General features: G+C 44.8%; 16 protein-coding genes across 18 annotated transcripts; all 16 read right to left on the bottom strand.

Annotated features, from left to right (window-relative positions):
• Positions 1–12,096: 12,096 nt before the first annotated feature.
• Positions 12,097–117,743, bottom strand: LOC306766455 (collagen alpha-3(VI) chain-like). 3 transcript variants are annotated; one of them, XM_079254225.1, is made up of 45 exons: positions 117,533–117,743; positions 111,662–111,770; positions 109,301–109,933; positions 107,256–107,849; positions 105,694–106,296; positions 104,622–105,230; positions 103,905–104,489; positions 36,646–37,254; positions 33,763–34,383; positions 33,035–33,628; positions 31,457–32,068; positions 31,003–31,337; positions 30,597–30,675; positions 30,352–30,497; positions 30,183–30,275; positions 30,043–30,096; positions 29,838–29,909; positions 29,660–29,686; positions 28,690–28,734; positions 28,502–28,555; positions 27,151–27,213; positions 26,841–26,906; positions 26,679–26,732; positions 26,569–26,604; positions 26,410–26,472; positions 26,080–26,142; positions 25,933–25,995; positions 25,553–25,615; positions 25,154–25,204; positions 24,699–24,734; positions 24,553–24,615; positions 24,270–24,332; positions 23,220–23,252; positions 22,446–22,482; positions 22,309–22,320; positions 21,701–22,194; positions 21,496–21,598; positions 20,408–21,109; positions 19,651–19,753; positions 19,517–19,572; positions 19,179–19,439; positions 17,175–17,249; positions 15,571–15,627; positions 14,643–14,828; positions 12,097–12,922 (listed from the first exon to the last, which is right to left on the bottom strand). In XM_079254225.1, the coding sequence occupies exons 2-45, from the start codon at positions 111,744–111,746 to the stop codon at positions 12,882–12,884; spliced, it is 9,294 nt and encodes a 3,097-aa protein (XP_079110351.1). In that variant the 5' UTR covers positions 111,747–111,770; positions 117,533–117,743; the 3' UTR covers positions 12,097–12,881. The 3 variants fall into 3 exon arrangements, with proteins under 3 accessions (XP_079110351.1, XP_079110352.1, XP_079110353.1); XM_079254226.1 differs by lacking the exon at positions 109,301–109,933; XM_079254227.1 differs by lacking the exons at positions 107,256–107,849; positions 109,301–109,933.
• On the bottom strand, positions 38,942–41,221 carry LOC306766495 (collagen alpha-3(VI) chain-like; the record flags this gene model as incomplete). The annotated part of the gene is made up of 4 exons (XM_079254275.1): positions 38,942–38,949; positions 39,033–39,605; positions 39,833–40,420; positions 40,699–41,221. The coding sequence occupies 4 exons, from the start codon at positions 41,219–41,221 to the stop codon at positions 38,942–38,944; spliced, it is 1,692 nt and encodes a 563-aa protein (XP_079110401.1).
• LOC306766494 (collagen alpha-3(VI) chain-like) lies at positions 41,394–42,914 on the bottom strand (the record flags this gene model as incomplete). Its single annotated transcript, XM_079254274.1, has 3 exons — positions 41,394–41,419; positions 41,526–42,113; positions 42,392–42,914. The coding sequence occupies 3 exons, from the start codon at positions 42,912–42,914 to the stop codon at positions 41,394–41,396; spliced, it is 1,137 nt and encodes a 378-aa protein (XP_079110400.1).
• Positions 46,473–47,993, bottom strand: LOC306766493 (collagen alpha-3(VI) chain-like; the record flags this gene model as incomplete). Its single annotated transcript, XM_079254273.1, has 3 exons — positions 46,473–46,498; positions 46,605–47,192; positions 47,471–47,993. 3 exons carry the CDS (start codon positions 47,991–47,993, stop codon positions 46,473–46,475), a joined length of 1,137 nt encoding a protein of 378 aa, XP_079110399.1.
• On the bottom strand, positions 48,166–54,162 carry LOC306766492 (collagen alpha-3(VI) chain-like; the record flags this gene model as incomplete). Its single annotated transcript, XM_079254272.1, has 9 exons — positions 48,166–48,191; positions 48,298–48,885; positions 49,164–49,763; positions 49,991–50,578; positions 50,857–51,456; positions 51,684–52,271; positions 52,550–53,149; positions 53,377–53,964; positions 54,144–54,162. The coding sequence occupies 9 exons, from the start codon at positions 54,160–54,162 to the stop codon at positions 48,166–48,168; spliced, it is 4,197 nt and encodes a 1,398-aa protein (XP_079110398.1).
• Positions 54,208–56,458, bottom strand: LOC306766491 (collagen alpha-3(VI) chain-like; the record flags this gene model as incomplete). Its single annotated transcript, XM_079254271.1, has 3 exons — positions 54,208–54,842; positions 55,070–55,657; positions 55,936–56,458. 3 exons carry the CDS (start codon positions 56,456–56,458, stop codon positions 54,208–54,210), a joined length of 1,746 nt encoding a protein of 581 aa, XP_079110397.1.
• On the bottom strand, positions 56,631–58,151 carry LOC306766490 (collagen alpha-3(VI) chain-like; the record flags this gene model as incomplete). Its single annotated transcript, XM_079254270.1, has 3 exons — positions 56,631–56,656; positions 56,763–57,350; positions 57,629–58,151. The coding sequence occupies 3 exons, from the start codon at positions 58,149–58,151 to the stop codon at positions 56,631–56,633; spliced, it is 1,137 nt and encodes a 378-aa protein (XP_079110396.1).
• On the bottom strand, positions 58,324–61,537 carry LOC306766489 (collagen alpha-3(VI) chain-like; the record flags this gene model as incomplete). The annotated part of the gene is made up of 5 exons (XM_079254269.1): positions 58,324–58,349; positions 58,456–59,043; positions 59,322–59,921; positions 60,149–60,736; positions 61,015–61,537. The coding sequence occupies 5 exons, from the start codon at positions 61,535–61,537 to the stop codon at positions 58,324–58,326; spliced, it is 2,325 nt and encodes a 774-aa protein (XP_079110395.1).
• Positions 61,609–63,230, bottom strand: LOC306766488 (collagen alpha-3(VI) chain-like; the record flags this gene model as incomplete). The annotated part of the gene is made up of 3 exons (XM_079254268.1): positions 61,609–61,614; positions 61,876–62,429; positions 62,708–63,230. The coding sequence occupies 3 exons, from the start codon at positions 63,228–63,230 to the stop codon at positions 61,609–61,611; spliced, it is 1,083 nt and encodes a 360-aa protein (XP_079110394.1).
• LOC306766487 (collagen alpha-3(VI) chain-like) lies at positions 63,403–64,923 on the bottom strand (the record flags this gene model as incomplete). The annotated part of the gene is made up of 3 exons (XM_079254267.1): positions 63,403–63,428; positions 63,535–64,122; positions 64,401–64,923. 3 exons carry the CDS (start codon positions 64,921–64,923, stop codon positions 63,403–63,405), a joined length of 1,137 nt encoding a protein of 378 aa, XP_079110393.1.
• Positions 65,096–66,616, bottom strand: LOC306766486 (collagen alpha-3(VI) chain-like; the record flags this gene model as incomplete). The annotated part of the gene is made up of 3 exons (XM_079254266.1): positions 65,096–65,121; positions 65,228–65,815; positions 66,094–66,616. 3 exons carry the CDS (start codon positions 66,614–66,616, stop codon positions 65,096–65,098), a joined length of 1,137 nt encoding a protein of 378 aa, XP_079110392.1.
• On the bottom strand, positions 66,789–73,388 carry LOC306766484 (collagen alpha-3(VI) chain-like; the record flags this gene model as incomplete). The annotated part of the gene is made up of 9 exons (XM_079254264.1): positions 66,789–66,814; positions 66,921–67,508; positions 67,787–68,386; positions 68,614–69,201; positions 69,480–70,079; positions 70,307–70,894; positions 71,173–71,772; positions 72,000–72,587; positions 72,866–73,388. 9 exons carry the CDS (start codon positions 73,386–73,388, stop codon positions 66,789–66,791), a joined length of 4,701 nt encoding a protein of 1,566 aa, XP_079110390.1.
• On the bottom strand, positions 76,947–80,160 carry LOC306766483 (collagen alpha-3(VI) chain-like; the record flags this gene model as incomplete). The annotated part of the gene is made up of 5 exons (XM_079254263.1): positions 76,947–76,972; positions 77,079–77,666; positions 77,945–78,544; positions 78,772–79,359; positions 79,638–80,160. The coding sequence occupies 5 exons, from the start codon at positions 80,158–80,160 to the stop codon at positions 76,947–76,949; spliced, it is 2,325 nt and encodes a 774-aa protein (XP_079110389.1).
• LOC306766482 (collagen alpha-3(VI) chain-like) lies at positions 82,026–86,929 on the bottom strand (the record flags this gene model as incomplete). The annotated part of the gene is made up of 7 exons (XM_079254262.1): positions 82,026–82,051; positions 82,158–82,745; positions 83,024–83,623; positions 83,851–84,435; positions 84,714–85,313; positions 85,541–86,128; positions 86,407–86,929. 7 exons carry the CDS (start codon positions 86,927–86,929, stop codon positions 82,026–82,028), a joined length of 3,510 nt encoding a protein of 1,169 aa, XP_079110388.1.
• On the bottom strand, positions 87,102–88,622 carry LOC306766481 (collagen alpha-3(VI) chain-like; the record flags this gene model as incomplete). Its single annotated transcript, XM_079254261.1, has 3 exons — positions 87,102–87,127; positions 87,234–87,821; positions 88,100–88,622. 3 exons carry the CDS (start codon positions 88,620–88,622, stop codon positions 87,102–87,104), a joined length of 1,137 nt encoding a protein of 378 aa, XP_079110387.1.
• On the bottom strand, positions 92,181–95,391 carry LOC306766480 (collagen alpha-3(VI) chain-like; the record flags this gene model as incomplete). The annotated part of the gene is made up of 5 exons (XM_079254260.1): positions 92,181–92,206; positions 92,313–92,897; positions 93,176–93,775; positions 94,003–94,590; positions 94,869–95,391. 5 exons carry the CDS (start codon positions 95,389–95,391, stop codon positions 92,181–92,183), a joined length of 2,322 nt encoding a protein of 773 aa, XP_079110386.1.
• Positions 117,744–130,027: the final 12,284 nt, after the last annotated feature.

The following is a 130,027-nucleotide window of genomic DNA, read 5'->3' as shown; positions in this document are numbered from 1 at the left end:
GGTGCAGCGGAGTGACAGACAGATCCATTGAGGAGCTGTTTCTGGTCAGTACCAAGTCAAGAGCATGGCCGGCTTTGTGTGTTGGAGGAGTCAGGACCAGCCTGAGATTGAAGGAGTTGATGAGGTTCAAAAAGTGATTGGCCTGAGTTTTGCCAGTGTGAATATTTAAGTCCCCCATGACAATTAGGGTATGTCAGAGAGTAGCATGTCCATCTCAGTGATAAAGTCATTCATGTTGCCTCCTGGAGGGCAACATATGACCAGAATGTATGTATTGGTAGGTGCAGAGACCTTTATTGCATGATATTCGAGTGCCGAGTGGGAAGCCAAAGGACGGAGAAAGGTAAAGTTCCATTCTTTAGGAAGCAGGATGCCCGTTCCACCTCCTCGTCCGGTAGAGCGAGGTGTATGAGTAAATTCTGCGTTAATGGAGAGGGCAGCTGGAGTAGCTGTGTTTTCTGGACGGATTCAGGTCTCAGTCAGGGCTAGGACCTGAACATCTGAGACTGACATCAGTGAACTGATGAATTCTGTTTTAACTGCTGACTGACAGTTCCAAAGACCGAAGGTGACAGAGCATGCAGACAGTGTGGGAGACAGTGGTCATAAGAGATTTAGAGGATTGCGTTGTCTGTGGGACACACGCCTTGGTCTGTACCCATGTCGGACAGGGATGGGTAGGCGACACATGGTAATGTGTGCTTAGCTGCGGCTGCTCGTGCCTTTGCTCGGTGGACTCGCACAGGTAGGCTCGTAGGTCTTTACCCTTTGGTGGTCTTAACCCGATGTGGGCTGACACAGTGGCTGACGCAACAGCGCACCTGGGCTGCTTAAGTACCTGGGACTGACACAGCTGAGTCTACTCTGCTTGATTGCACAGCCGGCTGAAACCGTCTCTTTCTGCTTGCCCCCTGCAGTTGAACAGGGAGTGTGACCAACGTCACGGACTCAGCTGTTGATCTCAGAGAAAACGTGGTAACGACAGAGCCCGGCACCAAACAAAGACCTGAAACCAAGACAGAAACTCTAGCAGTAACTGTCCTAGCTGACTGAACCACTACGCTTAAAATCAGTGCTTGTTCTGCCAAACCTCTGTTGGATTGCAGTTCCCTCTTCACCACTAGGGGTCCCAAAACAGAGCAATTCCCCATAGACTCCCATGTTAAAAAGACCAACTTCACAGCAGAAATAAACCTGTTTACAGCAAAAATAAACATGTTTACAGCAGAAATAAACATGTTTACAGCCTGGTACAAAAATACATTTTAAGTTTAATAGGTCAGGTTTACCTTCATGACAACAGTAGGGGAAGTGAATATATTTTTTTATAACCTATCAGTTTAGAAATAATTTCCTCTTGAAATTTGGCACCTTTAGGTGATTGACAGGTACCCGATTTCCCACTTCAAGGAGGAACGTAGAATGTAGAACAATCGCATTCCATTGTTTATTAATTATTTTAAATTTAACCAGAAACAGGGGCTGTCAAATAGAATTCACATTGTTATTCTTTGGTCTTCTCATTATTTTTATTATTATCATGTTTTCCCGTTTTCATATGTCTTGTCTGTTTGATATCAACCATTTTTCTGTAATATGTTTCTGGGAAAAATTCTTAGTCAAAGTTAGATTGCATTATATTTTGTTAGATATCTGAGATCCAGTGAGTTTAAAAAAGGATTATTGAAAATTTAGGTGAAAATGAGCTGCTTGGCAGAGGTCTGTGAGTGCTTTAAAAACTACTACTACTATAACTACTACTACTACTACTACTACTACTACTACTAATAATAATAATAATAATAATAATAATAATAATAATAATAATTATTATTATTATTATTATTATTATTATTATTATTATGATTATAATATTATAATTTTATAATAATATTATTATTTGTAGTATAATATAATATAATATAATATAATATAATATAATATAATATAATATAATATAATAATAATTATTGATATTATTCTGCTTTGACTATGTCGACATATTCAGTTAAAAATTTCATATAAAGTGTCAAATGTTTTGTTACTTAACAGCTAAGCTTTTATAGTTTGGCAAACTGCTTAGTTTGAAACATTTTTGTCTTGTGATCAGTGATGAATTCAACAAGATTCCTTAAAAATCTGATGTTTTATTCGGCATCAGACTAAAAGACAAATTAACACATTGCCATTGAGAGCAAAAGAAATCTAAGACTTACTGAGTTGACTTGTTCTCCCAATGGGCTCTCAGGCCTTGCATGCCAGACAGATCACAACATCACCAGTGTGTTTTCAGACATGGCTGGAAGATAGCTGACCAGGGATGTGAGGAGCACCACAGATCAATCATTTATAGTCGAAGAAGAAACAAAAAGTGGAAAGAAAAGATTTCTCATGGTTTTTGCTGTGACCTAGGGGCAACAGCAAATGTAATAGAATTTGGTGTATTTGGAGTTCCGCTGCTCAATGTGAAAGTCATTAAGGCCCCTGACTTTTATGGATCTTGTGGAAAGACTCGGAGCCAGCAGTGTGAGTCATAGATAGATCCATGTGTGCTGCTCCAGCAGTAAAAAATCTCTCCCACTTGCTCTGTTGGCAGCAAAAGCCACCAGGACAAGCTCAACGCTCCCACGCTTCTAGTTTAATGCTGCCAAGTTCATTAAGTGGAAAGTAGTTTAACAAACCACAAACATCATCCTTCATCAGGAGGATCACTTCATTCTCAAGGCCTTATTGGGGGATTCTCAGCTTGGTTTTCCTTTAACATCAAAACAAATTAATATTCCATTGGTTAAAAATGTAATCTCTGTCTTTTTCCATGGTTTTCTCTGTATAGTGCCAGCATGTTTACACTGGCACCTCTATGACCCTTTATGAATCATCAGCAAGGCACAGTTCCACCTCTACACACTGGGCTCGACCCTCCATGTGACCATGTAGGGAAGGATGTCTCATCTGGGACTGAGGTTAGTGGTCATCTTCCCTCCAAGTGTTCTTCTAGAAGACATCTTTCCAGATCCTGACCTGACACTCTGTGCGTTTACATGGGAGTTTTAATTCCCGTTTAATTTGAATAAAAGTTAAATCCGCTTTAAACTGATTAAAACCAACCATGTAAACACTTAATTCCTAATGCTAATTTCTATTCAGAATTAAACTTAAGTGTAAGTGTCTGGTTTATTAGCATTTTAATTTCAAACTATTTAATTCCTCTGTCACGTAAACCTTCATTCCGCTCTAAGTTAATTCCGGTCGTTCTGAGCATGCTCGTTACCTCGTCCTGTCCCGATGACGCGCCTTGTTTTACCTCCCGTGTTCGGTGGTCTGTCTTTCTTCTCCTTCTCAGTTGCTGCAAAAAGTGAAGTAGTATGCTGGTGTTGAGCTGCTACTTCACATTTATAATAAAAATAGTGGTGAAACTGGTTCTTATTATGTAGTTTTTAGAAGTTACGACTGAAAAGACGAGAAGCAGAAAGAGAACTTTGTTTATTTCTGGTATACGTCATACGTCACTCTGTCCAATCAGAACCCTTCCCAACCCGTCGCTCTACAGAGGAATTAAGTCAGGACGTGTTTCATTTGGAATTATTATTTTCATGTAAACTCGTAGGAGAATACGTTAATTCCAAATCATTAATTCTGAATTAAAAAACTTAATTAAAATTAAATTACATGATTACATGAATTAAAAAACATCATGTAATCGTTGCCACTGAGGAGTTAAAAACAGTTCTTTCTCAGCTGAGACAAACTGAACTAAAGGGGATGACACTTCTAAGGGTCCACACACACTCTAAGCTTTGTGTGTCAAAAGACATAACTAATACATATTTATAATAATGCATAAAACAAAGCCACAAAGTCATGTAGTATTTAAGTTTTAATTATTTCAGGAACCTCCTCATGAAAAGGGTTTGCTCCATGTTCATGGTTCTGGTTCGTTCTTCCTCCCAGGAACATGCGTGTTCGCCAGCTCACCTGCATTTCAGGGGATAAGATGATGAAAACACACAAATCTAGACACCAGGAAGGTCTTGAGAGGGAGGCCAGGAGTAGGAGCAGTGGAGCAGGGGTCCAGAATAACACACATTTCTGCTCTAAGACCGATGAGAGTAAAGTTAGAGCGAGCTGAAATGATTCCTTGTTCATTCATTCTTTTTTTCAGTGTTTTCCAACATTTTTCCAACCAGGTACATTTTTCCATTAAAAGGTCAGGAGCCACACCATGAGCTGACAATGTTATAAAATAAAACTCTGTAGCCTGTATTAGCAATATCAACTCGTTCTTGTCAAAATGTCTCAAATTAAACACAAAGAAATCTTTTAATCTTCATATTTCTACTCAGACGGTGTGAAATCTGGGTCTGTTTGGACGAACAGAGTTGTTCTTTATACCTCATAGTGAAACTGGATTATTTCCCACAGAGATCCTGACAATCTCTCACGGCACACCAGTGCTTGAAGGTTTTTGTCACAAAACCTGAAGCAAATTTTACATTTTCAAAAGCTGGAAAGCAAGTCTGAAAACTTCCAGTGTAGTAATAAATCCAGTTTGTGCCTTCCCACCTTGAGCTAACTTCCTGTGGCCGTGTTCACATTCCTGGAGTCACTGACTCATTTTAAAGATCAAACCCAGCAACCAGAAGCACGACGAGGACGAATTTGACTAAACGTCTGTGTGAATTCTCAACCGAGTCATAACAATCCCAACTGTTAGCATAAAAAGTGCCTTCAGTTCATTTAAAAGACATTTCATCTCTCATCTGTAGCGTCTGAGGAAGTTAAGTTGTTGTTGGGACGTTGACTCAAACGGGATGTGATTCTTTGTCATTCTGCTTTGTTCTTTTCTTGTCCTTTCTGTTTTATTTTCTAGTCTTTTCCACTTTGTGTACGATGTTTTTACTTTCTGCTTCCTGTTCAGTAGTACACCTGGTTTGTTCAGTTGTATCACCTGCTCCCTCCCCATCTCTCTCTGTGTGTGTGTGTGTGTGTGTGTATCCTGTTGACTGTCAGTGCATCAGTTGTCTCTTTGTTTCACACACTATTCCCACCCCAGTCTGCCTCCTCCCTCCTGCCTCCTCCCTCCTGCTTCCTCCCTCCTACCTCCTGCCTCCTCCCTCCTCCCTCCTCCCTCCTACCTCCTCCCTCCTGCCTCCTGCCTCCTGCCTCCTGCCTCCTCCCTCCTACCTCCTCCCTCCTGCCTCCTGCCTCCTCCCTCCTCCCTCCTACCTCCTCCCTCCTGCCTCCTGCCTCCTGCCTCCTACCTCCTGCCTCCTCCCTCCTACCTCCTACCTCCTACCTCCTCCCTCCTCCCTCCTCCGTCCTGCCTCCTTCCTCCTCCCTCCTCCCTCCTCCGTCCTGCCTCCTCTCTCCTCCCTCCTCTCTCCTGCTTCCTCCCTCCTGCCTCCTCCCTCCTGCCTCCTCCCTCCTCTCTCCTCCCTCCTCTCTCCTGCTTCCTCCCTCCTGCCTCCTCCCTCCTGCCTCCTCCCTCCTGCCTCCTCCCTCCTGCCTCCTGCTTCCTCCCTCCTCCCTCCTCCCTCCTGCTTCCTCCCTCCTCCCTCCTACCTCATGCCTCCTTCCTCCTCCCTCCCTCCTCCTCCCTCCTGCTTCCTCCCTCCTCCCTCCTCCGTCCTGCCTCCTCCCTCCTGCCTCCTCCCTCCTGCCTCCTCCCTCCTGCTTCCTTCCTCCTCCCTCCTGCCTCCTCCCTCCTGCCTCCTCCCTCCTGCTTCCTCCCTCCTGCCTCCTCCCTCCTGCTTCCTCCCTCCTGCCTCCTCCCTCCTGCTTCCTCCCTCCTCCCTCCTCCCTCCTGCCTCCTCCCTCCTGCCTCCTCCCTCCTCCCTCCTGCTTCCTCCCTCCTGCCTCCTCCCTCCTGCTTCCTCCCTCCTCCCTCCTGCCTCCTCCCTCCTGCCTCCTCCCTCCTCCCTCCTCCCTCCTGCCACCTCCCTCCTGCCTCCTCCCTCCTCCCTCCTCCCTCCTCCCTCCTCCCTCCTCCCTCCTGCCTCCTCCCTCCTGCCTCCTCCCTCCTCCCTCCTGCCTCCTCCCTCCTTCCTCCTCCCTCCTCCCTCGTCCCTCCTGCTTCCTCCCTCCTCCGTCCTGCCTCCTCCCTCCTGCCTCCTCCCTCCTGCTTCCTCCCTCCTCCCTCCTCCCTCCTGCCTCCTCCCTCCTGCTTCCTCCCTCCTGCCTCCTCCATCCTGCTTCCTCCCTCCTCCCTCCTGCCTCCTCCCTCCTACTTCCCACCTCCTCCCTCCTGCCTCCTCCCTCCTCCCTCCTGCCTCCTCCCTCCTTCCTCCTCCCTCCTCCCTCCTCCCTCCTGCTTCCTCCCTCCTCCCTCCTGCCTCCTGCCTCCTCCCTCCTGCCTCCTCCCTCCTGCCTCCTGCCTCCTCCCTCCTTCCTCCTCCCTCCTCCCTCCTCCGTCCTGCCTCCTCTCTCCTCCCTCCTCTCTCCTGCTTCCTCCCTCCTGCCTCCTCCCTCCTGCCTCCTCCCTCCTCCCTCCTCCCTCCTCTCTCCTCCCTCCTCTCTCCTGCTTCCTCCCTCCTGCCTCCTCCCTCCTGCCTCCTCCCTCCTGCCTCCTCCCTCCTGCCTCCTGCTTCCTCCCTCCTCCCTCCTCCCTCCTGCTTCCTCCCTCCTCCCTCCTCCCTCCTCCCTCCTCCCTCCTCCCTCGTCCCTCCTCTCTCCTCCCTCCTCCCTCCTCCCTCCTACCTCATGCCTCCTTCCTCCTCCCTCCCTCCTCCTCCCTCCTGCTTCCTCCCTCCTCCCTCCTCCCTCCTCCCGCCTCCCTCCTCCCTCCTCCCTCCTGCCTCCTCCCTCCTCCCTCCTCCCTCCTCTCTCCTCCCTCCTCCCTCCTGCCTCCTCCCTCCTCCCTCCTCTCTCCTCCCTCCTCCCTCCTCCGTCCTGCCTCCTCCCTCCTCCGTCCTGCCTCCTCCCTCCTCCCTCCTCCTCCCTGCCTCCTCCCTCCTGCCTCCCCCCTCCTCCCTCCTGCCTCCTCCCTCCTCCCTCCTCCCTCCTCCCTCCTGCCTCCTCTCTCCTGCCTCCTCCCTCCTCTCTCCTCCCTCCTCCCTCCTGCCTCCTCCCTCCTCTCTCCTGCCTCCTCCCTCCTGCCTCCTTCCTCCTGCTCCCCCCTCCTCCCTCCTCCCTCCTCCGTCCTGCCTCCTCCCTCCTCCCTCCTCCCTCCTGCCTCCTACCTCCTGCCTCCTCCCTCCTCCCTCCTCCCTCCTGCCTCCTACCTCCTGCCTCCTCCCTCCTGCCTCCTCCCTCCTGCCTCCTGCCTCCTCCCTCCTGCCTCCTCCCTCCTCCCTCCTGCCTCCTCCCTCCTCCCTCCTCCCTCCTCTCTCCTCCCTCCTCTCTCCTGCCTCCTCCCTCCTGCCTCCTTCCTCCTGCTCCCCCCCTCCTCCCTCCTCCCTCCTGCCTCCTCCCTCCTGCCTCCTCCATCCTGCCTCCTCCCTCCTCCCTCCTGCCTCCTCCCTCCTGCCTCCTACCTCCTGCCTCCTCCCTCCTGCCTCCTCCCTCCTGCCTCCTGCCTCCTCCCTCCTGCCTCCTCCATCCTGCCTCCTCCCTCCTCCCTCCTGTCTCCTGCCTCCTCCCTCCTGCCTCCTTCCTCCTGCTCCCCCCCTCCTCCCTCCTGCCTCCTGCCTCCTACCTCCTGCCTCCTCCCTCCTGCCTCCTCCATCCTGCCTCCTCCCTCCTCCCTCCTCTCTCCTGCCTCCTCCCTCCTCCCTCCTCCCTCCTGCCTCCTACCTCCTGCCTCCTCCCTCCTGCCTCCTCCATCCTGCCTCCTCCCTCCTCCCTCCTCTCTCCTGCCTCCTCCCTCCTGCCTCCTTCCTCCTGCTCCCCCCCTCCTCCCTCCTCTCTCCTCCCTCCTCTCTCCTGCCTCCTCCCTCCTGCCTCCTCCCTCCTGCCTCCTGCCTCCTCCCTCCTGCCTCCTCCATCCTGCCTCCTCCCTCCTCCCTCCTCTCTCCTCCCTCCTCTCTCCTGCCTCCTCCCTCCTGCCTCCTTCCTCCTGCTCCCCCCCTCCTCCCTCCTCCCTCCTACCTCCTACCTCCTGCCTCCTCCCTCCTGCCTCCTCCCTCCTGCCTCCTGCCTCCTCCCTCCTCCCTCCCCCCTCCTCCCTCCTCCCTCCTCACTCCTCCCTCCTGCCTCCTCCCTCCTCCCTCCTCCCTCCTGCCTCCTCCCTCCTCCCTCCTCCCTCCTCCCTCCTGCCTCCTCCCTCCTGCCTCCTGCCTCCTCCCTCCTGCCTCCTCCCTCCTGCCTCCTGCCTCCTCCCTCCCTCCTCCTCCCTCCTGCCTCCTCCCTCCTCCCTCCTCCCTCCTCTCTCCTCCCTCCTCCCTCCTGCCTCCTTCCTCCTGCTCCCCCCCTCCTCCCTCCTCCCTCCTGCCTCCTACCTCCTGCCTCCTCCCTCCTCCCTCCTGCCTCCTCCGTCCTCCCTCCTGCCTCCTCCCTCCTCCCTCCTCCCTCCTCCCTCCTGCCTCCTGCCTCCTCCCTCCTGCCTCCTCCCTCCTCCCTCCTGCCTCCTGCCTCCTCCCTCCTCCCTCCTGCCTCCTGCCTCCTCCCTCCTGCCTCCTGCCTCCTGCCTCCTGCCTCCTCCCTCCTCCCTCCTGCCTCCTCCCTCCTCCCTCCTCCCTCCTGCCTCCTGCCTCCTCCCTCCTCCCTCCTCCCTCCTCCCTCCTCCCTCCTGCCTCCTGCCTCCTCCCTCCTCCCTCCTGCCTCCTCCCTCCTCCCTCCTGCCTCCTTCCTCCTGCTCCCCCCCTCCTCCCTCCTCCCTCCTGCCTCCTACCTCCTGCCTCCTCCCTCCTGCCTCCTCCCTCCTCCCTCCCCCCTCCTCCCTCCTGCCTCCTCCCTCCTCCCTCCTGCCTCCTCCCTCCTGCCTCCTTCCTCCTGCTCCCCCCCTCCTCCCTCCTCCCTCCTGCCTCCTACCTCCTGCCTCCTCCCTCCTGCCTCCTCCCTCCTCCCTCCTCCCTCCCCCCTCCTCCCTCCTGCCTCCTGCCTCCTCCCTCCTCCCTCCTCCCTCCTGCCTCCTCCCTCCTCCCTCCTCCCTCCTCCCTCCTCTCTCCTCCCTCCTCTCTCCTGCCTCCTCCCTCCTGCCTCCTTCCTCCTGCTCCCCCCCTCCTCCCTCCTGCCTCCTACCTCCTGCCTCCTCCCTCCTGCCTCCTCCCTCCTCCCTCCTGCCTCCTCCCTCCTCCCTCCCCCCTCCTCCCTCCTGCCTCCTCCCTCCTCCCTCCTGCCTCCTCCCTCCTGCCTCCTTCCTTCTGCTCCCCCCCTCCTCCCTCCTCCCTCCTGCCTCCTCCCTCCTGCCTCCTGCCTCCTCCCTCCTGCCTCCTCCCTCCTGCCTCCTCCCTCCTCCCTCCTGCCTCCTCCCTCCTCCCTCCTCCCTCCTCTCTCCTCCCTCCTCCCTCCTCCCTCCTGCCTCCTCCCTCCTCCCTCCTCCCTCCTCCCTCCCCCCTCCTGCCTCCTCCCTCCTCCCTCCTGCCTCCTCCCTCCTGCCTCCTCCCTCCTCCCTCCTGCCTCCTCCCTCCTCCCTCCTGCCTCCTCCCTCCTGCCTCCTCCCTCCTCCCTCCTCTCTCCTCCCTCCTGCCTCCTCCCTCCTCCCTCCTCCCTCCCCCCTCCTCCCTCCTGCCTCCTCCCTCCTCCCTCCTGCCTCCTCCCTCCTGCCTCCTTCCTTCTGCTCCCCCCCTCCTCCCTCCTCCCTCCTGCCTCCTCCCTCCTGCCTCCTGCCTCCTCCCTCCTCCCTCCTCCCTCCTCCCTCCTCCCTCCTGCCTCCTCCCTCCTCCCTCCTCCCTCCCCCCTCCTGCCTCCTCCCTCCTCCCTCCTGCCTCCTCCCTCCTCCCTCCTCCCTCCTCTCTCCTCCCTCCTCCCTCCTCCCTCCTGCCTCCTCCCTCCTCCCTCCTCCCTCCTCCCTCCTCCCTCCTGCCTCCTCCCTCCTCCCTCCTCCCTCCCCCCTCCTGCCTCCTCCCTCCTCCCTCCTGCCTCCTCCCTCCTCCCTCCTCCCTCCCCCCTCCTCCCTCCTGCCTCCTCCCTCCTCCCTCCTGCCTCCTCCCTCCTGCCTCCTTCCTTCTGCTCCCCCCCTCCTCCCTCCTCCCTCCTGCCTCCTCCCTCCTGCCTCCTCCCTCCTGCCTCCTCCCTCCTCCCTCCTCCCTCCTCTCTCCTCCCTCCTCCCTCCTCCCTCCTGCCTCCTCCCTCCTCCCTCCTCCCTCCTCCCTCCTCCCTCCTGCCTCCTCCCTCCTCCCTCCTCCCTCCCCCCTCCTGCCTCCTCCCTCCTCCCTCCTGCCTCCTCCCTCCTCCCTCCTGCCTCCTCCCTCCTCTCTCCTCCCTCCTGCCTCCTCCCTCCTCCCTCCTCCCTCCTCCCTCCTCCCTCCTGCCTCCTCCCTCCTGCCTCCTCCCTCCTCCCTCCTGCCTCCTCCCTCCTCCCTCCTCCCTCCTCCCTCCTCTCTCCTCCCTCCTGCCTCCTCCCTCCTCCCTCCTCCCTCCTCCCTCCCCCCTCCTGCCTCCTCCCTCCTGCCTCCTCCCTCCTCCCTCCCCCCTCCTCCCTCCTGCCTCCTGCCTCCTCCCTCCTGCCTCCTCCCTCCTGCCTCCTCCCTCCTCCCTCCTGCCTCCTCCCTCCTCCCTCCTGCCTCCTGCCTCCTCCCTCCTCCCTCCTCCCTCCTCCCTCCTGCCTCCTCCCTCCTCCCTCCTCCCTCCTCCCTCCTGCCTCCTCCCTCCTGCCTCCTACCTCCTGCCTCCTCCCTCCTGCCTCCTCCCTCCTCCCTCCTCCCTCCTCCCTCCCCCCTCCTGCCTCCTCCCTCCAGCTTCCTGCCTCCTCCCTCCTGCCTCCTTCCTCCTGCTCCCCCCCTCCTCCCTCCTCCCTCCTGCCTCCTGCCTCCTCCCTCCTGCTTCCTCCCTCCTCCCTCCTGCCAGGTCAACCTGTATTTGACACGTAGAGCCACTGAGGTCACATGTTTATCTCCGACGTTGCTGCCCATCCGGTGGGATTTTCTTAGTCTTTGTCAGTTTAGAGCTGCATGTGTGTCTGACCATCGTGTCAGATTTTTAACAATCATTGTCTGGATATTTTTACAACCAACAGAAGAGCTTAACTGACAAAACTTGTGGGATTTACCAACATCTGGTTTGTGAAAGTGTTTATCCATCAACGGTTGTCAAGGTTTCTGTAAAATATGCCAGATCGAATCATCCCCAGCTCGGATTAGCCTTTATGGGAACGTAACACCCCACACAGCGGCTAATCTTTGTGCTTTAGTAGTGAAAATCTACTGATCTAAACATCTTACCTGGAGGATCTGAAGCTCAGAGCTAATAATTCAAGGAAAAAAGAAGATATTTCATAATTGACTTCTATCTATTTTGAACCCTCCATCTTCCCCAAATGTAGCCAATTACAACTCCCAACTGAGGCCTAAATGAAGAAAGATCATTTCATTTCATTCTTAGTGGTTTTAGGCGATAGCATGTCTGTTCAGATGCTTCTCTTCTTGTTCCACTCTCTGCCAGAAGCAAGAGCTTTGTTCATGTTCCTGACAACATGGCTGCAGTAACAAGAAAAATGTTCAGTTATGATCAGTTCTCCATGAGAAGCTTCATCTATGACACGTGGGGGGGATGTTTGTGTTCTGATGTGCGATGAAAAGTTGACCGGGTTACTTTATATTTAACACTCGCATACCAGCGCAGGGCTTTGCACGCCGCAGCGTCCGTGTCTTCAGACGCCGTATGCGTTGTATACATATTTATTACTTTCTCACCACCTCAAGCAGCCGTTTGTTAAAAGTAACCATTCAACCTTGCAGCAGCAAAAATAAAGAAGCGACAAGTTTCTGCTTCATGCTTTTCCACATTAACCACATTCACCTCAAACATCCAACCAATCAGACACCAGTCTGCTCAGCTGATGTGAACAAGATGTCCTCCACCACGGTGGGAGAACTAAATGACTTTTTGTTCTTGTGGCGTCGACAAAAGGAAAAAAAATCTCACTTTTTGCAGCAGATTTAACTGGGAAGTTTACCTGTGAGCCATCTTACCACCAGGTTCCTGGAGGTCCCGAGTCTTTTAAGACTTCTAGTGATAAACATTTGACTCAAAACAAGAAAGAAAGAAAGGATTTGCTCATTAGAAAGTCTATTTTGATTTTATTTTCTCCAACATCAAATGAAATTAAAACTTCAGTAAATTTAAAGTGAGAAAAAAAAAGTACAAATCATCCTGAAAAGTACATTCTATGAGTTATTTGCTGGACACTAGTTTGATGCCATGGATCCAGAAGTGCACTTAACATTACATTAATGTGTGCATGTGACAAGTTGTCGTCTAAATACACACACTGTCATACAGGACTTGTGTAAACATTGCTGTGAAATGGTGAAATAGTGAAGTAATGATTCCACAGGGATCAAGTTTGTTCGTTTGACAACAGTTCAAGCCAATGCTGCCAATGTGAATGTGGAATGTAAGAAAATAAAAAAAAACACTACATGAAAGAAAATGACTGCCTTGAGTAATGTTGTCCTGAACTGATTTACGATCAATCTCCAGATATTCATATATGTTTCTTGTTTAGCTTAAAAAAAAACTGCCTTTTAAAAAATATGAAAACTTGTAGACATTCTGCCAGAGAAGTTGACTTTAGGAAATGCTGCATGCACGGAACAGCCCCACATGTAGACCCAAAACACGATGTAGCACCAAAAGGTTCAAACAATTCAAACAGCCAATAGCGTTGCTTTCCTCTTTGCTGTGAAAAGACCATCTCAAGATATTGTGGGATAAAGTTCCTGTTTGTGGAATCCAGTGCAACCACCATTGCTTTGCGAATGCATCCATACAGTATGGTCATTATGGACTGTTGGAAGAATCCTCCAAAGAGGTAAAAGCTGGCCACGTCCATCCCTTCTGTCCTATGTTCTGATTGTGGTGATGATTCCTGGGTTGACTGGTGCTGGTGATGAAAAGAGAAGAAAAACACAATTGTTGCTTGAGTTGTCTTTTTTTCATGAGTAAAGTGGTGTAAAGGAAACCAAACTACAGGAAGGTGCAACGGTTAGTCCTCCAGACTATCTTGGTGTAAACGTACCCCACATCAGACTTTTACAAAAAACTTTCATTTGTCCATAATAATGCTCTCAGTAAAGTACATCACACATTAGTGTAAAGTTCCTTCCAGAATAGACTAAAGAACTATCCATCCATCTACTGTCAAGACTCACTTATCTCAGTGCACAGTTGCAAGTAAGCTGAAGCACATCTTTTCAGCTTTTGGGTATGAAGCAGAGTCACCTGCCTGGACTCGTTGCAAGTCTATTGCAGGGCCAATGCAATCAGAGAATGGCTAATTGAAATCATCAGCTGGCCTAACACTCATGTTTTCAGACTCTGGATGGAAGCCAGGAACCTTCTTCCTGTCGAGCGATATTTCTAACCACCACATCACCGAGAAACACAATCACAGAGTCAGTTGTATAATGCATAATATTATTGTCAGACCAATCATGGCAGTGCTATTCCACATCTAGTCGCTTGTGGGGACTTATTGCACCAGTGGTGCAGGGACAGAGTGTGGTCACATGGAAAAAAATCTTCTTATACAAAGATAATGTCAACTCATTGTGTGTGTCTCCTCTATTCCTCTCCCCAGGAGGTTAATTATTCATCAAAATGAGTTTGATGAATAAACAAAGAAGTTTGTTAAGAGATTTGTAAGGAAATAGCAGTTGAAGATGGACTGCCAACCAATGCTACTGCTAGTGGATGTCGATAAGTAGTGTGGGGCAAGCTAACCTTAAAAAAGACAAAAAAGACAAAAAAAAACAAAACATGTGGACTCACTCTTAAACTGAATGTATTTAGCACATTATGGAAGTTGTTTATGTAATATGTTTCCACATGATTTGTGGTATGTTTATGGTTGGTATTGAACCAGAAATGCCATGTTGTAACTTAATGGATTTATGGACACATTAGAAACACAGAGAAAGACACCATTTAAAGGGAAACTGTTTACCTGGTTAACCTGATTTAGTTTAATATGTAAATTGTTATGAGTACAGGTAGTCTGTCTGAAGCATGTGAGGAATTGTCCTTATGAGAGGTTTAGACCAAACTGTAAAGGGGACGGAAGGGGATGACCATCTATCACGTTGTCTTATGATACCTGACTCATTGGAAAGAATAATTCTTCTTATATGAAATAAGGTCATGTGTGTCTCTATTCCGCCCCACAGCTCAACACGCTGCACCATCAAGACCAGTTGCCTTCTGATGGTAATGCCAGACAGGCAGCAGTTACTGTTATCTGTGAAAAATGACGAGTAGGTTTTTTAATTCTGTCTGAATTCTTACTGGTTGTGAACGTTAGTGGTTGTTGATGTTTTTATCATGTTTCCACTCAGCAGTACTGGGTTGGCTTCTGATGTATGGGCCATTAAGATATTGTCATTTATTTGAAGGAGCATGACATGTTTTGTTTGATCTTGTTTTACTTTTAGTGATGTGTTTTGGATCCAAAAAAGCTGGAGAGAAACAATAAATTAAAAGGTCATTTTCCCTTGTTCTCAACTTCATTTACTGTAGAGCAGAAACTGCACCATCACCCACAGAGTTAACTGGATTATGTTCCTTTAATATGCACTGGAGATTAATATTAATAACAAGAAATGTACCTGGTGTTCCACAAGCCTTCAGACACTCCTCTTGTGTGTCAAAACTATTCTGGTTTCCTCCACAGCCGCCATACCAGAAGCGTCTGCAGCTCTTGCTGGAGGCATCGTAGTGCCATTTGAGGACAAATTTGGCACAGGTACCTTCCTCTTTGGGAAGCTGGCAAATGTCCACATCCACTGATGACACTGAAACGACATTACAAAGAGGAAGAACATCTAAGAGGATGAAAACACCAGAAGCAACCAGAAGCAACATGAAGGATGTAACTTCCACCTTAAAGGTGAGCATTGAAGAGAGGCGCAGTCAGAATGGAGCATCATTACCATCATTACTATTACATGCAAAATAACGACTAACAACGACAACATGATTTGTGTTTTACTGTTTTGTGGAACCATGTTGGAGATATTGGTAGATGTGTCCAGGATGGAACTGAATTAAATCTGGCTTGTATGTTCTCATACCCATGAAATATCAGATGTTTTAGTCAGAGTATACTTTCTATTACTGTTAGCTTCTTATGCAACTTCGGCCCGGCTGAAAAAAAACACTAAACAATAAATTTACTCAAGAAGATAACTGCTGCAAAAGGGGGGATATTCATTTCCAGCTATACTTCTCAGAGGTTATGACATGGCCTGCCAGTAAGTTAACTGGGAGTTAACAGGTTGTTACGTTCACTTTAGGAGGAGAAAAGAATAATTGTAGTGTATAAAATTTTGTCACATCTCATGACTTAATGTCCAGGCATAATGAATACGGTTCCTTTTAAAAGCTAAACCAAACACAGTTCATGTTTCCCAACCTTAGTTGTTAGTACTTGCATATGGCTGTATGTGTGTGTGTGTGTGTGTACCCAGATTAATGTCAACAATGACCTAGAAAAGACGGAAAGAAAAGAAGTGGGAAATAATTAGCAGATCTTACCAGAAGCTGTAACATCCACCTGTTCTACCTGTGGCTCCTCTGGTTGTGTCTCTGGCACTGTGAAAAGATTGAATGGGATTTCATTATCATGTTCACAAACAAGGTTTTAGCAGTGTGATAACATTGTACTGTTGTCTTTTACTGACGCTTTATTTTATTTGACTTAAATCCTAATGCAAGCAAACGTATGCATTTTCTTTCAGTATGGAAAATTTGGTGAGAACAGAGACAACGTGGAAGAGTAACTGCCTTGTACCATAGTTAGCTAACATAATGGCTAGCAACAGATTCAGGGGGCATTTATACCAGGATGCTCTGGGGGGTGTCCTGGATCATGTCACCAGTCCATCTGTTTGTGGTGTTATAAGAGTAGAAGTGCATGGATTATTTTGATAGCTGTTAGAATCAAATACTCTCCAATTGCGGTTTTGTTTTTTAATTTTTTTTTTTTTTTTTTGGACAAGCAATGTGGCGCAAGACTAAAAATGATGCCTGGAGTCCCCACTCAGGCAAGGTAGCAAATGTCCAGCAGTCTGCTGCACATTTCCTGGCCAGATGCACTTCGTTACGCCTGAAGAAGTGTAGTGTTTTATCTGCCAGATGTTTTTGTGTTTGTGAAGGTGTTATGCACTCGTTTGAGAAAACTTCCATTTTGGGCAATTGTGGCCATTTTCTCATATGACTCTGAAGCCGTATTTAGTGTATGCTGCATGGTATTTTCTGATTTTAGTTGTACAAGACTTCTTAGGCTTTTGTTGCTGCAGATTCCTCCATGGCAGGGCTGTTGATCTGCTCTGGTCTATTTGTTGGCAACAACCTGTTCATTTTGCGCTAGCTAGCTACAGGCTAGCTCGAGGAGCAGAGGAGATAACCAGCAGTGGCTCCTAAACTGCTGATTTAGGAGTAACTCCTAGAAAAGTTGGCATTTCAGTCCTAAATTTGGGACTGATATGCCCACAAGAGTATTTTACACTACATTTTAGCACTTTTGTGTCTTAAAACAGAAAATGATTAGGAGCAGTCATGGGGACTCATAAACGCTAAGAGTAAATCAAATAGGAAATCTGCTGGTGTCAGTAGTTAATGTAACCAAATAAACATTTTGGGAAACTTTAATGACGCTTTCCAAACGGTATTGCCTCCATCAGGAGGGTACCATGATTGTGCTAGAGCTGGTCCGGGATGCACTGACATCACTGACAAAGAGAAATAACACACCTGAGCTAAAGGCTGTGACTTCATTCTGTTATTTGGCAACAGGTAAATGCAGATTTGTGGTGCAGATGACCTTGTCGCATCTCAGACATTGATAGGCAGAATTATTATATAGTAAACACCACATTCAGACCCACATCATCCCAGTTTATGTAGCCTAATGGGTGTTTGTTTGACAAAAATAAACAAAGTATTTTGATCGGTACTAATAGTAAGTTAGGTTGTGTGGTTGTGTGCGACATCATACTGTCCAAGAATCTCAGAAAAGACTGCCGGTTGAAAGACGACAGACTTTGCTTTGTTTGTGGCTGCTGGAGCATTTAGCAGATAAACTAAAAAATCAACATCTTCATTCATCAAATACAAACATCTTCGTATGAGGAACTCACCAGTTTCTGGTTTGTCCAGTGGTGCAGTGTTTACAGTGCGGGTGCCTTGGCTGGCTGGTTTATGCTCTGCTGCTTCTGGAAAGTTACAGGGAAAAAAATGTAACTTTTGATATTGTTGCATGTAAAATGTCAGCACAAACAATAAACCTGGCCTGACCAGAGGAAAAATAATCACAATGTAGATCAAAAAATGAAAGTAGGAGCTTCATGTTGGATTGCTATTAGTGGTTATGTTTTGTTTTGCAATGCGTTGTGTAAGGATTAAACAATAAGGATCCGTGCATTAGACGGTTATAATGCACAACACAGAGTCTAGAACTGCGGAAAGGAACAAGTTCCTCCAGGAAGTACATTATGACTATCTAATGCACGGATCAGAGTTGTTTAATCCACTTATACCATGGTCCCACTTAGTAAACACTTTATTAAAAAAAATGCTTACTTTTTTTTTTTTTTTTAAATATAAAACTAGCTAAATATGCTAAACTATAGGAACTATCATGTACTTCTTATGCTAAACAACCCCAGTCAAGCTACAGTGCATTTCTCTCTTTCACCTGTCAAAAGCAGCTGATCTGAACCAGTTGTTTAACCCGTTATTATGGTAACACCCTCTGTTGGAATGATATTCCAGTGATTCACCTTACCGAACAACGTGTGCGCATATACAAAAAAAATTCAGCCAGTTGATATCAGAATCATAATCAGAATTATTATCAGCTCTAATCAATTCAACTGAAAAATCTTGACATCCGAGTCAGAACAGTCTAATGAGTGATTAGCATCAATCAAATTAAATGACTAAGAGGTTGCTGTAATCAGTAAAGCTGAATTAACTGTCCAGTGCATTATTAAACCCCAGAAGGGTGCAGTCAAACCATCATCTGTAAGGATGACATGAGCAATCATAGCAAAACTCTCAGTAATAGTGGAAAAACTTTATGAGCTCAAGAAAGCCACAAATCCAGATTTATGTTGTCCCAGAGCGATTTGGGCTTCAGGGTGAGCAGCGTCGCAGATGAAAAACAGCAAGCCTGTGGGGGCAGCATTGACATCTGGAGCTGCTCTAGTTGATTATTCCTGCCATGACTGTGAAGTGCCCAAACAATTTGGTCAGCTGACTGAAATTCCTTAATGACCAGGATTTTCCATCTAAAGATGTTTTTCTGCCCTGACGCCACAGGCAAACTGTTCCCTAATGCAAAGGATTCATTATGATAAACTGGGGGTTCAGGGACGACCAAACATTATTTTCACACATGCATCTTCCCATTAACAGTCTCTGTGACATGTCCTCATCACAACGGTATGTTAGCCTCGGATTAAGGAGAAAGTGTCGACATCTCAACGGCATTTCATTGATCCAACCTACGATGTATTTATATTATGGCCAACAGCAGGACTTTTACTCTTCTGCTGCTGAAGGACCGGCTACTACATGCCTTTCCAGCATTCCTGTCTAATGGGCAAATGCAACCACGTTGCTCTCACTCTCGTATGTAAGTCATTTTAGATAAAATCATCTGCTAAGCAACTGTAGAACAGAACCAGTGAAAAAGCTGCTGAAGCCATAAGTAACCATCTATTGGGGGCATTCCCTCTGACCATATCTTTAAACAGACCCCTCAAAAATGTTTGGTCAATATGTGGCTATTTTACAACACTGTTCCCCTCAAAACAGGGATGAGTAGACTCCTCAAAATAAAAAAAAATAAAAAAAACTGCATGATTGCGGCCAAACACAAGCAAATGAGGATAATTTGCTCTGACTGTTGAATTAAATCCATGTGAGCTGTGGACTCTTGTCCAGGGAGACTTGAGACAAACCGCTGGCAGAGGAGATGAAGTACTGGGTTGTAGGTCAAAGAACATTTCTGAATGAAAACTTACTGAATGTACATTATGGTGGAAAACTGCTCAATTAAAACTCATAAACTACACTAAATAACTGAAGAAAAATAAATTAAGACTATATTTCTATGTTGGTATATTTTTTGGACTCACTGGTGGTGACGATTCCTTTTCGGGTGGAGGCAATGTGACCCTCTGCTGTGTAAGCTGTGACTACAGCATGGTATGTTTGCGAGCTTTCCAAGTTGTCCACAGTAAGCTCTGTGCCTGATATGTTGGTCTTCAGCACCAGGACATGATCTTGCAAGCGTGTTACCACAACCTCAAAGTAAACAAAGAGCTTTGGGTCTGGGCGACTCCATCGCAGCTTCAAGCTGCCGGAGGTGACATGAGAGACATGCAGCTCATCTGTGTCTACGGAATAGAACATAAAGGTGTCAAACGCAGCAGGAAAAGGAAAAGAAAGTAAAGTTAACGGTATTACGGCTTACCATCGTGCTTTCTTGGATGGCTTTCTTGGTAACCTACATGATGTTTCTGATGATCCCTGTAAATTTACCATCACATTGTTAAAGAACCCATGAATGTTTGTGAACGAAACAAAGTAGATTTCTGCTGAACTTACTCAGGTTCCTTTGATGATGTGAGCGAGTGTTTCAGTGGCTGGTCACTCTGGAACCATGTGCAGTTTTTGGATAGCTCAGGGGACATGTATTGAGCATTTTCAACTAAAGATCAAAGTACAGCAGACAACAGGGCATGAGATGTGGTTAGACTCCTGCAATAAATGGCAGTACTGAGCAGTAGTTACTGATCTGTAGGTGCGTTTCCATTACACCTAGAATTAGACAAAATCTAAATATCACAATAGAAGTCCGCTATTGGAAACCCTAACATATAAAAAAAAAGTCTCAAATATTACTAAAAAATGCTACACTCCCATCAGGTTGTTTTTCAGATGTTCTGTTACAGAAATATGTTGCACTTTTTCCACATTTACGTGTGCCCAGACGTGATGTGCGGGGTCGTGACCAGTTCATTTTCTTTTAAGATGGCACGGTGTGGAACAAACAACAGTGAATTTTGGAGTTTTAGAAAAGAGAATGAGGGAGAAAAGCTTAGAAAAGCCGTAGCAAATTCTCTGCAGCAAGTAGAAAACCTTAAATAATGCTATATGTCTACCTTACGTAGGCCACAATTAAAGTAAAGTCTTGTTTCTGTCACGAGATTTTACGAGACTTGAAGTTTATGCGCTAAACCTTGTTCAAGGGAAACACCTGCAAATCACAATTGTTGCTTGTCAAAACTTACAAATATTGCTTTTATTTTGCAAAAAAAATGTAATGGAAACGCAGCTACTGGCTTCGATAGGTCAAACTTACTGCTAATGTACTTTGGCAGCAGCTGGCCAAAGGTCTGAATGTGTTTGTCGTAGAAGTCAGAGATGCTGTCTAGTCGCTTGAAGAAAACGTCCGAGGGTTCGCTTGCCATGCGGGAAAGGACTCGCACATCCCTAGAGGTAATTGTTTGACCCACACCCATGATGACCAAGAAGTAGCCTTTACATCTTATTTCGGTGGCAATGCGCAGCAGCCGCTCCTCTTCCTGCTCCACATTTCCTGTCACAAACAGTATGAGCACCTTTCTGTCACGTGGGTAAGGTGCTTTCTCAAACACTTGCTCCACTGTTGATTCCATCGCTGCTGAGAGTGCGAGGCCGCCCTCCAACTGCTGCGTCTTCTCCAGCAAGAATGTAACGATATCCTGAGCCGACTGGTGCTGTGTCAATCCAATGTCTACATGAATGGGAGATCCAGTTTTGTTATGGAGAAACTCATACGGCGCTTGCTGGATGACGGCGACTCTGGCGTGGTGAATGGATGAGGTGGGATTTGAAGACATGTGAAGTTGCTCCACCATGTGAGCTATGTATCGTTTGATCTCGACAAAGAAGGATGGGTAAGTAGATTCAGAGCTGTCTATTACGAAAGCCATGTCAATGTCCACATCAGATGTGAAAGACCTCCTGTCTCGGCTGCTTAATGGGGGTATATAGTCACACATTTGGTCTGGAGAGCAGTTATCTGAAAAAGAGAAGCACATTATTCAACATTTTATTGCAACAACATTGGGCAAAAGTCTTGAGACACCATTTGTTTATTTATAGTTTACCTCCAAAGAATTTTTTAAAATGTTGCTAAACAATAGTTTTCCAGGTTTTTACTTGCCTTATAGTGCATACTAGGGTTAGGCTTAGGTGAATGATTGAATAACGAAAAAAAAAAAAACACTACTGAGATTCATAGTTTTTAATATTTGTGCTTTATATTTTCTCAACACATTTGACTTGTTCTGTTTCTATCTGTGTTGAGCTTAGGCACACGCACACACACACACACACACACACACACGCACACACACACACACACACACACACACACACACACACACACACACACAGAGTTCTTACCAAAGCAAACATGGCAGTTCATGACTTTTTCAAGGACTGAATTGTACTGGGTACTTCCCGGTGTTGGAAGAACAATCACCTGGGCCAGTGCTGTGTTGTTGACCTGATGTACAGGAAGAAAAAATAAATTGAAATATCCAATTTTATTGGTATTATCCACTGTGAACGTATTTATGTTTACAAACTGTGAAATATTTCCCTCTACCTGCACTGCTCTGCTGAGTGGTCTGTCTGCACGGTTGACCAGCAACAAAGTGGCGATTCCAGCATCGTGGAGGCGAATAGCTGCGTTTGTGATTGCTTGTGACTGACCAACTTGGTCGCCCACAAAAAAGATGGCGACCTTCCTCATAAGGAAACCACTGCGCACCCTCTTGAAGGTGTTCTGGGCCACAAAGCTCATGGCTGTGTCCAAGCTACGGGGCTTTCTTGTCTGTGGAATTTGCAGTCCTTCGATGTGCTCCACCAGAGCTCGTTTCTTCATTGCATCAGCAAATCTGACCTCAGTGATGACTTCGTTGTTGTACAGGGTCAGAGCAACACGAGCTCCTCTTGGACAATTGCTCTCCGTGATAGTTATGTCCTTGACTAGCCGTACAACAGTGTTACGCATGTTATTGAAGGCTGTACGATCAAGTCCCTGAGAGGCATCCAGGGCAAAGGCCAGCTCAGTGGGGTAGAGTGGGCATTCCTTCTTACCTAACAGTGTACACACAGACATGCCGTTTAGTGCATGGTTTCAGACATGGAACAAACATACGGTGTAGCTGTCCAATGTATCTTTTCCAATAAACACGACTTTTTTGTACTTACCAAAACAGCATGCTGATGAACAAAAGAAGGGAAATCACATAAAACATGGTGAGATATTTTTTCAATATCAAGACAAATGAAAATCATTACATTTAATGTAATAAAAAACTGTTGAAAATTCTGAAATGACTGCTTACGACAGTTGTCTCGGATCTTCTTGACGAGGTCGCATTGCTGAAAGAAAAATGAGGCTTGAACAATAATGACACAACAAAATATACAGCAAACCAAAAATCTGTTGAGTATGAAAGCAATAAAGAGACATTGTGTAACATTTGCAAACATTTGTTTACTGGCCAAAATCACATTATCATTGGTGGACTCTGCTAATAAGCAAAGAATTTGGGATTTATTTATGTATATGACAGGTAGCAGACTTGATAGCAGACATATATGTTTAATATCTACATACATTTTGGCAGGTGGGATCCAATGTGACAATTTCCCATCAAATGTTTCTTATTGTTTTATTTTTAATATTGTGAATTCAAATGAATTTTAGAGCAAACTTTTAGTTTTCTATAAGAATGGCATTCATACCTTCTAAAGGTCTATGTGTTTAAATAAACCCTACAAAAATGGATTATGGATTAAAAATATGATATGTCACATTGTTATTCACTAAATGATAGTTGTAGATGTCCTAATAGTTCATAATAAACATGAATATGTTCAGATGGCCATGTTCCCTTGTTTTGGCATCTTATAGCTTTACATGTTATATTAGGAAGATCTTTCAGATGAACTGATGAATAGCAAACAAAAATGTAGGACTTAGTTCAGGACTCTGAAGATGTAACAGTTCAATCTAAATGTCTGAGAGCAGAATTGGAAGTAGCTCTTGTGGTGTGACCTTATCTAGAGAAAACAAGATAGTTTGGTACGACAGAGGTAAATGAATAGATACGTACATTAACGCCAGGTCCTCTTGGTCCTTTCATACCCTGCAGGAGAAAAGAACAGTTGCGTTAACAGAGAAGAGAGGGTAATTTTCCATCCCCTATGGTGACTTGTGCTTGAGGTTTTATAGATTACCTCCCACCCTTGTTCTGTTCCTCGTTTCTCTCTTCAGTGTTCAGACTTCTGTCATTTTCCTGTTCATTTACTTCAACAGTTTTGTGCCTTTGTATGTCTAGATGTTGTTTCAGTTCGCATCTGAGTGTAAAACTATCAGGATTGTGTTGAAATATCTTGTTCGTGAGTGATGGTGGCAATTTGCAGTTACAGACTGACATGATAATAGTAGCTTTATAGTAGCTTTATCAGCAGTACCTATGATTGTGACCTTTGGTCATGACCTTCTGTCCCAGGTTTTCACATCATTAAAGTATTCATCAATTACTATTTATATTATCTTAAATGCTGAAATACCATTTAAATGCAACACTTAGTCAATGCAAAACAATCCAAACAAAATTTCCTTTTTGTGCCATTATGTAAAAATAACAATAAAGAGAAAGTGGAATGTTGAAAACCATCTGTTTTCCTCCAGTCTAGTCTTTGTTGAAGAGTAGTCTGGACTGGAGGAATGGTAAGGGGTCAGCTGAGGTTGTTGGGATACCTTCTAGTCACCTCAGCTGGGAGCAGACCCGAAGCACACCCAGGATGGATGGTTTCCAGTATTCCCCCAAAATAACTTTTTAACAAGCAAGTTTTTATTTATTTTTTTCTTTTATATTAAGTTTACATGAATGTTTTTTGTGTTTCATTTCTGTTTTAAGTGTTTGTTATTTGCAGTCGAAAGTGATCTAATCTGTTTACATGGTGAATCATACACGTTTGTCATTTGTGGTGCCACATCCATCAAATCAAAACAAATTTGAGTGCTTTATACATTCAAAAACAGCCCGCCCATCACATCATCCCCCCCACATACACACACTCACACATCCAGGTACATGTACACACCCACAGACTTTGTGTACATAACCTATAAACACTTTAGAGTTTGAGATGCTTACATATGGCCCAGGATATCCAACTTCTCCCTTCTGTCCAGCTTCACCCGAACCCCCTGAGGTACCCTGAAAGAAAGCATGCGCAAAAGGAAAGCATTTACTTTGCAAAGTAAACCAAAAGAGAAGAAAACAAGCTGCTAATTCCTGTTGAAGGCCGAATTTTACGCTGGGTCTTTCATGTTACCATTATGGCCTCCAGACAGGGTGAGACTGCAGTTTAGGTGTGGTGTAAGTCCATGGTTCACATTGGCTAAATGTAAAATCCAGAAATAATACTGAACCCTACCCTCTGTCCACGGTTTCCTCTGGGTCCAGGCCCACCCTGGGAACCAGGACTTCCTGCCGCTCCCTGAAACCAGGATTAAATGCGTCAGAAAGTGTAGCTTCCAACCTTGGTTACATTTCACTACAAATGTGTGTGTTCTCCATTACCTTGGTTCCAGGGAATCCTGGGAAACCTTGATCCCCCTGTAAGACATGTTCAGAGTAAGCCCAGATCTGACTGGTTTTATTTAAAGACAATAAGCATGTTAAAACTGGTAAATCTTAAAGAATTTCTACAGCTCACAACACTTTGTGAACCTGGTTTTTCTTTGAAAGACTTTTGTCTCTCTGTGAATGAGCTGAATGGCTTCTGTGTTTTATCTCGACTTTCATAAACTCATTTTCCCACGTATGCGCATGTGCAGCATTTCCAGTCGCGTGCCAGTGAATACGAGAGGCGGGGTGAAGTTCACTGCCTTCATTGTGAAATTAAATATTTTAAAGAAATTTATCACAAAATGGGCCAGAACCATCATATTTACTCAGTCTTACATCCGAGAATGTGTTGAAAAGGACTTAGTTTGCCTTTTTTAAGGCACATTTTCAGTTAAAGGGACACTTGCCTTTCTTCCTTTCGGGCCTTGAACACCAATCCCATCTCTGCCATCTTCACCCTGTGCAGGAAACATGACAAAAACAAAGTTTTTATTTCATTTAAACGATGAGGAGTAGCAGAGACTATGAGCAGGCCTCCTCTGCAACTGTAATGTTACTTATCTTGTCTTATAAAGTCTTGTGGTGCAATTTAAGATTGAATCTTTCTCAGACAGATGAGACATGATGACAGAGACGGAAGGAAAAGGCTGCTTTGACTTGACTGACCTTAGCAGACCCCAAGTTCTGTTTCCACCAGTTTAACAGAAACATGCAAGTTTAACTTTTTCTTTTTTTATTCTAAATTTTCTTTATTTTCCATACATTTTACACTCATTGTCAGAAGGACCATGTGGTTTTGTTCTTACAGGCTCTCCGCGGGGGCCAACTGGCCCAATGACACCCTTTACTCCTGGGTCCCCTGGTTCTCCCTACAGAGACAAAAAGAGAAAACATGAGTTGATACAGAGCCAAACAGTGTCTGAATGAAACGGAAACTCTGGGTTTTAGATTTTCTCTGAACTGCTTTTGGATCATTTCCTACAGATTCCATTAAACTCATCTGGTTTTCTGCAGGCGGGACCAAAATGTTCTTCTTTTTTGACAAACCTTTTTTCCTTTTTGCTCAAACAGAACCCAAATGTGTGTCCAGTAATATGAGTGAGCTTGTCTCAGGGTGGTGTCTTTAAAAATCAAACAAGACTGTCATGGAAGACGACGGCATGCTGCATTACGTCCCATTCAGTACCTTGCGACCAAGAGGTCCTCTTCTTCCTTTTTCACCAATGGGACCTGGGAGACCTCCAGGACCCTAGAAAAACAGCAAATGATGAGATTTTTGGTAAGTTTAGACCACTGTTTTTTAAAGAAACACTGGGCAGGTATGTTCACTCACCCTTGGTCCAGGACTTCCGTCCTCTCCTTTGGGTCCTTTTGTACCTACAGGTCCAGATTTACCCTGAAAAAACACAACAGGTGTCATTGATATGTAGCAAATATTTCTGTTTATTCTTTGGCATTAGCAGACTTCATTTGCAAGATGCTAATATAGACCGAGTGATTGAGATGGGGGTGGGGGCTTTAGGATGTTTATGGTATTTCCAAGTTCTCTGGGCAGAATCCAGTTGAAACCATTTTTATGGACAAAAGTAGAAACTTCAGACAAGAAAACTGCTGTTGAGTCCTATGAACTTCTTATAAATCTTGTAAAAATTGATGCACATACTCTGGATCCTGCAATACCCGGTTCTCCCTGCAAACCAGCGGCTCCCGGACTTCCAGCACTTCCCTGTTACAAGGCAGCAAAATGAAACAGTTACAGCTGGTGTGAGAAACATTCAAATGAGTCTGAAATAATTTGTGACTTTCTGAATTCTGGACTTACAGGTAGTCCAGGTGAGCCCCTCCTGCCAACGGCTCCCTGGTGAAGAAAAAGATAATAAATAAATGTTGGGCAACAACACAACGAAGTGTAAGTATGTGGAGGAGATTTACCTTTCTTCCGGCTTCACCAGGGCCTCCCTTCCTTCCATCCTCACCAGGCAGTCCCTGTCATTTAAAATAGCAAAAACATTAAACCCATTTTTACAAACATAAAACTATTACGCCAAACGTAAAAAGGAAAATGCGCGCAGGGATGGTTGGACATGACTTTACCGCTGGCCCCGCATCACCAGGGTCTCCTTTGGGTCCTTCAAGGTTGTTATCTCTTCCACTTGTTCCCTGTTGAACAAAGGTCATGTCTTTATTGTCTGTTAAAAAATAAAAACCTTTCTTTTTTAAAATAAATTATCCTATTTAAATATCATCTATGTTTATTGGACAATAATAATAATTTAATTTTAATTTACTGCATATATGGTCTGATTATCTATAGCAGCTGAATAATGACACAGTTTATACAAACAGGAAAATGGATTGTTAAGCACATAATTATGGTTGATAAATATGTTGTAATAATACTGACAGGGTCCCCTCTGAGTCCCGTTTGTCCTATGTCTCCCGATTGTCCTTTGGCACCTTTAGGACCCTAAAAATGAAAAGAATAACATTCATCAGCTGTAAATGCAAAGTCCTGCTTCTTGGTAATTACACAGTAGATACACATGTACAGATACAAGTCAGTAATAGCTTTGATAATGAACGTTGGTAAAGTGTCTGAATAGTAGATTTCGTGTTATATAATTGATGATGTCATAAACTAGAAAATCTCATGCAAAATATGTGCAGAACAAACATGCAGGATGGAATAAAGTAAAACACTTTGTGGACCAAACATCACTCCACATTCTATACTGCTCACTGATTTAGACACATCTGAGTCACTGTTCAGGTAAATTATCTCAGTTTAAAATTTTCTGTGTTGATCTCAAACAGCAGAGAATGTCGTTGTTAGATGGTATGTCCTGAATGTGTCTGATATGTAACAGCGAGCATCAGGATAGTTCTGTTTCAGACATGAGACATTTAAGTCAATGCAGCTGCATCAGAAAGCCTCCACGACCTACATGCTGTTTCAGGATGAACAGTCCCTCCTGTTGCTGTGGTAGTTTTGTTTTGTTTTTTTTTGCAGCTACAGAAACATTATTTGTTACTAATGTAGAAGCCTCATTTTGACCGACAGGGTCCCTGCTATCACATATTGATAAAATATAACAGCATAATAAAATCAACTACAGGTTTCACAAATGCTGCAACAGATGAAGCATCATGATGTTGAATAAACGAATGCTTAAAAGTGTCCCATCATTAAGTTTTATCATTCACACAGTTGCACACACCGTGACTGTAGGCCCTCCCCAGCTGTCACAGGGTCCACTCACTTCCAAGCCCAACTTAATCATCTCGTTACCAAGAAAATGATCCTCATTAGATTTAATAAGAAGATAACTCATCATCTCTAGTTAATGAATAAAAGTAGAGTAGTGGTTGAGCACATCTGCTCCCAACTTCCATAGAAACCAGTGAAGAAGCAGTACTAACGACTGCTTCTCCCAGTTCTTTCTCAGACATGTTAAATCGGTTGTTTGTTCCAGTTGTTCTTCAGCTCCTTTGTCTCTGTATATGTTGTTTCTGTATTTTCCTTTCCAAGAACCGCACACAGATCTGGAACCTTGAAACTGAGCACCTTTAATAAATCTTAAAAGAGAAGACATGTGGTTCGGTCCTTTCTTTGGAACACCCTGCAGCAGGTCAGATCCATACAGCATCCACTAGTTTCCACAAATGTGTTTGTTTTAGAAAAATAAAACATTCATTCATTTACAAATGGTGTTTGCTGTTTTTATTTATCTTATAGGTAAGAAAGAAAAACTCACTCTTCTGCCAGGGTTTCCTCTTTCACCTGGAGGCCCAGCAACTCCACTTTTACCCTGTAAACATGTTGAAGATACTAGTCAAACCAAGCAGACTCCACAAACTCTAAAGACTTGCCACAATGATCCACATGCCCATGAGCAACATTTACAAGGTGCTGGTCTGAGTTTAGAATTTTAAAAGCACTTACCTCCTCTCCATTGATACCATCAAGCCCAAGTTCTCCAGATTCACCCTACAATGAGTAAACATATTAAATCAAATCAAATCAAACTTTATTTCTTGAGCACTTTTCATGCCACGGGCAACACAAAGTGCTTTACAAGATAAAATCAAGTCATAAGGATTAAAACAAACAGTGGATAAAAAGGCATTTAAAAATAATAGACACAAGCTCTTTCCACACACTCGCACACACACACACACACACACAAGGGCATAGAGCAAAGAACCCCCCCCCCCACACCCACCCACATTCCCCGAAAAACCATCATTCCCTGAATACTGTCTCTTTAACTGAATTCTGGTTAATAAAAAAAACTAAAAACATTAATTAATTGATAAAAATTCTGACTTGGTGCTGATGTGAGGAAACGATACTTAGGGATCCATCCACACCAGGAACAAGTCCCCTGCATGCTCATAGGGGCCGTTGCCACAGCAACCGCACAACTCCCAGGCAGCAAAGGGGCCACCCCGCAGCCGTGAAGCTGCAGTGCTGGACCCCGCGCCACCCAAACAGCAGCGGTCGTCATGACAACAGCCCCCAGACCAAACAGGCAGGGCCCCCAGCGTGCTGGATCCCCATAAGGGATATGTTGGTTATTTGTCTTTTAATATCTTTAAAATCATGTTTGTATTTATATTTGATAAAATATTCATTAATTTGCTCTGTCCCTTCCAAAATAAGAAGAAACTAGAAAAGCACAGGGAGAGCGCAGACTTCCACCAAGCAGCTCATTTCCACCAAGATTGTAAAACATTGCTGTCCACAACTCCTTCCACATCACTCCTAAAGTATAAGTTAGACCGAAACCCGAAGAAGAAAATGACAGAAATCCGCTGAATAGTTAATGTGTAAAGTTACTAACAGACAAACAGACGTAAAACAGCAGGAGAAACATGACCTCCTTAGAGGGAGTGATGAAAAAACCCCTAACCTTTTCTCCTGAGTACCCACGCGAGCCCTGAAAAGAAGGCAAAATGTTTTAATATTTCATTGCTCTAAGAAAATAATAATAATAATAATAATAATAATAATAATAATAATAATTCTAATAATCATAAAATAAATGAATGAATGAATGAAACAATCTTATGATTGACAGGCTGTTTTACCTTGACCCCCCTCTGTCCTGGACATCCCTGGAAACCCTGAGTTCCATTCACACCAGGCGGACCTCTTTCTCCCTGCAATTACAGAACATTTTAAAAACATATAAACAAAAATACCAAAGAAAAGGAATCTGGAGGAAAAACATAATTAGCTCAGAAACAAACAATGAAAATGAAAATCTGCTGCAAACAGAAGTTTCAAACTTACAGGTCCACCCTCATCGCCAGGATGGCCTTGACTTCCTGGTAATCCTGGACTACCCTAAGGGATAAAACAGCTAAATATTAGCTTAAAAGCTAGGCTGAGTAAGAAATGGATTGTTTTTCATTCTGAAAGTCTTACTGTACCTTAGAGCCTGGCTGTCCAACTGCTCCTCTGTCTCCTCGGTTGCCTGTACATTTGCATGGCACTCCACAGCATTCTCTTTCTGCAATATTGTCCTGTGTTGGGAAAGTATGTGTAAAACATTATGTATTAATGAATAAAAACTTTTAGATGTGAATTATCAACACTTACAAGCTCTTCCATGAGCTCATAGTCCAAGTCCATGATGTTGAGTCTTAAGGGTCTGGTGTATCTGAAGCCACGGCCGAATTCTAACAATGAAGCTTCCTCAAACCTTTGCACTCTCTCCAGTCCAACCAGAATGAAGCTGTTCACTCCTGTTTATGCAAGAGGTTCAGAAATGACTCCTGACTTTTGAGGTTCCCATTGCCTTTACTTCTGACATTTTTCAGGGTAATTTTTTTTAGTCTTTTTACCTGACAGTTGAAGCTCATCAACGCGATTTTTCACTTCAGCAAAGGAGGCGTCGAGACCATCAGTTAGATGAATTATAACCTTTAGTTTGTAAGAAGAAAGTAAAGATCAGTCTGAGTGTCTTCACTGGTAAGCCTAAAGTAGGAATAACACAACTTATCTGACCAATATCATCTAAACCACTCACTGTGCTGACAATGAGAGTCATATTTAAACGGTGTTGTACATGTATACCGTGGTACACATGGATTACAAGCTATTGCATTAACTATACAGTCACCAGTCATCTGGGGATTAAACTGTTGAAACTGTAATGACATGAAGCGGCTTCGCTCTGCTTATGTGGTTTAAATTTGCACAAATAGGATCATATTGTGAAATTTCTAGTTAAAATTGTGTGTAACCCACCTTGACAGCGTTTTCTGGTCTGTTTCTGAACCTGTTGATGTAAGTGGAGATTGTCTGGCCATTAAGGACAAAAGGACCACGATTCCGCAGGGCTCTGATGGACTCAAACAGCTGATCAGGATTGTCAGTGAAGTCCAGCTGGACTGGCTCAAAGGCAGAATCCAAAGCCAGCATGCCCACTTCCACGGTGGGAGTCCGCCCACCTGAGCAACTGATGAGTGCCATTTTAGAAATCCTCTGCAGAATGGCACCCAGCTTGCTCTGAAGGTTAGTCTGAGCACTGAAGATGTTCTGGGCAGACACGTCAAAGCCGACTAACACCTCAACATTACAGACTGTAAAAAAAAAGCACAATTTAATTTTAGATTTCTTTTTCACAGCAATAGAAAGTTATAATATATGTGACTTATTTCAAATCCCAGTCAACAAAACAGCAAACTGCTATTTCTCTCACCTTTAGTTGTTTCTTGCTCTTCCTCACACAGCTTCCCCGCCATTTCGTCGTCTAATGTCTCCAGGATTTGTTCATTGAGCTCTGAAAGTTCCTGAAAGCTGCGAGCTCGAGCCAAGGTGGAAGGCTTGCTTGCCAAGTTCTCCAACTCCTCCTGAACGTTGCCCACTCCCACAGCAAAGATTCTCACGCCTTTCCTTTTCAGACCAAGGGCTGCTGTTTTACTGTCGTCAGCCGAACGTCCGCCAGTCACAACCATAAGGATCTGAGGAACGCGCTCATCCGCTCTACTGCCCTTTCCCTTAGTGAAGTGGACATCTTGAACATGGCGAATGGCTGCACCAGTGTTTGTTACACGTCCACCTTTGTACTCTACTGTGCCAATAGCACTCAAAATGTCATCCTTGTTCTTGTACGTGTTGAGGTAAAAGGCATCGCTGACATCCACACCATATTGGGCTAAGCCAATTCGTAGGTTTGCTCTCTCGTCGAAATACAGATCAATGATGTTTATGATGAAATCCTTCACCTCATTGAAGTTTTGTCGGCCTACATTAATGGAGCTATCCATGAGAAAAACTATGTCTGCTTTTTTAGTTGCAGGCAGGCCGATCGCTAGAAGAAGAGAAAGAGAGACACAGGTAAGTGTTCCAAAACAAACAAACAAACAAAGCTAATTATGTGTGTATGTATAAATGGGCTGCAGCAAATATTTATTCTAGTAATTATTGTATCTAGTAACAAATAATGACTATTTTCCTTATGAGGAAAAAAACTTTTCAAATGAGAATTTAAGGTATCAATTAAATGTTCATTCAGTCATTCGGTCAGACATTCAGTCAGTCATTCTCTATATTGGTTGCTCCATTTCAGGCTCATTGGAAGCCAGAGTCTATCCCAGCACTCAGCAGGTGAAAGGGAGGTACAGCCTGGTCAAGTCGCCAGTCTGTCATAAATCAATTAACCATAAATCCATAAATCAAAACCACCTTTACTGTTGGTCTTTGTGGAAAGCTGTTTTATATTTAAACAAGTGCAATGTCATGTAAATAATTTTCAGATAACTGATTAATCTTTGGGCCCTGCGATGGACTGGCGAGCTGTCCAGGGTGTACCCTGCCTGTCGCCCAAAGCTGGCTGGGATAGGCTCCAGCTTCCCCGTGACCCTGAATTGGAATAAGCGGTTCGGAAAATGAATGAATGAATGAATGAATGATTAATCTTTGCAGATGTCTGCACCTTTTTGCCATTTTTCACCCCAGTTTGCTTACTTCAATGACCAAAATTTCAGTTACATCCCACTCTTTACTTTTATTAATTTATCAAGAACAATGGTTTCTGATCAGTATGTGCATTTGCTTGAAAATAAATATAACATGCAGGGAAGAAACTGGCAACGTGTCCAGAGTGTATCCTAACTGTGGCCTGAGAGCAGCTACAGGTTGCAGCTACTTTGTGTAATCAGGTTATACAAGCTACTTGAGGATTTATTATTATTATTATTATTATTATTATTATTATTATTATTATTATTATTATTTAGCTGTAATATCTATCAAGAAGAATGACTGCATGACTTACTCGGGCTCTCATACTCTGGGAAGATATCTTGCCGGAATCCAGCAAGTCTGGTAATAAACTTCTCTCGTATTGTTGGCAGACCAGTGAATGTAGGAACATGAAGAACATCTGAGGTGGTGGTAATTTGGGATAGTTGCCTTGTGTCAGCACGACCAGTTCCAATACCGATGCAGTTGACCCTAGCACTCCTAAGCTGAGGGCCAAAGAGACTGACTCCTTGGCTGGAGGGTGCATTTGTGAGGACTACTAGATGCTGTGAAGCTTCAGCTTCACGAACACCAGATGATGGTTTTAACTCATTGTCTATGACATATTGAATGGCACTAGCCAGGTTTGATGACCTTCCACCCATGTGACGAAGTCTTCTGACAGCAGAAATAACAGCTGACTTGGTGTTGTGGGAGTTGAGTGAGAATTCAGTTTTAACATTGTCTGAATATTGGACAACCCCCACACGCACTTGGTCAGGCTGCACGTCAAGTTGTTGGATGATGGAGAGAATGAAGTCACGGATGTGAGCAATCCCAGCTACACCTGTACCATCTGAGCCATCAATAAGGAAAATAATGTCCTTTCTCCCAAGATCCACTTTGCCTGCAAAATAGGTACAAAAGCAAAGTATTACAGTAAGTTCTTCATCTGAAAAACTGTTCTTAGTTATCATCTCTACCATGTCCAATTCTAAGTAAGATGAAGGTTTGAATACCTTCAGATATGTAATGTCTTACCATACTCCACAGTTGGAGGGGCAATGCTGGTGATGTCGGCAGTGGATATTGTTGTGACTGAATTGATGAGTTGTTGCTCCACTGTTGGAAGTTGTTGGAAATTGTCAACATTATAGACGAGGTCTGGCTTTAGCGAAATCTGTCTCAGTTCTTCTGGATCCGCAGTCGATGAACCAATTGCAATTGGTGCAACAAAATTCCTTTTAAGTTGGTAAGCTGGTGTGGAGACATCATCTGTGGACTTGCCACCAGTAACGACAATGAGTAACTGAGGAACACCTTCTTCGACACGACTTCCTGCTGATCTCTGGTAGATGTTTCTGGAGACCCAATCTATAGCACGACCTGTGTTTAGACGATTTCCACCTCTACTTCTAAGCTTTGACACAGCCTCTGTGACCTCAGCCTTGGTGGAGAATTGATTGAGAAGAAATTCTGACTTCGGGTCATCACTGTATTGGACCACTGAAACTCTGACCTTATCCAATCCTACGTCCATCTTCTGCACAACTCTTTGGATCATTGCACGGATGGATGGGAACTCACTACGCATTGCTGTTGTGCCATCAATAAGAAATACGACGTCTCTCTTTCCTCCTCCTGTCGGTGTTGGTGTGATTACTGTTTTTTAAAAGAAAAGAGTACAAACAGGATAGAAAGGAATGATTACTACTTCTTAGTTTCAAGGAAGCCTCACTAGACCTCACTATTCAGTAAAAAGTTTGTGCTTGTTATGAATGACACATTACACACAGTTACCCCTTCACATGAAGATTTTTGTGCAGGCTGATTAAGACTACACAGGTAAATATCACATAAGTTTAAAATTGCATTGCCTATCTGTGTTTGTGAGCTTAACACATTAATTTGCAACCGGCTGAATGTATAGCACAGAGGGCAGTTAACTATCTTATAACACAAGCTGATATTGTTTTAGCAGCATGTTGAGGAGCTGAGCATTGTAAGAACACATAAATTCTTCCTAAAGTTTTATTTTCCAGTGTTTTAGTAATTGATGGCATGTAGCAGGTTCAGACTTCGTTAATTGGCAGCTTAGTGCAGTAGGAGGGAGAATCCAGAAGTAGGAGAAAAGAGAAGACTAGGTTTAATTTTGTGGAAAGCAGAGTAAAAAAAAAAAAAGGATTACTAGACACAATTGTGAATTATTATAGTTAGTCGTGTTCAGTTATGTAATGGGTGTCAAGCTTTTTTTTTTTTAACCACAACCACGGTGCTGCAGGTTTTAGATGTTTCCTGGTTCAGCATACCTGACTAAAATACAAGTCATTGTGCAGAACTTGGCCACAAGCTGTTGGATCCTGTAACAAGCACAAAACATCTGCCTCTTCTGCGTTCATCTGCCAGGTCAGGTTTTTTTTATGATGAGGACCAAATTGGAGCAGCATAACTCTGATTCCTCATTGGATGTATTCACACCACATAGTCCAATCACACCTGAAGGCAACCCTATGAATGGAGCATGCCAGGGAAGCTAATCCCCTTTTTCTCTTTTGACCTTTGTCTCTTTTGGTCCTTTGTCGAAGCTGAGACACAGTTGTAACCTGTGAAAAACTAAGTGGTGGAAGGTTGTGGACCAGGTAAGTTTGGGGTACACATTCGGTTCCCCCCACTGTGTATGTTTTGGCAAATTTTTTTTTTTAGATAAGTCAGTTAGGGTTTTGTTTGCAATATTTAGCTTTTTGTTATACTAATTTAAGTGATTTGACACCACCTTATGTTCCTTCCTCCCCCACAAGTTTTTTAAATCTTTGCAACATGCTGTCCTAAAATAAATCAGCCAGATAATTCTTCATCTGTCTCCAGTCAGTAGTTGTTGGGTTGCGCCCCTTGGTGGGTGTCATAACAAATCCATGTGATTTAAATTTGGTGTTCATGTGGTTTAGGAGGATTGCAGAAGTAATGCTGAATTTAATTAACTTTGTTCAAAGATAGGATGCTTAGGGGAACAAACTATGGCATGGGCTTTCTGTTGTCCTGTGTCTCAGCTGCTTAAAAAGATAAGGCCTTTTGTTGTACAGCATCCTGATTGCAAGCTGGCATCACCTATTTTATCTTCCAGAGGGTAACTGAATCTGAATGAGTGTGTCTGTATTGATTCATATGTTAAATAGAGTACCTTTTGTTATGATGTCATATTAAGACAGTATAATGCCTTTTTATCTTTTTGTGCATTTGTGTCTGATGACTGAAATGAATACATTTGTATATAAAGACATCTGATCCTGGACAGTGGTTTAGACTTAATTTTGGATTTTAAAAGAAAGTTATATGAGTTGTTTTTAATTCATTTCCACAAATTGTTTTCAATTGCAGCTTATGGGATATATATTTGTTTTACTACATTTTTATCCCTGAAAGTTGTCTGAACTCTTTTATACCTGATCTAGTTTGACAATTTTATTTGGGTTTTTTCTGGGCAGTAAAGGTATTCTACAAAAAATGCCAAACCTTTGTGTGATGAAATCTATTTAAGAACACATCACGGTGATTACCTGAGCAGGTAATTACTGTGCTGTGATATAACAACAAATACACTAAAATACATTGAGTAAACAGTTGTGTAAACAGCAGACCTCTAATTAATAATGGGACAGCTTGTCACAACATTAGTCATTAGTGAAATGAGAATGCTGTAATGTGTTAGTCAAGCTCAATGTTCAAATGTCACCCAAAAATCTGACAGCTGATGCTATTTCTAATTTGCAAGAAGTCTCAAAAAGTGAATTGCATCAAATATTATGTAAAGATAAATAAATATTTAAATTCAAAGAAAGCGCCAACACATGCTGTAGCAGTGTTAATTAGGTGTGGGATAACATATTAGAAAATAAACTCTTGTCAAAACTGAACTAGTCAAATTACCACTGTAAGTTGGAAACACTGGAATCAGTTTTGCGATGTCCTCATCTGACAGCTCTGTAAGTGTGTTGATTAGGGTCTCTTGAACAGTGTAAAGACCAGGGAGATCATCTACAGTGAAGGCAAAATTTGGCACGTATGACACCACACGCAGCTCCGAGGGGTTGACATCCCTGGTGCCAATGCTAAAGGGAAGTACTCTGGATTGTTTGAGGGAAGATGCTGCACTGCTGAAGTCATCGGTAGAAGATCCACTGGACACAACAATCACAAATTGTGGCACACCCTCTTGCTTTCTGCTCCCTCGAGCTGGTGTTAAAACATCCTGTGTGAGAAACCGCAAGGCTTGACCCAGATTGCGCTGTCTTCCTCCTCGCTGGCTCATTTCCCTGATGCCATTCAAAACACCTTCTTTTGTAGTGTGTGTATTTAGGTACATGTCCGCCTGAGCAAGGTCACCATACTGGACAACGCTAATGCGAATCTTGTTCTCGCCCACATTTAGTCTCTCCACCACCCTGCGGATAAACTCTTGAATGATGGCAAATTCCCGTCCAACAGCATCAGATCCATCAACAAGGAAAACAACATCTTTTCGGAATCCCTGCAATGCTGAAAAAGAGAGAGAAAATGATACATTATACTCTGCCTTAAAAATGATCAAAATAGTCAACAGTTGTAAAAGCAATTGCATGTCAATTGTATGTAATGTGTATGTAATGTCCAACATACACAAATAGGCTACTTCTTCCAAGTTTGTCATGATACTGAACCATCTCCAGCTGTTTGTTCTTTAATGATGGAATGAGGATAGACATCTTTTCATGACCGGTAAAAAACATGTTGGTGAAAACCATTATTACCACTAAGCAACTTGAAAACAGACCAAATTACGCATGTGACTGGTGCAAAACATGGATGAAACTGTCCATCTGTCTGTGTCCATCTCCTAATTATGCATAAATCGAGCATACTTGAGTCTTAAATACTCCATAGGGGTGAATGTGAGCTTGGATCATTGTTTGACTCTGTGTTGAACGAGTGACCTGTAAAGGATGTTCCCTACATTGCCTGGTAATTGCTGGGATAGGCTCAGACTTCCCTACAACACTGAACCAAACATTGTGGTGTACAAAAATGAATGATGAATGAATGGTTCTTTTAGATACCAATGAACACACAAAAGGATATGAAAATTCTGAACTAAATGTAAACATCTTCTCTTGGATACAAGTAGTTACATGTGTCAATTGTTGGCAAAAAAATGTCAACACAGAGATAAAGAAAGATGGAAACAGAGAAAAAAAGAATTTCTGGCAGAACTATTCACTAACCTTACAAAAATAAAAAAAAATTTAAAAAAACAATTTGGTTGGTAAAATCTAAACTTTGAATCAAATGAAAAGGCAGTAATGCCAATAAAATATGGTGGATTGGGAGAGTACATTTGTGAACAAGTAAATTTGACGGGGTCAAATGCATGGTTTTTAAATGGAATTGTTTTATTGCATGTGTTCTTAACTTTTGCTGTGCTGCTACTAACCCCCCCTGGAGGCCTGACAAGTTCAACCCTATTGTAAGTCAGAACACCTGTGAGTGTCTGGAGCAGACAAGTTAAAGTGGAGCAACAGGTGTGACATGTGAGAGAAAGAGTGCAGGACAAGGAAGAAAGGAGACAGTGCTCCTGAAAGATGGAAGAATGTGACAATGGTGACAATGGTGACAATGGTGACAATGATAACAATGATGACGATGATGACGAGGAAGGGACTGAGGGAGCAGTGACGTGAGGTCCCACCGTGGCTTGGAGGTGGTAAGGCAGGAGCGTGAAGTGCAGCAGGCAGTCTGGACCCTATGGCGCAGCTACTCAGTCCTGGGCCTCTGATTATTCCTGGCCCAGGACAAAGTGTGCGTATAAGAGCAAAGTTTAGGGTCCAGAGGGAGAGGCTGGCTGCAGGGCCAGGCAGGAGGGTTTCCCTGTTAGGACTCCCATTGTGGACTGCCAAATGTCTTCCTCTCTGCAGGTCCTGGGACGTGGTGATACAGAACAGAAGGCTGCGTGCGTGGATCTGTCGCAGAAGAGAGGGGGGCCACCTCAAGCCACACAGTGGAAAATTTAGAGGAATGGGGTTTTATTATTTTAACCTTTTAATATTTCTATTTGTTTTTTAACAAACTGGTTTTCACTATGAAGGTTTAGTGTGGTTGATTCTGCTCCCCCTGATTGTTAAAAGGAACAAGATGGCTGTGAAGACGTTTTTGCCTGTTTTTATTCTTTATATATTTTCATTTCTTGTGTTCAGAAGCCTGACAAAAAGGGATATTTGAAAGATGACTCTGAAAACTGTAAGTTGCAAAAAGTAAAGTGTAATCAAGCCTGGAAATCATACCGTGAATTGTATAACTTTCAAAGGATGCCTGAAGTTGCTGCTGGACACTGGGAAGGTCAGTGAATTCTGACACAGAAAGGGCATAACTGGGTTCGTGGGATATCTTTTGCAGTTCTCGACTGTCAGAGCCTCTGCTTCCAATTGCAAAGGTCAAAACGCCCATCTGTTTGAGAGCAGAGGATGGTGCATCAACACTGTCGAATGATCTTCCACCGCTTAGCAGTATCAGCATTTGTGGAATTCCCTCCAGGCGCCTGCTTCCAGCAGAGGCAGTGAAAATGTTATCCCTCAAGTACTGGAGAGCTGCTCCAGTGTTGAGGGGTCTTCCGCCTTTGTGCCTCAAGCCTCTGACAGTGTCAAGGATCTCGCCTTTTCTTGTGTATGTGTTGAGATAGAACTGGACGGCTGGATCTCTGCTGTACTGAACCACCGAGACACGGTCTTTGCTGTCGTCCACACTGAGTGTCTCAACTACTCTTTGGACAAAGTCTCGCATAGCTGCAAAGCCAGTTCTAGTACCGTCAGATCCATCCAGCAAGAACACAACGTCCCTTCCAGATGGCTGTCTTACCACTACGGAACATAAAATTTGAGAAATATTTAGGTTCCTGGAGTAAATGTTCTCATATGAAAGTCAGATCATCAAAGCTATACTTCAAGTTTGCAAGTTACTCGATGTCAGCAGACACAAGTACTTTTGGCAATGTGTCACTGGCTGATTTAGAGTTGGTCGCATGTAGTATTTACACTTCTTGAGACTGCGTTGACCCGTAATATTAAAAAATGTATTACTTTCTTACCAGTCACTGTTGGTGTCATGGTGGTGGGCCTTACTCTGCCCATTGCAGAGGACAGCTGCTCTTGGACACTGGGGAGATCAGTGAACTCAGACACTGACAGAGCGAAACTAGGCTCGTAAGATAACTTCTGCAGCTCTCTACTGTCTGCTGTTCTGGTTCCAATTCCAATCACAACAACACCCTGCTGTTTGAGAGCAGAGGCTGGGGCATCTACATTGTCAAACGACCTTCCCCCTGTGAGCAGGATCAACATCTGGGGGACACCTTGGAGGCGCCGACTCCCTGAGGAGTTTGTAAAGACATTATCCCTGACGTATTGTAGGGCTGCCCCAGTGTTGAGGGGTCTTCCTCCTCTGTGTCTCAGCCCTCTCACTGCATCCACAATATCATCTGTTGTCTTATATGTGTTCAGATAGAAATGGACCTCTGCTTCTCTGCTGAACTGGACCACAGATACACGGTCTTTGTTTTCTCCTACATTGAGCTTCTCCACCAATCTCTCAACAAAATCACGCATGGCAGGGAAGCCAGTCCTTGTGCCATCTGAACCATCCAGGAGGAATACGACATCCTTTTTAGCAGTGTCAACTGGGAAGGATAGGAAGACAAAAAGTAAAAACCTTTGCCAAAACGCAGCCTCAAAAGCTTGATCTTGCTTGGAAGAGTATTTCTAAAGGGAATGTAAGCCACTCGGCCCCAGCCCTCAAATATGTATGTAAGCGCTAAGAAAAATTAAGCCTGCCTTTTCTCGTCGCATGCAAACATACAGCTAAAGACCTGTAACATTCTGTTTCTGCTTCCTGAGAGTGATTGAAACAAGTCAGTTTGGGCCTATGGCCGGCAAAGAGCCATGTTTGACAACATACCAGTTGGAGTCGGTGTTTCTGGGGTGACGTCAATAACCACGGCCTCCACGGAGGCCTGAAGTTGCTGCTGGACACTGGGAAGGTCAGTGAATTCAGACACAGAAAGGGCATAACTGGGTTCGTGGGATATCTTTTGCAGTTCTCGACTGTCAGAGCCTCTGCTTCCAATTGCAAAGGTCAAGACACCCATCTGTTTGAGAGCAGAGGATGGTGCATCAACACTGTCGAAAGATCTTCCACCGCTTAGCAGTATCAGCACTTGTGGAATTCCCTCCAGGCGCCTGCTTCCAGCAGAGGCAGTGAAAATGTTATCCCTCAAGTACTGGAGAGCTGCTCCAGTGTTGAGGGGTCTTCCGCCTTTGTGCCTCAAGCCTCTGACAGTGTCAAGGATCTCGCCTTTTGTTGTGTATGTGTTGAGATAGAACTGGACGGCTGGATCTCTGCTGTACTGAACCACCGAGACACGGTCTTTGCTGTTGTCCACACTGAGTGTCTCAACTACTCTTTGGACAAAGTCTCGCATAGCTGCAAAGCCAGTTCTAGTACCGTCAGATCCATCCAGCAAGAACACAACGTCCCTTCCAGATGGCTGTCTTTCCACTACGGAACATAAAATTTGAGAAATATTTAGGTTCCTGGAGTAAATGTTCTCATATGAAAGTCAGATCATCAAAGCTATACTTCAAGTTTGCAAGTTACTCGATGTCAGCAGACACAAGTACTTTTGGCAATGTGTCACTGGCTGATTTAGAGTTGGTCGCATGTAGTATTTACACTTCTTGAGACTGCGTTGACCCGTAATATTAAAAAATGTATTACTTTCTTACCAGTCACTGATGGTGTCATGGTGGTGGGCCTTACTCTGCCCATTGCAGAAGACAGCTGTTCTTGGACACTGGGGAGATCAGTGAACTCAGACACTGACAGAGCGAAACTAGGCTCGTAAGATAACTTCTGCAGCTCTCTACTGTCTGCTGTTCTGGTTCCAATTCCAATCACAACAACACCCTGCTGTTTGAGAGCAGAGGCTGGGGCATCTACATTGTCAAACGACCTTCCCCCTGTGAGCAGGATCAACATCTGGGGGACACCTTGCAGGCGCCGACTCCCTGAGGAGTTTGTAAAGACATTGTCCCTGACGTATTGTAGGGCTGCCCCAGTGTTGAGGGGTCTTCCTCCTCTGTGTCTGAGCCCTCTCACTGCATCCACAATATCATCTGTTGTCTTATATGTGTTCAGATAGAAATGGACCTCTGCTTCTCTGCTGAACTGGACCACAGATACACGGTCTTTGTTTTCTCCTACATTGAGCTTCTCCACCACTCTCTCAACAAAATCACGCATGGCAGGGAAGCCAGTCCTTGTGCCATCTGAACCATCCAGGAGGAATACGACATCCTTTTTAGCAGTGTCAACTGGGAAGGATAGGAAGACAAAAAGTAAAAACCTTTGCCAAAACGCAGCCTCAAAAGCTTGATCTTGCTTGGAAGAGTATTTCTAAAGGGAATGTAAGCCACTCGGCCCCAGCCCTCAAATATGTATGTAAGCGCTAAGAAAAATTAAGCCTGCCTTTTCTCGTCGCATGCAAACATACAGCTAAAGACCTGTAACATTCTGTTTCTGCTTCCTGAGAGTGATTGAAACAAGTCAGTTTGGGCCTATGGCCGGCAAAGAGCCATGTTTGACAACATACCAGTTGGAGTCGGTGTTTCTGGGGTGACGTCAATAACCACGGCCTCCACGGAGGCCTGAAGTTGCTGCTGGACACTGGGAAGGTCAGTGAATTCAGACACAGAAAGGGCATAACTGGGTTCGTGGGATATCTTTTGCAGTTCTCGACTGTCAGAGCCTCTGCTTCCAATTGCAAAGGTCAAGACACCCATCTGTTTGAGAGCAGAGGATGGTGCATCAACACTGTCGAAAGATCTTCCACCGCTTAGCAGTATCAGCACTTGTGGAATTCCCTCCAGGCGCCTGCTTCCAGCAGAGGCAGTGAAAATGTTATCCCTCAAGTACTGGAGAGCTGCTCCAGTGTTGAGGGGTCTTCCGCCTTTGTGCCTCAAGCCTCTGACAGTGTCAAGGATCTCGCCTTTTGTTGTGTATGTGTTGAGATAGAACTGGACGGCTGGATCTCTGCTGTACTGAACCACCGAGACACGGTCTTTGCTGTTGTCCACACTGAGTGTCTCAACTACTCTTTGGACAAAGTCTCGCATAGCTGCAAAGCCAGTTCTAGTACCGTCAGATCCATCCAGCAAGAACACAACGTCCCTTCCAGATGGCTGTCTTTCCACTACGGAACATAAAATTTGAGAAATATTTAGGTTCCTGGAGTAAATGTTCTCATATGAAAGTCAGATCATCAAAGCTATACTTCAAGTTTGCAAGTTACTCGATGTCAGCAGACACAAGTACTTTTGGCAATGTGTCACTGGCTGATTTAGAGTTGGTCGCATGTAGTATTTACACTTCTTGAGACTGCGTTGACCCGTAATATTAAAAAATGTATTACTTTCTTACCAGTCACTGATGGTGTCATGGTGGTGGGCCTTACTCTGCCCATTGCAGAAGACAGCTGTTCTTGGACACTGGGGAGATCAGTGAACTCAGACACTGACAGAGCGAAACTAGGCTCGTAAGATAACTTCTGCAGCTCTCTACTGTCTGCTGTTCTGGTTCCGATTCCAATCACAACAACACCCTGCTGTTTGAGAGCAGAGGCTGGGGCATCTACATTGTCAAACGACCTTCCCCCTGTGAGCAGGATCAACATCTGGGGGACACCTTGCAGGCGCCGACTCCCTGAGGAGTTTGTAAAGACATTGTCCCTGACGTATTGTAGGGCTGCCCCAGTGTTGAGGGGTCTTCCTCCTCTGTGTCTGAGCCCTCTCACTGCATCCACAATATCATCTGTTGTCTTATATGTGTTCAGATAGAAATGGACCTCTGCTTCTCTGCTGAACTGGACCACAGATACACGGTCTTTGTTTTCTCCTACATTGAGCTTCTCCACCACTCTCTCAACAAAATCACGCATGGCAGGGAAGCCAGTCCTTGTGCCATCTGAACCATCCAGGAGGAATACGACATCCTTTTTAGCAGTGTCAACTGGGAAGGATAGGAAGACAAAAAGTAAAAACCTTTGCCAAAACGCAGCCTCAAAAGCTTGATCTTGCTTGGAAGAGTATTTCTAAAGGGAATGTAAGCCACTCGGCCCCAGCCCTCAAATATGTATGTAAGCGCTAAGAAAAATTAAGCCTGCCTTTTCTCGTCGCATGCAAACATACAGCTAAAGACCTGTAACATTCTGTTTCTGCTTCCTGAGAGTGATTGAAACAAGTCACTTTGGGCCTATGGCCGGCAAAGAGCCATGTTTGACAACATACCAGTTGGAGTCGGTGTTTCTGGGGTGACGTCAATAACCACGGCCTCCACGGAGGCCTGAAGTTGCTGCTGGACACTGGGAAGGTCAGTGAATTCTGACACAGAAAGGGCATAACTGGGTTCGTGGGATATCTTTTGCAGTTCTCGACTGTCAGAGCCTCTGCTTCCAATTGCAAAGGTCAAGACGCCCATCTGTTTGAGAGCAGAGGATGGTGCATCAACACTGTCGAAAGATCTTCCACCGCTTAGCAGTATCAGCACTTGTGGAATTCCCTCCAGGCGCCTGCTTCCAGCAGAGGCAGTGAAAATGTTATCCCTCAAGTACTGGAGAGCTGCTCCAGTGTTGAGGGGTCTTCCGCCTTTGTGCCTCAAGCCTCTGACAGTGTCAAGGATCTCGCCTTTTGTTGTGTATGTGTTGAGATAGAACTGGACGGCTGGATCTCTGCTGTACTGAACCACCGAGACACGGTCTTTGCTGTCGTCCACACTGAGTGTCTCAACTACTCTTTGGACAAAGTCTCGCATAGCTGCAAAGCCAGTTCTAGTACCGTCAGATCCATCCAGCAAGAACACAACGTCCCTTCCAGATGGCTGTCTTACCACTACGGAACATAAAATTTGAGAAATATTTAGGTTCCTGGAGTAAATGTTCTCATATGAAAGTCAGATCATCAAAGCTATACTTCAAGTTTGCAAGTTACTCGATGTCAGCAGACACAAGTACTTTTGGCAATGTGTCACTGGCTGATTTAGAGTTGGTCGCATGTAGTATTTACACTTCTTGAGACTGCGTTGACCCGTAATATTAAAAAATGTATTACTTTCTTACCAGTCACTGTTGGTGTCATGGTGGTGGGCCTTACTCTGCCCATTGCAGAGGACAGCTGTTCCTGGACACTGGGGAGATCAGTGAACTCAGACACTGACAGAGCGAAACTAGGCTCGTAAGATAACTTCTGCAGCTCTCTACTGTCTGCTGTTCTGGTTCCAATTCCAATCACAACAACACCCTGCTGTTTGAGAGCAGAGGCTGGGGCATCTACATTGTCAAACGACCTTCCCCCTGTGAGCAGGATCAACATCTGGGGGACACCTTGCAGGCGCCGACTCCCTGAGGAGTTTGTAAAGACATTGTCCCTGACGTATTGTAGGGCTGCCCCAGTGTTGAGGGGTCTTCCTCCTCTGTGTCTGAGCCCTCTCACTGCATCCACAATATCATCTGTTGTCTTATATGTGTTCAGATAGAAATGGACCTCTGCTTCTCTGCTGAACTGGACCACAGATACACGGTCTTTGTTTTCTCCTACATTGAGCTTCTCCACCACTCTCTCAACAAAATCACGCATGGCAGGGAAGCCAGTCCTTGTGCCATCTGAACCATCCAGGAGGAATACGACATCCTTTTTAGCAGTGTCAACTGGGAAGGATAGGAAGACAAAAAGTAAAAACCTTTGCCAAAACGCAGCCTCAAAAGCTTGATCTTGCTTGGAAGAGTATTTCTAAAGGGAATGTAAGCCACTCGGCCCCAGCCCTCAAATATGTATGTAAGCGCTAAGAAAAATTAAGCCTGCCTTTTCTCGTCGCATGCAAACATACAGCTAAAGACCTGTAACATTCTGTTTCTGCTTCCTGAGAGTGATTTAAACAAGTCAGGTTGGGCCTATGGCCGGCAAAAAGCCATGTTTGACAACATACCAGTTGGAATCGGTGTTTCTGGGGTGACGTCAATAACCACGGCCTCCACGGAGGCCTGAAGTTGCTGCTGGACACTGGGAAGGTCAGTGAATTCAGACACAGAAAGGGCATAACTGGGTTCGTGGGATATCTTTTGCAGTTCTCGACTGTCAGAGCCTCTGCTTCCAATTGCAAAGGTCAAGACACCCATCTGTTTGAGAGCAGAGGATGGTGCATCAACACTGTCGAAAGATCTTCCACCGCTTAGCAGTATCAGCACTTGTGGAATTCCGTCCAGGCGCCTGCTTCCAGCAGAGGCAGTGAAAATGTTATCCCTCAAGTACTGGAGAGCTGCTCCAGTGTTGAGGGGTCTTCCGCCTTTGTGCCTCAAGCCTCTGACAGTGTCAAGGATCTCGCCTTTTCTTGTGTATGTGTTGAGATAGAACTGGACGGCTGGATCTCTGCTGTACTGAACCACCGAGACACGGTCTTTGCTGTCGTCCACACTGAGTGTCTCAACTACTCTTTGGACAAAGTCTCGCATAGCTGCAAAGCCAGTTCTAGTACCGTCAGATCCATCCAACAAGAACACAACGTCCCTTCCAGATGGCTGTCTTACCACTACGGAACATAAAATTTGAGAAATATTTAGGTTCCTGGAGTAAATGTTCTCATATGAAAGTCAGATCATCAAAGCTATACTTCAAGTTTGCAAGTTACTCGATGTCAGCAGACACAAGTACTTTTGGCAATGTGTCACTGGCTGATTTAGAATTGGTCGCATGTAGTATTTACACTTCTTGAGACTGCGTTGACCCGTAATATTAAAAAATGTATTACTTTCTTACCAGTCACTGTTGGTGTCATGGTGGTGGGCCTTACTCTGCCCATTGCAGAAGACAGCTGCTCTTGGACACTGGGGAGATCAGTGAACTCAGACACTGACAGAGCGAAACTAGGCTCGTAAGATAACTTCTGCAGCTCTCTACTGTCTGCTGTTCTGGTTCCAATTCCAATCACAACAACACCCTGCTGTTTGAGAGCAGAGGCTGGGGCATCTACATTGTCAAACGACCTTCCCCCTGTGAGCAGGATCAACATCTGGGGGACACCTTGCAGGCGCCGACTCCCTGAGGAGTTTGTAAAGACATTGTCCCTGACGTATTGTAGGGCTGCCCCAGTGTTGAGGGGTCTTCCTCCTCTGTGTCTGAGCCCTCTCACTGCATCCACAATATCATCTGTTGTCTTATATGTGTTCAGATAGAAATGGACCTCTGCTTCTCTGCTGAACTGGACCACAGATACACGGTCTTTGTTTTCTCCTACATTGAGCTTCTCCACCACTCTCTCAACAAAATCACGCATGGCAGGGAAGCCAGTCCTTGTGCCATCTGAACCATCCAGGAGGAATACGACATCCTTTTTAGCAGTGTCAACTGGGAAGGATAGGAAGACAAAAAGTAAAAACCTTTGCCAAAACGCAGCCTCAAAAGCTTGATCTTGCTTGGAAGAGTATTTCTAAAGGGAATGTAAGCCACTCGGCCCCAGCCCTCAAATATGTATGTAAGCGCTAAGAAAAATTAAGCCTGCCTTTTCTCGTCGCATGCAAACATACAGCTAAAGACCTGTAACATTCTGTTTCTGCTTCCTGAGAGTGATTTAAACAAGTCAGGTTGGGCCTATGGCCGGCAAAAAGCCATGTTTGACAACATACCAGTTGGAATCGGTGTTTCTGGGGTGACGTCAATAACCACGGCCTCCACGGAGGCCTGAAGTTGCTGCTGGACACTGGGAAGGTCAGTGAATTCAGACACAGAAAGGGCATAACTGGGTTCGTGGGATATCTTTTGCAGTTCTCGACTGTCAGAGCCTCTGCTTCCAATTGCAAAGGTCAAGACACCCATCTGTTTGAGAGCAGAGGATGGTGCATCAACACTGTCGAAAGATCTTCCACCGCTTAGCAGTATCAGCACTTGTGGAATTCCGTCCAGGCGCCTGCTTCCAGCAGAGGCAGTGAAAATGTTATCCCTCAAGTACTGGAGAGCTGCTCCAGTGTTGAGGGGTCTTCCGCCTTTGTGCCTCAAGCCTCTGACAGTGTCAAGGATCTCGCCTTTTGTTGTGTATGTGTTGAGATAGAACTGGACGGCTGGATCTCTGCTGTACTGAACCACCGAGACACGGTCTTTGCTGTCGTCCACACTGAGTGTCTCAACTACTCTTTGGACAAAGTCTCGCATAGCTGCAAAGCCAGTTCTAGTACCGTCAGATCCATCCAACAAGAACACAACGTCCCTTCCAGATGGCTGTCTTACCACTACGGAACATAAAATTTGAGAAATATTTAGGTTCCTGGAGTAAATGTTCTCATATGAAAGTCAGATCATCAAAGCTATACTTCAAGTTTGCAAGTTACTCGATGTCAGCAGACACAAGTACTTTTGGCAATGTGTCACTGGCTGATTTAGAGTTGGTCGCATGTAGTATTTACACTTCTTGAGACTGCGTTGACCCGTAATATTAAAAAATGTATTACTTTCTTACCAGTCACTGTTGGTGTCATGGTGGTGGGCCTTACTCTGCCCATTGCAGAAGACAGCTGCTCTTGGACACTGGGGAGATCAGTGAACTCAGACACTGACAGAGCGAAACTAGGCTCGTAAGATAACTTCTGCAGCTCTCTACTGTCTGCTGTTCTGGTTCCAATTCCAATCACAACAACACCCTGCTGTTTGAGAGCAGAGGCTGGGGCATCTACATTGTCAAACGACCTTCCCCCTGTGAGCAGGATCAACATCTGGGGGACACCTTGCAGGCGCCGACTCCCTGAGGAGTTTGTAAAGACATTGTCCCTGACGTATTGTAGGGCTGCCCCAGTGTTGAGGGGTCTTCCTCCTCTGTGTCTGAGCCCTCTCACTGCATCCACAATATCATCTGTTGTCTTATATGTGTTCAGATAGAAATGGACCTCTGCTTCTCTGCTGAACTGGACCACAGATACACGGTCTTTGTTTTCTCCTACATTGAGCTTCTCCACCACTCTCTCAACAAAATCACGCATGGCAGGGAAGCCAGTCCTTGTGCCATCTGAACCATCCAGGAGGAATACGACATCCTTTTTAGCAGTGTCAACTGGGAAGGATAGGAAGACAAAAAGTAAAAACCTTTGCCAAAACGCAGCCTCAAAAGCTTGATCTTGCTTGGAAGAGTATTTCTAAAGGGAATGTAAGCCACTCGGCCCCAGCCCTCAAATATGTATGTAAGCGCTAAGAAAAATTAAGCCTGCCTTTTCTCGTCGCATGCAAACATACAGCTAAAGACCTGTAACATTCTGTTTCTGCTTCCTGAGAGTGATTTAAACAAGTCAGGTTGGGCCTATGGCCGGCAAAAAGCCATGTTTGACAACATACCAGTTGGAGTCGGTGTTTCTGGGGTGACGTCAATAACCACGGCCTCCACGGAGGCCTGAAGTTGCTGCTGGACACTGGGAAGGTCAGTGAATTCAGACACAGAAAGGGCATAACTGGGTTCGTGGGATATCTTTTGCAGTTCTCGACTGTCAGAGCCTCTGCTTCCAATTGCAAAGGTCAAGACACCCATCTGTTTGAGAGCAGAGGATGGTGCATCAACACTGTCGAAAGATCTTCCACCGCTTAGCAGTATCAGCACTTGTGGAATTCCGTCCAGGCGCCTGCTTCCAGCAGAGGCAGTGAAAATGTTATCCCTCAAGTACTGGAGAGCTGCTCCAGTGTTGAGGGGTCTTCCGCCTTTGTGCCTCAAGCCTCTGACAGTGTCAAGGATCTCGCCTTTTGTTGTGTATGTGTTGAGATAGAACTGGACGGCTGGATCTCTGCTGTACTGAACCACCGAGACACGGTCTTTGCTGTCGTCCACACTGAGTGTCTCAACTACTCTTTGGACAAAGTCTCGCATAGCTGCAAAGCCAGTTCTAGTACCGTCAGATCCATCCAACAAGAACACAACGTCCCTTCCAGATGGCTGTCTTACCACTACGGAACATAAAATTTGAGAAATATTTAGGTTCCTGGAGTAAATGTTCTCATATGAAAGTCAGATCATCAAAGCTATACTTCAAGTTTGCAAGTTACTCGATGTCAGCAGACACAAGTACTTTTGGCAATGTGTCACTGGCTGATTTAGAGTTGGTCGCATGTAGTATTTACACTTCTTGAGACTGCGTTGACCCGTAATATTAAAAAATGTATTACTTTCTTACCAGTCACTGTTGGTGTCATGGTGGTGGGCCTTACTCTGCCCATTGCAGAAGACAGCTGCTCTTGGACACTGGGGAGATCAGTGAACTCAGACACTGACAGAGCGAAACTAGGCTCGTAAGATAACTTCTGCAGCTCTCTACTGTCTGCTGTTCTGGTTCCAATTCCAATCACAACAACACCCTGCTGTTTGAGAGCAGAGGCTGGGGCATCTACATTGTCAAACGACCTTCCCCCTGTGAGCAGGATCAACATCTGGGGGACACCTTGCAGGCGCCGACTCCCTGAGGAGTTTGTAAAGACATTGTCCCTGACGTATTGTAGGGCTGCCCCAGTGTTGAGGGGTCTTCCTCCTCTGTGTCTGAGCCCTCTCACTGCATCCACAATATCATCTGTTGTCTTATATGTGTTCAGATAGAAATGGACCTCTGCTTCTCTGCTGAACTGGACCACAGATACACGGTCTTTGTTTTCTCCTACACTGAGCTTCTCCACCACTCTCTCAACAAAATCACGCATGGCAGGGAAGCCAGTCCTTGTGCCATCTGAACCATCCAGGAGGAATACGACATCCTTTTTAGCAGTGTCAACTGGGAAGGATAGGAAAACAAAAAGTAAAAACCTTTGCCAAAACGCAGCCTCAAAAGCTTGATCTTGCTTGGAAGAGTATTTCTAAAGGGAATGTAAGCCACTCGGCCCCAGCCCGCAAATATGTATGTAAGCGCTAAGAAAAATTAAGCCTGCCTTTTCTCATCGCATGCAAACATACAGCTAAAGACCTGTAACATTCTGTTTCTGCTTCCTGAGAGTGATTGAAACAAGTCACTTTGGGCCTATGGCCGGCAAAGAGCCATGTTTGACAACATACCAGTTGGAGTCGGTGTTTCTGGGGTGACGTCAATAACCACGGCCTCCACGGAGGCCTGAAGTTGCTGCTGGACACTGGGAAGGTCAGTGAATTCTGACACAGAAAGGGCATAACTGGGTTCGTGGGATATCTTTTGCAGTTCTCGACTGTCAGAGCCTCTGCTTCCAATTGCAAAGGTCAAGACGCCCATCTGTTTGAGAGCAGAGGATGGTGCATCAACACTGTCGAAAGATCTTCCACCGCTTAGCAGTATCAGCACTTGTGGAATTCCCTCCAGGCGCCTGCTTCCAGCAGAGGCAGTGAAAATGTTATCCCTCAAGTACTGGAGAGCTGCTCCAGTGTTGAGGGGTTTTCCGCCTTTGTGCCTCAAGCCTCTGACAGTGTCAAGGATCTCGCCTTTTGTTGTGTATGTGTTGAGATAGAACTGGACGGCTGGATCTCTGCTGTACTGAACCACCGAGACACGGTCTTTGCTGTCGTCCACACTGAGTGTCTCAACTACTCTTTGGACAAAGTCTCGCATAGCTGCAAAGCCAGTTCTAGTACCGTCAGATCCATCCAACAAGAACACAACGTCCCTTCCAGATGGCTGTCTTACCACTACGGAACATAAAATTTGAGAAATATTTAGGTTCCTGGAGTAAATGTTCTCATATGAAAGTCAGATCATCAAAGCTATACTTCAAGTTTGCAAGTTACTCGATGTCAGCAGACACAAGTACTTTTGGCAATGTGTCACTGGCTGATTTAGAGTTGGTCGCATGTAGTATTTACACTTCTTGAGACTGCGTTGACCCGTAATATTAAAAAATGTATTACTTTCTTACCAGTCACTGTTGGTGTCATGGTGGTGGGCCTTACTCTGCCCATTGCAGAAGACAGCTGCTCTTGGACACTGGGGAGATCAGTGAACTCAGACACTGACAGAGCGAAACTAGGCTCGTAAGATAACTTCTGCAGCTCTCTACTGTCTGCTGTTCTGGTTCCAATTCCAATCACAACAACACCCTGCTGTTTGAGAGCAGAGGCTGGGGCATCTACATTGTCAAACGACCTTCCCCCTGTGAGCAGGATCAACATCTGGGGGACACCTTGCAGGCGCCGACTCCCTGAGGAGTTTGTAAAGACATTGTCCCTGACGTATTGTAGGGCTGCCCCAGTGTTGAGGGGTCTTCCTCCTCTGTGTCTGAGCCCTCTCACTGCATCCACAATATCATCTGTTGTCTTATATGTGTTCAGATAGAAATGGACCTCTGCTTCTCTGCTGAACTGGACCACAGATACACGGTCTTTGTTTTCTCCTACATTGAGCTTCTCCACCACTCTCTCAACAAAATCACGCATGGCAGGGAAGCCAGTCCTTGTGCCATCTGAACCATCCAGGAGGAATACGACATCCTTTTTAGCAGCGTCAACTGGGAAGGATAGGAAGACAAAAAGTAAAAACCTTTGCCAAAACGCAGCCTCAAAAGCTTGATCTTGCTTGGAAGAGTATTTCTAAAGGGAATGTAAGCCACTCGGCCCCAGCCCTCAAATATGTATGTAAGCGCTAAGAAAAATTAAGCCTGCCTTTTCTCGTCGCATGCAAACATACAGCTAAAGACCTGTAACATTCTGTTTCTGCTTCCTGAGAGTGATTTAAACAAGTCAGGTTGGGCCTATGGCCGGCAAAAAGCCATGTTTGACAACATACCAGTTGGAGTCGGTGTTTCTGGGGTGACGTCAATAACCACGGCCTCCACGGAGGCCTGAAGTTGCTGCTGGACACTGGGAAGGTCAGTGAATTCAGACACAGAAAGGGCATAACTGGGTTCGTGGGATATCTTTTGCAGTTCTCGACTGTCAGAGCCTCTGCTTCCAATTGCAAAGGTCAAGACACCCATCTGTTTGAGAGCAGAGGATGGTGCATCAACACTGTCGAAAGATCTTCCACCGCTTAGCAGTATCAGCACTTGTGGAATTCCGTCCAGGCGCCTGCTTCCAGCAGAGGCAGTGAAAATGTTATCCCTCAAGTACTGGAGAGCTGCTCCAGTGTTGAGGGGTCTTCCGCCTTTGTGCCTCAAGCCTCTGACAGTGTCAAGGATCTCGCCTTTTGTTGTGTATGTGTTGAGATAGAACTGGACGGCTGGATCTCTGCTGTACTGAACCACCGAGACACGGTCTTTGCTGTCGTCCACACTGAGTGTCTCAACTACTCTTTGGACAAAGTCTCGCATAGCTGCAAAGCCAGTTCTAGTACCGTCAGATCCATCCAACAAGAACACAACGTCCCTTCCAGATGGCTGTCTTACCACTACGGAACATAAAATTTGAGAAATATTTAGGTTCCTGGAGTAAATGTTCTCATATGAAAGTCAGATCATCAAAGCTATACTTCAAGTTTGCAAGTTACTCGATGTCAGCAGACACAAGTACTTTTGGCAATGTGTCACTGGCTGATTTAGAGTTGGTCGCATGTAGTATTTACACTTCTTGAGACTGCGTTGACCCGTAATATTAAAAAATGTATTACTTTCTTACCAGTCACTGTTGGTGTCATGGTGGTGGGCCTTACTCTGCCCATTGCAGAAGACAGCTGCTCTTGGACACTGGGGAGATCAGTGAACTCAGACACTGACAGAGCGAAACTAGGCTCGTAAGATAACTTCTGCAGCTCTCTACTGTCTGCTGTTCTGGTTCCAATTCCAATCACAACAACACCCTGCTGTTTGAGAGCAGAGGCTGGGGCATCTACATTGTCAAACGACCTTCCCCCTGTGAGCAGGATCAACATCTGGGGGACACCTTGCAGGCGCCGACTCCCTGAGGAGTTTGTAAAGACATTGTCCCTGACGTATTGTAGGGCTGCCCCAGTGTTGAGGGGTCTTCCTCCTCTGTGTCTGAGCCCTCTCACTGCATCCACAATATCATCTGTTGTCTTATATGTGTTCAGATAGAAATGGACCTCTGCTTCTCTGCTGAACTGGACCACAGATACACGGTCTTTGTTTTCTCCTACACTGAGCTTCTCCACCACTCTCTCAACAAAATCACGCATGGCAGGGAAGCCAGTCCTTGTGCCATCTGAACCATCCAGGAGGAATACGACATCCTTTTTAGCAGTGTCAACTGGGAAGGATAGGAAAACAAAAAGTAAAAACCTTTGCCAAAACGCAGCCTCAAAAGCTTGATCTTGCTTGGAAGAGTATTTCTAAAGGGAATGTAAGCCACTCGGCCCCAGCCCGCAAATATGTATGTAAGCGCTAAGAAAAATTAAGCCTGCCTTTTCTCATCGCATGCAAACATACAGCTAAAGACCTGTAACATTCTGTTTCTGCTTCCTGAGAGTGATTGAAACAAGTCACTTTGGGCCTATGGCCGGCAAAGAGCCATGTTTGACAACATACCAGTTGGAGTCGGTGTTTCTGGGGTGACGTCAATAACCACGGCCTCCACGGAGGCCTGAAGTTGCTGCTGGACACTGGGAAGGTCAGTGAATTCTGACACAGAAAGGGCATAACTGGGTTCGTGGGATATCTTTTGCAGTTCTCGACTGTCAGAGCCTCTGCTTCCAATTGCAAAGGTCAAGACGCCCATCTGTTTGAGAGCAGAGGATGGTGCATCAACACTGTCGAAAGATCTTCCACCGCTTAGCAGTATCAGCACTTGTGGAATTCCCTCCAGGCGCCTGCTTCCAGCAGAGGCAGTGAAAATGTTATCCCTCAAGTACTGGAGAGCTGCTCCAGTGTTGAGGGGTTTTCCGCCTTTGTGCCTCAAGCCTCTGACAGTGTCAAGGATCTCGCCTTTTGTTGTGTATGTGTTGAGATAGAACTGGACGGCTGGATCTCTGCTGTACTGAACCACCGAGACACGGTCTTTGCTGTCGTCCACACTGAGTGTCTCAACTACTCTTTGGACAAAGTCTCGCATAGCTTCAAAACCAGTTCTAGTACCGTCAGATCCATCCAGCAAGAACACAACGTCCCTTCCAGATGGCTGTCTTACCACTACGGAACATAAAATTTGAGAAATATTTAGGTTCCTGGAGTAAATGTTCTCATATGAACGTCAGATCATCAAAGCTATACTTCAAGTTTGCAAGTTACTCGATGTCAGCAGACACAAGTACTTTTGGCAATGTGTCACTGGCTGATTTAGAATTGGTCGCATGTAGTATTTACACTTCTTAAGACTGCGTTGACCCGTAATATTAAAAAATGTATTACTTTCTTACCAGTCACTGTTGGTGTCATGGTGGTGGGCCTTACTCTGCCCATTGCAGAGGACAGCTGTTCTTGGACACTGGGGAGATCAGTGAACTCAGACACTGACAGAGCGAAACTAGGCTCATAAGATAACTTCTGCAGCTCTCTACTGTCTGCTGTTCTGGTTCCAATTCCAATCACAACAACACCCTGCTGTTTGAGAGCAGAGGCTGGGGCATCTACATTGTCAAACGACCTTCCCCCTGTGAGCAGGATCAACATCTGGGGGACACCTTGCAGGCGCCGACTCCCTGAGGAGTTTGTAAAGACATTGTCCCTGACGTATTGTAGGGCTGCCCCAGTGTTGAGGGGTCTTCCTCCTCTGTGTCTGAGCCCTCTCACTGCATCCACAATATCATCTGTTGTCTTATATGTGTTCAGATAGAAATGGACCTCTGCTTCTCTGTTGAACTGGACCACAGATACACGGTCTTTGTTTTCTCCTACATTGAACTTCTCCACCACTCTCTCAACAAAATCACGCATGGCAGGGAAGCCAGTCCTTGTGCCATCTGAACCATCCAGGAGGAATACGACATCCTTTTTAGCAGTGTCAACTGGGAAGGATAGGAAGACAAAAAGTAAAAACCTTTGCCAAAACGCAGCCTCAAAAGCTTGATCTTGCTTGGAAGAGTATTTCTAAAGGGAATGTAAGCCACTCGGCCCCAGCCAGCAAATATGTATGTAAGCGCTAAGAAAAATTAAGCCTGTCTTTTCTCATCGCATGCAAACATACAGCTAAAGACCTGTAACATTCTGTTTCTGCTTCCTGAGAGTGATTGAAACAAGTCAGTTTGGGCCTATGGCCGGCAAAGAGCCATGTTTGACAACATACCAGTTGGAGTCGGTGTTTCTGGGGTGACGTCAATAACCACGGCCTCCACGGAGGCCTGAAGTTGCTGCTGGACACTGGGAAGGTCAGTGAATTCAGACACAGAAAGGGCATAACTGGGTTCGTGGGATATCTTTTGCAGTTCTCGACTGTCAGAGCCTCTGCTTCCAATTGCAAAGGTCAAGACGCCCATCTGTTTGAGAGCAGAGGATGGTGCATCAACACTGTCGAAAGATCTTCCACCGCTTAGCAGTATCAGCACTTGTGGAATTCCCTCCAGGTGCCTGCTTCCAGCAGAGGCAGTGAAAATGTTATCCCTCAAGTACTGGAGAGCTGCTCCAGTGTTGAGGGGTCTTCCGCCTTTGTGCCTCAAGCCTCTGACAGTGTCAAGGATCTCGCCTTTTGTTGTGTATGTGTTGAGATAGAACTGGACGGCTGGATCTCTGCTGTACTGAACCACCGAGACACGGTCTTTGCTGTCGTCCACACTGAGTGTCTCAACTACTCTTTGGACAAAGTCTCGCATAGCTTCAAAACCAGTTCTAGTACCGTCAGATCCATCCAGCAAGAACACAACGTCCCTTCCAGATGGCTGTCTTACCACTACGGAACATAAAATTTGAGAAATATTTAGGTTCCTGGAGTAAATGTTCTCATATGAAAGTCAGATCATCAAAGCTATACTTCAAGTTTGCAAGTTACTCGATGTCAGCAGACACAAGTACTTTTGGCAATGTGTCACTGGCTGATTTAGAATTGGTCGCATGTAGTATTTACACTTCTTGAGACTGCGTTGACCCGTAATATTAAAAAATGTATTACTTTCTTACCAGTCACTGTTGGTGTCATGGTGGTGGGCCTTACTCTGCCCATTGCAGAGGACAGCTGCTCTTGGACACTGGGGAGATCAGTGAACTCAGACACTGACAGAGCGAAACTAGGCTCGTAAGATAACTTCTGCAGCTCTCTACTGTCTGCTGTTCTGGTTCCAATTCCAATCACAACAACACCCTGCTGTTTGAGAGCAGAGGCTGGGGCATCTACATTGTCAAACGACCTTCCCCCTGTGAGCAGGATCAACATCTGGGGGACACCTTGCAGGCGCCGACTCCCTGAGGAGTTTGTAAAGACATTGTCCCTGACGTATTGTAGGGCTGCCCCAGTGTTGAGGGGTCTTCCTCCTCTGTGTCTGAGCCCTCTCACTGCATCCACAATATCATCTGTTGTCTTATATGTGTTCAGATAGAAATGGACCTCTGCTTCTCTGCTGAACTGGACCACAGATACACGGTCTTTGTTTTCTCCTACATTGAGCTTCTCCACCACTCTCTCAACAAAATCACGCATGGCAGGGAAGCCAGTCCTTGTGCCATCTGAACCATCCAGGAGGAATACGACATCCTTTTTAGCAGTGTCAACTGGGAAGGATAGGAAGACAAAAAGTAAAAACCTTTGCCAAAACGCAGCCTCAAAAGCTTGATCTTGCTTGGAAGAGTATTTCTAAAGGGAATGTAAGCCACTCGGCCCCAGCCAGCAAATATGTATGTAAGCGCTAAGAAAAATTAAGCCTGCCTTTTCTCGTCGCATGCAAACATACAGCTAAAGACCTGTAACATTCTGTTTCTGCTTCCTGAGAGTGATTGAAACAAGTCAGTTTGGGCCTATGGCCGGCAAAGAGCCATGTTTGACAACATACCAGTTGGAGTCGGTGTTTCTGGGGTGACGTCAATAACCACGGCCTCCACCGAGGCCTGAAGTTGCTGCTGGACACTGGGAAGGTCAGTGAATTCAGACACAGAAAGGGCATAACTGGGTTCGTGGGATATCTTTTGCAGTTCTCGACTGTCAGAGCCTCTGCTTCCAATTGCAAAGGTCAAGACGCCCATCTGTTTGAGAGCAGAGGATGGTGCATCAACACTGTCGAAAGATCTTCCACCGCTTAGCAGTATCAGCACTTGTGGAATTCCGTCCAGGTGCCTGCTTCCAGCAGAGGCAGTGAAAATGTTATCCCTCAAGTACTGGAGAGCTGCTCCAGTGTTGAGGGGTCTTCCGCCTTTGTGCCTCAAGCCTCTGACAGTGTCAAGGATCTCGCCTTTTGTTGTGTATGTGTTGAGATAGAACTGGACGGCTGGATCTCTGCTGTACTGAACCACCGAGACACGGTCTTTGCTGTCGTCCACACTGAGTGTCTCAACTACTCTTTGGACAAAGTCTCGCATAGCTTCAAAACCAGTTCTCGTACCGTCAGATCCATCCAGCAAGAACACAACGTCCCTTCCAGATGGCTGTCTTACCACTACGGAACATAAAATTTGAGAAATATTTAGGTTCCTGGAGTAAATGTTCTCATATGAAAGTCAGATCATCAAAGCTATACTTCAAGTTTGCAAGTTACTCGATGTCAGCAGACACAAGTACTTTTGGCAATGTGTCACTGGCTGATTTAGAATTGGTCGCATGTAGTATTTACACTTCTTGAGACTGCGTTGACCCGTAATATTAAAAAATGTATTACTTTCTTACCAGTCACTGTTGGTGTCATGGTGGTGGGCCTTACTCTGCCCATTGCAGAGGACAGCTGCTCTTGGACACTGGGGAGATCAGTGAACTCAGACACTGACAGAGCGAAACTAGGCTCGTAAGATAACTTCTGCAGCTCTCTACTGTCTGCTGTTCTGGTTCCAATTCCAATCACAACAACACCCTGCTGTTTGAGAGCAGAGGCTGGGGCATCTACATTGTCAAACGACCTTCCCCCTGTGAGCAGGATCAACATCTGGGGGACACCTTGCAGGCGCCGACTCCCTGAGGAGTTTGTAAAGACATTGTCCCTGACGTATTGTAGGGCTGCCCCAGTGTTGAGGGGTCTTCCTCCTCTGTGTCTGAGCCCTCTCACTGCATCCACAATATCATCTGTTGTCTTATATGTGTTCAGATAGAAATGGACCTCTGCTTCTCTGCTGAACTGGACCACAGATACACGGTCTTTGTTTTCTCCTACATTGAGCTTCTCCACCACTCTCTCAACAAAATCACGCATGGCAGGGAAGCCAGTCCTTGTGCCATCTGAACCATCCAGGAGGAATACGACATCCTTTTTAGCAGTGTCAACTGGGAAGGATAGGAAGACAAAAAGTAAAAACCTTTGCCAAAACGCAGCCTCAAAAGCTTGATCTTGCTTGGAAGAGTATTTCTAAAGGGAATGTAAGCCACTCGGCCCCAGCCCTCAAATATGTATGTAAGCGCTAAGAAAAATTAAGCCTGCCTTTTCTCGTCGCATGCAAACATACAGCTAAAGACCTGTAACATTCTGTTTCTGCTTCCTGAGAGTGATTGAAACAAGTCAGTTTGGGCCTATGGCCGGCAAAGAGCCATGTTTGACAACATACCAGTTGGAGTCGGTGTTTCTGGGGTGACGTCAATAACCACGGCCTCCACGGAGGCCTGAAGTTGCTGCTGGACACTGGGAAGGTCAGTGAATTCAGACACAGAAAGGGCATAACTGGGTTCGTGGGATATCTTTTGCAGTTCTCGACTGTCAGAGCCTCTGCTTCCAATTGCAAAGGTCAAGACGCCCATCTGTTTGAGAGCAGAGGATGGTGCATCAACACTGTCGAAAGATCTTCCACCGCTTAGCAGTATCAGCACTTGTGGAATTCCCTCCAGGCGCCTGCTTCCAGCAGAGGCAGTGAAAATGTTATCCCTCAAGTACTGGAGAGCTGCTCCAGTGTTGAGGGGTTTTCCGCCTTTGTGCCTCAAGCCTCTGACAGTGTCAAGGATCTCGCCTTTTGTTGTGTATGTGTTGAGATAGAACTGGACGGCTGGATCTCTGCTGTACTGAACCACCGAGACACGGTCTTTGCTGTCGTCCACACTGAGTGTCTCAACTACTCTTTGGACAAAGTCTCGCATAGCTGCAAAGCCAGTTCTAGTACCGTCAGATCCATCCAGCAAGAACACAACGTCCCTTCCAGATGGCTGTCTTACCACTACGGAACATAAAATTTGAGAAATATTTAGGTTCCTGGAGTAAATGTTCTCATATGAAAGTCAGATCATCAAAGCTATACTTCAAGTTTGCAAGTCACTCGATGTCAGCAGACACAAGTACTTTTGGCAATGTGTCACTGGCTGATTTAGAATTGGTCGCATGTAGTATTTACACTTCTTGAGACTGCGTTGACCCGTAATATTAAAAAATGTATTACTTTCTTACCAGTCACTGTTGGTGTCATGGTGGTGGGCCTTACTCTGCCCATTGCAGAGGACAGCTGCTCTTGGACACTGGGGAGATCAGTGAACTCAGACACTGACAGAGCGAAACTAGGCTCGTAAGATAACTTCTGCAGCTCTCTACTGTCTGCTGTTCTGGTTCCAATTCCAATCACAACAACACCCTGCTGTTTGAGAGCAGAGGCTGGGGCATCTACATTGTCAAACGACCTTCCCCCTGTGAGCAGGATCAACATCTGGGGGACACCTTGCAGGCGCCGACTCCCTGAGGAGTTTGTAAAGACATTGTCCCTGACGTATTGTAGGGCTGCCCCAGTGTTGAGGGGTCTTCCTCCTCTGTGTCTGAGCCCTCTCACTGCATCCACAATATCATCTGTTGTCTTATATGTGTTCAGATAGAAATGGACCTCTGCTTCTCTGCTGAACTGGACCACAGATACACGGTCTTTGTTTTCTCCTACATTGAGCTTCTCCACCACTCTCTCAACAAAATCACGCATGGCAGGGAAGCCAGTCCTTGTGCCATCTGAACCATCCAGGAGGAATACGACATCCTTTTTAGCAGTGTCAGCTGGGAAGGATAGGAAGACAAAAAGTAAAAACCTTTGCCAAAACGCAGCCTCAAAAGCTTGATCTTGCTTGGAAGAGTATTTCTAAAGGGAATGTAAGCCACTCGGCCCCAGCCCTCAAATATGTATGTAAGCGCTAAGAAAAATTAAGCCTGCCTTTTCTCGTCGCATGCAAACATACAGCTAAAGACCTGTAACATTCTGTTTCTGCTTCCTGAGAGTGATTGAAACAAGTCAGTTTGGGCCTATGGCCGGCAAAGAGCCATGTTTGACAACATACCAGTTGGAGTCGGTGTTTCTGGGGTGACGTCAATAACCACGGCCTCCACGGAGGCCTGAAGTTGCTGCTGGACACTGGGAAGGTCAGTGAATTCAGACACAGAAAGGGCATAACTGGGTTCGTGGGATATCTTTTGCAGTTCTCGACTGTCAGAGCCTCTGCTTCCAATTGCAAAGGTCAAGACGCCCATCTGTTTGAGAGCAGAGGATGGTGCATCAACACTGTCGAAAGATCTTCCACCGCTTAGCAGTATCAGCACTTGTGGAATTCCCTCCAGGCGCCTGCTTCCAGCAGAGGCAGTGAAAATGTTATCCCTCAAGTACTGGAGAGCTGCTCCAGTGTTGAGGGGTTTTCCGCCTTTGTGCCTCAAGCCTCTGACAGTGTCAAGGATCTCGCCTTTTGTTGTGTATGTGTTGAGATAGAACTGGACGGCTGGATCTCTGCTGTACTGAACCACCGAGACACGGTCTTTGCTGTCGTCCACACTGAGTGTCTCAACTACTCTTTGGACAAAGTCTCGCATAGCTGCAAAGCCAGTTCTAGTACCGTCAGATCCATCCAGCAAGAACACAACGTCCCTTCCAGATGGCTGTCTTACCACTACGGAACATAAAATTTGAGAAATATTTAGGTTCCTGGAGTAAATGTTCTCATATGAAAGTCAGATCATCAAAGCTATACTTCAAGTTTGCAAGTCACTCCATGTCAGCAGACACAAGTACTTTTGGCAATGTGTCACTGGCTGATTTAGAATTGGTCGCATGTAGTATTTACACTTCTTGAGACTGCGTTGACCCGTAATATTAAAAAATGTATTACTTTCTTACCAGTCACTGATGGTATCATGGTGGTGGGCCTTACTCTGCCCATTGCAGAGGACAGCTGTTCTTGGACACTGGGGAGATCAGTGAACTCAGACACTGACAGAGCGAAACTAGGCTCGTAAGATAACTTCTGCAGCTCTCTACTGTCTGCTGTTCTGGTTCCAATTCCAATCACAACAACACCCTGCTGTTTGAGAGCAGAGGCTGGGGCATCTACATTGTCAAACGACCTTCCCCCTGTGAGCAGGATCAACATCTGGGGGACACCTTGCAGGCGCTGACTCCCTGAGGAGTTTGTAAAGACATTGTCCCTGACGTATTGTAGGGCTGCCCCAGTGTTGAGGGGTCTTCCTCCTCTGTGTCTGAGCCCTCTCACTGCATCCACAATATCATCTGTTGTCTTATATGTGTTCAGATAGAAATGGACCTCTGCTTCTCTGCTGAACTGGACCACAGATACACGGTCTTTGTTTTCTCCTACATTGAGCTTCTCCACCACTCTCTCAACAAAATCACGCATGGCAGGGAAGCCAGTCCTTGTGCCATCTGAACCATCCAGGAGGAATACGACATCCTTTTTAGCAGTGTCAACTGGGAAGGATAGGAAGACAAAAAGTAAATACCTTTGCCAAAACGCAGCCTCAAAAGCTTGATCTTGCTTGGAAGAGTATTTCTTAAGGGAATGTAAGCCACTCGGCCCCAGCCCGCAAATATGTATGTAAGCGCTAAGAAAAATTAAGCCTGCCTTTTCTCGTCGCATGCAAACATACAGCTAAAGACCTGTAACATTCTGTTTCTGCTTCCTGAGAGTGATTGAAACAAGTCAGTTTGGGCCTATGGCCGGCAAAGAGCCATGTTTGACAACATACCAGTTGGAGTCGGTGTTTCTGGGATGACGTCAATAAACACGGCCTCCACCGAGGCCTGAAGTTGCTGCTGGACACTGGGAAGGTCAGTGAATTCAGACACAGAAAGGGCATAACTGGGTTCGTGGGATATCTTTTGCAGTTCTCGACTGTCAGAGCCTCTGCTTCCAATTGCAAAGGTCAAGACGCCCATCTGTTTGAGAGCAGAGGATGGTGCATCAACACTGTCGAAAGATCTTCCACCGCTTAGCAGTATCAGCACTTGTGGAATTCCCTCCAGGCGCCTGCTTCCAGCAGAGGCAGTGAAAATGTTATCCCTCAAGTACTGGAGAGCTGCTCCAGTGTTGAGGGGTCTTCCGCCTTTGTGCCTCAAGCCTCTGACAGTGTCAAGGATCTCGCCTTTTGTTGTGTATGTGTTGAGATAGAACTGGACGGCTGGATCTCTGCTGTACTGAACCACCGAGACACGGTCTTTGCTGTCGTCCACACTGAGTGTCTCAACTACTCTTTGGACAAAGTCTCGCATAGCTGCAAAGCCAGTTCTAGTACCGTCAGATCCATCCAGCAAGAACACAACGTCCCTTCCAGATGGCTGTCTTACCACTACGGAACATAAAATTTGAGAAATATTTAGGTTCCTGGAGTAAATGTTCTCATATGAAAGTCAGATCATCAAAGCTATACTTCAAGTTTGCAAGTCACTCGATGTCAGCAGACACAAGTACTTTTGGCAATGTGTCACTGGCTGATTTAGAATTGGTCGCATGTAGTATTTACACTTCTTGAGACTGCGTTGACCCGTAATATTAAAAAATGTATTACTTTCTTACCAGTCACTGATGGTGTCATGGTGGTGGGCCTTACTCTGCCCATTGCAGAGGACAGCTGTTCTTGGACACTGGGGAGATCAGTGAACTCAGACACTGACAGAGCGAAACTAGGCTCGTAAGATAACTTCTGCAGCTCTCTACTGTCTGCTGTTCTGGTTCCAATTCCAATCACAACAACACCCTGCTGTTTGAGAGCAGAGGCTGGGGCATCTACATTGTCAAACGACCTTCCCCCTGTGAGCAGGATCAACATCTGGGGGACACCTTGCAGGCGCCGACTCCCTGAGGAGTTTGTAAAGACATTGTCCCTGACGTATTGTAGGGCTGCCCCAGTGTTGAGGGGTCTTCCTCCTCTGTGTCTGAGCCCTCTCACTGCATCCACAATATCATCTGTTGTCTTATATGTGTTCAGATAGAAATGGACCTCTGCTTCTCTGCTGAACTGGACCACAGATACACGGTCTTTGTTTTCTCCTACATTGAGCTTCTCCACCAATCTCTCAACAAAATCACGCATGGCAGGGAAGCCAGTCCTTGTGCCATCTGAACCATCGAGGAGGAATACGACATCCTTTTTAGCAGTGTCAACTGGGAAGGATAGGAAGACAAAAAGTAAAAACCTTTGCCAAAACGCAGCCTCAAAAGCTTGATCTTGCTTGGAAGAGTATTTCTAAAGGGAATGTTAGCCACTCGGCCCCAGCCCGCAAATATGTATGTAAGCGCTAAGAAAAATTAAGCCTGCCTTTTCTCATCGCATGCAAACATACAGCTAAAGACCTGTAACATTCTGTTTCTGCTTCCTGAGAGTGATTGAAACAAGTCAGTTTGGGCCTATGGCCGGCAAAGAGCCATGTTTGACAACATACCAGTTGGAGTCGGTGTTTCTGGGGTGACGTCAATAACCACGGCCTCCACGGAGGCCTGAAGTTGCTGCTGGACACTGGGAAGGTCAGTGAATTCTGACACAGAAAGGGCATAACTGGGTTCGTGGGATATCTTTTGCAGTTCTCGACTGTCAGAGCCTCTGCTTCCAATTGCAAAGGTCAAGACGCCCATCTGTTTGAGAGCAGAGGATGGTGCATCAACACTGTCGAAAGATCTTCCACCGCTTAGCAGTATCAGCACTTGTGGAATTCCCTCCAGGCGCCTGCTTCCAGCAGAGGCAGTGAAAATGTTATCCCTCAAGTACTGGAGAGCTGCTCCAGTGTTGAGGGGTCTTCCGCCTTTGTGCCTCAAGCCTCTGACAGTGTCAAGGATCTCGCCTTTTGTTGTGTATGTGTTGAGATAGAACTGGACGGCTGGATCTCTGCTGTACTGAACCACCGAGACACGGTCTTTGCTGTCGTCCACACTGAGTGTCTCAACTACTCTTTGGACAAAGTCTCGCATAGCTGCAAAGCCAGTTCTAGTACCGTCAGATCCATCCAGCAAGAACACAACGTCCCTTCCAGATGGCTGTCTTTCCACTACGGAACATAAAATTTGAGAAATATTTAGGTTCCTGGAGTAAATGTTCTCATATGAAAGTCAGATCATCAAAGCTATACTTCAAGTTTGCAAGTTACTCGATGTCAGCAGACACAAGTACTTTTGGCAATGTGTCACTGGCTGATTTAGAGTTGGTCGCATGTAGTATTTACACTTCTTGAGACTGCGTTGACCCGTAATATTAAAAAATGTATTACTTTCTTACCAGTCACTGATGGTGTCATGGTGGTGGGCCTTACTCTGCCCATTGCAGAAGACAGCTGTTCTTGGACACTGGGGAGATCAGTGAACTCAGACACTGACAGAGCGAAACTAGGCTCGTAAGATAACTTCTGCAGCTCTCTACTGTCTGCTGTTCTGGTTCCAATTCCAATCACAACAACACCCTGCTGTTTGAGAGCAGAGGCTGGGGCATCTACATTGTCAAACGACCTTCCCCCTGTGAGCAGGATCAACATCTGGGGGACACCTTGCAGGCGCCGACTCCCTGAGGAGTTTGTAAAGACATTGTCCCTGACGTATTGTAGGGCTGCCCCAGTGTTGAGGGGTCTTCCTCCTCTGTGTCTGAGCCCTCTCACTGCATCCACAATATCATCTGTTGTCTTATATGTGTTCAGATAGAAATGGACCTCTGCTTCTCTGCTGAACTGGACCACAGATACACGGTCTTTGTTTTCTCCTACATTGAGCTTCTCCACCACTCTCTCAACAAAATCACGCATGGCAGGGAAGCCAGTCCTTGTGCCATCTGAACCATCCAGGAGGAATACGACATCCTTTTTAGCAGTGTCAACTGGGAAGGATAGGAAGACAAAAAGTAAATACCTTTGCCAAAACGCAGCCTCAAAAGCTTGATCTTGCTTGGAAGAGTATTTCTTAAGGGAATGTAAGCCACTCGGCCCCAGCCCGCAAATATGTATGTAAGCGCTAAGAAAAATTAAGCCTGCCTTTTCTCGTCGCATGCAAACATACAGCTAAAGACCTGTAACATTCTGTTTCTGCTTCCTGAGAGTGATTGAAACAAGTCAGTTTGGGCCTATGGCCGGCAAAGAGCCATGTTTGACAACATACCAGTTGGAGTCGGTGTTTCTGGGATGACGTCAATAAACACGGCCTCCACCGAGGCCTGAAGTTGCTGCTGGACACTGGGAAGGTCAGTGAATTCAGACACAGAAAGGGCATAACTGGGTTCGTGGGATATCTTTTGCAGTTCTCGACTGTCAGAGCCTCTGCTTCCAATTGCAAAGGTCAAGACGCCCATCTGTTTGAGAGCAGAGGATGGTGCATCAACACTGTCGAAAGATCTTCCACCGCTTAGCAGTATCAGCACTTGTGGAATTCCCTCCAGGCGCCTGCTTCCAGCAGAGGCAGTGAAAATGTTATCCCTCAAGTACTGGAGAGCTGCTCCAGTGTTGAGGGGTCTTCCGCCTTTGTGCCTCAAGCCTCTGACAGTGTCAAGGATCTCGCCTTTTGTTGTGTATGTGTTGAGATAGAACTGGACGGCTGGATCTCTGCTGTACTGAACCACCGAGACACGGTCTTTGCTGTCGTCCACACTGAGTGTCTCAACTACTCTTTGGACAAAGTCTCGCATAGCTGCAAAGCCAGTTCTAGTACCGTCAGATCCATCCAGCAAGAACACAACGTCCCTTCCAGATGGCTGTCTTACCACTACGGAACATAAAATTTGAGAAATATTTAGGTTCCTGGAGTAAATGTTCTCATATGAAAGTCAGATCATCAAAGCTATACTTCAAGTTTGCAAGTCACTCGATGTCAGCAGACACAAGTACTTTTGGCAATGTGTCACTGGCTGATTTAGAATTGGTCGCATGTAGTATTTACACTTCTTGAGACTGCGTTGACCCGTAATATTAAAAAATGTATTACTTTCTTACCAGTCACTGATGGTATCATGGTGGTGGGCCTTACTCTGCCCATTGCAGAGGACAGCTGTTCTTGGACACTGGGGAGATCAGTGAACTCAGACACTGACAGAGCGAAACTAGGCTCGTAAGATAACTTCTGCAGCTCTCTACTGTCTGCTGTTCTGGTTCCAATTCCAATCACAACAACACCCTGCTGTTTGAGAGCAGAGGCTGGGGCATCTACATTGTCAAACGACCTTCCCCCTGTGAGCAGGATCAACATCTGGGGGACACCTTGCAGGCGCCGACTCCCTGAGGAGTTTGTAAAGACATTGTCCCTGACGTATTGTAGGGCTGCCCCAGTGTTGAGGGGTCTTCCTCCTCTGTGTCTGAGCCCTCTCACTGCATCCACAATATCATCTGTTGTCTTATATGTGTTCAGATAGAAATGGACCTCTGCTTCTCTGCTGAACTGGACCACAGATACACGGTCTTTGTTTTCTCCTACATTGAGCTTCTCCACCAATCTCTCAACAAAATCACGCATGGCAGGGAAGCCAGTCCTTGTGCCATCTGAACCATCCAGGAGGAATACGACATCCTTTTTAGCAGTGTCAACTGGGAAGGATAGGAAGACAAAAAGTAAAAACCTTTGCCAAAACGCAGCCTCAAAAGCTTGATCTTGCTTGGAAGAGTATTTCTAAAGGGAATGTAAGCCACTCGGCCCCAGCCCTCAAATATGTATTTAAGCGCTAAGAAAAATGAAGCCTGCCTTTTCTCATTGCATGCAAACATACAGCTAAAGACCTGTAACATTCTGTTTCTGCTTCCTGAGAGTGATTGAAACAAGTCAGTTTGGGCCTATGGCCGGCAAAGAGCCATGTTTGACAACATACCAGTTGGAGTCGGTGTTTCTGGGGTGACGTCAATAACCACGGCCTCCACGGAGGCCTGAAGTTGCTGCTGGACACTGGGAAGGTCAGTGAATTCAGACACAGAAAGGGCATAACTGGGTTCGTGGGATATCTTTTGCAGTTCTCGACTGTCAGAGCCTCTGCTTCCAATTGCAAAGGTCAAGACGCCCATCTGTTTGAGAGCAGAGGATGGTGCATCAACACTGTCGAAAGATCTTCCACCGCTTAGCAGTATCAGCACTTGTGGAATTCCCTCCAGGCGCCTGCTTCCAGCAGAGGCAGTGAAAATGTTATCCCTCAAGTACTGGAGAGCTGCTCCAGTGTTGAGGGGTCTTCCGCCTTTGTGCCTCAAGCCTCTGACAGTGTCAAGGATCTCGCCTTTTGTTGTGTATGTGTTGAGATAGAACTGGACGGCTGGATCTCTGCTGTACTGAACCACCGAGACACGGTCTTTGCTGTCGTCCACACTGAGTGTCTCAACTACTCTTTGGACAAAGTCTCGCATAGCTGCAAAGCCAGTTCTAGTACCGTCAGATCCATCCAGCAAGAACACAACGTCCCTTCCAGATGGCTGTCTTACCACTACGGAACATAAAATTTGAGAAATATTTAGGTTCCTGGAGTAAATGTTCTCATATGAAAGTCAGATCATCAAAGCTATACTTCAAGTTTGCAAGTTACTCGATGTCAGCAGACACAAGTACTTTTGGCAATGTGTCACTGGCTGATTTAGAATTGGTCGCATGTAGTATTTACACTTCTTGAGACTGCGTTGACCCGTAATATTAAAAAATGTATTACTTTCTTACCAGTCACTGTTGGTGTCATGGTGGTGGGCCTTACTCTGCCCATTGCAGAAGACAGCTGCTCTTGGACACTGGGGAGATCAGTGAACTCAGACACTGACAGAGCGAAACTAGGCTCGTAAGATAACTTCTGCAGCTCTCTACTGTCTGCTGTTCTGGTTCCAATTCCAATCACAACAACACCCTGCTGTTTGAGAGCAGAGGCTGGGGCATCTACATTGTCAAACGACCTTCCCCCTGTGAGCAGGATCAACATCTGGGGGACACCTTGCAGGCGCCGACTCCCTGAGGAGTTTGTAAAGACATTGTCCCTGACGTATTGTAGGGCTGCCCCAGTGTTGAGGGGTCTTCCTCCTCTGTGTCTGAGCCCTCTCACTGCATCCACAATATCATCTGTTGTCTTATATGTGTTCAGATAGAAATGGACCTCTGCTTCTCTGCTGAACTGGACCACAGATACACGGTCTTTGTTTTCTCCTACATTGAGCTTCTCCACCAATCTCTCAACAAAATCACGCATGGCAGGGAAGCCAGTCCTTGTGCCATCTGAACCATCCAGGAGGAATACGACATCCTTTTTAGCAGTGTCAACTGGGAAGGATAGGAAGACAAAAAGTAAAAACCTTTGCCAAAACGCAGCCTCAAAAGCTTGATCTTGCTTGGAAGAGTATTTCTAAAGGGAATGTAAGCCACTCGGCCCCAGCCCTCAAATATGTATTTAAGCGCTAAGAAAAATGAAGCCTGCCTTTTCTCATTGCATGCAAACATACAGCTAAAGACCTGTAACATTCTGTTTCTGCTTCCTGAGAGTGATTGAAACAAGTCAGTTTGGGCCTATGGCCGGCAAAGAGCCATGTTTGACAACATACCAGTTGGAGTCGGTGTTTCTGGGGTGACGTCAATAACCACGGCCTCCACGGAGGCCTGAAGTTGCTGCTGGACACTGGGAAGGTCAGTGAATTCAGACACAGAAAGGGCATAACTGGGTTCGTGGGATATCTTTTGCAGTTCTCGACTGTCAGAGCCTCTGCTTCCAATTGCAAAGGTCAAGACGCCCATCTGTTTGAGAGCAGAGGATGGTGCATCAACACTGTCGAAAGATCTTCCACCGCTTAGCAGTATCAGCACTTGTGGAATTCCCTCCAGGCGCCTGCTTCCAGCAGAGGCAGTGAAAATGTTATCCCTCAAGTACTGGAGAGCTGCTCCAGTGTTGAGGGGTCTTCCGCCTTTGTGCCTCAAGCCTCTGACAGTGTCAAGGATCTCGCCTTTTGTTGTGTATGTGTTGAGATAGAACTGGACGGCTGGATCTCTGCTGTACTGAACCACCGAGACACGGTCTTTGCTGTCGTCCACACTGAGTGTCTCAACTACTCTTTGGACAAAGTCTCGCATAGCTGCAAAGCCAGTTCTAGTACCGTCAGATCCATCCAGCAAGAACACAACGTCCCTTCCAGATGGCTGTCTTACCACTACGGAACATAAAATTTGAGAAATATTTAGGTTCCTGGAGTAAATGTTCTCATATGAAAGTCAGATCATCAAAGCTATACTTCAAGTTTGCAAGTTACTCGATGTCAGCAGACACAAGTACTTTTGGCAATGTGTCACTGGCTGATTTAGAATTGGTCGCATGTAGTATTTACACTTCTTGAGACTGCGTTGACCCGTAATATTAAAAAATGTATTACTTTCTTACCAGTCACTGTTGGTGTCATGGTGGTGGGCCTTACTCTGCCCATTGCAGAAGACAGCTGCTCTTGGACACTGGGGAGATCAGTGAACTCAGACACTGACAGAGCGAAACTAGGCTCGTAAGATAACTTCTGCAGCTCTCTACTGTCTGCTGTTCTGGTTCCAATTCCAATCACAACAACACCCTGCTGTTTGAGAGCAGAGGCTGGGGCATCTACATTGTCAAACGACCTTCCCCCTGTGAGCAGGATCAACATCTGGGGGACACCTTGCAGGCGCCGACTCCCTGAGGAGTTTGTAAAGACATTGTCCCTGACGTATTGTAGGGCTGCCCCAGTGTTGAGGGGTCTTCCTCCTCTGTGTCTGAGCCCTCTCACTGCATCCACAATATCATCTGTTGTCTTATATGTGTTCAGATAGAAATGGACCTCTGCTTCTCTGCTGAACTGGACCACAGATACACGGTCTTTGTTTTCTCCTACATTGAGCTTCTCCACCAATCTCTCAACAAAATCACGCATGGCAGGGAAGCCAGTCCTTGTGCCATCTGAACCATCCAGGAGGAATACGACATCCTTTTTAGCAGTGTCAACTGGGAAGGATAGGAAGACAAAAAGTAAAAACCTTTGCCAAAACGCAGCCTCAAAAGCTTGATCTTGCTTGGAAGAGTATTTCTAAAGGGAATGTAAGCCACTCGGCCCCAGCCCTCAAATATGTATTTAAGCGCTAAGAAAAATGAAGCCTGCCTTTTCTCATTGCATGCAAACATACAGCTAAAGACCTGTAACATTCTGTTTCTGCTTCCTGAGAGTGATTGAAACAAGTCAGTTTGGGCCTATGGCCGGCAAAGAGCCATGTTTGACAACATACCAGTTGGAGTCGGTGTTTCTGGGGTGACGTCAATAACCACGGCCTCCACGGAGGCCTGAAGTTGCTGCTGGACACTGGGAAGGTCAGTGAATTCAGACACAGAAAGGGCATAACTGGGTTCGTGGGATATCTTTTGCAGTTCTCGACTGTCAGAGCCTCTGCTTCCAATTGCAAAGGTCAAGACGCCCATCTGTTTGAGAGCAGAGGATGGTGCATCAACACTGTCGAAAGATCTTCCACCGCTTAGCAGTATCAGCACTTGTGGAATTCCCTCCAGGCGCCTGCTTCCAGCAGAGGCAGTGAAAATGTTATCCCTCAAGTACTGGAGAGCTGCTCCAGTGTTGAGGGGTCTTCCGCCTTTGTGCCTCAAGCCTCTGACAGTGTCAAGGATCTCGCCTTTTGTTGTGTATGTGTTGAGATAGAACTGGACGGCTGGATCTCTGCTGTACTGAACCACCGAGACACGGTCTTTGCTGTCGTCCACACTGAGTGTCTCAACTACTCTTTGGACAAAGTCTCGCATAGCTGCAAAGCCAGTTCTAGTACCGTCAGATCCATCCAGCAAGAACACAACGTCCCTTCCAGATGGCTGTCTTACCACTACGGAACATAAAATTTGAGAAATATTTAGGTTCCTGGAGTAAATGTTCTCATATGAAAGTCAGATCATCAAAGCTATACTTCAAGTTTGCAAGTTACTCGATGTCAGCAGACACAAGTACTTTTGGCAATGTGTCACTGGCTGATTTAGAATTGGTCGCATGTAGTATTTACACTTCTTGAGACTGCGTTGACCCGTAATATTAAAAAATGTATTACTTTCTTACCAGTCACTGTTGGTGTCATGGTGGTGGGCCTTACTCTGCCCATTGCAGAAGACAGCTGCTCTTGGACACTGGGGAGATCAGTGAACTCAGACACTGACAGAGCGAAACTAGGCTCGTAAGATAACTTCTGCAGCTCTCTACTGTCTGCTGTTCTGGTTCCAATTCCAATCACAACAACACCCTGCTGTTTGAGAGCAGAGGCTGGGGCATCTACATTGTCAAACGACCTTCCCCCTGTGAGCAGGATCAACATCTGGGGGACACCTTGCAGGCGCCGACTCCCTGAGGAGTTTGTAAAGACATTGTCCCTGACGTATTGTAGGGCTGCCCCAGTGTTGAGGGGTCTTCCTCCTCTGTGTCTGAGCCCTCTCACTGCATCCACAATATCATCTGTTGTCTTATATGTGTTCAGATAGAAATGGACCTCTGCTTCTCTGCTGAACTGGACCACAGATACACGGTCTTTGTTTTCTCCTACATTGAGCTTCTCCACCAATCTCTCAACAAAATCACGCATGGCAGGGAAGCCAGTCCTTGTGCCATCTGAACCATCCAGGAGGAATACGACATCCTTTTTAGCAGTGTCAACTGGGAAGGATAGGAAGACAAAAAGTAAAAACCTTTGCCAAAACGCAGCCTCAAAAGCTTGATCTTGCTTGGAAGAGTATTTCTAAAGGGAATGTAAGCCACTCGGCCCCAGCCCTCAAATATGTATTTAAGCGCTAAGAAAAATGAAGCCTGCCTTTTCTCATTGCATGCAAACATACAGCTAAAGACCTGTAACATTCTGTTTCTGCTTCCTGAGAGTGATTGAAACAAGTCAGTTTGGGCCTATGGCCGGCAAAGAGCCATGTTTGACAACATACCAGTTGGAGTCGGTGTTTCTGGGGTGACGTCAATAACCACGGCCTCCACGGAGGCCTGAAGTTGCTGCTGGACACTGGGAAGGTCAGTGAATTCAGACACAGAAAGGGCATAACTGGGTTCGTGGGATATCTTTTGCAGTTCTCGACTGTCAGAGCCTCTGCTTCCAATTGCAAAGGTCAAGACGCCCATCTGTTTGAGAGCAGAGGATGGTGCATCAACACTGTCGAAAGATCTTCCACCGCTTAGCAGTATCAGCACTTGTGGAATTCCCTCCAGGCGCCTGCTTCCAGCAGAGGCAGTGAAAATGTTATCCCTCAAGTACTGGAGAGCTGCTCCAGTGTTGAGGGGTCTTCCGCCTTTGTGCCTCAAGCCTCTGACAGTGTCAAGGATCTCGCCTTTTGTTGTGTATGTGTTGAGATAGAACTGGACGGCTGGATCTCTGCTGTACTGAACCACCGAGACACGGTCTTTGCTGTCGTCCACACTGAGTGTCTCAACTACTCTTTGGACAAAGTCTCGCATAGCTGCAAAGCCAGTTCTAGTACCGTCAGATCCATCCAGCAAGAACACAACGTCCCTTCCAGATGGCTGTCTTACCACTACGGAACATAAAATTTGAGAAATATTTAGGTTCCTGGAGTAAATGTTCTCATATGAAAGTCAGATCATCAAAGCTATACTTCAAGTTTGCAAGTTACTCGATGTCAGCAGACACAAGTACTTTTGGCAATGTGTCACTGGCTGATTTAGAATTGGTCGCATGTAGTATTTACACTTCTTGAGACTGCGTTGACCCGTAATATTAAAAAATGTATTACTTTCTTACCAGTCACTGTTGGTGTCATGGTGGTGGGCCTTACTCTGCCCATTGCAGAAGACAGCTGCTCTTGGACACTGGGGAGATCAGTGAACTCAGACACTGACAGAGCGAAACTAGGCTCGTAAGATAACTTCTGCAGCTCTCTACTGTCTGCTGTTCTGGTTCCAATTCCAATCACAACAACACCCTGCTGTTTGAGAGCAGAGGCTGGGGCATCTACATTGTCAAACGACCTTCCCCCTGTGAGCAGGATCAACATCTGGGGGACACCTTGCAGGCGCCGACTCCCTGAGGAGTTTGTAAAGACATTGTCCCTGACGTATTGTAGGGCTGCCCCAGTGTTGAGGGGTCTTCCTCCTCTGTGTCTGAGCCCTCTCACTGCATCCACAATATCATCTGTTGTCTTATATGTGTTCAGATAGAAATGGACCTCTGCTTCTCTGCTGAACTGGACCACAGATACACGGTCTTTGTTTTCTCCTACATTGAGCTTCTCCACCAATCTCTCAACAAAATCACGCATGGCAGGGAAGCCAGTCCTTGTGCCATCTGAACCATCCAGGAGGAATACGACATCCTTTTTAGCAGTGTCAACTGGGAAGGATAGGAAGACAAAAAGTAAAAACCTTTGCCAAAACGCAGCCTCAAAAGCTTGATCTTGCTTGGAAGAGTATTTCTAAAGGGAATGTAAGCCACTCGGCCCCAGCCCTCAAATATGTATTTAAGCGCTAAGAAAAATGAAGCCTGCCTTTTCTCATCGCATGCAAACATACAGCTAAAGACCTGTAACATTCTGTTTCTGCTTCCTGAGAGTGATTGAAACAAGTCAGTTTGGGCCTATGGCCGGCAAAGAGCCATGTTTGACAACATACCAGTTGGAGTCGGTGTTTCTGGGGTGACGTCAATAACCACGGCCTCCACGGAGGCCTGAAGTTGCTGCTGGACACTGGGAAGGTCAGTGAATTCAGACACAGAAAGGGCATAACTGGGTTCGTGGGATATCTTTTGCAGTTCTCGACTGTCAGAGCCTCTGCTTCCAATTGCAAAGGTCAAGACGCCCATCTGTTTGAGAGCAGAGGATGGTGCATCAACACTGTCGAAAGATCTTCCACCGCTTAGCAGTATCAGCACTTGTGGAATTCCCTCCAGGCGCCTGCTTCCAGCAGAGGCAGTGAAAATGTTATCCCTCAAGTACTGGAGAGCTGCTCCAGTGTTGAGGGGTCTTCCGCCTTTGTGCCTCAAGCCTCTGACAGTGTCAAGGATCTCGCCTTTTGTTGTGTATGTGTTGAGATAGAACTGGACGGCTGGATCTCTGCTGTACTGAACCACCGAGACACGGTCTTTGCTGTCGTCCACACTGAGTGTCTCAACTACTCTTTGGACAAAGTCTCGCATAGCTGCAAAGCCAGTTCTAGTACCGTCAGATCCATCCAGCAAGAACACAACGTCCCTTCCAGATGGCTGTCTTACCACTACGGAACATAAAATTTGAGAAATATTTAGGTTCCTGGAGTAAATGTTCTCATATGAAAGTCAGATCATCAAAGCTATACTTCAAGTTTGCAAGTTACTCGATGTCAGCAGACACAAGTACTTTTGGCAATGTGTCACTGGCTGATTTAGAATTGGTCGCATGTAGTATTTACACTTCTTGAGACTGCGTTGACCCGTAATATTAAAAAATGTATTACTTTCTTACCAGTCACTGTTGGTGTCATGGTGGTGGGCCTTACTCTGCCCATTGCAGAAGACAGCTGCTCTTGGACACTGGGGAGATCAGTGAACTCAGACACTGACAGAGCGAAACTAGGCTCGTAAGATAACTTCTGCAGCTCTCTACTGTCTGCTGTTCTGGTTCCAATTCCAATCACAACGACACCCTGCTGTTTGAGAGCAGAGGCTGGGGCATCTACATTGTCAAACGACCTTCCCCCTGTGAGCAGGATCAACATCTGGGGGACACCTTGCAGGCGCCGACTCCCTGAGGAGTTTGTAAAGACATTGTCCCTGACGTATTGTAGGGCTGCCCCAGTGTTGAGGGGTCTTCCTCCTCTGTGTCTGAGCCCTCTCACTGCATCCACAATATCATCTGTTGTCTTATATGTGTTCAGATAGAAATGGACCTCTGCTTCTCTGCTGAACTGGACCACAGATACACGGTCTTTGTTTTCTCCTACATTGAGCTTCTCCACCACTCTCTCAACAAAATCACGCATGGCAGGGAAGCCAGTCCTTGTGCCATCTGAACCATCCAGGAGGAATACGACATCCTTTTTAGCAGTGTCAACTGGGAAGGATAGGAAGACAAAAAGTAAAAACCTTTGCCAAAACGCAGCCTCAAAAGCTTGATCTTGCTTGGAAGAGTATTTCTAAAGGGAATGTAAGCCACTCGGCCCCAGCCCTCAAATATGTATTTAAGCGCTAAGAAAAATGAAGCCTGCCTTTTCTCATCGCATGCAAACATACAGTTAAAGACCTGTAACATTCTGTTTCTGCTTCCTGAGAGTGATTGAAACAAGTCAGTTTGGGCCTATGGCCGGCAAAGAGCCATGTTTGACAACATACCAGTTGGAGTCGGTGTTTCTGGGGTGACGTCAATAACCACGGCCTCCACGGAGGCCTGAAGTTGCTGCTGGACACTGGGAAGGTCAGTGAATTCAGACACAGAAAGGGCATAACTGGGTTCGTGGGATATCTTTTGCAGTTCTCGACTGTCAGAGCCTCTGCTTCCAATTGCAAAGGTCAAGACGCCCATCTGTTTGAGAGCAGAGGATGGTGCATCAACACTGTCGAAAGATCTTCCACCGCTTAGCAGTATCAGCACTTGTGGAATTCCCTCCAGGCGCCTGCTTCCAGCAGAGGCAGTGAAAATGTTATCCCTCAAGTACTGGAGAGCTGCTCCAGTGTTGAGGGGTCTTCCGCCTTTGTGCCTCAAGCCTCTGACAGTGTCAAGGATCTCGCCTTTTGTTGTGTATGTGTTGAGATAGAACTGGACGGCTGGATCTCTGCTGTACTGAACCACCGAGACACGGTCTTTGCTGTCGTCCACACTGAGTGTCTCAACTACTCTTTGGACAAAGTCTCGCATAGCTGCAAAGCCAGTTCTAGTACCGTCAGATCCATCCAGCAAGAACACAACGTCCCTTCCAGATGGCTGTCTTACCACTACGGAACATAAAATTTGAGAAATATTTAGGTTCCTGGAGTAAATGTTCTCATATGAAAGTCAGATCATCAAAGCTATACTTCAAGTTTGCAAGTTACTCGATGTCAGCAGACACAAGTACTTTTGGCAATGTGTCACTGGCTGATTTAGAATTGGTCGCATGTAGTATTTACACTTCTTGAGACTGCGTTGACCCGTAATATTAAAAAATGTATTACTTTCTTACCAGTCACTGTTGGTGTCATGGTGGTGGGCCTTACTCTGCCCATTGCAGAAGACAGCTGCTCTTGGACACTGGGGAGATCAGTGAACTCAGACACTGACAGAGCGAAACTAGGCTCGTAAGATAACTTCTGCAGCTCTCTACTGTCTGCTGTTCTGGTTCCAATTCCAATCACAACGACACCCTGCTGTTTGAGAGCAGAGGCTGGGGCATCTACATTGTCAAACGACCTTCCCCCTGTGAGCAGGATCAACATCTGGGGGACACCTTGCAGGCGCCGACTCCCTGAGGAGTTTGTAAAGACATTGTCCCTGACGTATTGTAGGGCTGCCCCAGTGTTGAGGGGTCTTCCTCCTCTGTGTCTGAGCCCTCTCACTGCATCCACAATATCATCTGTTGTCTTATATGTGTTCAGATAGAAATGGACCTCTGCTTCTCTGCTGAACTGGACCACAGATACACGGTCTTTGTTTTCTCCTACATTGAGCTTCTCCACCAATCTCTCAACAAAATCACGCATGGCAGGGAAGCCAGTCCTTGTGCCATCTGAACCATCCAGGAGGAATACGACATCCTTTTTAGCAGTGTCAACTGGGAAGGATAGGAAGACAAAAAGTAAAAACCTTTGCCAAAACGCAGCCTCAAAAGCTTGATCTTGCTTGGAAGAGTATTTCTAAAGGGAATGTAAGCCACTCGGCCCCAGCCCTCAAATATGTATTTAAGCGCTAAGAAAAATGAAGCCTGCCTTTTCTCATCGCATGCAAACATACAGCTAAAGACCTGTAACATTCTGTTTCTGCTTCCTGAGAGTGATTGAAACAAGTCAGTTTGGGCCTATGGCCGGCAAAGAGCCATGTTTGACAACATACCAGTTGGAGTCGGTGTTTCTGGGGTGACGTCAATAACCACGGCCTCCACGGAGGCCTGAAGTTGCTGCTGGACACTGGGAAGGTCAGTGAATTCAGACACAGAAAGGGCATAACTGGGTTCGTGGGATATCTTTTGCAGTTCTCGACTGTCAGAGCCTCTGCTTCCAATTGCAAAGGTCAAGACGCCCATCTGTTTGAGAGCAGAGGATGGTGCATCAACACTGTCGAAAGATCTTCCACCGCTTAGCAGTATCAGCACTTGTGGAATTCCCTCCAGGCGCCTGCTTCCAGCAGAGGCAGTGAAAATGTTATCCCTCAAGTACTGGAGAGCTGCTCCAGTGTTGAGGGGTCTTCCGCCTTTGTGCCTCAAGCCTCTGACAGTGTCAAGGATCTCGCCTTTTGTTGTGTATGTGTTGAGATAGAACTGGACGGCTGGATCTCTGCTGTACTGAACCACCGAGACACGGTCTTTGCTGTCGTCCACACTGAGTGTCTCAACTACTCTTTGGACAAAGTCTCGCATAGCTGCAAAGCCAGTTCTAGTACCGTCAGATCCATCCAGCAAGAACACAACGTCCCTTCCAGATGGCTGTCTTACCACTACGGAACATAAAATTTGAGAAATATTTAGGTTCCTGGAGTAAATGTTCTCATATGAAAGTCAGATCATCAAAGCTATACTTCAAGTTTGCAAGTTACTCGATGTCAGCAGACACAAGTACTTTTGGCAATGTGTCACTGGCTGATTTAGAATTGGTCGCATGTAGTATTTACACTTCTTGAGACTGCGTTGACCCGTAATATTAAAAAATGTATTACTTTCTTACCAGTCACTGTTGGTGTCATGGTGGTGGGCCTTACTCTGCCCATTGCAGAAGACAGCTGCTCTTGGACACTGGGGAGATCAGTGAACTCAGACACTGACAGAGCGAAACTAGGCTCGTAAGATAACTTCTGCAGCTCTCTACTGTCTGCTGTTCTGGTTCCAATTCCAATCACAACGACACCCTGCTGTTTGAGAGCAGAGGCTGGGGCATCTACATTGTCAAACGACCTTCCCCCTGTGAGCAGGATCAACATCTGGGGGACACCTTGCAGGCGCCGACTCCCTGAGGAGTTTGTAAAGACATTGTCCCTGACGTATTGTAGGGCTGCCCCAGTGTTGAGGGGTCTTCCTCCTCTGTGTCTGAGCCCTCTCACTGCATCCACAATATCATCTGTTGTCTTATATGTGTTCAGATAGAAATGGACCTCTGCTTCTCTGCTGAACTGGACCACAGATACACGGTCTTTGTTTTCTCCTACATTGAGCTTCTCCACCACTCTCTCAACAAAATCACGCATGGCAGGGAAGCCAGTCCTTGTGCCATCTGAACCATCCAGGAGGAATACGACATCCTTTTTAGCAGTGTCAACTGGGAAGGATAGGAAGACAAAAAGTAAAAACCTTTGCCAAAACGCAGCCTCAAAAGCTTGATCTTGCTTGGAAGAGTATTTCTAAAGGGAATGTAAGCCACTCGGCCCCAGCCCTCAAATATGTATTTAAGCGCTAAGAAAAATGAAGCCTGCCTTTTCTCATCGCATGCAAACATACAGTTAAAGACCTGTAACATTCTGTTTCTGCTTCCTGAGAGTGATTGAAACAAGTCAGTTTGGGCCTATGGCCGGCAAAGAGCCATGTTTGACAACATACCAGTTGGAGTCGGTGTTTCTGGGGTGACGTCAATAACCACGGCCTCCACGGAGGCCTGAAGTTGCTGCTGGACACTGGGAAGGTCAGTGAATTCAGACACAGAAAGGGCATAACTGGGTTCGTGGGATATCTTTTGCAGTTCTCGACTGTCAGAGCCTCTGCTTCCAATTGCAAAGGTCAAGACGCCCATCTGTTTGAGAGCAGAGGATGGTGCATCAACACTGTCGAAAGATCTTCCACCGCTTAGCAGTATCAGCACTTGTGGAATTCCCTCCAGGCGCCTGCTTCCAGCAGAGGCAGTGAAAATGTTATCCCTCAAGTACTGGAGAGCTGCTCCAGTGTTGAGGGGTCTTCCGCCTTTGTGCCTCAAGCCTCTGACAGTGTCAAGGATCTCGCCTTTTGTTGTGTATGTGTTGAGATAGAACTGGACGGCTGGATCTCTGCTGTACTGAACCACCGAGACACGGTCTTTGCTGTCGTCCACACTGAGTGTCTCAACTACTCTTTGGACAAAGTCTCGCATAGCTGCAAAGCCAGTTCTAGTACCGTCAGATCCATCCAGCAAGAACACAACGTCCCTTCCAGATGGCTGTCTTACCACTACGGAACATAAAATTTGAGAAATATTTAGGTTCCTGGAGTAAATGTTCTCATATGAAAGTCAGATCATCAAAGCTATACTTCAAGTTTGCAAGTTACTCGATGTCAGCAGACACAAGTACTTTTGGCAATGTGTCACTGGCTGATTTAGAATTGGTCGCATGTAGTATTTACACTTCTTGAGACTGCGTTGACCCGTAATATTAAAAAATGTATTACTTTCTTACCAGTCACTGTTGGTGTCATGGTGGTGGGCCTTACTCTGCCCATTGCAGAAGACAGCTGCTCTTGGACACTGGGGAGATCAGTGAACTCAGACACTGACAGAGCGAAACTAGGCTCGTAAGATAACTTCTGCAGCTCTCTACTGTCTGCTGTTCTGGTTCCAATTCCAATCACAACGACACCCTGCTGTTTGAGAGCAGAGGCTGGGGCATCTACATTGTCAAACGACCTTCCCCCTGTGAGCAGGATCAACATCTGGGGGACACCTTGCAGGCGCCGACTCCCTGAGGAGTTTGTAAAGACATTGTCCCTGACGTATTGTAGGGCTGCCCCAGTGTTGAGGGGTCTTCCTCCTCTGTGTCTGAGCCCTCTCACTGCATCCACAATATCATCTGTTGTCTTATATGTGTTCAGATAGAAATGGACCTCTGCTTCTCTGCTGAACTGGACCACAGATACACGGTCTTTGTTTTCTCCTACATTGAGCTTCTCCACCAATCTCTCAACAAAATCACGCATGGCAGGGAAGCCAGTCCTTGTGCCATCTGAACCATCCAGGAGGAATACGACATCCTTTTTAGCAGTGTCAACTGGGAAGGATAGGAAGACAAAAAGTAAAAACCTTTGCCAAAACGCAGCCTCAAAAGCTTGATCTTGCTTGGAAGAGTATTTCTAAAGGGAATGTAAGCCACTCGGCCCCAGCCCTCAAATATGTATTTAAGCGCTAAGAAAAATGAAGCCTGCCTTTTCTCATCGCATGCAAACATACAGCTAAAGACCTGTAACATTCTGTTTCTGCTTCCTGAGAGTGATTGAAACAAGTCAGTTTGGGCCTATGGCCGGCAAAGAGCCATGTTTGACAACATACCAGTTGGAGTCGGTGTTTCTGGGGTGACGTCAATAACCACGGCCTCCACGGAGGCCTGAAGTTGCTGCTGGACACTGGGAAGGTCAGTGAATTCAGACACAGAAAGGGCATAACTGGGTTCGTGGGATATCTTTTGCAGTTCTCGACTGTCAGAGCCTCTGCTTCCAATTGCAAAGGTCAAGACGCCCATCTGTTTGAGAGCAGAGGATGGTGCATCAACACTGTCGAAAGATCTTCCACCGCTTAGCAGTATCAGCACTTGTGGAATTCCCTCCAGGCGCCTGCTTCCAGCAGAGGCAGTGAAAATGTTATCCCTCAAGTACTGGAGAGCTGCTCCAGTGTTGAGGGGTCTTCCGCCTTTGTGCCTCAAGCCTCTGAGAGTGTCAAGGATCTCGCCTTTTGTTGTGTATGTGTTGAGATAGAACTGGACGGCTGGATCTCTGCTGTACTGAACCACCGAGACACGGTCTTTGCTGTCGTCCACACTGAGTGTCTCAACTACTCTTTGGACAAAGTCTCGCATAGCTGCAAAGCCAGTTCTAGTACCGTCAGATCCATCCAGCAAGAACACAACGTCCCTTCCAGATGGCTGTCTTACCACTACGGAACATAAAATTTGAGAAATATTTAGGTTCCTGGAGTAAATGTTCTCATATGAAAGTCAGATCATCAAAGCTATACTTCAAGTTTGCAAGTTACTCGATGTCAGCAGACACAAGTACTTTTGGCAATGTGTCACTGGCTGATTTAGAATTGGTCGCATGTAGTATTTACACTTCTTGAGACTGCGTTGACCCGTAATATTAAAAAATGTATTACTTTCTTACCAGTCACTGTTGGTGTCATGGTGGTGGGCCTTACTCTGCCCATTGCAGAAGACAGCTGCTCTTGGACACTGGGGAGATCAGTGAACTCAGACACTGACAGAGCGAAACTAGGCTCGTAAGATAACTTCTGCAGCTCTCTACTGTCTGCTGTTCTGGTTCCAATTCCAATCACAACGACACCCTGCTGTTTGAGAGCAGAGGCTGGGGCATCTACATTGTCAAACGACCTTCCCCCTGTGAGCAGGATCAACATCTGGGGGACACCTTGCAGGCGCCGACTCCCTGAGGAGTTTGTAAAGACATTGTCCCTGACGTATTGTAGGGCTGCCCCAGTGTTGAGGGGTCTTCCTCCTCTGTGTCTGAGCCCTCTCACTGCATCCACAATATCATCTGTTGTCTTATATGTGTTCAGATAGAAATGGACCTCTGCTTCTCTGCTGAACTGGACCACAGATACACGGTCTTTGTTTTCTCCTACATTGAGCTTCTCCACCACTCTCTCAACAAAATCACGCATGGCAGGGAAGCCAGTCCTTGTGCCATCTGAACCATCCAGGAGGAATACGACATCCTTTTTAGCAGTGTCAACTGGGAAGGATAGGAAGACAAAAAGTAAAAACCTTTGCCAAAACGCAGCCTCAAAAGCTTGATCTTGCTTGGAAGAGTATTTCTAAAGGGAATGTAAGCCACTCGGCCCCAGCCCTCAAATATGTATTTAAGCGCTAAGAAAAATGAAGCCTGCCTTTTCTCATCGCATGCAAACATACAGTTAAAGACCTGTAACATTCTGTTTCTGCTTCCTGAGAGTGATTGAAACAAGTCAGTTTGGGCCTATGGCCGGCAAAGAGCCATGTTTGACAACATACCAGTTGGAGTCGGTGTTTCTGGGGTGACGTCAATAACCACGGCCTCCACGGAGGCCTGAAGTTGCTGCTGGACACTGGGAAGGTCAGTGAATTCAGACACAGAAAGGGCATAACTGGGTTCGTGGGATATCTTTTGCAGTTCTCGACTGTCAGAGCCTCTGCTTCCAATTGCAAAGGTCAAGACGCCCATCTGTTTGAGAGCAGAGGATGGTGCATCAACACTGTCGAAAGATCTTCCACCGCTTAGCAGTATCAGCACTTGTGGAATTCCCTCCAGGCGCCTGCTTCCAGCAGAGGCAGTGAAAATGTTATCCCTCAAGTACTGGAGAGCTGCTCCAGTGTTGAGGGGTCTTCCGCCTTTGTGCCTCAAGCCTCTGACAGTGTCAAGGATCTCGCCTTTTGTTGTGTATGTGTTGAGATAGAACTGGACGGCTGGATCTCTGCTGTACTGAACCACCGAGACACGGTCTTTGCTGTCGTCCACACTGAGTGTCTCAACTACTCTTTGGACAAAGTCTCGCATAGCTGCAAAGCCAGTTCTAGTACCGTCAGATCCATCCAGCAAGAACACAACGTCCCTTCCAGATGGCTGTCTTACCACTACGGAACATAAAATTTGAGAAATATTTAGGTTCCTGGAGTAAATGTTCTCATATGAAAGTCAGATCATCAAAGCTATACTTCAAGTTTGCAAGTTACTCGATGTCAGCAGACACAAGTACTTTTGGCAATGTGTCACTGGCTGATTTAGAATTGGTCGCATGTAGTATTTACACTTCTTGAGACTGCGTTGACCCGTAATATTAAAAAATGTATTACTTTCTTACCAGTCACTGTTGGTGTCATGGTGGTGGGCCTTACTCTGCCCATTGCAGAAGACAGCTGCTCTTGGACACTGGGGAGATCAGTGAACTCAGACACTGACAGAGCGAAACTAGGCTCGTAAGATAACTTCTGCAGCTCTCTACTGTCTGCTGTTCTGGTTCCAATTCCAATCACAACGACACCCTGCTGTTTGAGAGCAGAGGCTGGGGCATCTACATTGTCAAACGACCTTCCCCCTGTGAGCAGGATCAACATCTGGGGGACACCTTGCAGGCGCCGACTCCCTGAGGAGTTTGTAAAGACATTGTCCCTGACGTATTGTAGGGCTGCCCCAGTGTTGAGGGGTCTTCCTCCTCTGTGTCTGAGCCCTCTCACTGCATCCACAATATCATCTGTTGTCTTATATGTGTTCAGATAGAAATGGACCTCTGCTTCTCTGCTGAACTGGACCACAGATACACGGTCTTTGTTTTCTACATTGAGCTTCTCCACCAATCTCTCAACAAAATCACGCATGGCAGGGAAGCCAGTCCTTGTGCCATCTGAACCATCCAGGAGGAATACGACATCCTTTTTAGCAGTGTCAACTGGGAAGGATAGGAAGACAAAAAGTAAAAACCTTTGCCAAAACGCAGCCTCAAAAGCTTGATCTTGCTTGGAAGAGTATTTCTAAAGGGAATGTAAGCCACTCGGCCCCAGCCCTCAAATATGTATTTAAGCGCTAAGAAAAATGAAGCCTGCCTTTTCTCATCGCATGCAAACATACAGCTAAAGACCTGTAACATTCTGTTTCTGCTTCCTGAGAGTGATTGAAACAAGTCAGTTTGGGCCTATGGCCGGCAAAGAGCCATGTTTGACAACATACCAGTTGGAGTCGGTGTTTCTGGGGTGACGTCAATAACCACGGCCTCCACGGAGGCCTGAAGTTGCTGCTGGACACTGGGAAGGTCAGTGAATTCAGACACAGAAAGGGCATAACTGGGTTCGTGGGATATCTTTTGCAGTTCTCGACTGTCAGAGCCTCTGCTTCCAATTGCAAAGGTCAAGACGCCCATCTGTTTGAGAGCAGAGGATGGTGCATCAACACTGTCGAAAGATCTTCCACCGCTTAGCAGTATCAGCACTTGTGGAATTCCCTCCAGGCGCCTGCTTCCAGCAGAGGCAGTGAAAATGTTATCCCTCAAGTACTGGAGAGCTGCTCCAGTGTTGAGGGGTTTTCCGCCTTTGTGCCTCAAGCCTCTGACAGTGTCAAGGATCTCGCCTTTTGTTGTGTATGTGTTGAGATAGAACTGGACGGCTGGATCTCTGCTGTACTGAACCACCGAGACACGGTCTTTGCTGTCGTCCACACTGAGTGTCTCAACTACTCTTTGGACAAAGTCTCGCATAGCTGCAAAGCCAGTTCTAGTACCGTCAGATCCATCCAGCAAGAACACAACGTCCCTTCCAGATGGCTGTCTTACCACTACGGAACATAAAATTTGAGAAATATTTAGGTTCCTGGAGTAAATGTTCTCATATGAAAGTCAGATCATCAAAGCTATACTTCAAGTTTGCAAGTTACTCGATGTCAGCAGACACAAGTACTTTTGGCAATGTGTCACTGGCTGATTTAGAATTGGTCGCATGTAGTATTTACACTTCTTGAGACTGCGTTGACCCGTAATATTAAAAAATGTATTACTTTCTTACCAGTCACTGTTGGTGTCATGGTGGTGGGCCTTACTCTGCCCATTGCAGAAGACAGCTGCTCTTGGACACTGGGGAGATCAGTGAACTCAGACACTGACAGAGCGAAACTAGGCTCGTAAGATAACTTCTGCAGCTCTCTACTGTCTGCTGTTCTGGTTCCAATTCCAATCACAACGACACCCTGCTGTTTGAGAGCAGAGGCTGGGGCATCTACATTGTCAAACGACCTTCCCCCTGTGAGCAGGATCAACATCTGGGGGACACCTTGCAGGCGCCGACTCCCTGAGGAGTTTGTAAAGACATTGTCCCTGACGTATTGTAGGGCTGCCCCAGTGTTGAGGGGTCTTCCTCCTCTGTGTCTGAGCCCTCTCACTGCATCCACAATATCATCTGTTGTCTTATATGTGTTCAGATAGAAATGGACCTCTGCTTCTCTGCTGAACTGGACCACAGATACACGGTCTTTGTTTTCTCCTACATTGAGCTTCTCCACCACTCTCTCAACAAAATCACGCATGGCAGGGAAGCCAGTCCTTGTGCCATCTGAACCATCCAGGAGGAATACGACATCCTTTTTAGCAGTGTCAACTGGGAAGGATAGGAAGACAAAAAGTAAAAACCTTTGCCAAAACGCAGCCTCAAAAGCTTGATCTTGCTTGGAAGAGTATTTCTAAAGGGAATGTAAGCCACTCGGCCCCAGCCCTCAAATATGTATTTAAGCGCTAAGAAAAATGAAGCCTGCCTTTTCTCATCGCATGCAAACATACAGCTAAAGACCTGTAACATTCTGTTTCTGCTTCCTGAGAGTGATTGAAACAAGTCAGTTTGGGCCTATGGCCGGCAAAGAGCCATGTTTGACAACATACCAGTTGGAGTCGGTGTTTCTGGGGTGACGTCAATAACCACGGCCTCCACGGAGGCCTGAAGTTGCTGCTGGACACTGGGAAGGTCAGTGAATTCAGACACAGAAAGGGCATAACTGGGTTCGTGGGATATCTTTTGCAGTTCTCGACTGTCAGAGCCTCTGCTTCCAATTGCAAAGGTCAAGACGCCCATCTGTTTGAGAGCAGAGGATGGTGCATCAACACTGTCGAAAGATCTTCCACCGCTTAGCAGTATCAGCACTTGTGGAATTCCCTCCAGGCGCCTGCTTCCAGCAGAGGCAGTGAAAATGTTATCCCTCAAGTACTGGAGAGCTGCTCCAGTGTTGAGGGGTCTTCCGCCTTTGTGCCTCAAGCCTCTGAGAGTGTCAAGGATCTCGCCTTTTGTTGTGTATGTGTTGAGATAGAACTGGACGGCTGGATCTCTGCTGTACTGAACCACCGAGACACGGTCTTTGCTGTCGTCCACACTGAGTGTCTCAACTACTCTTTGGACAAAGTCTCGCATAGCTGCAAAGCCAGTTCTAGTACCGTCAGATCCATCCAGCAAGAACACAACGTCCCTTCCAGATGGCTGTCTTACCACTACGGAACATAAAATTTGAGAAATATTTAGGTTCCTGGAGTAAATGTTCTCATATGAAAGTCAGATCATCAAAGCTATACTTCAAGTTTGCAAGTTACTCGATGTCAGCAGACACAAGTACTTTTGGCAATGTGTCACTGGCTGATTTAGAATTGGTCGCATGTAGTATTTACACTTCTTGAGACTGCGTTGACCCGTAATATTAAAAAATGTATTACTTTCTTACCAGTCACTGTTGGTGTCATGGTGGTGGGCCTTACTCTGCCCATTGCAGAAGACAGCTGCTCTTGGACACTGGGGAGATCAGTGAACTCAGACACTGACAGAGCGAAACTAGGCTCGTAAGATAACTTCTGCAGCTCTCTACTGTCTGCTGTTCTGGTTCCAATTCCAATCACAACGACACCCTGCTGTTTGAGAGCAGAGGCTGGGGCATCTACATTGTCAAACGACCTTCCCCCTGTGAGCAGGATCAACATCTGGGGGACACCTTGCAGGCGCCGACTCCCTGAGGAGTTTGTAAAGACATTGTCCCTGACGTATTGTAGGGCTGCCCCAGTGTTGAGGGGTCTTCCTCCTCTGTGTCTGAGCCCTCTCACTGCATCCACAATATCATCTGTTGTCTTATATGTGTTCAGATAGAAATGGACCTCTGCTTCTCTGCTGAACTGGACCACAGATACACGGTCTTTGTTTTCTCCTACATTGAGCTTCTCCACCACTCTCTCAACAAAATCACGCATGGCAGGGAAGCCAGTCCTTGTGCCATCTGAACCATCCAGGAGGAATACGACATCCTTTTTAGCAGTGTCAACTGGGAAGGATAGGAAGACAAAAAGTAAAAACCTTTGCCAAAACGCAGCCTCAAAAGCTTGATCTTGCTTGGAAGAGTATTTCTAAAGGGAATGTAAGCCACTCGGCCCCAGCCCTCAAATATGTATTTAAGCGCTAAGAAAAATGAAGCCTGCCTTTTCTCATCGCATGCAAACATACAGTTAAAGACCTGTAACATTCTGTTTCTGCTTCCTGAGAGTGATTGAAACAAGTCAGTTTGGGCCTATGGCCGGCAAAGAGCCATGTTTGACAACATACCAGTTGGAGTCGGTGTTTCTGGGGTGACGTCAATAACCACGGCCTCCACGGAGGCCTGAAGTTGCTGCTGGACACTGGGAAGGTCAGTGAATTCAGACACAGAAAGGGCATAACTGGGTTCGTGGGATATCTTTTGCAGTTCTCGACTGTCAGAGCCTCTGCTTCCAATTGCAAAGGTCAAGACGCCCATCTGTTTGAGAGCAGAGGATGGTGCATCAACACTGTCGAAAGATCTTCCACCGCTTAGCAGTATCAGCACTTGTGGAATTCCCTCCAGGCGCCTGCTTCCAGCAGAGGCAGTGAAAATGTTATCCCTCAAGTACTGGAGAGCTGCTCCAGTGTTGAGGGGTTTTCCGCCTTTGTGCCTCAAGCCTCTGACAGTGTCAAGGATCTCGCCTTTTGTTGTGTATGTGTTGAGATAGAACTGGACGGCTGGATCTCTGCTGTACTGAACCACCGAGACACGGTCTTTGCTGTCGTCCACACTGAGTGTCTCAACTACTCTTTGGACAAAGTCTCGCATAGCTGCAAAGCCAGTTCTAGTACCGTCAGATCCATCCAGCAAGAACACAACGTCCCTTCCAGATGGCTGTCTTACCACTACGGAACATAAAATTTGAGAAATATTTAGGTTCCTGGAGTAAATGTTCTCATATGAAAGTCAGATCATCAAAGCTATACTTCAAGTTTGCAAGTTACTCGATGTCAGCAGACACAAGTACTTTTGGCAATGTGTCACTGGCTGATTTAGAATTGGTCGCATGTAGTATTTACACTTCTTGAGACTGCGTTGACCCGTAATATTAAAAAATGTATTACTTTCTTACCAGTCACTGTTGGTGTCATGGTGGTGGGCCTTACTCTGCCCATTGCAGAAGACAGCTGCTCTTGGACACTGGGGAGATCAGTGAACTCAGACACTGACAGAGCGAAACTAGGCTCGTAAGATAACTTCTGCAGCTCTCTACTGTCTGCTGTTCTGGTTCCAATTCCAATCACAACGACACCCTGCTGTTTGAGAGCAGAGGCTGGGGCATCTACATTGTCAAACGACCTTCCCCCTGTGAGCAGGATCAACATCTGGGGGACACCTTGCAGGCGCCGACTCCCTGAGGAGTTTGTAAAGACATTGTCCCTGACGTATTGTAGGGCTGCCCCAGTGTTGAGGGGTCTTCCTCCTCTGTGTCTGAGCCCTCTCACTGCATCCACAATATCATCTGTTGTCTTATATGTGTTCAGATAGAAATGGACCTCTGCTTCTCTGCTGAACTGGACCACAGATACACGGTCTTTGTTTTCTCCTACATTGAGCTTCTCCACCACTCTCTCAACAAAATCACGCATGGCAGGGAAGCCAGTCCTTGTGCCATCTGAACCATCCAGGAGGAATACGACATCCTTTTTAGCAGTGTCAACTGGGAAGGATAGGAAGACAAAAAGTAAAAACCTTTGCCAAAACGCAGCCTCAAAAGCTTGATCTTGCTTGGAAGAGTATTTCTAAAGGGAATGTAAGCCACTCGGCCCCAGCCCTCAAATATGTATTTAAGCGCTAAGAAAAATGAAGCCTGCCTTTTCTCATCGCATGCAAACATACAGCTAAAGACCTGTAACATTCTGTTTCTGCTTCCTGAGAGTGATTGAAACAAGTCAGTTTGGGCCTATGGCCGGCAAAGAGCCATGTTTGACAACATACCAGTTGGAGTCGGTGTTTCTGGGGTGACGTCAATAACCACGGCCTCCACGGAGGCCTGAAGTTGCTGCTGGACACTGGGAAGGTCAGTGAATTCAGACACAGAAAGGGCATAACTGGGTTCGTGGGATATCTTTTGCAGTTCTCGACTGTCAGAGCCTCTGCTTCCAATTGCAAAGGTCAAGACGCCCATCTGTTTGAGAGCAGAGGATGGTGCATCAACACTGTCGAAAGATCTTCCACCGCTTAGCAGTATCAGCACTTGTGGAATTCCCTCCAGGCGCCTGCTTCCAGCAGAGGCAGTGAAAATGTTATCCCTCAAGTACTGGAGAGCTGCTCCAGTGTTGAGGGGTTTTCCGCCTTTGTGCCTCAAGCCTCTGACAGTGTCAAGGATCTCGCCTTTTGTTGTGTATGTGTTGAGATAGAACTGGACGGCTGGATCTCTGCTGTACTGAACCACCGAGACACGGTCTTTGCTGTCGTCCACACTGAGTGTCTCAACTACTCTTTGGACAAAGTCTCGCATAGCTGCAAAGCCAGTTCTAGTACCGTCAGATCCATCCAGCAAGAACACAACGTCCCTTCCAGATGGCTGTCTTACCACTACGGAACATAAAATTTGAGAAATATTTAGGTTCCTGGAGTAAATGTTCTCATATGAAAGTCAGATCATCAAAGCTATACTTCAAGTTTGCAAGTTACTCGATGTCAGCAGACACAAGTACTTTTGGCAATGTGTCACTGGCTGATTTAGAATTGGTCGCATGTAGTATTTACACTTCTTGAGACTGCGTTGACCCGTAATATTAAAAAATGTATTACTTTCTTACCAGTCACTGTTGGTGTCATGGTGGTGGGCCTTACTCTGCCCATTGCAGAAGACAGCTGCTCTTGGACACTGGGGAGATCAGTGAACTCAGACACTGACAGAGCGAAACTAGGCTCGTAAGATAACTTCTGCAGCTCTCTACTGTCTGCTGTTCTGGTTCCAATTCCAATCACAACGACACCCTGCTGTTTGAGAGCAGAGGCTGGGGCATCTACATTGTCAAACGACCTTCCCCCTGTGAGCAGGATCAACATCTGGGGGACACCTTGCAGGCGCCGACTCCCTGAGGAGTTTGTAAAGACATTGTCCCTGACGTATTGTAGGGCTGCCCCAGTGTTGAGGGGTCTTCCTCCTCTGTGTCTGAGCCCTCTCACTGCATCCACAATATCATCTGTTGTCTTATATGTGTTCAGATAGAAATGGACCTCTGCTTCTCTGCTGAACTGGACCACAGATACACGGTCTTTGTTTTCTCCTACATTGAGCTTCTCCACCAATCTCTCAACAAAATCACGCATGGCAGGGAAGCCAGTCCTTGTGCCATCTGAACCATCCAGGAGGAATACGACATCCTTTTTAGCAGTGTCAACTGGGAAGGATAGGAAGACAAAAAGTAAAAACCTTTGCCAAAACGCAGCCTCAAAAGCTTGATCTTGCTTGGAAGAGTATTTCTAAAGGGAATGTAAGCCACTCGGCCCCAGCCCTCAAATATGTATTTAAGCGCTAAGAAAAATGAAGCCTGCCTTTTCTCATCGCATGCAAACATACAGCTAAAGACCTGTAACATTCTGTTTCTGCTTCCTGAGAGTGATTGAAACAAGTCAGTTTGGGCCTATGGCCGGCAAAGAGCCATGTTTGACAACATACCAGTTGGAGTCGGTGTTTCTGGGGTGACGTCAATAACCACGGCCTCCACGGAGGCCTGAAGTTGCTGCTGGACACTGGGAAGGTCAGTGAATTCAGACACAGAAAGGGCATAACTGGGTTCGTGGGATATCTTTTGCAGTTCTCGACTGTCAGAGCCTCTGCTTCCAATTGCAAAGGTCAAGACGCCCATCTGTTTGAGAGCAGAGGATGGTGCATCAACACTGTCGAAAGATCTTCCACCGCTTAGCAGTATCAGCACTTGTGGAATTCCCTCCAGGCGCCTGCTTCCAGCAGAGGCAGTGAAAATGTTATCCCTCAAGTACTGGAGAGCTGCTCCAGTGTTGAGGGGTTTTCCGCCTTTGTGCCTCAAGCCTCTGACAGTGTCAAGGATCTCGCCTTTTGTTGTGTATGTGTTGAGATAGAACTGGACGGCTGGATCTCTGCTGTACTGAACCACCGAGACACGGTCTTTGCTGTCGTCCACACTGAGTGTCTCAACTACTCTTTGGACAAAGTCTCGCATAGCTGCAAAGCCAGTTCTAGTACCGTCAGATCCATCCAGCAAGAACACAACGTCCCTTCCAGATGGCTGTCTTACCACTACGGAACATAAAATTTGAGAAATATTTAGGTTCCTGGAGTAAATGTTCTCATATGAAAGTCAGATCATCAAAGCTATACTTCAAGTTTGCAAGTTACTCGATGTCAGCAGACACAAGTACTTTTGGCAATGTGTCACTGGCTGATTTAGAATTGGTCGCATGTAGTATTTACACTTCTTGAGACTGCGTTGACCCGTAATATTAAAAAATGTATTACTTTCTTACCAGTCACTGTTGGTGTCATGGTGGTGGGCCTTACTCTGCCCATTGCAGAAGACAGCTGCTCTTGGACACTGGGGAGATCAGTGAACTCAGACACTGACAGAGCGAAACTAGGCTCGTAAGATAACTTCTGCAGCTCTCTACTGTCTGCTGTTCTGGTTCCAATTCCAATCACAACGACACCCTGCTGTTTGAGAGCAGAGGCTGGGGCATCTACATTGTCAAACGACCTTCCCCCTGTGAGCAGGATCAACATCTGGGGGACACCTTGCAGGCGCCGACTCCCTGAGGAGTTTGTAAAGACATTGTCCCTGACGTATTGTAGGGCTGCCCCAGTGTTGAGGGGTCTTCCTCCTCTGTGTCTGAGCCCTCTCACTGCATCCACAATATCATCTGTTGTCTTATATGTGTTCAGATAGAAATGGACCTCTGCTTCTCTGCTGAACTGGACCACAGATACACGGTCTTTGTTTTCTACATTGAGCTTCTCCACCAATCTCTCAACAAAATCACGCATGGCAGGGAAGCCAGTCCTTGTGCCATCTGAACCATCCAGGAGGAATACGACATCCTTTTTAGCAGTGTCAACTGGGAAGGATAGGAAGACAAAAAGTAAAAACCTTTGCCAAAACGCAGCCTCAAAAGCTTGATCTTGCTTGGAAGAGTATTTCTAAAGGGAATGTAAGCCACTCGGCCCCAGCCCTCAAATATGTATTTAAGCGCTAAGAAAAATGAAGCCTGCCTTTTCTCATCGCATGCAAACATACAGCTAAAGACCTGTAACATTCTGTTTCTGCTTCCTGAGAGTGATTGAAACAAGTCAGTTTGGGCCTATGGCCGGCAAAGAGCCATGTTTGACAACATACCAGTTGGAGTCGGTGTTTCTGGGGTGACGTCAATAACCACGGCCTCCACGGAGGCCTGAAGTTGCTGCTGGACACTGGGAAGGTCAGTGAATTCAGACACAGAAAGGGCATAACTGGGTTCGTGGGATATCTTTTGCAGTTCTCGACTGTCAGAGCCTCTGCTTCCAATTGCAAAGGTCAAGACGCCCATCTGTTTGAGAGCAGAGGATGGTGCATCAACACTGTCGAAAGATCTTCCACCGCTTAGCAGTATCAGCACTTGTGGAATTCCCTCCAGGCGCCTGCTTCCAGCAGAGGCAGTGAAAATGTTATCCCTCAAGTACTGGAGAGCTGCTCCAGTGTTGAGGGGTTTTCCGCCTTTGTGCCTCAAGCCTCTGACAGTGTCAAGGATCTCGCCTTTTGTTGTGTATGTGTTGAGATAGAACTGGACGGCTGGATCTCTGCTGTACTGAACCACCGAGACACGGTCTTTGCTGTCGTCCACACTGAGTGTCTCAACTACTCTTTGGACAAAGTCTCGCATAGCTGCAAAGCCAGTTCTAGTACCGTCAGATCCATCCAGCAAGAACACAACGTCCCTTCCAGATGGCTGTCTTACCACTACGGAACATAAAATTTGAGAAATATTTAGGTTCCTGGAGTAAATGTTCTCATATGAAAGTCAGATCATCAAAGCTATACTTCAAGTTTGCAAGTTACTCGATGTCAGCAGACACAAGTACTTTTGGCAATGTGTCACTGGCTGATTTAGAATTGGTCGCATGTAGTATTTACACTTCTTGAGACTGCGTTGACCCGTAATATTAAAAAATGTATTACTTTCTTACCAGTCACTGTTGGTGTCATGGTGGTGGGCCTTACTCTGCCCATTGCAGAAGACAGCTGCTCTTGGACACTGGGGAGATCAGTGAACTCAGACACTGACAGAGCGAAACTAGGCTCGTAAGATAACTTCTGCAGCTCTCTACTGTCTGCTGTTCTGGTTCCAATTCCAATCACAACGACACCCTGCTGTTTGAGAGCAGAGGCTGGGGCATCTACATTGTCAAACGACCTTCCCCCTGTGAGCAGGATCAACATCTGGGGGACACCTTGCAGGCGCCGACTCCCTGAGGAGTTTGTAAAGACATTGTCCCTGACGTATTGTAGGGCTGCCCCAGTGTTGAGGGGTCTTCCTCCTCTGTGTCTGAGCCCTCTCACTGCATCCACAATATCATCTGTTGTCTTATATGTGTTCAGATAGAAATGGACCTCTGCTTCTCTGCTGAACTGGACCACAGATACACGGTCTTTGTTTTCTCCTACATTGAGCTTCTCCACCAATCTCTCAACAAAATCACGCATGGCAGGGAAGCCAGTCCTTGTGCCATCTGAACCATCCAGGAGGAATACGACATCCTTTTTAGCAGTGTCAACTGGGAAGGATAGGAAGACAAAAAGTAAAAACCTTTGCCAAAACGCAGCCTCAAAAGCTTGATCTTGCTTGGAAGAGTATTTCTAAAGGGAATGTAAGCCACTCGGCCCCAGCCCTCAAATATGTATTTAAGCGCTAAGAAAAATGAAGCCTGCCTTTTCTCATCGCATGCAAACATACAGCTAAAGACCTGTAACATTCTGTTTCTGCTTCCTGAGAGTGATTGAAACAAGTCAGTTTGGGCCTATGGCCGGCAAAGAGCCATGTTTGACAACATACCAGTTGGAGTCGGTGTTTCTGGGGTGACGTCAATAACCACGGCCTCCACGGAGGCCTGAAGTTGCTGCTGGACACTGGGAAGGTCAGTGAATTCAGACACAGAAAGGGCATAACTGGGTTCGTGGGATATCTTTTGCAGTTCTCGACTGTCAGAGCCTCTGCTTCCAATTGCAAAGGTCAAGACGCCCATCTGTTTGAGAGCAGAGGATGGTGCATCAACACTGTCGAAAGATCTTCCACCGCTTAGCAGTATCAGCACTTGTGGAATTCCCTCCAGGCGCCTGCTTCCAGCAGAGGCAGTGAAAATGTTATCCCTCAAGTACTGGAGAGCTGCTCCAGTGTTGAGGGGTTTTCCGCCTTTGTGCCTCAAGCCTCTGACAGTGTCAAGGATCTCGCCTTTTGTTGTGTATGTGTTGAGATAGAACTGGATGGCTGGATCTCTGCTGTACTGAACCACCGAGACACGGTCTTTGCTGTCGTCCACACTGAGTGTCTCAACTACTCTTTGGACAAAGTCTCGCATAGCTGCAAAGCCAGTTCTAGTACCGTCAGATCCATCCAGCAAGAACACAACGTCCCTTCCAGATGGCTGTCTTACCACTACGGAATATAAAATTTTTAATTATTTGGATTATAAATTTCTAGGCAAGGTACAAAATTCAAAAATCTTTAAATTATGATTATCTTTGTTCTTTTTCTTGTATAATTTTTCTTAAAATTGAAGATATTTTAATACTTCATTTCACATTGCAAATGTTGTCCGCAATAATACCTGTATCGTTCTATGTATTCCAATATTTCAGTCTTAAGACTTTTCAGTCTTAAACTTTAAGTTCCATACTTAATCACAATCACAGGTACACAGGTTCTCTTTGTCATCATCAGTGATATATGACATTTTTACATTTTATGATTTCATCAGATATTTCCCGCAAACCTGAGTGCTTTTTTTAAGCATGTTTCATGTTATCCTACACTCTGTAATTACATTAGTGTCCAAACTTTGCTGTTAAAATTGTGAGCATTTCTAAAATGGATATAAAAACAAACTTTTATTATGTCTTTTGATGCGCCAGTTATACTTTTTATTTTAACCCAAATATGCATCACATTTTATTTTCAATAAACTTTGTTCTTGGAAAAATGATCTTTGCAAAACTTGTGGTTTTTAATTTTGCTGAATGTGGTGAGATATAACAGAAACTTTTTCCATCTAGTTAATGCATTAACATAATATAAAATGTTCAAATTATTATTTACGTGTTTTGTGAACATAAATTCTTACCTTCTTTTGTCACCTGACCTTGTACTTCAGAGAGTTTTCTCATAAAACTGTGTTGAAGACGAGGGAGATTTGCAAAGTCAGGGACAGAGTAGGCATAATTTGAATCAAAAGAAATGGTTTGCATCTCAGCTGAATTTGACAGTCTTGATCCAACTCCTAACACCACAACCCCTTCAGCTTTGAGAGCACTTGCTGGTCCCCGAGGAGAGTCTCTTGACCTTCCACCAGCAAATACAATTAGTATCTGCTTGGTATTCTCATCATGCCGTCCTCCAGCTTTTAAGGTGAAGACATTTTCCTTCACAAACTGTAGAGCTGCTCCTATAAATTGAGGCCTTCCACCTTTTGGTTTTAGACCTGCAATGTGTTTGAGAATATCTTGTTTTGTTTTATAACTGTTTAGGCTGAAACTAAGTTCAGCATTGTTGCTATATTGCACAATAGCAACTTTATCTTTTCCTTCATCCAGCTCAAAGCTTTGAACCAGTTTTGCAACAAATTCACGGATAGCACTAAATCTGTTCCTGACATCATCAGATCCATCAATGAGAAATACAATATCTCTCTTCATGGTAGAGCTTGAACCTGGAAAATTCATACAGATTATATTACTTTCCCATTTATTAGAATAAGGATAACTATTGAATTCTCTAAAATACATTTTTATATCTAATCAATTGACATACATGTATATTACATGTAAAATACATAAATAATCTATTCACTCACCCACATCTGGGCTGACAGATCCTTTGAGAGAGGCAATGACTGAGATCAGCTTTTCTCTTACAAGTGGAAAATCAGATGGTTCCTTGATAAAATATCCCACTCTTGGAGCTAGTTTTGTCATCTCATTTCTATCCACTTTATTCATTCCAATTCCAAAAAGAATAATTCCAGCATTTATTAGCCTTTCCATGGGACCAGAGAAATCATCCCCTGATTTTCTGCCACTTGCATGGATCAGGATCTGAGGGACTCCTTGCATTGCTCGGCTTCCAGCTGGTGCAGTGAAGACAGTGTTTTGCACAAAATCAAGAGCTTCACCAGTGTTTATTGTGGACCCTCCTTTAAGTTTTACATTACTTAATTGTTTTAAAACATCAGATTTTAGTGAGTATTCGTTTAGGACAAATTCAACTGTGGGTTCTGTGCTGTACTGGACCAGAGCAACTTGAGCCTTTCCTGGCCCAATGTCTATTTGTTGGACAAACTCTGTGACAAATTCCAAAATCCCTCTTTCATTTGCTTGCATTTCATCAGATCCATCAAGAAGGAAAACAATATCAACGCTATGAAGTTCTGCTTCTCCAGCTATTGTAGTATCTGAAATGAATACAAATGGATATTTCTCAAAACATTTTTTCCACGTAAAAGAGTTTCCTGAAGTCATATTAAAAAGTGGTAATATCTTCTACTTCTTACCAGTAGTAGGAAATTCTGTTGTTTCATGGCCCCCCCTTAATCTGGCCTCCACAGTTGCATGTATGTTTTGCAAACTGTTATAGCTTGGAACAAAGAAATAATATGCAGGTGTGAAAGAGATGGTTTGCATTTCCAAAGTATCAGCATTCTTTGTCCCAATGCTCAAAGTTTTTATTCCATTGTCTCTGAGGGACTGTGCTGGTCCTCTGACATCATCTCCAGAGCTCCCACCACTAAATACATACAGATACTGAGAAACCTGGTCTGCCTTTCTACCTCCAACTGCAGCAGCAAAGACATTTTCTTGAACAAATGTCAGTGCTTTTCCAATATTAAGAGGTCGTCCCAGTTTATGCCTCATTGTTTTAATAGAGTTAAGCACATCATTCTTTGAAGAATAGGAATTCAGGTAGAAATTGACTGTGGCATCACGGCTGTATTGAACAACAGCTACTTGGTCTCCATTACTACCAATACTTAGATTTTCAACAATTTTTCCCATAAAGTTTCGTATTTCCTCAAAGCCATTTCGTGATTCATAAGATCCATCAATCAGAAAAACAACATCACTTTTCTTTAAATCTGCAACAAAGATAAGAACCATAAGTAATAGTTTCAGCAACAATTAAGTTTCCATAACGATACTGCCTTACAGGTTTTCTCAGACGGTTTGTGCTTTTCTCACAACAGAATTAACATTCTTATAACTATTAGTTAAAACTCTACAACAATTAATCGTTTTTGCCATTCTCATTGCATTGATCAATTTGCAAAAGCTTTTGAACATGTAGTATTTGCTTAAATAAAATTCTGTACCTAATTTTTTGTATCATTTGCTTCGGTCAGTCAACATGAGCTATACTTAGAACGACAGAATAATTATTTCCCCTACAACTGTTAGTCTTTATTTCATTGCATGAGTCATTACGTACAAAACAATTAAACTACTTATGAAAATGTCCTTCAGAGGATGGGTTTGCCACTTTCTTCACTGGATTACAGGGTATGATATCAGATGTGATGTAGATGTAGCTGGCCAGGCAGACTGGAACATGTTGATGCTCAGCATGGTAAAATGTTTATACTGTTTCAGCATTGTCTTGTTTACAGTTGTGATACAGGTTTTGTACTTTGAGTTTGTTGAAGTAACAACTTCTTTTTTTTCATGCATAACACTGTGAGTAAATTACTATTAAAAAGGCAAAGCATGTATGAAGTAAAATGTGGATCAAGCATATTCTGTATCAGGTATTCAGTTACTCTTATAAAAACAGTAAGATGTACTGGTTATGCATCCAGTATGTATTCCTGTCTGTCATGGTTTGGACTTTTCTGTGTCTTTTGTTCTTTGCTGTTTTATTTGGTAGTTTTGTTCCCCTGTGTATTGTTACCCATTTTGGTTCCTGTTAATTAGCTCACCAAGTTATGATTTTCTGATTCAATTCAACTGTTCCTTGTTACTCCCTCTGTGTATTTATACTCCTCAGTTGCACTTTTGTTTTGCTGGTTTGTTGTGTTATTGTGTCTGTAGTTGCCTGTTTTGCCTCCGTCGATGACGCTGTCTTGGTCATTTTCAGGTCATGTCTTCAAAATCGGTTTTCTGTTTCAAAAATATGCCCAGATAAAACTGTCATAATAAAAACATGGCTAAGCCATTTCAGTATCTTGTCACTCGTCATTTTGATGCTCTGACAGTTTCAATGACATAAAAACTTTCTTTTAAGAAATTATCAATTATCAAAAAAAGGAAAAAAGAAAAATAAAGAAAGAAAGGAAAAACAGATAAAAAAAAAATAATAAATTTTTAGCAAGCGACACACCTTTGAAGGTTATCCACCAGATTCTTTGATTTGTACTAATTGTTTTGAGAAATGCACTAACTGTTGTGCAAATGCTAATTCTGTCATAAGAAATGCACCAAAGCCACTGAGAAAACTGTAAAATTCTTCATTATCTCTTTCTCTTTAAAAAAAAAAAAATAGATTGTGAAAAGCTAAAAGTAATACATCTTACCTAAACCTACTGTGGGAGCAGTCTGCACAGCATGTTGGGAAGCCTCTCTTAACAATGACAAAACGTCTTTATTTGCAGTAGAAAGTTCTTCATAACCAGTAACTGAGAGTGCATACTTTGGTTCTTGAGACACTGTTTGTAGCTCCAGGGTGTCAGCATCAGTTGTTCCTATGGCCACAGTAATTACACCAACTTCCTTCAGCATTCTGACAGGGGTTCTTATGTCATCTCCAGATCTTCCACCAGTCAGGAGGATCAGTATCTGTGGAACTCCCTCTTGGAGCCTACTTCCAGACTGAGGAGTAAAAGCATGTTCTCTCACATATTGGAGAGCAGCTCCAATGTTTGGAGGATAACCTCCTTTGTGAGTCAGACTTCTTACTGCATCAACAACATCCTTCTCTGTTATGTATTGACCCAAGTTGAAATTGATCTCAGCTGAGTTGCTGTACTGGACGACAGCCACATGGTCTCCATTTGTATCAATGCTGAGGTCTCTCACTATTCTCTCTACAAAGTCTGTTATATCTGGGAATCTTTGCTGAGAATCATCAGAACCATCAAGCAAAAACACAATGTCTCTCTTCTTGGGATCTGTAATGAAACAGGAATTAAAAGAACCTTGTTGATGATTAAATTGTTAAGAAAAACCATTTTGCTACAAACTTTCAAAGAGCTAAGTAATGTCAGTCACTCCAGTGCCTATGCAGAATGATCCAACTTTATTATGTGATGGACAGTGATTCAACGGCTACTACAATATTGTTTTATTACTTATAACCCTCATTGAAAATAGATGGTTTCTTGTCTACACCAATTTGTTCATGCCAAGTAAGACTTTGCTGTAAAAATCTTACCATATGAAACTGGTGTGATGGCAGGTTTTTCATTCCTCTCAAAAAATGACAGGATTTTTTGTTCAATGTCTGACAGATCACTAGAATCTTCTGCAAAGAAAGCACGACTAGCTTTCTGTGATATAGTCTGTATCTCAAGAATGTCAGCATTCTTTATTCCCACAACAAAAATCATCACGCCAATTTCCCTCAAGTCTTCCACAGCATTTCTGACATCATCACTGGATTTTCTACCAATTAGTAGAACAAGAATCTGAGGGATGCCTTGTTGGCGTCTACTTCCAGAGGAGGCTGTTAAAATATTATCTCTCACGTAATCCAAAGCTGCACCTGTATTGAGGAGTCTGCCTCCTTTGTGTGTCACACTTTGCACGTTGTCCACAACACTCTGCTGTGTTTTGTGTGTGTTTAGAAAAAACTCGACAGAAGGTTGTTTGCTGTATTGCACCAGAGAAATGCGATCTTTGTTTTCATCCACGCTCAGTTTCTCCACCATTCTCTCAACAAAGCCACGCACTGCTTCAAAGTCACTCCACATGTCATCTGATGAATCCAATAAAAACACTACATCTCGTTTATTGGATCCCCCTTCTTCTGTGGAACCTTAACACAAAAAATTGCAGGCATGATGATACTGAATTGACACATTTTCTGTCAGAATGTCAGATTGTGCACAACCTTACCTATTGCAGCCTGTGCTTTTATTCTTGGCTGCTGTCGTGGCACCCTTTTCACAAATGACACAAGTTGCTGTTGAATGCTCCCAATATCATCAAACTTAAGTATGGAAAATGCATAGGAAGGATTATGTGCAATCACTTGGAGCTCAATTATGTCAGCTGCTCTGGTGCCTATGCAGAATGGAACAACTTTTTCCTGTTTCAGAGCAGCAGCAGCACTTTCTACATCATCTTGAGATTCTCCCCCACTCAGTAGAATCAATATCTGAGGAACACCTTCTCCATGCCGACTCCCAGAAGCCTGAGTGAAAGCATTAGTCCTCACATTGTGAAGAGCAGCGCCAGTGTTGCGTGTTCTGCCCCCTTTATGCTTTAGTTGTTGGACTGCAATCAGAACATCTTGTTTATCCGTAAAGGTGTTCAAATCAAAATGTGTTTCTTGGTCCCAACTATACTGAACCACAGAAACACGATCTTTGTTCTCCCCAACGTCGAGTGTTTCTACAACTTGTTGGATAAAGGTTTTCATTGCTGGGAAACCACTCAGTGTGTCATCTGATCCATCCAAAAGAAACACTATGTCTCTTTGAGGGGACTCTAATTCAACTAAAAGAGAACAGGAAAACCTTGTTTAAGAATCACATGTATAACCCAATAACTAAGGAGTAACAGTCAACTATTACATGGTTGGTAAAATACCACAATGTGAAAGAGAAATTCAAACTACTACATTTATCTTCTTTAAATTGACAGATTAATTTCAGAAGATTAGTAGATGAAGAAAAATATTCTTTCACAAATGAAAGATGGAGAAAAATATATTTCAAAAAGGTTCACGTTTAACTAGAACTTTTCAGTCAATGATGTGGTTATCATTGGCTCAAGGAAGAGCTACAGTATTGAAAGAAAGCTCTCTGAGATACCGAAAGGAAAAGGAATGAGAGCCAAACAAGAAACAACATAGCGAGGACATTGCGTCTTGTCAGCGATATAATTGAAAGAACATGAAACTGATCGGCTGATGTTCTTGGATGATGATGCAGTTTCATTGCAGTTCAAAGTCTGCATGACCAAAGGTACAGGAGCATAGGTAAGAAGACTCAGATTCGTCAATGAGAATTCATCACACTTCTTACCCACAAGAGCAGGCGACTCAGTTTGCATCTCCGTCTGGAGAAAGGCAGCTAATTCTGGCTGAATGGACAAAAGTTCACCAAAAATGGGCAAGTTGAAAAGAAATCTTGAGGAGAAGGCAATTTTTTTAAGTTCTTCTTGTTCTGCATTTTTCATTCCAATGGCAAAAGACTGAACACCAGCTTTCTTTAGGTTCAGTGCAGCACTAGAAACATCATCACTGGATTTGCCTCCAGTCAGTAAAAACAGAATCTGAGGAACTCCCTCGAGTCGTCGACTCCCAGACGAGGCCGTGAAAACACGGTCTCGCACAAACTGTAGAGCAGCTCCTATATTCCGAGGCCCTCCACCTTTATGAAGAAGACTTCTGACAGCATAGATGACATCCTTTTTGGATTGATGAGCCTTCAGGTTGAAGTAAACTTTGGTGTCATTGCTAAACTGTGCAACAGCCATCCGAATCTTTCCTTCGCCAATGTCCAGCTCTTGTGCCATTCTTCGGACAAACTCCCGAAATGCTGGAAAGCCATTTCTGGAACCATCTGACCCATCAAGGAGAAACACTATGTCCCTCTTACTGCTCTGTGTGCCAGCTGGTAGGTTGGTAGATAGATAGATAGATCTGTTTGAGACTTGTAAACTAGGGCAAGTTAAACGCTCAGTGAAAAACATACGCGCCATGACTCTGACAGTATTCAAACAAAGTTGGTAAAGAATCATCTAATATCGTATGACATGTTGATATGCCCAACTTACAATAAGGGTGGTGTGAAAAATTTCAAGGATTGTGACATACAGAGTTATGAATGTTATGGCAAGACATGTCATGAGCACAACAGATATGAGCCACCATTTTTTCTGATTGATAATCACCTTGTTAGTCATCAAACTCAGAGATGTAAAGTTAATGTGGTATTCTTACCTATTAAGTCGGGGATTCCACTCATGGTTTCTTCATTGTCTTTGTGTATATTTAGTGTAGTAACAACTTTTGATTGGACTGAAGGTAACGCAGACAAGTCATTGACTTTGAATATGAAATCAGGTTGGAAGGCAACCATCTCCAACTCTGCAATATTGGCATCTCCCACTCCAATCCCCAATGACACAATTTCATGCTCCTTAAGAGCCAATGCGGGTTCTTTCACATTATCTGTGGATGGCTTGCTACTTAGGAGAATTAAAGTTTGCGGCACGCCTTCTAGTCTTCGACTTCCTGTGGAGGAAGTGAAGACTCTGTGCCTCACAAACTGCAGAGCTGTGCCGATATTAAGACGCCTTCCGCCTTTGTGCTTTAAATCATCAATGGCATGAATGGTGTGATTCCTTGTCTTGTGAGAATTTAAATAAAAGTTGACTTTAGCGTTATCAGCAAACTGAACCACAGACACTCTGTCTTGGTTCTCACCAACATGGAGCCTTTCCACTATTTTTTTAACAAAGCTCTTTATGTCTGGGAATCCATTTCTGGTGTTATCAGAGCCATCCAGCAGAAACACAATATCTCTTTTTACTGCACTGTTTTTCACTAAGACACAAATAAAATTCAGTTATTTTAATGAACCACTACAAACATCAAGGAAAACACTCAGTTTCTCAAAGAGCAAGCTTCGGATGCCATTAATTAAATGTTTTATCTTACCTTCATCCAGCACAGCTGTCAGCTCCTCCTTTGGAAGGCTCACGTAGTTATTGAGCTTTTGTGGAATGGTGCTGAGCTCACTGAATTCTTTCACAGTGAAGGCAAATGAAGGGTTGTGTGAAATGGCTTCAATCTGCTTAGGATCTGCATTCTTGACACCAACACCAAACGGTACCACCCCTTCAGTCTTGAGTTCACCCGCTGGTTCTTTCACGTTATCCATAGATCTGTCTGCAGCCAAAACGATCAGAAACTGTGGGACGTTTTGAGCTGCCCGGCTCCCATAGCTCTCAGACATGATGGTGTCCTTCATGAATGTCAAAGCAGATCCTGTATTTAAACTGCGTCCGCCAGCCAGTGTCATCCCATTGACAGCTCTGATCACCTCTTCTTTGGTTTTATAAGTGTTGAGGTAGAAACTTGGGGTTGGTTTCTCACTGTGCTGAACCACTGAAACACGTACTTTGTCAATCCCAATGTCAAGAGGTTCAATCACTTTTCTGATAAAATCCCGGATGTAGGGGAAATCTGCTCTGACAGCATCTGTGCCATCAATGAGGAAAGCCACATCTCTTTCAACACTGCCTGAAGGGACAGAAAAAAGTTAAATTAATGGATTGCATGTTAATACCTCACAGCCTGTTAGCTGACTTCTTATTTATTGGATCAAACTGAGACATAGTCAAAACAGAGAAGTACAGAACTTATCTCCCGCACCTGTTGTCACATCCGTATCACCAACCACTGTTGTTAGCTTTGGCATGATGGTTTCAGCCAAAGCTGGTAAACCGGAGAAACTTGTTTGATGGTAAGCCAAATCTGGAACAAAAGCAACTGTCCTCAGCAAGTCTTCATCTGCTTGTCCAGAACTGACTGTGAAAGTCAAAACGCCATCCAAAGCCAATTTATCAGCCACAGACTTCAGTTCATCTTGTGCTGGGCCACCTGTAATCAGAACCAAGACCTGCTGGACTCCGTTCCTCCTGCGTGACCCTGCTGATGACTGGAACATGTTAGCCAGGGCGTAATTCATAGCAGCTCCTGTATTGAGCACGGAGCCTCCCATCAGCCTGAGTTGAGAGATTTTATTCACAACTTCTTCTCTGGTGCTGTAGCTGTTTAGGTAAAATTCTATTCTTTGCTGGTTGGAAAACTGCAAGAGGCCAATTTGGACCCTGTCAGGACTTATCTCCAGCTGGTTCACTACGTTGATCATGAAGTCTCTCACATAGGGCAGGTTACTGCTTCCAACATAGCTTGAGCCATCCACAAGGAAGACAATGTCCCGGACTACTCTTTGTGTGTGTACTGTGGTAATCACCGTGTCTGAAAAAACATATAAAGACAAAATCATTATTCTGTTTCATCTTATATCCTATATGTGACATACATATCAAGAGACTTGTCATCCATTTACCAAAATGATGCACATAAAGTATTATATTCAGATGTACTTTAATCTTTTTAGTACAAGTATAGAATGCTTCTGAAATAACATAGTTTAATATACATCAGTAAATCTGAATTAAAAATTAGATTAGAAATCAAGATTATACCTGTAAATTTAAAGTAATTAAATAGACATAAAAAGGACAGTGAACCATATACAAAAGTAGTTACAATTTAGAAATAAAATATTTCTTTTTCAGTCACTGCCGTGTGTGATATACGACTGAGGGATTACATCGTAACATGCGGTTGAGATCGCTTTAACATCACAGATAAGAAAGCGTTTCAGTGGCTTCATTTCATAGCACCTAAATGTGGAAGAATAAGGACAAAGGACTACCTGGAATATCTGGCTCAGTGGGCCCTTCTGTCACCACCGTCCCAGATAGTGTAGAGAGCGCATTGATGATTTCCTTTGGGTTGCGAAACATTTGGCGGAAGTCCTTCTCCAAGAACACAACTTTATCGGTAAAGGCGATCTGCTTCAGCTCAGACTCTTCAGCAGCCTTTGAGCCTGCAGCCATCGTAAGTACGCCCATTCTCTGCAGGGCCTGAGCAGGTTCCTCCACACTGTCACTGGACTTTTTACTGGTGAACAGCAGGACAAGCTGAGGTACCCTCTCTCTGATACGACTGCCCTTGTCTGACCTCAGCATGTCTGTCCGCACAAAGTCCAAGGCAGCTCCTATATTAACATTCTGTCCTGGTCGTGGTCTGATGGTACCCAAAGCAGAAGCTAATTCCTCCCTGGTTCCATAGCGGTTGAGGTCCATCTCTAGTTTCGGGGCATTACTAAACTGGGCAATACCCACTTGAACTCCATCCGGACCAATTGGCATGGTGTTGACAAACCGCCTGATGAACTCGCGCAAAGCACCAATGGGTGCTGTTCCCATTGTGCTGTCGATCAGGAAGATGATGTCACGTTTTTCAACAGCCACGACTGCAAAAAGAACAAAGCAGTATTACAAAGAAAGTTTATCTTCATACAAACTGTCACAATATTATCACTGTGTAATTATTTAGGCTATGATTATGGCTTTTCCAATACAATTATTAAAGCCTTTAATTCAATTTAATTTAATTTCTCCAGTGTAAATTGCACAAATTTCCAGCTACATTATAATTTTTTTTCCCAACGTTTTATATCTGACTACAAATATCAAACTAAAGAATGTCCATGTGGTGTCTGATGAAGGTCTGCAGTAACTCTATTTCCTTGAAAGCAAAAAACCTGCCTTTAATCTAAAACTATGAAAACAGGATGCAACAATTTATAAATTACTTGAAGACTGACTTCAGACAACTTAAACACTAAAATGGAAATAAATGGTATTTTCTTTGGATTGTTTTCATAAGTGTCGTTATGCTGTAATCTAATTATATTTGATATTTTTCTTTTGGTTTTTAAATAATGCACTTGTTTTACCAGTCTCCTCTGCCTCACCCCAACAATTCTAAATTTTTTACCAGTATTAAATTTAAAATTTATATAAATATATAAAATTATATTTTTCCCATAAAAAAGGCTGAGAAAATAATATTTAGTTTTTATTCATCAACTGTTGATTTAAATGATTTGCTCATCACATATGGCAAAAACAGGGTTGTAAGTGAGAAACATGACTTTTAATAGAGTCATTGCAGAAACTGAACTGGGCTGCATCATCAGTTAGACTTTAAACTGTTTGTTGATTTCAGACTATAAATAAATTCACAGTGACTTGGAAAACTAAGTTCACTAATTATAAGACTTCTCAGTTTTACTTTGTCACCATTTAATCTGCTGAAGTTTAGCAGAGTCTTACCATACACACAGTGTTATATTGATTATAGGCTTTCAGTTTACTAAGTTCCCTTCCACAACCACATGACCCCACCAATGCTGGAGAAGTTACATACCTTCAGTGAACGCATTCTGAACTATAATGGAGCGCTGGACCACGCCGTTTATGAACTGACGCAGCTGATCACCCAGGCTTGCAGCCGATGTGAAATCAGCGGCTGTCAGGACAAAACTTTTATCGGTGGCAACCTGTTCCAGATCTGAGGTGGCAGCGTCACCGATCGCCACGCCAAATGTGATAACCCCGGCCCTCTTAAGGGCCCGGTCACCGGCGCCAGTATCATCATCCGATGGCCCGGCGCTGATGACAATCAGCATCTGGGGTACGTCATCATCTGCCCTGCCACCAGCTGTGTCAAACAAAAGGCTCTCTGACACTTCCTCCAAGGCAGCCCCCAGGTTAGAGCCACCCCCTGAGTAGACCAGTCCTTTCACAGCTTCCAGGAGGGATGATTTGCTGTAATAGCTATTTAGAAAGAACTTTATATCTGAGTCGGAGCTGTACTGGATCAAGGCCACCCTAATGGCATCTCTGCCAACATCAAGGGGCTCAATGATTTTCATAACCAAATCACGCACATAGGGGAAGTTTGCTGCTCCAACGTTCTGTGATCCATCAATTAAGAGTATTAGGTCAGCTGAATCTTGTGCTTTAAGGAGAGAAAAAGAGAGAAAAGGAGAGAAAAAACAAAAAACAAAATAGAAATCGTGAAAGCATTAATCAGGTGAGGCAGAGACAAAGAACTTGAGTTAGCATATCATTGCATGTGTGAAGTAACATTCATTTTGAACAAATCAACAACATCATGCTGCATGTTGGCTGAACCAAGGAGGGTCTTTAAAGTTCTACATTTTTTATTTATTTATTTATTATTCATTACTTATTTATTTTCTTTCTCTTTTTGGTTGAATTGTTACTTGGACTACTCATAGATTACAGTATCATGAACATCACTAATAAACTACATCACAATGGTGCATTACACCAAATAAAGAAGGAAATTGTCTATGTCCAACTAAAATGAGACATTATCATGATTTACTACAATTTATCACTGGAAAGAAAATATCGGTGGGATTTAATTGATATAATTTTAAGATATAAATTCAGTCAAATTGACTCAGAATAAAAAAATGTAACAAATAAATTTATAGCGTTCCATAATAAATTATATTTGTCCCATGTGTGTGCACCGTTGAGTTCAGCCATCCCATGCAGACTCTTGTTACAGACCTCAGGTGAAGTGACCAGTCATGACCCTGTGGACCATCTTACTGCATAGACTTTTACAGAACTTAAGAACATATATTCTGTTTAGATAATTTTTTCAACTCATTTTGAATCACCAGTATTTCCAATGGTGCGGCACATAAGACTTTTTCCAGTTTAATCCATTTGTGTAACTTTAATTACTTAATTATTGAAACCTGAAGACATAAACATGATCAAACTACTTCTGCAGGTCACAGATGGCTCCAAGCAGGTTCATTACTGTTTCATATACAGAATATTGTACATATTCAACACAGATAGACTTTGTGACTGATAAAGACAAACATACATGTGCAGGACACATAGCAGTAGTGCATGTTAGATGTTGTTAAAAGCTCATAGACTGGTTTTCAGTGGTGGTTTTGAGGGAAAAGCATCCTGGAGTTCATGTTTTCCTTCAAATCTGAAGGAATTTTGTGGTTTTGTCAACTCTGATACAAACAGTCATCATGTAAAAATGGTTCCTTGAATTATGAAACTGTTGTTGTTTGTCAACAGAGTACTCCACTGAATTCCTGATTTAAAAAACACCAAGGGCATAATGTGCATTTCCCACTGTGACCAAATAAAAGCCTGACTTTAAAAGTCATAGGGATGGGCATCGCATGCAGATCCTCTTCAGACTGAAAAGCTTATTAAATTGGTAAAAGCAGTGATGTTAATTTTACAGTTGGAAGGTGAAAGATTGTAGTGGTAAAAACAAAATAATGAATTAATAAATAACTAGGCTGTGTTAATGATAAAGTTCAGGCTTGACCGCATATGCAGCAGCCTCTTCCTGCACATTTACACGTTAGTATGGTAGTGACACTGGTCCCATTTTGTTACCTGTCCCTCCTTCAGGTACAGGGGCCTCATTTGCCACAGGAACACCCTCTGACTGGGTCACTGTGCCGCAAACACTCACTACTAAATCTTGGATTATGTCCCCCAGCTTCAGGAAAGAGTCTACATTGAACACGTGAGTGTCATGAGGCAGGCTAGCCATCTCCCTGAGCTCAGAGTCCACCGCATCCTGAACTCCAACCGCAAACATCTCCACGCCTGCCATCCGCAGCACCTGAGCCGGCTCGGCCACGTCATCTTGAGACTGCCCGTCTGTTAGTACCACCACCACTTGGGCCACTCCATCAGCAGCACGGCTGCCCGAGGCGCTGGTCAAATGCATACGCATCAGGTATTCCAGACCCAGTCCGGTACGGGTGCCCCCACCACGATAAGATATGGCCTGGATGTGTGCCAGAGCTTCCTGTGTTGTTGAGTAGCTGTTGAGGTGGAACTCAGTTTGGGGCCTGGTATTGTACTGCACAAGGGCAAATTTAAACCTTTGTCCTCCAACATGGTGCAGCGATTGTATCAAGCTGTATAGAAATTGTTTGACATGTTCAAAGTTCTCCTTTCCCATACTCCAGGAGGAATCCACTAGAAAGTACATATCAGCTTCCAACCCTTGTGCACAGTCTTCGTTGAAGGTGTTTGGAGGACAGAAGTGAAGACCAGTGAAAAGATGCTTGGTGCATTCTAACAAAATAGTTTTTCTACATGTTTTGCACAATATAGTTGAACTTTTAATATTTCTCACAACATAAATCTTCTCAATTGATTCATCTTTAAAAAAAAAAAAAAAAATCTGAACTCTACCATCATGCTGTCTGATTTTTTGGTGCCACATTGAAAAAGAAAGAATTGTTCAGTCATACAATTGTCAACTCTGACTCACAAAGAATAACAGTGAAAACTGTCCAACAATGATGCAGGAATGTGTAAGATTCTCCATGTCACAGCCTGATGGGATTTTATACAATATCATAAACCATGTTTTAATCCCAATATTTCATTTTGAGAATGTCCAGATGTGGATGCATAAAATCCAAACACAACCATTTCCCAAAACAGTTGTGACACCATTTGAAATGTAACTAGATGGTGAATGTAATGATTTGCAAATGGCTTAAACCCTTAATTTAACTGTAAATAGAAAGATAAATTACATTAACTGGGACGTTTTCTGTTCTTTTCTAAATTTGGGGAACACCTACTCATTTAGGAGTCAAGCCTTTGCTCATGAGGCTCAGCTGGGACCACTCTAAAGAAGCCACAGAAAGCCGTCACTGCATGGGCTCACCACCAACAGGGAGAAGGTTTGAGGTTGTTTGCAATGTGAGCTGGGTGAAGGCAGGGTCCTGGGTGGACCATTTCCGTGCATTGCAAACTGCCTCTTAGGGTTTGGCATGTCTTTTTTTTTTTGGAAAGACCCCAAATTTGTGTTGTGACGAAGCTGTCCTTCAAGTCTCCTCCCAGTAAGGTAGAGGGTTGCCTCCTGGGTCCCAGTTTGTGCTCAACAGTAATTTGAGTTACCTGGCCTTTCTGGAGCACCGAGAGTGGTACCATTTGGGTATATCATTGATTACCATGTGAGCAATGATAGTGATTTGAAAGGATGTGACTGGGAGGAAAGGTCTCCCTGTGGTGATCCTTGGGTAATTGTTCATGAAAAAAAAAAACAAAGCATTCAAGCCGTCTACTGATTATCAGCTGTATAGTTATGTCATACCGACTGGTCACCAGTTGCTGAAGACAAGAGATCTTGAACACAGAAGTTTTTCAAACACACCTGATGAGTTCGGGCCTTTTTAAAGTCTCCACACTGTCATTTTAAACAGGCACTGATGTTTGTTGATCTCTATCTTGTTCTCTGAATGGTTTGAACTCCTGTTGTTCAGTGACAGTGGTTTCCAGTGATTGTTTTTGGACCCATGGCATATAGCAAATTGTCTTTATTACTTTTCATAATTTTCCCTTCTAGTCAGAAATGTTTAAGAAGTAAATCAACACATGATTTAATATTTTATATTAGAAAGATTACTTTTCATTATTCATTGTTACAGTCCATTGACAATGTAGCTAATGATACATGTGGCTCCGTAAGAACTGATCATTCTACGCTCAGTGAGGAAGCTGCTGCCGCTTGTTGGGGTTCTGTTTCATTTTGTTCCTGAGATTTTATACTTTTCAACTTAAGGGTTTAACTTCTTTGCAAATCGTTTTGTGTTTTTGTTTTTTTGTCTGATCAAAGCGTCTCAACGATATTTGGAAACATAGTTGTGGCTGCAATGGCTGCAATGGGACTAACACTGAAAAATATCTCACAAGCAGAGAAACAGCTGAGAAGAGCTCGGTTTCGCTTACCTTCCTGAGCATCAAGTTTAGTGAGGAGTCCTGCGAACAGGCAGCCCAGAAGGGTGCACAGTGGTAAAAACCCATGCCCCCTCATCTTCAGATTTAACGAAGATGACACCTGTTAAAGGACAAAATCACATCCTGAGACCAATACTATGATGTTTTCCTCGTTTAAACACATCAAAACACATGTAAAAGCTTTTGCATCTTAAACATTTTGTTGCTCTGCATAAAACACGTCATCCTGGACTTCACCTTCCAGATATGTGAACTAAATGTCGTCAGACTTTTGCGCTTGGTTCTTGCATGACAACAGTTTGGTGCAAGCCTGAGTTAGCATATAAGAAGCACAGAAGGATAATGTCAGAGCTGCGAGCCAAATTCTTGGACAACAGTTATATTTTCCAACTTACATTATGTTTCCTTAAAATATCTGTTGGAAAAGAAATCCAGTCTCATAGCAGAGCAGCATTATTTCTGCTTCATTGTGATGTAAAGTGATCTCACGGGGAATTAAAATGAGGTCAGGCAATGTTCGCAGAAACACCTGCTTATTCAGCTGGTAAAAGTCAGAGTTTAAATGATGACGTGAAGCTGTTTGTACACCGGAGATGACTTTGTCACACCGAGTCGGCCTGAATCTTCAATCTTTTTAAAGTGAACCGTCAGATGCAAAGAAATCTCAACCAACTACTAAAGTTTCACACTTCCCAAGGACATACTTGCGCACAGCCATTAACACAGTGTGAGATGACACTGTGTTAATACCATGCATCTCAGCAGTAATTACATCGTAATGTTAAAGACTTGGTGCAGACTCTGCTTTTTAATGTTTGCAGGGATTTTGATGAGAGGCTGTGAACAGAAACACAGAGAAGCCCCCCTCCTGAGAGGGGCTTTACATCTCAAGTCTTTATCACTGAGCTAATGATGGGGAGTAAAAGTAAAGCGGTTTTCTAACAGCCCTGATGCCTGCCGGCAGACACGCAGCAAAAGTTCTGCACTAACAGCACTACTGCTCTAAAACATTTAAACAAGCATGAACTTTATGTGTTCCACTGCTTTTCCACAGCTGACAATGTGCTGACATTACTTAAAAAGATAAATAAATAAAACAGAATACTGCCCTCTGGTGGATAATACATACACAGCACCTTGTAGGCGCTGGTGTTCTTTAGTGAATGAAGCTTCAAGATGGACTGAACTTAAAATTCCAGTTTTCCCTCCCATTTTTAAAAACATATTTTAAATAATAAACTGTGCAATATCAGTCTCTGAGTCTGGCTGTATGTGCACAGTCTTAATTTGTTGTGGATAAATTCATTGCCTGCATTTGATTCAGTCATAAATTAAAAAGTTTTTGTGTTCAGTGCAAATCAGCGAGGACTAATAAAACCAGAGCAGAGAAAAATGACCATAAGTGCACACGTTTATGACAGTTTTTTTATCTAATCAACCTAAATATAAACATGATGAAAGGTTTGCTTTGAACAGGAGAGCATTAAAGGAAAGAAGAGGCTTTTAATGCCTGCAGGTCCCAGATGCTGTCACTCCCCAGATATAGGACCTAAATCACCAGGCTTCCACATTTCAAGGAACTCTAAGCTCGTTTGGAAACAGTAACAGATGTTTGTGTTCTCTGCTCATGCTCATGTGATTTCAGGTCACTTAGAAGCCACTGCTCTGCAAAGTTTGCCAGGCTACGCCAATGAGTGTCACCACTCCAGCTTCCTCTCATCACCGCAGTGGAAAACATCGCAGCACAGTGGAGTCTTGTTTTCTCTGATACAGGCCGTCAAAACAATGGAAACATGAGGAATGACAGAGAGAACAGACAGTTGGTGCATTAAGATGTTAGAACGTGCACATCTATCCAGCCACATGTGCCAAGTTGCATGAATAAAACTAATAATACCAACACTGTTGGTGTGTGGACCAAATGACAGAGGAACTGTTCAGCCTTTAAGCCAGCAGGATGAAACTACCAGCTAAACTCGATCATTTCAGCATGATCAGTCTTATCCATACTTTGTTAGTATACACTGCTCCGCTCTGTAATTCCTAGTTGTCCGTTTTACATTTACAAAAGGCAGATCCTGCGACTTTTCATCCCATTTGCAGCTGGACCTCACACACACATTTATAGAAAAGACCACACACAAGCATGCACACCCATTAAACATCATGTTCAAACTCCGTGCAGAGCAGCTCAAACACACATCGCCGTGAGTTGACAGATAGTCACAGCACAGGCGGACCTTTTAGGGAAGGAGACGGTTCACTGCAGTCGCCTCACAGAACCGCTCAAGTTCTAGATTCTATTCTATTCGATTCTATTCTATTGTAAGAAAGTGATAGTGGACTGTCCAGTTGGACACAGGTCCTTACATGAAGTGCTACAGGCTTTTGTTTGTTTGTTTGTTTTTTTGTTTTTCTCCCCTCCCACCCCACAATATTACCTTTTAAAACACAAAGAATTAATACCGTAATATGTGTTGCAAAGAACTGGGCTGAATTCTCCAACTGCTCTGACAAATATACAAATAGATGGATGATGAATGCAGCAGATAACTCAGCTGGAAGATGCTTATGCTAATAGTTAAATGCTAAAACAACAGAATCATGCATTTAAACATGTAATCACCTAACTCTGGCTGTTATTGTCCACCTGATTACTTTGAATGTTTTCCTGCTGAATGGGACCAGAACAGTCTTGCTGTTCCCCATCGGCCACAGCTGGGCAGCTGTAGTCAGTAGGAAAAAAGTTTTCAACTGTGTGACTGTTGTCGGACGCCAAATGGCAGGCTGACAAAATCTTTGCTAAGTGGTGAACAAAAGGAGCATTTTGCAACTGAATTTCTGGTGTTGTGTTCCCCCCCCCCCCCCCCCCCCCCCCCCCCCTTCCCAGCGGAAGATGGACCTTTAACCCTCTGACTATTTTTATGCTTCTGTTAAAAATAATTATTCTCAGTGAAGACTTAAACAAGTTACACTTGGCCTGTTTACACACTTCTGGAATCACAGTGAAGGGAACACCTGTGAGATTTTTTAACGTGTAAATATCAGCATGTGTGTTACTGGGTAGAATAAATGAAGCTGGCACATAGCATGCAATGAAAACTGTTCAGGCTTGTCTAAAATATACTTTTGGGATGAATATGAACATCCCTAGAACGATGCGTAGCTCTAAACTCCATCAGGGATCAATATAAATGAACATTATCTCTGCAGAGGTCGACTCTGATTAAATGAAGCAAAACCAAATGAGGGTGATTTTAGTTCAGGTCTCCAGAATGGTTTTTAAAACATAAATTGTGTTTTATTCTAATGGGTTAAACACAGAAATGCAACATGAAGTTCTGCAGTTGAGTTAGGCAGCCGTGAGGTGCACAGAACTCATTTTAAAGGCTGAAAATAGTCAAATCCTGCATTTTCTTTTAGAATCACATCTCCATAACATGCATTAGATCAAACTGTTGCACTCTTAAACTTGAGAATGAAACATTTTTGTCCAGATTTCTCTGTGCACAGTGTAATTTGCTTGGACTTGCATGGTGTGAAACACTGCACAACTATTAACGGTTGAAATATAATTTACAGGAGACTTTTCCAGTTTTCTACGTTGCTGTGTGTTGCTGCTGGTTAGGCCAGACGTAGAAACATCGAACTGGGATGACATGAGTGTGTAAACCTGGTTAAACATCTGGCTGAAATCACGCAGCAGCGTTTCTTTAACCAGCACACACACAGTTACATCATATCATATCATAGCTACTGGAAAGTTGTACGAACTAACACATCTATTAGGAAACTTTCATGTAAAAAGCCACATGTCCAACGCAGGCTTAATCTGAACTTGGCTCAGCTTCCTAAACACCTCCTACATCACAAACTAAGTTCTTCTCCGGATGTCAGCAGCGACCATCGGTGCCAGAATGCATAAATCAGCTGAAAGGACCACTTCTCCGAGCACATATCTCTAAATTTTCAAGCAAAGATATGGGCCAGATGGAAAGAGGCTCCTTCCAGCTCTGAGTAGCCTTTCCTGGGTGGAATGCAGGCCCACACTGCCCCTCAGTGGCATCACATACTGCTCATATGACTGAAACCACATGGATGTGAGGCTCTGCACCGCGGACCCACCCACCCATCCGTCACTAAGCTGGAAGGATGGGAAATGACATGTGTGGTGCAGATGTGAGGAGGATCAGTGATAAAGTTTAAAGGGGGGGGTGGGGGGGGGGATAGGCTGAACAGGCTGTTCCACACAGCTGGTGTTTGTTAGTCTGTCTGACACCTGACAGATGTGTTTTCAGGCATAAAAGCCAATTTAAGCCTGATCACATATTAAAATAGACACGTATGTCGTCTTAGGGAGGAAGAAAAAGGCCATGGAATAACTGAGACAGGAAATGTTTGTGTGAATCTGTTTCTTATCTCTGAACGCCGTTCAGCCAACGTGCGAACCCATTCTGCTATTACTTTATCATTTCACACCGTCTAGGCTCTGTTTGTTTGCTCGTTTGCTTACATTGCTGATGGAAAGCGTTGCCGTCTGGAACTTTCCAGCAAAAACAGAGAAAAAACTTCTAACTTTCCAGACATCAGCGCTGCATCACAAGCGGAAACGATGGAGAACAGAAAGCTGCAGGGTAGCACGTGCTGATATACGCTGTCATTGGTTTAGTATCGGCCATTCTACTTTTCCACAGAGGGCATGCTGGGCATGCTGGGCATGCTGGGCATGCTGGGCATGCTGGGCATGCTGGGCATGCTGGGCATGCTGGGCATGCTGGGCATACTGGCAACCCTTGGGGTAAATGATGTGATAAAATGACATCCTCCATGCAGCAGGAACATCAGACTTCCTTCTGCTTTTTGAGCGATGACAACCTGAATCCCAGCAACAGGAAACTGCAGCAGCAGAAACACGGATCAAAAAGATGAAACTTACAGGAAACGAATAAGTTTGCAGTTTTACAAAGTTTCACATCAGAAAAACATTTGACAGAAGAAACTCTGCAACACCCCCCCTCTCCTCTCCGTCTCTGCAGGGGGAGCTGAAAGATTTGTGGCGTGGTCTGCAGCCCACCATCATCCCCCACCTTTTTTTTTTCTTTTCTTTTTTGTCTTTTTTCACTAAAAACATGGAACCCTTCCTGGTTCTACTGGGGCATCTGGCCAAGAAAACGGAAAAGACTTTTTTCCCGCTTTTCCACTCCTGTTTTCATATTTTTATTGAGGGTGTGGTTTTGTACGACTACTGCAGTGGAAACATCGACACATCCAACTGCTCTTCAACATTACCAACCAATTCCTGGTTTCAGGCCAAAGGATAAAAACTTGAAAGATATTCACTTCTGCTTAGTTTATTATTAAACTCTGTCTGGCAGATTTAGATTTCCTCAGATTATATAAAAGCATTGTACCATACGAAGTGTGAAGCAGCAAGGTGACAGCTTAAATAACAGATCCGAGCTCAGGTTCAGAGTCACAACATCTCAGAAAGATGCATTTTATAAATCCAACTAAGCAAGCATGTTAAACAGAGAGCAAAGTTGAAGAGAAAGTTTGCACGCTCCTCTGCATGCATCGTTCACAACATTACTGAGGTCTTCTCCAACCTAACTGCGGCTCACCTCTTACCCTTCAAGCGCTCTCACCACCAAAGTATATGTTTCAGTCCTAAACGCATGCTGTTAGATATTTATGGGGTATTAGCCAAAAAGCTTGCAGAAAGGCTGTAATTATCACAGGCATCATGAGGTAACATGCTGGGACTTGAAACTATGCTAAGGTCAGTTTACTATATGCAGAGTACACAGTGCAAGTTGAGGTCAGGCTCTTTACAGCAACACCACAAGCAGGTCTGGAACTTACGCTGAGCTGAAGCGCTTCCACTCCACTTTGTGTGTTTTTGAAGATTCAGAGCTGTGACGTTGGACTGTTGGTCATTATCCTGCTGGTAAAATCCTCTGCAAGGCTTTTCCAGCTCCTCCCTGGAGAAGGCAGCTGAGCTGATAAGATATGCAGTGATAGAGGGGTCCTGAGTGGAAGGGAAAACGGCTGGGAGAGAAGGAGACAGGCACCCTCCCGGCTTCAGACCAGAGGAGCTGTGGTGCTGAGCTCAAGCCTGGAATGGAACAAACTTCCAAACTCCTGGAGGTTTGCCACTTCTCTGTTCCTCCTCCCACTTTCTCCAAAGAAAGGAGAAAAGACTGAAGCAGGGAGAGGAGAGAGGAGCATGAGCAGGAGGGGGAGAAGTAAATGAAAGCCAGACACATAGCCCTGTTTGGTCTGGATGTGAGCAGAGGGAAGGATGATGTCACAAAGTCACAGTGGACTTTTCCTCCTCACCTTTCCCCACATTTTGCCACTTCGCCCTGTTCCTCTTCGGGGCCCTTCCTCATGACTCACGCCAGGTCAAACGGGGCATTTAGAGATTCTTTCTAGCATGAAGTTTGGCTTAAAATGAGTCATTCTCTGTTGTTGTATTGATGGGATTTGCATAAACTCCATAACTTCCATCCAAGCATCCATTAACGGCTTATAAATAATGATTTAACTAAAGATCCGACCATGTGCACGCTAGATAAACGTGCACTGTCTGCTGCTGCCTGCTGGAAGGAAGTTTTACCCGTTCATCATGCAGAGAGACGCTCCACAAATCTTCCACGAAGGAATGTGCGAGGCAGGTAGAATATCCAGATGCTGATAAGAAGCAGTGAGACGATGACTGGAACAGAAGCAGGAACTAACCAACTAACCAGAAACCGGTCATGAAGTTTGTTTTGTTTGTTTACCTCCCATCCCCGTTCCAATAAGGAGTGAAAGTAAACAACACAGAAACTTTCACATCACGTAGACCAGAGGTGTCCAGAGTCCGTCCTCGTCCAGGTTCTCATTGTATGTCTGCTCCAACACACCGGATTTGCACTGAGTGGATCCAACAGCCTATGAAGTTCTTCACAATGACTGATTAATGTGAGTCAGGTGTGTTGGAGCAGGAATGCATTGAAAACCTGCAGGTGTCTGGCCCTCGAAGACGAGCGCAAGAGACCCTATAAATATTATCATCTAGTTAAAATAAAAGGGAATTATACCTCTTTGTAAATAAAATTAGTTCATATTTTAATTAAAAGCAGAGAGAAAAAGCTGAAAAAAAGTGTGAAAAGAAAACATCTGCAGCACTGCTACAACTGATCAGTTTTCTTGGTAACATGCTGAACATGGAGAACATTTGTCTCAAATTATCTGTCCAAATTCTTAAATGTTGACACGGGCAGAGGTTGAGCAATCTGCAAGAAACTATCCACAACCTGGGGAGTAAATTCAAGTTTTCCCTCTGAGGCTGTTTACAGTTTTATCGAAGGTTTAGGAACAGAAGGCACAACTGTGAAACTCCATTTTGGACGTTCCTCGTCGTCTTCAGACAGCGCTGCCTTATGATTCAGCCTCAGAAAGTCGGTACAGGTTCAACTGACTACAGGTTAAAGCTCAGTCATGCAACGTAGAAGCCATGCATCCAGAAACACCACCATCTTCTCCGGACCAAAGCTCATTTCAAATGTTCTGAGGCAAAGTGGAAATCTGATCTGTGGTCAGATGGATCCAAATGCAAAAGGAATTTACTGCTCAGTCCGTTCTGGTCGCATTCAGCCACGTCAAACAGGGATTCAGTGGCTCTATTATGACACTTACTTTTTTATCACAGGACATATCTTACCATAATATAGAGATGAAAATGTTTAATATTATAAAAATATATATACATATTATAGAATGTCTAAAATGGATTTAAAAAGGCATTAAAAGTAAATCACTGTACATGTCTGTAAAAGTAAAATATTTCATGTGACAACAATGTAGCATTGCTTTTTATTAATTCACACATGAGAGGGTTAACTCAGAGCTGACAGCTCATCTTCACAACCTCTTCATCACACTCTCATGTTCTACGTGTCTGGTAACAATACGAGACCCCCTTATCATCACCAGGACCAACCTGGGATCATAATAAAGATGACCTGAGCGGTTGTGTGGGAGTGACACAGCTAAGTGTCATACCGTCAACACTCACGTAAACCTGCTAAGTGGTGGTGTAGCTTGTAGTCTGCTTTATGAACAACAGTGTCAGCAGGACACCAGAAACTCCTAAAAATGCCTCAGTCTGGGCCAAAGAGAGGGAGGATCGCTGCTAAACGTGTTTTATCACTGAGCTGAAACTGTTTGCAGAATGCTGTCTCCATACGGACTGAGTGGATATAAAACCTGGAAAGCTGAGCTCTGACAGACATCATGAAGCAGGACGGCTTTGCCTGGATTAAAACTTCTTTATCAAGTCATCTAGTCCAGAAATGCTCCTCCAGAACGCAGCATATGGAAGCGTTTAGAACAGTGGCCCAGTTCATGCGTGTTATACTGTCAAAAGGTCGTTAGTCACACCACCACATTTCCTGCACAGCTTTGCACTGTTATGATGCTGCTAGGCAACCAGTGCTGAAGAGGCGAGTGTAGCATCGCTGAGCAGCTGGACCGTCCAGAATAAACTACAACGAATCAAAACTGGTGATTTCACGCCTTCCTGTTCAAAGTGATGTAAATAATTACAGGTAAATAATTCATTAGTATGTGGAAACAGACCTTTGACAATCAAAGCCTTCATCACCTGAACAGGACTTTTACTGACAGCATCATGTGATGTTAATCACACACAGGAGAGCTGAAAGCTGGATCCTGATTCGTGCCACTCATCCTTCTTTTTTTAAGACCCTTATTTCACCCATTAATAATCATCAGCATCCATAACAGGCAGGTAAGCATGAGAGCCAGACAAGCTGTCACGCCGACGCTTCAGTATCTGCCTGATGAGCTGGGTGTGGCTTCAGTTTCTTTGGGTTTTTACGCTTTCTGGAAATTCTGAAAAGCAAAGGAAATGTTTCCTAAAATCCCTGTAAAAGAGTGAACACACACAAAGTGTTGGCTTAATTAGCAACTAAACGCATGAAACCCCCTTCCACGTGACCAGAGAAGTCACCCTGGTGGCTTTCCACGCCTGCAGAGACGTTAGGAACAAACTGCTCACAAGTCTGCTGAAGGAAAACACAACGTTCCTACAGAGCTACACACACACAGGGGCGGAGATGTACGTACCTGCACCATGTCTGATGGTTCCATACGGACATGTGATTCATTTGATGAGTGTGATGTTGCTAAGCAACCACTGCTGCAGAGTTAACGGTTGGGGCCGTCCAAACATTCACTCATTAAATAATCAACCGTTCCTTATCATCATCATCATCATCATCATCATCATCATCATCATCATCAGCAGCAGCAGCAGCAGCAGCTCTTTATAGACCCACATCAAAAACAAAACACGGCTTTAAACTCCTGACTATGTTCCAAACTACACAGTTTAACTCATCGTCTTGGAAGCTGATGGCGGGGTGGGGGGCGGAGAACATTCAGTAAATGTTGTTGGAGCATCATTCATTCAGATAAACGTGGCACCAGCTGAAAAAGCTGTAAATCTTGTAGTAAATCTGCAGTGTGTCTTTAAAACATCTTTAAAAATGTGGTGTTGAGTCTCAATCGTCACGGACAGTCCTGGAAACCTGAATAAATGCAACTTGACTTGGTTTTCTTGGTTCTTGAAGAGGTTCCGTCCCTAATTTAGAGTCATTTGATCCCAAACTTGCAGAGGAAACATTCACGCTTTGGTCACATGTCGCCTGATGGCTTCAGGTCTACCGTGACCACAACTGTCTTGGTGAAAAGGTCCAATGTGAACTATTGTGTATTTCCCTGTTGCGGCTGCCTTGCAGGAACTGGAAAGGTGATACCTGACACCAGGACATTCTCCAACATGACATTTCAAACCCAACAACAGCCTCAGACTTTCAACATTTCACACAAAGTTCCCGTGAGTCTCTGTCCCACAAAGTTGCCTCAACAGCCCAACTTTTATAACTACTTAGACACTGAAACTCTCCTCCATCTTTAAGAAGAAGCCTTTTAGGAGGACAGTTGACACGTCTCAGTGTTATAAACCTACCAAGACTGCAGGTCAACATCACAATTTTAAAGTCAAACTGGAAGAACATGAAAAAGCCGAAATCAGATAGGAACAGCTGTAATGCTGCCGATTTGTTCCACTAATTCACCTCCTTTCTCTGTTTGACCATGTTCCCTCTGCAACTCCAACTGTTTGTACACGTCACCCATACTCAATCTTTTCATGAATGTCTGAACACCACAACTCTGATTTATGGAAATCTGTTGCAGATCACTTTAAAACGTTTCCTACACCAGATCTGATCCAAGTGACTTCAGCCTGAATGGCCATGCAGCCTTTCACACCGTTCTTATATCACTGAAGCGACACAGACGTTATGATCTGCACCAGACAAGGCAGGACGGTGTAAACACCAGAATATTACAGCATCATCTCGTACACAACAACTGTGACACTAAGAAATACTGACATGAAACATTTACCTCCATACCTCCATGCTGGCGAGCTGTCCAGGGTGTATCTCGTCCAATGATTGCTTGGATAGACTCCAGCTTCCCGCGACCCTGAACCGGACTAAGCGGTTAAGGAAACGGATCGAAGTCTGTCGCCACCTGAGTCTGATGGAGGTCTCATCAAATCATAAGAGAAACAACCAGAGCAAAGAAAATCTGGTTCCAGCAACAGATGAGAAAGCAGCGTTACGACCTGGGACCTGGATGGGACATTTTCCCCCCTTCAGTAACATGTGAAACGGAAACATTTCTGCACATTTACATTCCTGTTGGGGAACGTTCTGCTCAGTTCAAGACCTGCAGGCGAATTAAATTAGTGCTGTTAGGACTTTGAAAAATGGATCATTTCTGAAAGATGTGACTGGCTGAATTGTAAAAGGTCACATCTAATGAGGATCAATATTCAGTTCAAAATAATTAGATACATCAAAGACGCCTGTAATCCAAGCTCCGTTTAAAGGATTGGCAAATGAGGAACGTGTGTGTTTTCCCATCCAGCAGTTCTGCGTTACCTCATGACTTAACTCAGGTTAAAGGTCAGATGATAAATATTCAGTCTTCAGCAGAGTTAAGTTCAAAAGTACAGCAGAAGTCTGTGGAGGGTTAAATCAAAGCCAGCAGTGTGCCTGGTGAGGTGATGTAGTGTTTTTCTTTTGAGCTGGATCACATCAGCATGTTTCGCTCACAAAGTCAGAGAGCAAACATAAAGTTTTAATCATCACAGCAAAACCTTGTCTGATGTTTCCAGCAAATGTTTAATCCTGACTGGCACATGTGCTGTTCTTTCCACTTCCATCAGCACCACCCAGTGCTCATGAAAACAGGAATCTCATCGTGTAAGCTGCTGTTCGACTGAAGATTTCCGCTTTGTTCTGTTAATCATGTAACTTCTTTCTGTACAGCTCCTCTCTCTGACAAACACACTCACACCACTTAACATTAATGGGGTTAAAGTTGGGTTTAGCTTCTTAACCCCGACTCATGGAGGAGTTGAGTATCAAAGCACCACTAAAGTCTGCAGTTCAAAGAGAGAGGAGGAACTTCTGGTGACTTTCTGGTGCTTCCAGCAGGTGGTCATATTAAAAAAAGCAAGATGCTGTTCATTTCCTGAAATGGGATATCAGGATGACATCTGGACAGACAAGCTGGGGACTCAGTCTAAATATGGAATGTATCAAAGGACAATTCTTTACAGCTGTCGCTTAAATAAGGGGCTAAAATCAGGCTTCAAATGTTTACTGAGAAAGCGAGAGTAATCTCACCGTGCTTGAGCTGATTTTCACAACAGAAAGGCAGTTTGGATGGAACATCAATATCTTATACGAGCAGCAGGACTGCAGACCAGTTGTCAGTAGACAATGCAGACCATGGGGTGGAAATACCTGGAAACAATCTTCCACAACTTGATGAGTTTTTCCACCAACACAGATGAACTCCTAAAGAGGTGAAAGCAGAGACAGCGCCTGCTCACGACACTCATTACATCATTTCAGGTAAGAAGTGATCCATCACACCCAGCAGCATGACATTCCATGCATTTGATAAATCATACAACATTAGACTTCAAGGCAAGTTTACATGTTTGCATGCACATTTCATGTCCAAGACCGTTTAAAGTGCTTTACATATAACAGCAGGAAGCTTTTAAACAAACTTTAAAAAGAAAATAAAGAAATTTGACAAAAAAAACTGAAAGTAGAAATAAAAGTTACTTTTGGAGGAATTAAGTTATTTTAATTAAAAAAAAAAGGTGCAAATAAAAAGTTTTTAAACTGATTTAAAGCAGCTGAGAGTTTCAGCAGACCTGCAGGTTTCTGGGTTTTTGTTCCACATGTGAGGAGCAAACTGAACGCTGCATCTGTTTAGTTCTGACTCAGACCAGAAAGTAGACCTGACCCTGATGACCTGAGGGATCCTGTTGGCTTCACTCTTTGGTCCAAAACATCCCAAACCATCTCAAGTGAGTTAAGGTCAAGTGATTGTGGAAGCCAGGTTGTCTTGTTCAGCACTCCATCATTCTGTTTCTTGGTCAAACATCCCTGTACAGTCTGGAGGTGTGTTTGGGATCATTGCCCTCTTGAAATACAAATGATGGTCCCACTAATAAGTGCAAACCAGATGGCATGGCATGTCGCTGAAGAATGCTGTGGTAACCATGCTGGTTAAGTGTTCTTTGGATGTTGAGTAATTAATCAACTTCTACACTAGCAAAGAACCCCCATACCATACCATGTCTCCTCCTGCATGCTTCACCGTGGGAACCATCTGATCACCTTTTCTGCATCTCACAAAAACATGGCAAGTGGAAATAAAAATCTCAAATTTGAATTCATCAGACCAGAGCACAGATTTCCACTGATATGAGGTCAGTCCTGATGTTTCTTGGCACAAATTAGTCTCTTATTCTTATTGTTCTTTCTCAGAAGTGGCTTCTTTACAGCAATTTGACCATGGAGGCCCAATTTAGGTTGTCTCCTCTGAACAGAGGAGAAATGCATCACCATCTTGAATTCTGTGAAGCATTTCTGTAGGCTCATATCTGAGGCGCTGTTTATTTGCGGTTTCTGAGATTGGTGACTCTGATGAACTTATCCTATGCAGCTGAGGTAACTCTTGGTCTTCCTGTCCTGAGGAGGTCCTCATGAGAGCCAGTTTCAGCATAGTGTTTGATGTTCTTTGTAACTACACTAGAGAATACCTTCAGACTTCTTGAAATTTTCCTGATGGACTGACCAACATGTCTTAAAGTAATGATGTACTGTCATTTCTCTTGACTTAGTTGAGTGGTCCTTGCCATAATATGGATTATAACAGAGATCAAACAGAGTGAAACCACTGTATAAACCTTGTAGAAACCACATCACAACCAATGGTGTCAAACAAGGAACGAAATCCCAGAAATTAACTCCTGACAAGCAAATCCTGTTAATGACAAACCATTCCAGGTGACTGCCTCATGAAATGTCATGTCATGAGTGTGCCAAGGTGTCACCAAAACAAATGGTAGTTACTTTGTGTATATATATATATATATATATATATATATATATATATATATATATATATATATATATATATATATATATATATATATATATATATATGTACAGTACCAGTCAAAAGTTTGTAGTCTGGACACACCAGACTATGCAAAGGAGTCCCTGAAACAATCCAGCACCTCACAGCAGGGTGCAAGATACTGGCAGGCAAAGAATACATGGAGCGCCAGAACCAAGTAGCCGGCATAGTGTACAGGAACGTCTGTGCAGAATATGGACTGGAGACCCCCAAGTCCCAGAGGGAAACTCCCCCCATGATGGTGGGGAATGAGAGGGCTAAGATCGTCTGGGACTTCCAGATCCAGACAGATAAAATGGTGGTGGCCAACCAACTGAACATAGTGATCATGGATAAGCAGCAGAGGAAAGCCGTAGTGATCGATGTGTCCATCCCCAGGTTCTGTCATCACTTTTTGACCTGATTTTTTTTGTATGAATCTCACAAATGATTCACTTTTGCTTTTTAAACAATTTGTGGTTTTAAACGTTAACTCAGCTGACTCAGTTCTGCTTTAAGCGGTGTGACATGTTCACAAGATTGATTACTCATCCGTAATCAATACTGACATCATACATTTGGAAATACCAGTATCTCACATCAAGTCAGCACTGAATGTGTGAATACCTTTGTAACTGTGTCACTTCTGTGGTAATAAAATTGGAGACAAAAGAAAATATCTTAGCGACCTAATTGCTGCTGCGCATCAATCTGGGAAGCCTTATAGTTCATTGTCAAACAGGAGTCCATGCGTAGAGGAACGGAAAACAGTCTCCTTTCCTGTTAATAGTCATGACTGTGGAAGTAGAATGATTTCTGAAAACAATGTGCAAACCAAACAACATATTAGCAGCTTGTCAACAAGAAGTAGATGTGATCTGAGCTGGCAGACGGACACCTGCCATCGCTGAGTCAACCGTGAACAATAAAGTTTGGAAAAAACTGGATCCTGCAAGAAGACAATTATCTTAAACACAAAAACAAAAAGGATTTTTAGAGAACTGTTCATAAACAAATACCTGCAAATATTGTAACATCAAAAAGAGGAGAGGGCTAAAGCTCCTCCATTAATGTGTTACACTGATGACATCATATGGAAAGCAATTATTTCCAGTTATACCATGGTCTGGGTGAATTTGGTTGCAGGGCGTCCAATAAAATGTGATAAAGGATACCAGTTAAAGAAAAAGAAAAGTTCTGTCAAATTGCCCAGTAGTTCTAAATCATTGCGCTGGCTCAAACACCAGTTAGTAACCGTGGCAAGAGAAATGTTGGCGACAAACGGACAAAACAGAAAGCAGAAAGAAAATCTGGAAGGATTATGTCAAACAACGGCCCATGGTTACTAATGACTGTATCTTACCTGCCAGTTTTTAAGTTATTTTATTTTTTCAGGTTAATTTAGACCATCGGTTGAACAATCCCAACAAGTAGAAAAGGGAGAAAGGAAAACAAGTCTCCCGATCCCTCCCCATCTCAGTACTGTATTATGTTCATGTCATACCAAAATCAGTCACTGCAGATAAAATATCTATCATATTGTTACAACCGTATTAAATAATATTTAATCAGTTAGTTTGAGATGTAGCTCCCGATCTCTCAAAGAGGGACAGAGCGGCTCTGATGTCACCCTGCAGCGGTGCAGCAGACCTTGCGTGTATTTCTCTGCATTAATGCTCCAGTGGTTACACCAATTTCACAGCGATCTTCAAGAATTAAAAATGTCCGTGATGTTTGCTTTCAGATTTTTCCACGGCTGAATTTTTCTTATGCTTTTATAGAAACCAACCATCACACGTCCTCCCTGATTTCCTTCATATTGTGAAGAAACGTGCATTTTAAGGCTGAAAATTATCACATTTTCATTGTAATCCATTAAAGAGAGGGGGCGGCACCTCCGATCAACACTCTTGTCTTACAGGCTAGATCGCCTGACGGTGCGCCGTGCACACACACTCACTCACGTTCATACACACTGCCTGGACCACACAGTCACACACATCCCGCAACGCCATCATATTTCACCATCATCAGTGATTTGTTGCAATAGTGTCTGCTGCCGAATGAGCTGCAGGTGCTGCCAATGGCGGTTACCTTGGCAACGCCACAACAAGAAACATTAAATAGTCCGCTTAACCAGTTCTTGTTAAAAACATGATTTTAACAGTAAAAACAAAACTAGTGATTGATCTTATATTATTTCCTGTGTGAGTGACCATGTTAGAAGTGGGATAATGCCCTCGGGGTGTCCATTATAAGAAATCAATGGACTTCGCATTGGACGGTTCATGCGGTTAATTATCCCTTGCTTTTACATGGTCAGTGAGAGACAGTGAGATGCAGTGTAATTCTCTAACTCTGCTGTGGGTTGGGGGTCAGGGTTGGCTGGAATATATCTATTTTACTTAAACTGCTCTGAACTTGCACTATTTCACTGACTAAATTATAACTGGAGCTAAATGACCATGTGGCATCACTGAAGTTTAGATAAACATCCTGGTTTGTTAATGTCGATGAACAGATGCGTCCTCACACTGTGACAGGCACAGAAAATGTACCATAACACACTTGCACTGTCCCATCAGACCTGACCAGCAGTCCAGGAAACTTCTGATTTCTTTTCTTCTTAAGCAGGCTTCATACATCTGTGGCATGTTGCTCCCATCTACCACAAGACATTCTTCAGTGTGTTTGTGTGACGCATTGCTAAGCAACATTCCCCAAAACAAGGCCTAAAACTATTTATACAGGCTGTGTCCTCTGCAGGGATGAGCTGTGACCCTTAAATTCATGGTAAAAAGCTCAGTACTGATGTTGTCATCAGGCTGTTTAACCTCTCGTCCTGCTGAAGATTCTTTTCTGCTTCGTCATCTGTAGAACTCAAAGTCATAGTGGGAGCGCGACGGGGGAGGTGCAGAAGCCCGAGGCCTTCAAGTCTTTCTTCTTTTTGCTTCATTATCTTCAGCTTCAAAGCTCAGCATCTCAACTGCAGAGGCAGTTACGTTAAACACTAGAATATGTCATCACTAACAATGTAGGTGGCATGCATGAAAGGTCTTTTATGTGGCTGTTTGTGAACAGCAGGAGTCTTCCTCCTTCCTCTGCTTTCAAATTACAACGTCTTTTACTACATTTGTTGTTTTATTTGTGAAATAAACATTCACAGCCACAAGTGGATACGTTTATATAAATTCCCATTTTAAAGTGGTTTCCACATTTGAAAAGAGATTTGTTGAGCTGGGATGAAGAATATTCACATATAAATGACAGAAATCTTGAGTGGGATGAACACTGATTTTATCCATTATTTCTCCTCAAGGGTTCAATAACAGATGGAAGATTGTTACTAAACAAAAGTTAAATAAAAAGCAGGGAAAGCCAACAGCAGGCCAAGAGGGAAAAATGGACGGAGCACTGTTTTAGGCCCGGGAGGGGTTATAAAACAGAAATGTGCAGCACACATAAGGAGCGCAGCTGTGTACCATCCTTTAGTCATCCCATTTCCTTTTATTTCCCTCATTCTTATCGGGATTAAACACTGACACTCTGGAATAACACCAAGGAGTCCAGATGAGCTGCACAAGTGCTTGACTTTTCTTTTGTTTTTGTTTTTTTGGACCTCGTGCAGACACCGAAGTGAAAAGAGGCTAAAATAAGGCTACTGAGTTCAGCACCATACTGGTCTGTTCCATTTCATCCAAACAAGATGCTCCAATATGACATCCATATTCTGCTGACAGATTATGAGGAAATATTTCTAAGAGGGAATCTGAGTTTGGCTTAAAGGACAACTTTAAATGACATCATCAAGCTCAGGAAGCTCAGCCTCTTCCCACCTGAGGCTGCTGGAAGCTAAACCAAACTGTTATGTCACCACTCACACATCATCTGCAGAGTTTTGACAACAGCTCCAAGTAGCAGACTTTGGAACTTTATAAAGCCGAAGTGGGCCGACACGTCTACAGGTATATCAGAGGAAAAGAGGTACAAGGAAGAAAATGTCAGAATATTCCGACATCATATTTAAAAAAGAGTCGGGATTCAGATGTAAATAAAAACAGAAAAATGATTTAGAAATATCAAACCCAGGAGAACATAAACATCGTCATCATCTCCTCTTCTTAACAAGGCTGATAACAAGCTGGATGCTCCCTCTCCTCTTCAGTCTGCAGGACACGCCGTCCATGCTGTCCACAAACTATTCCACATCTTCATCCAGGGTTCCACAGAGGACAGATCTGTTTCTGGATTTCATTGCATTTTGTGCTGCATTGTGAACTTCATGGTAAACTGTGTTAACAGACAGAGATTTCTGGACGTGTGTTACTGAGTCCAAGTTGTGAGTTCCAGTCTGTTTCAATGCTGCCTGAGGGCCCGAAGATCACCAGCATCCAGTTTTCACAGTCCATCTTGTCTCACGCCGACAGGTTCAATCTGATTCTCTTAATCTTCTTATATCATATACTGTAAAGTTCATCGATCCATTTTCTTAACCACTTGGTCCAATTCAGGGTAGCAGAAAGCTGGAGTCTATCCCAGCAGTCACTGGGCGAGAGGCAGGTACACCTGGACAGGTCGCCAGTCCATTACTAGACCATACAGACCATACAGATTTACACTCACTCCTACGGACAGTTTAAAGTAACCAATTAACTTAACATCAGTCCAATTTACAATTAGCTTAAATGGGAATGTAGGTCAAAATATTTCCTTCCACATTCAGTGAATCGTTCTGTAATTTAATCCCCAGTTGTCTCAGATCTGAGAGGTTTACATGTTGCTAACCCA

The sequence above is a fragment of the Telmatherina bonti genome (genome assembly GCF_933228915.1).
Source record: "Telmatherina bonti genome assembly, chromosome: 15".
In the NCBI taxonomy this organism is placed as follows: domain Eukaryota; kingdom Metazoa; phylum Chordata; class Actinopteri; order Atheriniformes; family Telmatherinidae; genus Telmatherina; species Telmatherina bonti.
Note: the sequence above shows the minus strand (reverse complement) of the source record. Positions and strands in the feature narration are given on the sequence as shown.

Coding starts and splice junctions, on each gene's coding strand:
- LOC306766455 (XM_079254225.1), bottom strand. CDS start 111,746: ATGAGGGGGCATGGGTTTTTACCACTGTGCACCCTTCTGGGCTGCCTG. Junction 26,605..26,678: donor CTGGTGAAGCCGGAAGAAAG/GTAAATCTCCTC, acceptor TTTCTTCACCAG/GGAGCCGTTGGCAGGAGGGG. Junction 17,250..19,178: donor AAAAGGAATCGTCACCACCA/GTGAGTCCAAAA, acceptor GTAACTTTCCAG/AAGCAGCAGAGCATAAACCA.